Below are 144179 nucleotides of genomic sequence, written 5' to 3'. Positions count from 1 at the left end.
AAATTATCCTCCATGTATGATAAGCCCATAGCTAATAGCATATTTTACCACAAAAATCTGAAAATTTTCCCTGTGAGATCCAGAGCTACTCATGAATACACACTCTTAATATTCTATTCAACATAGTAATGGATGTACTAGCTAAAACAGTTAGGCAAGAAAAAGAAATAAATGCATCCAAATTGGAAAGGAAGAAGTAACATTTTCTCTATTTGCATATGACATGATTTTATATGTAGAAAACTGAAAAGCTTCCACTAAACAACTGTTAGTAGTCATAAAGGAATTCAGTAAAGTTACAGGGTGCCAAAATCAACATATAAAATCTTTTGTTTTTCTAGAACAATGGAGTACCTGAAAAAGAAATTAAGAGATCATTTCAAAATATAACATTAGTACTGAGAAGTCAATCAGCAATTAAACTGAATTGTTTTAAGTGTACTTAAGAATAGATTTGTTAACATTTGTTAATTAATGTTGCTCTAGGCAGTTTTTGCCATCATTTCATGACATTGTAGCAGAATGCTACTGCTTTCAGGCCACAAAATCATGAACAAGGAATGAATCATAAGACTGAGTGAATCACACAAATCATCTTATATAATTAGACATACTTCTTGCAGTTAAGTGTTATTTTTTCCACTTCAATCTGTGTTCTTAGTCTGTGGTTCCTTTGTAGGTTTCTTAAACATGGTGGCAGTCACCTGGCAATGCCTTGTGATTTAGATCTCATTGGGTTTAATTCATCAGTATTAGCTGTACAAGTTCAGGTTGGAATAAAAATGTAATAGAATATAAAGAAGGAACCTTCAGAATATTATAACTCTATATGCTAATAATTCAAAAAATCAAAATATCAAATTGTATTCAAAATATTTAAGTGGAGAAGAGATAGAAAATGAGTGGTTTAATAGTAGTCACCAGAAATAGAACTTTCTGGGGGGCCTGGGTGGTTCAGTGGGTTAAGCCTCTGCCTTCAGCTCAGACCATGATCTCAGGGTCCTGGGATCGAGCCCAGGATCTCAGCAGGGAGCCTGCTTCCTCCTCTCTCTCTGCCTGTTTCTCTGCCTGCTTGTGATCTCTGTCTGTCAAATGAATAAATAAAATCTTAAAAAAAAATAGAACTTTTTGTTGTTAGTTGTAGAGTGGTATTTCCCATTTTGGATATAAATTGAATGGGTATAAATTGTAGTATTTTTCATAAAGCTGTTAATAAACACATGTTTGCTGAACATTAATCAGTAAAATGAGGTCTGAATAAAGGACATGGAATCTTCAATTTAACTTATAGGTAAAAACATTGGCAGTTTCCATATATCTGGGATAACTTAAGTGAAATATGAAGTTAAATAATGCTGCTATATTCCTCAGATGTTACTTTAGTTTTGTACTAGTTAATTTTAAAATTGTAACCTTAAATATGTTTTTCAAGACTGCCATGAGTCTCCTGTTGTTCCTTCTCACTCCTTGGGGCTATGGCAGGCAGCTTCTGACATCATTCCCAATGACCACGCCTCTTACTATTCATACTATTTTATTTTTATTTTTAATTTTTTATTAACATATAATGTATTATTAGTCCCAGGGGTACAGGTCTGTGAATTGTCAGGTTTACACATTTCAAACAGCACTCACCATAGCACATACCTATTCATACTACTGTATAAACTCCTCCTACTATGAGCTGGACTTAGTGACTTGGTTTTAATGAACAGAATATATAAATCAATGGGTTATCACTTCTAGTATGAGTTTATAAATAACAGTGACTCTCATTTTGCTTGCACTTTTTCACTCTTGCTGGTATTCTCTCTCTCAGAATTTGACAATTTTAATGAAGCAAGCTGCCTTGTTGTGAGATTCAGCACATAGAGGAAAATCTGTCAAAAACTGAGAGACATTGGGGGCACCTAGGTGGCTCAGTCAATTAAGCATCTGCCTTCAGCTGAGGTCATGATCTCTAGGTCCTGGGATTGAGCTCCATGTTGGGCTCCTTGTTCAAAGGGGAGTCTTCTTCCTCTCCCTCTACCCCTCCCCCCAACCTGTGCTCTCTCTCTCTCTCAAATAAATAATTAAAATATTAAAAAAAAAAACTGAAAGACACAGTCAATATCTCTTAAAGAAGTCAGGATTTGTTTCAACAGCATATAAGTAACTGGATCCTGCCAACACCCACATAAGTGAGGTAGGAAGTCAATCCTTCCCAGTGCAGACTTGAGAAAAATGTGTGTTTGTGAGAGAATCAGAGCCAAATGCATCAGCTAAACCATTTCACATTCCTAATCCACAAAACTTGTGAAATAGTAAATGTTTTAAGCCAATAAACTTTGAGGTAAATTCTTATAGAGTAATCAATATGTCGTATTTAGGCTATGGGCTAACTTACTCATCCCCATGGATTCATTTCTCATCAATTTAGTGATAAACTAAAATTCAAATTATACATCACTGAAGCCTACTGAAATTCATATCCATATTTCAAAATTTTCATTTTATATCCACATTTGACACCTTTCAGGTACTACAATACCAATACAAACAAAATTGAACTCATTATTTCCCCCCATAATTCAGTCTGTCTCTTAAACCTTGGTTCATGAGTTGACGCTTTAATCAAACCAGTTTCCCATGGTAATGTTTTCGGTTAAGTCATTCTGAACATCTTCTACTCTCTCATGAATCTACCATCTGACTTTTAAAAATTAAATTTATTTTCTTCCACTTTTAAATATGTCTGTAATCTGTTTTATAACTGCTGTTTATACTTGAGTTTAAAGTGCTGTCACTTTTCAAATGAATTGCTATACCAGCTGCATGAAGAATAGCCATTTTTGACATAGCAGTGAAAATATTTTAAAAATAAACATCTGCTTACTTTTTTTTTTTAATCCTCTATCTGCTTTCAGGTGAAAGTCAAACTTCTAACATGGATTTAAAGGATTTGATAGAAATGCCCTATTTAACTCTCACATATCACATTTGTATTTGTTTTAGGCTTAAGCCTCAGACTGCTTGAGAGCAGTCACATTTTTCTGTATTTCACATTTTATGTATTTCTTCATCCTCAGGCCCAGTTTAGTTTCTTTTCAATAAATTCATGAAAGAATGAATAAATGAATGACAATAGTCTTTCAAATTTCAAATTACATTTTTTTAAACGTTAGGATTATGTTAAAAGACTCTAACCTGTTGAACCTATGGACATGTAAAAACGAAAATGTATGGGTTTTAGGCCCAACTTTCCCATTAATTTCTTGTCTTTGACCTTTAGCAAAATATTCCACAGAAAATCATACTGGTTCACTACCAGAACAGTCAGCATTCAGAGCATTAGTAAATCACAGGGGTGCAGAGAATAGAAAGACACATACATGAAAATAACAAAAGGGAGTTAGAAATAATAGAAGATAGAGTATCGTATAACGTATGTTCACATTGAGGCTGCAGTAGTGTCTGACCATGTGTCTCAGGCTACTGGCCCCAGGGTCAGGCAGAGACATTCTTTTTTTTTTTTTTTTTTAAAGAGAGAGAGAATTTCTTTCTTTTTTTTTTTTTTTTTTTTAAAGATTTTATTTATTTATTTGAGAGAGAGACAGTGAGAGAGAACATGAGCGAGGAGAAGGTCAGAGAGAGAAGCAGACTCCCCATGGAGCTGGGAGACCGATGCGGGACTCGATCCCGGGACTCCAGGATCATGACCTGAGCCGAAGGCAGTCGTCCAACCAACTGAGCCACCCAGGCGTCCCCAGGCAGAGACATTCTTAACAGTCTCTCCAAGTAACCACTGTATCAGAGAGAAACATTTGTTTTACCAGTGGAATGTGATGTGTCCACTACGATTAAGAGTAAATCCTGTGCATCAGTATTCATTAGTGTTTGCAAATGCTTTTTCTTGAAAGAGGAGAAAAAAAAATCAGTAACTCATTCACTGGATTAGCTTTCATCACCATTGTGCCTTGTTCAGGAGTGGAATAGGGTTCTGCCACATTCTCCTCCACTTACTTTTATGATGCATTGCACAAAGAGTTTTCCTCTTCCTTCAGTATCTTCCTGTGTGAATCTAATTAGAAGAAGCTTTGAAGCCTTTGGAATATGGAGAGGAGCAAAATATTTCTACCACCAATGGATCTCCCATTTTTGTGAAAATAGTAGTAAATGGTATATAAGTAGAGATTAATTTGTTCCCTGTAGTCTGCTTAGATTTCCACTTTGAAAATCTGTACCTATAAGTATTATGGCTATACTGTAACTTATACTTGTAGTAATATACTCGTAGGTATTACCGATGTATTCTGACAAATGTAGAAGATAATTTGAAAATCATTACTATAAATTAAGATAATTTATTTGGAAAACACCTGCATTCAAAATATAAAAAAGGAATACATCAATTATGTAATATCAACTTCTCAGTTTAAATTTGTTAGGGTTTTCTTTAATTGAATGAATTATTAACTTCATTAATTTTTTGCCATTTCTTTTTTTCTTTTTAATTTTTATTTATTTATTTGACAGAGAGAGATCACAAGTAGGCAGAGAGGCAGGCAGAGAGAGAGAGAGGAGGAAGCAGACTCCCTGCCGAGCAGAGAGCCCGATGCGGGACTCAATCCCAGGACCCTGAGATCATGACCTGAGCCGAAGGCAGCAGCTTAACCCACTGAGCCACCCAGGCGCCCAATTTTTCACCATTTCTAATCAAATTTCTTTATAATATGACAGTCATAAATTAGGTAACTTTTCATGCTAGTTGGAGTTTTATATATACAGAAAATGTATATAGAGGAAATGCACAGTTAGAAGCTACAGGTGTAGCCATTCTCTAGGCTTTGTGATCATGATGGGATTCGTGGTAAAACAGAATAATGTCAAGAATTGTGAAGGAGGTACACCTGGGTGACTCACTTATTTAAGCATACAACTCTTGTTTTCTGCTCAGGCCCTGATCTCATGGGTCATGAGATCGAGCCCCACATTGGGCTCCGTGCTCCATAGAGAGTCTGCTTGGATATTCTCTCTCTCTCTGCCTCTAACCCTACTCGTGTTCTCTATCTCTGTCTCTCCCCAAAGTAAATGAATGAATAGAATAAAGTAGAATAGTGAAGTATCTGAGATGTGCCCTAGTTGTAGACTCACAAGTTAGCCTACCACGGTTTTATGTCTGAGACAACCGTATCAGAGAAAAACAACTCTTACTTGGATACAGCAAGAAGCATGGACTTCACAATCATATCAGTTTCTCTCCATATTTCCCAACCCACATTCTCAGCCCTTCATGCAGGTGAGTTAAGATAGATGCAGTACACATGGTGGGTTTGTGTCCTGGAGAGGAAAGTTCAACAAGAGTATGAAGTGTCAGTCTTTGGGCACCTGGGTGGCTCAGTGGGTTAAGCCGCTGCCTTCGGCTCAGGTCATGATCTCAGGGTCCTGGGATCGAGTCCCGCATCGGGTTCTCTGCTCCGCGGGGAGCCTGCTTCCTCCTCTCTCTCTCTCTGCCTGCCTCTCTGCCTACTTGTGATCTCTCTGTGTCAAATGAATAAATAAAATCTTTAAAAAAAAAAAAAAGAAAAAAAAAAAGAAATGTCAGTCTTTTATAATGAACTGCAAGCATACCTGGCCAGTCTGTTCCCCAGAGGGAAAGCTTATTTTTATTGAACTCAATAGCAAACAATTCTGCCTTCAACTCTGTTATATGTCTTCCAGGGCTATTCACTACTCAACACTTTTGAAAAGTAATCCAGGAAAAAAGAAATTAAAAAGCTGTCAGTGTTTCTGTTTGTCAGGGTCTCTACTTGCAGGTGTTCCTGAAATGTGAGAGACACCATGAACAGAAATAACCAAAAAAGGCAGTTGATTGTATTGTGTGAATTACTGATGCAAGATGGCTTTGGAGGTGGGGCTTGGTTGAAGATCCATCTGTGTTTGTAACTGCCAATCCTTGAAATTCTCTCATAAATGAATCAATTACTAAAAATTTATTGACTGCACCATATGTGGGATTGCCTGAAATTATTAATCCTCTAACGATTGCATATTTTGTTGAAAATTAATATAGTACAACAAAGTGGTGCCTGCCATTAAGACACGAATGTTCCTTAGTATCATTTTATCTTTTAATGTGGCTCTGAACTGAGAGAAAGTTTTAAAAATGAAGATAGTAAAAAGAGAGGAAGTTTTTAAGAGTCTAGTTATGTGCAGAGAGTGGTGAATATTGAAGAAAAAACAAACAATTATGGCACCTGGGAGATTGTGTTGTATGAAGTCAGGAGAAGAGCACTGGCACGAAGGTAGGAAAATGTTCTAGTCAAGCCTTCTTCATTTGTAATTGCCCTTTGGTCTGCTCTCATCATTTAGCTTGTTGTTTTCTTAACAAAATCACTTCATAGGGCTAATAAGTCACTTTAATTGTATTTTGGTTGAACACACATTACTGAAACTTCATAAATTTAATTGACTACATCATCTAAGAAAGTATTGTCAGTATAAAAATCATAAGAACAATTTCTCTAACAGTTCCTAATGTACTCCTGGTGTCATAATTCAGATCTTAGTCACTAAAATAATATTTTGTTGGATTTCACCCACTACAACTTACTAGCTCTGTAGTTTTAGACAAATTGTTTCATTTTCCTGAGTCTCATTTTGTTCCTTTGTAAAATAAGAATTTGTACTTAATAAAAACATTTGTGATTTTCAGCAACCTTATGTATGTGAAGAACATAGTGTTATACTGGAGAGATTCTATCCACTTCTTAAATAGGAGGTGCTATCATTATTAATATTTTAAAAATCAGAGAAGCGGGGTGCCTGGGTGGCTCAGTGGGTTAAGCCTCTGCCTTCGGCTCAGGTCATGATCTCAGGGTCCTGGAATCGAACCCCGTATTGGGCTCTCTGCTTGGCGGGGAGCCTTCTTCCTCTTCTCTCTCTGCCTGCCTCTCTGCCTACTTGTGATCTCTCTCTGTCAAATAAATACATAAAATCTTAAAAAAAAATCAGAGAAGTAACCTTGGATAAACAACCTCTCAGACAAATAGGACAAATACTATAAAGTATAAGTAATATGGAAGCTAGAGAGAAGTCTGAAAGGATGAGATATATACTACACAGGTATCTCCATAAGTTTGGAGAGGAGGATAGTAAAATTTTTGAGAATAGAACAGATAAGATTTTATTTCAGCTACCTAATTGAAATTAGTTTCATCAAAAAGCCACCATGAGAATGTATAACAGGAAACTGGAAATGAATTATTCAGGGCAACAAAGCTTGTGAAACATGTGCCTTGCTTAGGATTCTAAAAAAGTGAAATATAAAAAGTAAAAAGATGGAGATATGTCTCCTAAAATAAAAATGTCATTTCCTTTGCAGTTACTCATGAGGTCATATCTGACCTTCACATAGTTCCAGTGTCCATGCAGTTTCAATACTAATGAAAATCGGGTTTGGGGTAGAAGACAGTGCTGCCTACTACTCTGTTATTCTCTCAGCTGTCTGAATTTTAGGCATAATATTAGGAATAGGGTAGTTAGGATTGAATAGCCAAAGATTGGTACGTGGCTTAGTGTGTAATATCCACATCCGGAAAACTTTGGATTAGTTGCTGAGTGTGAACTTAAAGGTAAGTAGTATTCTTCATTATGCATATTAAGAAAATCCATTTTAGAAATCCTAAACCTTACATGTGAGAGTCCTAGCTACTAAAAGGAGTCTCCTATTGTGTAGTCCCTCCATCGCTCCATAGTGACCCCTCAGAGGTGTATATGAACTGCCACAGTCAAGTATACCAGTGATGGAGGAGGTTCTGGGAGAACCAGCATGCAGTAAAAAAGAGCCACACTGAGAAGCACTCTCCACGCAATCAGAGAACATCTAGTCACCGCCTTGACAGTCACCTGGGTGCGCACTCTCTTTACCTTTGTACCTCCACACGTATCACGTATCGTCTCAGGGCTTTGCCTATCCAGGTGTTCAATAAAATGCTCACTGAATTGATTTGCTCTGTTTGAAATTCCAATTAAGTTGTCAACACTGCTTTTACTTCTTTATCCCAGAACCTCTAGAGGGTCCTCAGAATGAAATATCAATGAGGTTGATACTGGTGGAAAGGAAGGTTATTTGCCTTGCTTTAAGTTGTTTGTCCTATTATCGGTTCATCCACGTCACATGAAATCAAACAGAAGAGCTGTGTGTTCCCTGTTACTGGTATTCAACATTCATGCTCTCACAAGAGTAGAATTGAGTGAAAATACAGTTTTTAAATAATGGTAACTTTAATGAGTGGGCACTGGAGGAACTATATATATTTTCCATTTTGTAAAATTTTTTTATTTCATTTGTAATCTCGCTTGTACCTCCCACTAGTTTGCTATTAGTTAATTGATTGATTGACTCATTCATTCTACAAATACTATTGAATTTTATTCATTGCCAGGTAGTTAGCTTGAGTGCTGGGGATTAAATGATTAACAAGAGAGACTTAGTCCTGGCTTTAAGAAGCTGGGCGTCTTTTAAAAAAAGCAAATAATGGGGCGCCTGGGTGGCTTAGTGGGTTAAAGCCTCTGCCTTCAGCTCAGGTCATGATCTCAGGGTCCTGGGATCAAGTCCCACATTGGGCTTTCTGCTCAGTGGGGAACCTGCTTCCTCCTCTCTCTCTGCCTGCCTCTCTGCCTACTTGTGATCTCTCTCTGTCGAATAAATAAATTTTTAAAAAATCTTATAAAAAAAGCAAACAAGTATTCATGTCAGAAGTTGTTTCATTAGATTTCAGCTATGACAAGATGATACTTTAGTGTGGGGCTAATGGAAAACTTTCTGGGAAAGTGATTTTAAGGAGTGAAATGTAGGAAGGATTAGCTCATGAAAAGAAGAGGAGAAAGGATGCCTGACAGATATTCAAAATCCTGCATACGTGAGGGAGACTGTATTTGTTAGGAAATGAAAGTAACTGGCTGTGGGAACAGTGAGATAAATTTGGAGATGAAGTCCGTAAGCCAGTCCATGCAAGGTTTTGTGGTCCAAGAGAAAATCCATTATAAAGTTTTAAACAGGAAATTGTCATTATCCAAATAGTATTTTAAAAACATATCTGGTATTTAGCAATGAATGAAATGAACGGGTTTAAGAGTGGACAGAGCAGATGAGTTAACAGGATATTGCAGAAGTGTTTTTTTTTTTTAAATATAATCAATATACCGCATGTACAAGTTTATTTTTTTATATTTTTAAAGATTTATTTTAAAGAGAAGGCATGAATGGGAGGGACAGAGGGAGAAAGAATCTCAAGTAGACTTCATGCTGGTCATGGGATCTGACACCAGGCTTGATCTCACAAGCTGAGATCATGACCGGAGCTGAAACCAAGAGTTAGATGCTTACGCAGCTGCGCCAGCCAGCTGCCCCCATTGCACAAGTTGAAGGTATGCAACATGTTGATTTGATACAGCTATATTGCAGTATGATTGCTGTTATAATATTAGCTAGCACCTCTTTCAGGTCACATAATTATTCTGTTTTGTGGTGGGAAAAATTAAGATTGAGTCCCTTAGTAAGTTTGTTTTTAAGTTGTTATCTATAATCACTATACTATGCATTAGATCTGCAGGACTTACTCATCTACTATTAGCAAGTAATATACCCTTCAACAGCATCTCTTCTGTTCCCCCACCCCCAGCTTCTGGTAGCTACCAATTTGTTCTGTTTTTATGAATTTGCCTTTTTTTTTTTAAAACATTTCTCATACAAGTGATATCATATAGTATTTGCCTTTTTCTGTCTAAATTATCTCACTGAACCTAATGTCCTCAAGGTCCATCCGTGTTGTCACAAATGGCAGAATGTCCTTTCTCATGACTGAATAATATTATATGTATGTAATATATATGTGTGTGTGTGTATATCCCACAGCTTTTAAATCCATTCTTCCATTGATGCACACCAAGGTTGTTTCCGCATTTTGGTTACTGTGAATAATGCTGAAATAAACATGGGAATGCAGATACCTCTTAGAAACCCTGTTTTCATTGGGTATATACTTAGGAGTGGAATTGCTGGATCTTATGGTAGTTCTAATTTTTTGAGAACCCTCCAGATTGTTTTCCATAGTGGCTGCGGTTTAAGTGTGAGAGAATAGTGACTCCTACTAGTGTCGTGGCCCTTAGATGAACAGCAGCTGTGAAAAATATCTCAAGAATGGGATCAAACACTTGGCAATTAATTTTGAGGAGGAGAGGAAGAGAATGTTACTCTTAAGTTCTTGATAGGAGGCCTGAGTGGAGAGTATGCTTACTGACATTGGACTGTTTTCCAGGTATATATATATGTGTGTGTGTGTGTGTGTGTGTGTGTGTGTGTGTGTGTGTGTGTGTGTGGCGGAGGATGGGCAAGAGAAAATCAGGGGAGTCTCATGAGTTAGTTGAAGCATTTGTATTCCTGCTGATAACCAAGGGAATTGAGAAAGGGATTAAGAAGATAGATCTAGGGGCTCCTGGGTGGCTCAATCGTTTGAGCCTCTGCCTTTGGCTCAGGTCATGATCTCAGGATCCTGGGATCCAGCCCTGCATTGGGTTCTCTGCTCAGCAGGGAGCCTGCTTCCGCCTGTCTCTCTGCCTACTTGTGATCTCTGTCAAATAAATGAATAAAATCTTAAAAAAAAAAAAAGAAGGATAGATCTAAAATTGAGCATTGTTGAAGAAAATAAGTCAGTGCTAGCTTCAGATAATCTGAAAATTTAAAGCAGTTTTCTTTCTTCTTCAGTCATTAATTTTTGGTCCTAAATGCAAGCATGTTAAATTGCTTACATTTCCAAATTTACCTTGACAAATTAATCAATATTTATTTAAGCCACACGATATATGTTATGTGTAAAAGGAACCAGAGAGGAGTGAGAGTCAAAGGTAAAATGTTCTCTCTGGTCTCCTAAGTTTGGCACCACCCTTTTATGTATATCTGCATGTATTGGGTGTTGGTGTGGGATATCTATATCTGTATTTATAAAGATATTGATGAATCCAGTGTATAGAAAATATGATAAACCCAAGGCTTTTATAGTTCATGTGTGGAATTCAAATGGAGAAAATCAAATGGGCTGATTTCAACTGCAGAGTCTTAATGTGTTCTGCAATGTGGCTTATTGCTGCAGAATTGGTTATAATAAAAAAAAAACTACTCAAGTTGTTTTTAAAAAACCATTTTTACTCTATGCGCTTTTGACAAAAAAAAAAAGCAATTTAAAACCCTTTAAATGATGCATCTACTGCTGTACAGTATGTGGCATCGTACTGTTAAGAGTAGCATCAAATCCCATATCAGGTCAGCTATTACCTTTTCATTTAATTCAAAATGACCTTATGGAATGGGCTATCATACTGTGCAAAGTCACATACAGTAGTCTAGCTTTTAAAATGGTGTTTATATATTGTATTTTATTTTTCTTTGATGAAATGTCAATTGTATACCATTGAGTGGACAAATAAATGTTATTGCTGATAAAAATGCTCACCAGAATGTTACCTTTACATTTTAATGAGAAAAAGAATATATTATAATTTGTTCTTGGGATTAATAAACTTCTCATTGCCATGCAATATATTTCTCATGTCCTCATCACTTACCTGAAACACAATGCATTTGTAAATAGCATGACATTTTTGGTTTCTAAAAATGACTCTTTTAAGAAAACGTTCAAAATTCCTTTAAATCTTGTAACCTTTTGGGGGCACTATATAGTTCAATGATGTATCTTCTCAGTGAAGAAATATAGTACAATGTCAGAGGGGGAAACTGTTTTATAGAAGTGTCCTTCACTATAGTGATTTTCCTTTTATTTTGAATATAATATATTTTCTTATCTTAGACAAAGTTCCAGGTCTGATTCTTTTGTATGTGTGTTCTTTAATATCAGTAACTATGGCAACAAGATTTTAAATGCTGTATGTAGTATAAGGGAAAATGGAGAACATAAAACCTTAGAAGAAGATGCTGTCAGTCCTCTTACTGCCATTGTGAGTCACAAAAATAATTTTCCAAATTATGTTGTCACTTATGCAGGAAATGTATCTTGTATGCCACAAAGAAGTTTTAGTTTATTTATTTACTTGTTTATTTTATAATGAGTTTGCTTAGAATTATCTGTGTTTCTTTATTGGTCTTTATTTTATGTTATGCTTTTATGTGATGGCTGGCATTAGTTATATGCAAATTACATTCCATTTCCTGAGTTCTATGAGGAGGTCTGTGGAATCACATCTCAGTAGAACAAACACAACTGAAGAAACTTATATTAAAAAATTAAAATCTTTGGAAATTATTCTAAGGGCATAAAGCACATGAATAAACATTTATTCAAGAAAATTTACTAAATGTCATGAAGAAAAAGGAACACCATAGGACTTGAGCCATGGTCTGTTCCTTTCCTTCATGCTGAACTTGCATTAAAGGTTATATAATCTTCCCTGAGGTAGTGTTTCATCAGCATTTCCCACCCTTGCTGCTTAATCCAAATCTCAGGAATAGTGAAGAGGGCTCCTTCTTCAACTTGCCTCAATGCAAAAACCTTCCACTCTACACCAAGAGAGGAAGGATGTACTTCTCCAGTTGCCCTCATCCACCTCATTCTTCGGGTGGAGATGCCACTACCAGGGGTGCAAGCGGAGGGGCTGTCAACACAGAGAACATTGGGTATGTTCAGTCCTGTGTCCACTGAGAAGCAGCATTGGAGACTTTACAAGACAGAGGAAACAGACAACAAAAAAATAGTTCAGCCAGTTCAGTAAACAAAAGAGCAAGCAAACAGTCAAATTATTTTAAGGCCCCAGAGGTATTTTACAGTAAATAGTAAAGGAAACTTTTCATGCTGAAAACAATAAACACAGAAATTAAAATCCATACCAAACAGTGAACTCCAGTAAAAGTAATTCAAAATAAAATGTAATATGTAATGTTTGGGTTTTTTCTTAGCTAACTTAAAAAGCAATTGTAAGCGGTAATTTGTATATAGTTAAATTGTTGGACCTATAATATACTGGAATATAATATATTTGACAACAGTAGCACAGAGTACATAGGTAGAAGGAAACCTGTATTGGAATGAGGACATAATACCAGATGGTATCTCAAATCTGCAGAAACAAATGAAAAGAATAAAAAATTATATATAAATGGGTTAATATGACAAAGTATAAATATTTACCTGCTCTTAATTGCTATATGAGCTTTTGTAACTAACCTGCAATTATATAAAATAATAGCTATTATACTACAGAGCAGACAAATACAACTATATCAATCATCATTAAATTTTGAATGGATGAAAAAATCTAATTAAAGGCAGATTTTCAGACTGAATAGAAAACAAACCAGATCCGACTATAGGCTGTGTACAAGAGATAAATTTTAAATTCAAATATACAATTAGGTTTAAAGTGAAAATATATGAATATGTATCAAGTGTGAAAATTAATGAGAGGAAACCTCACTTAGAATGGAGTAGAGAGGCCAGCAGGGAAAGCTCTCACACGCTACCACTCATTGTCAGTTGCAGACCTTACAAGTCCATACTACCCAGCTACTACTTTCGCATCCCAGCAGTAGGAAGAAAGATTTCCTCCTCCCCCAGGGATGCACAACCAACAAGGACTGTCGTAATTCGACCAGTGAAAATCCACAGTACTTTAAACTCCCAGTTTACTCCGATGGAGTCTGTTTATAACTGCCTTTCCAACTTCTTTTTCTCTGTAAGAGTGTCTGTCCTCTTTATTTTTCAGACTTCTTTATAGTTCTGTGGTAGCTTATTTGTCCAGACTTGCAATTCTCTGCTATTCCTAAATGAGCCCATTTTTTATGGTAGAATAACTGGCAGTTTTATTTTTAAGGTTGATACATAGAAACAGAAACCATAAGAAAGCCAGAGTGGCTACACTGATATCAGATAATATAGAGCTTAAAATATATATTTAATCTCTTTGCACAGCACATAATTTTTAGAAATTAAGTATGAGAGAATATATTGCATTGGAAAGAATATTGTGGCAAAAGTCTCAGTGTGGGAATAATTTAAAATTTAACCCCAAACATCAGATGTATGGAGTATTTTTCTGATTCACTGTAGGTCATCATTTAGTCTTTTTTCTTTCTTTTTCTCTCTACCTTAAATTTTCATACATTTTATACCATACCTATTTGTCAGAAATTCAAAATTCTGAATCACAGTTTCACAAAAAAGTACATATTTTATTGTTGTATATAAAGTCATTTTAATAAACTAATTTTCATGTCTTCATGAACTTTATCAATTTGAATACCAAATATATATTCAAACACATCTCAAATGAAAGTATAGTCTATCCAGAGAGTATAATGCTAAAGGAAATATGTCAGTGAGAGAAAAGTATATGATTTCACTCATATGTGGAATTTAAGAAACAAAGGAGCAAAGGTGAAAAGAGAAAGAGAGGGAAACCAAGAAGCAGACTTTTTTCTTTTTTAAATTAACATATAATGCATTATTTGTTTCAAGAAACAGATTCTTAACAGAGAACAGACTTGGGGTTGCTGGAGGGGAGGTGGGTATGGGGATGGGTTAAATGGGTGATGGGGATTAAGGAGGGCTCCTATGATGAACACTGGGTGTTGCTTCGTTCTATTGTATACCTGAAACTAATATAACACCGTATGTTAGCTAACTGAAATTAAACTTCAAACTTAGAGTATAATCTAGCATTTTCCACAGATGAATAGAAGATCAGTTAATCAATAAAAATGATTTCTACTGTTTATCATACCACATTCTTCTGTATTGGTTTACTTTTATAAATGAAGAACCTGAGTTATAATGAGGTTAAGTTATACACTTAGGATCACAAATTAGCAGCTATAGAACTAAAATTTGAACTTAGAAGATTTGGTTTCAAAATCTGGCAACTAATTAAGATCTCCTAATTTTCTCAATAAGTAGTCACATTATTTTAATATAGTCATTACATTTCTCTAGGCCTTCTTGGTCTACTAGAGGAAATATTGTGTCATATGTTCTAGTTTTTTGTCCAAATGGCTTCTTTTCACCACATCAAACTAATCAAAGTGGTTTCTCTTTTACAAGTATTATGCTGCATCTTTTCATTTAATTCTGCAGTATAATTTTGACTTTGACCAGACATACTGTCCTAGAGGATTAATTAAAAAATTTACAGTAGTAAATGTGTATTGAATACCTACTATCCCCTAGGCACCAATATGTTATTGAACCAAAAGACACCAGATTTCACTGTGAAATTGAACTCATTGTATTCTAATATCCCATGTGTGCATTTAGAAATAAAATAGTATTGCATGTCTATATCAAGAAGGTTATTTTAGAATTAGTTATCAAAGAAAATATGAATTTAAATTGTCATTTTTTTTTTTTTACTAGTTAGAAATAAATACCCAATTCCACAAAGTCAGTGTTCCAGGCTCTACAAAAAGACTAATGAGAAAGGCATGCGTTATCATTTCTGTACGAGATTGAGGTATACATTGAGTATTGCACAAAAGCACTCAGTCATGAAATAGAATTGTTACTTCTTATTCTAGCATTAAATAACTTCTTTTGATAGATGCTGGAATCAAGTTAGAAAAAATATTAGACTTCTTTTAGAAGATAAGATAGAATTAAAATCAATTCAGTGATTTTTCGGTGTGTAATTTCTTCTTAATGTTCTTTATAATTATATACATGCAAGAAATATAAAATATTTAAAACAAAATGCTGAATTTTAGACTAGCAAAAATAATAATTTTTAAATTTGCCAACCTCATATTTAAATTTTAAATGAAATATTCTAAACTTATGTGTTTGACTAATTCATCAGAGGACTTATTTTAAAAGTGATGCTTTAACTTTTGGATTATGCTGTTGAATAATTTTATAGGATAAATTTTACTTTATAAGGACATATAATTTTACCAAGAGTTTGCCTGGCTAATTTTTCTTTTTGCTAATTAGAATTTTCTAAGTATTCCTTAACAAGGATTCAAAAATTAATTATAGCCATACAATTTTTAGACTAGTTACTTTTCACTGTGCTTTATTATTTAGAGTACTCCCAACTGTACAAGTACTTATCTACCTATATTTGTTCAATCTATTTATTTATATATGCAAATATAAACAAAATGATAACATCACTGGGGAAGTATAGGGAGCTTGCCATCAGGAGATGGGAATAGTTAGGACTTTCTGAAAAATGTAAGGCAGATGGTAATACATATCATTGACTTAAAAGCTAACTAACAGGGCACCTGGGTGGCTCAGTGGGTTAAGCCTCTGCCTTAGGCTCAGGTCATGATCTCACGGTCCTGGGATTGAGTCCCGCATCGGCTCTCTGCTCAGCGGGAAGCCCTCTTTCCTTTCTGTCTCTGCCTACTTGTGATTTCTCCCTCTGTGTGTCACATAAATAAATAAAATCTTAAAAAAAAAAAAAAAAAGCTAACAACACAAAATGGAGAAAAGAACAAAGAAAATATGAATTTTCCCAACAAAACTCTAGAGGGACCCCAAGATCAGGAAGCAAGCAAGGAATGTGGTTTAACTGAATGAAGAGCCCTGAAATCACTGTGCCATCCAAAGGCCGATACAGCATTATTTCCCATTTGAGTAGGGCTGAAGGAATGGCTCCCTGAATAGGGTGAATGATCTATGATGGACCCCACAATGGGCACTGGGGTTCAAAGAGATGCCGCACTGTGCTTTCAAGTAACTTAGGTTATCATGGTGGGCCACTAATGGGCAAATGTCCATACCTCCTTAAAAACAAGCTCCCAATAACTAGTTTCCCCTCCCTCCACTAGTGGAACCAGGGCTTCTGGCGTCAGAATCTGTACCTATTGCTGGAAAAACAGGAATTTTTGCATGTGATGGAAATGCCAAACTCAGGATATCAATTCTGTTCCTCTAGGTCCTGATTTGGAAATGTGAATAATATTAATCACTAATATTAAATGAAAACTAATAGTCTGAAAGTGATTCATAGGATAAATAAACAGACAAATTCCCTGGGAAAATGAGTTAATACAGAAAATAGAAAAAAAAAGCAAGTAAAATTAGTGTCTTCAGAAATAATTGTGAGTTTCCTTGCAGTTAAAAAAAAAGATGAATCAGAATTCTTGAAAATTAAAAATATCATTGTATAAATAAAATATATGCAGATTTCTGAGATCTGGAAAAGTAAGATAAAGAATTCTGTCAGAAAACAAAATAAACAGCCAAAGAAATGAACTTCAAATAGAAAGTTAAAGGACTTCTGTGATAGGCAGAGTAATGGCCCTTTTGAAGATGCCCATATCTAAACCCTAAAACTGGGATGCCTGGGTAGCTCAGTGAATTAAAGCCTCTGCCTTCGGCTCAGGTCATGATCCCAGGGTCCTGGGATCGAGCCCCGCATTGGGCTCTCTGCTCAGCGGGGAGCCTGCTTTTTCCTCTCTCTCTGCCTGCCTCTCTGCCTACTTGTGATCTCTGTCTGTCAAATAAATAAATAAAATATTAAAAAAAAAAACAAAAACAAAACCTAAGACCTGTATAAATGTTACCTTATGTGACAAAAGGGACTTTGCAGATGTGATTTTTCCCCTGAATTATCTTTTATCTTTTTTAATTGAAGTACAGCTGACACACAATGTTATATTGGCTTCAGGTGTACAACACAGTGATTCCACAATTCTATACGTGATGCTCCGCTCACAAGTGCAGCTACCATCTGTCACCACACAACAATACCACACTACCACTGACTACAATCCCCATGCTGTGCCTTTTATCCCCATGACTTATTCATTCCGCAGCTGGAAGCCAGCACCACCCACTCCCCTTCACCTCTTTCACCCATTCCCCCCCATCTCCCTCCCCTCTGGCAACCGCTAGTTTGTTCTCTGTATTTACAGGTCCCTTTCTGCTTTGCCTTTTTTTTTTTAAAACTTTGCTTTGAGTTTATTGGCAGCACCTGCACCAAAATTTCCAAATATGAATTCAACTTAAGAGAAAAATGTGTTTTTTCTTTTTGACCCCAAGAGAATACTGATTTTACTGAGTTAAGTTCTCACAATCAATGGTGTGATTCTCAACGAAGACAAGTTAAGTTAGATCAGCCATGTGAAAATAAGAGGAAGAATACAAGAGTCATTGTTTTTTTAAACTCCATAATATGTTGATAATATTTAAGCTGTTTTGTGTTTCTGCTTTTTTTGTTTTGTCTTTTGTTTTTTAGATTCCACATGTAAGTAAAAACATAGGGTATTTGTCTTTCTCTGACTTGACTTATTTTGCTTAGCATAATATACTTCAGGTCCATCCATGTGGTCACAAATGGCCAGATCTCATCTTTCTTATGGCTGAGTAATATTCGTGTGCACACGTACGTGTGTGTGTCTGTGTGTCTGTGTGTGTGTATCTGACATTTTCTTTGTACCTTCATCTATCAATGGGTACTTGAACCTCTTCCATATGTTGGCTTTTGCAAATAATGCTGCAATAAATATAGAGGCACACATATCTCTTCAAATTAGTGTTTTTATTTTCTTTAGGTAAATATTTAATAGTGGAATTACTGGATCATGTGGTATTTCTACTTCTAATTTTTTGAGAAAGTCCATACTGTTTCCACAGTGGCTGTATCAGTTTACATTCCCACCAACAGTATGTGAAGGTTCCTTTTTCTCCACATCTTTGCCAACAATTGTTAATGTCTTCTTGATTCTAGCCATTCTGACAGGTGTAAGTGGCTTTGATTTGCATTTCCCTAGTGACTAATGTTAAGCATCTTCTCACGTGTCTGTTGGCCATCTGTATGTCTTCTTCTGAAAGGATGTCTTTTCAGGGCCTCTGCCCATTTTTTAGCTATATTATTTTTTTGTTTTTCTTATCAAGTTGTATAATTTCTTATTTTAGATATTAACTCCTGGGCGCCTGGGTGGCTCAGTGGGTTAAGCCGCTGCCTTTGGCTCAGGTCATGATCTCAGGGTCCTGGGATCGAGTCCTGCATCGGGCTCTCTGCTCGGCGGGGAGCCTGCTTCCCTCTCTCTCTCTCTCTGCCTGCCTCTCCATCTACTTGTGATTTCTCTCTGTCAAATAAATAAATAAAATCTTTTAAAAAAAAATAGGTATTAACTCCTTATTGGACATATCACTTGCAAATATCTTCTCTCATTCAGTATGATACTTCTGTGTTATGTTATACGTTATATGTTGCTGTTTTTAAGTAAATCTTTAGTAATAATTTTAGGACTATCTCATAAAAAGTTTTAGGAAAAAATTTCATCTACTGTATAGCAAATTCTTTCAAAAGATAATTTTGATGTCCAGAAATGCATATTACATGCAAATTTAAAACATAGTGGAATATTGAACAAATTAATGTAGATAAGCGGAGAGAGTCAAACCCTTAAGGGTGAGAAACTTATTTTGTCTAGGTGTGATTGGTGAAATTAACCAAAGAAGGGTTTTATGAAATAGTATATAATTACTGGTTGACAATACTCAAATTTATTTATTAATTAACTTGCTACTCAGCATTAACTCTAAAGATTTGGAGAAGATAACTCAAATATACTTCTGCCATAGAGTACAGACTCTTATCCTTGTAACAATTTAAGGGGAAAATAATGCCTTTAAGGTCAAAGAAATCAGGAGAAACAAATACCTAGATGTGTATTTGACTTCTTTGATGACTTTTTTTTAGTTCATATGAACTAAGTTTTTTTTTTAATTTTTATATTTTTTATTAACAAATAATGTATTATTAGCCCCAGGGGTACAGGTCTGTGAATCGCTAAGTTTACACTTCACAGCACTCACCATAGCACATACCTACCCCCAATGTCCATAACCCAACCACGCTTTCCCTACCCTCCCCTGCACTCCCCTCACCCTCAATTTGTTTTGTGAGATTAAGAGTCTCTTATCATTTGTCTCCCTCCTGATCCCATTTTGATTCATTTTGAATTAAGTTTTTAATACCTGCATTTATCAGTTCCTAACAGAGACATAAATGTTTGGACTGTGAGGGGAAAGAATCAAATTTTACTAGTAATAGTAATAATAGAAACAATACAAAAAATGACAAAACCATATTTTTCAATGGCTTAGGAAGTATAATCATTAACATTCCTTAGAACATTTATTTAAATTAAATGGTCCTTGAGGAATCACAGATGTTGAGAGATGAAAAATGCTGGTGTGCAATGATGGAACTCTTGCATTGATTGTAAGGGGAATAATATTATTTAAAAGCAGACTAAGTTAAAGATCCATGTTGTAAATTCTTTTTTTTTTTTTAATTTTTTATTCACTCCCATACGTACTTGCACATGAGTGCGTACACACACACAAACCCAGGCTCAGTAAATAAATACATGTAAACAAAACAAAGTGGGGAAAGAATATAAAAGGACCAAAGAAAAAACTGTATAAGTAAAAAACCCAGTAAGATAAAATGTTTAAACTCAAATATATAAATAATTCCATTAAAACAAATTTTCTAAATATACCAATTAAAAGGCATGTATTGTTTACTATATGCTACCTATAAGAAGTACATTTTAAATACAAAGTTATAAAGAGCTTAAAAGGATGGGGAAAAGATTTGTCATTCAAACGCTAATCAAGAAAATTCCAGATAGATTATATTCACAAAAATAAAAAATAACTTTAAGAAAGTAAATATAATCAGAAATAAAGGTCTGTCATAATTATAAAAAAGTCGCATCCTCAAAAACTAATGATGTACTATTGGCTACCTGAACATAGTAAAGAAAAAGCGTGACTTCTTTTAAGAATATATAAGAAGTCATAAAGCTATATGCATCTAATAAAGCTTTAAGATATATATGAAGTAAGAACTGACAGAAAATAAAATAGAAGTGGATTTCCATAGGAATCTCCAGTAATTCTTAGTATAAGGAAACAAAACATCTTTAAAAATATAAAATACATAAAATAATATAATTGCAATAATATAACTACTTCAAACAGTAGAAAATCAGGTTTTCTTCAATATCATATAGGACATTCAGATATGTCTCAATAATATTGATGGAATGAAATCCTATAAATCATGTTCTTTGGCTCAATTGAATTGGATTCAATGAAACCCTATTAAATATCCCCAATTAAAAAATAATAAAATGGGAAATTTAAAAAATTTAAATGAAACATGCTGTCCTAGACCTCACCTTGGCAAAGAGCTTATAAACAACTGCCACTTTTAGCATTGCTACTGAAAGTTACCTTTTCACAATAAAGTATGCTATGCTTTGGCAGAATGTTAAAAAAATAAAATATACAAATAAATAAATAAACAAATCATATCTTATCCAGATTTGGAGGATTTAGTAAAACAACACTTAGAATATAGTGTATAGTTGTAAATGTTTATGTTAAAAAATATCTAAGCCTAAAATTTATTATCTAAGTTTTCATCAAAAGATGCCAGCAGAGAATGCAAATTAAACTCAAAATGTAGGGAGAAGGATATAATAAAGATTAAAATAATAAACAATAAGATAGTAAATAGGCAAACAAAAGATAAAATTAATGAATCAAAAATATGATTTTATGAAAAGTTTCATCAATTGATGAACATCTACCTAGATCGATTATGCAATAAAAAAGAGGTTATGCAAATGGCCCATATCTTGGATAAAGGTGGGCACATTACTGTAGATCCAATAGCCATTTTGGGAAAGAAAGAAAATATGAACAATCTTATGCAATACAGTCATCTCAAAGATACCTTTTCTTTAAAAGATTACAAATTATTGAAACTGACTTAAGAAAATACCTGAAAAGACTATATCTATTAAAAAAAGTAAATTTGTGCTTAAAAACCCTCCCAACCAGAAAACTCCTAATTCAAATGATTTCTCTGGCAAATCCTTCCAAAAATTTAGGGAAAGTGTAATATCAATCCTACACAAACTTTTTTTTTATTTTTAAATGTTTTAAAATTTTTATTTTTTTGCTGTAATTTATTATTAGGTTATAATGTAGGTAAATAATTCTTTATAATGACAATAGCCTGCTTCTGCTGACTCCTTATCATGTTCCAACTTGCTTGCCTGCTTGCTTTATTCTTCCTTTCTTTTTCTTTCATTCATTAATTCATTCAGTTTTTTTAAAAAAAAATTAATTCCAGTAAAGTTAACATGCAGTGTTGTATTAGTTTCAGTTTACACTATAATGATGCATCAGTACGTTGCTCAGTGTTCATCATTATAAGTGCACTCTTTAGTCCCTTTCATCTATTTCAACCATTCCTCCACTCAGCTCCCCTCTGCTAACCATCAGTTTGTTCTCTCTAGTTAAGAGTCTGTTTCTTGGTTTGCCTCTCTTTCTTGCTTTCCTGTGTTCATTAATTTTCTTTTTTTTTTTTTAATTAGTTTTGTTTTCCACATATGAGTGAGATCATATGGTATTTGTCTTTCTCTGACTTATTTCACGTAGTGTTATACTCTTCAAATCCACCCTTGTTTTTGCAAATGGCAAGATTTTGTTCTTTTTAATGGCTGAGTAATATTCTTTTACACACACACATACTTCTTCATCTATTCTTCTGTTGCTCGACACTTGGGCTGCTTGCATAATTTGGCAGTTGTAAATATTGCTGCAACAAACAGGGGTGTCTGTATCCTTTCAAATTAGTGTTTTTGTATTTTTTGGGTAAATATCCAGTAGTGTGATTACTGGATCATACTGTAGTTCTATTTTTATTTTTTTGAGAGAACTGGAAAAACTGGGTACAAGGCAAGAATGCACTCTCTCAACACTTCTTCTCAACATAGATTTTCCCTAGAGCAACAAGAAAATCAAATAAGTAAAATACACATGGGACAAAAAATAAGAAGTAAGCATCTCTTTATTTGCCTATGACTTTATTGTACATAAGGAAAATCCTGGGTAACCTAGAAAAATGAATAGAACAGAAAAGTAAGATTTAAAAAAATCATTTATGAATTATTTGTATTTCTGTATACTAGAAAATAATGATTAGATACATTTGGGAAGTTGAATCAAAATAAAAAATGTCATTAAAACAGGCATCCCCAAATATCAAGTGCTTAGAGATGAATTTTTAGCAAAATGCATATATGATCTTGGCACTAATAACTATACAAGACATGGGTATAAGGCATTTAAAAGTCCCCTAAAAAATATTTGGTAAATTGTAAGATATTCATGAGTTGGCCGTCTTGATATTGTTAAGATGTCAATTCACACTGAATTGCTAAGTGAATTCAACATTGTTCTAATTAAAACCCCAACAGACTATCTTTTTGTAGAAGTATGTAATCTGATTCTTTAAAAAAGAAAATGGAATTGCAAAGGACTTGGGGTAGCCAAAACAATGTAGAAAAGAAAGAACACAGCTGGAAGATTTACATTTACATGATTAAAACTTATAATAAAGCTACACTAATTAAGATACTGTGTTATGGCTTGAGGATATACATGTAGATAGATAGGATAGATTAGAGAGTCCACAGATGGACTCATCATGTATGAATGATATGTTGCCATGGTAATTCAGTGGAGGGAATGGCCAATTTTTTCAACCATGTTCATGGATCAACTTAATATCCATATGGGAGAAAAAAACTTTGTTACCTCACATTAGAACAAAAATTGTATTGAAATGGCTTATAAACGTGGAAAGTAAAAGCTAAATCTATGATATTTCTAGATTAAAAGAAGAAAATCGTTGTGATCTGGGGATAGGCAAAACATATGGCCAATTGGGAAAAATAAAATGATTAAGTTTGGCTTTCACAAAACTAAAAACTATTTTTTTTTTTTTTTTGTAAATGCTGTTCAAAATGAAAAGAAAAGCACAGACTGGGAGAGAATATCTGCAATACTGATATTTGATAAGTGGCTTGTATCTGAAATATGTAAGGAACTCTTATAGCTCTATAATAAGAAGACAAACTACCCAATTTAAAATGGGCAAAGAATTTGTACTCCAAAGAACATATGTTAATGGCAACTAAGTACTGGAACGCTGCCTACCATAATTAGTCATTAGGGAAATGCAAATTAAATCCACAATTAGATACTGCTATATGCACTGGTAGAATAGCTAAAATTTAAAAAGGCAGAAAACCAAGTGTTGGTAAGCATGTACATTAACTAAAACTCTCATACATTGCTGTTGGAGATCTAAAACAGTATTACCACTTTGAAAAATGTTTTGGCAATTCCTTATAAAATTAAACATATACTTACCATAAGTCTGGCAATTCTACTCTTTAATATTTTGCTAAGATAAATGGAAATATATTCTTTCAAATATCTTTACAACCATTGTTTGCAGCTTTTTTCATAATAGCTAAAAATTAGAAACTGCAAAAATATCTATCAAGAGGTGAATGGTCAAATTTTGATCTATCCATTATAGTATAATGATGCCAATGAAAAGAATGATCAACTTATGTACTCAATAACAAGTATGATTCTCAAAATTCTGATGCTAAGTGACAAACACCAAATATAGTATCTTTTCCATTTATAGAGCACACTTAAAAAGGCAAGTCTTGTTTACAGTAACACAAAGCTAGTTCTTCCATGTGTGGTGCAGGAGAATCACCAAGAGTAACAGATGGCTACATTCTGTATCTTGATTGTGGTGATAATTACCTGGATGTATAAATACATTAAAATTTATTGAGGTCTACTTTTAGAATGGATGGGTTTGTTTATGTTGTAATTTGTAGTGATGTTTATTTTAATAAAGAATGGTTAGACAAATGAGAAAAAAACTACTATTTATATCTACTTTTTTTTTTTAACACTAGTAGTGGGCTCTCCAAATAATCACTAAGGTCTTTTTAGACCATTTTAAGGTTGTAGCCAAAGTAGGCAAAGGCACTGCATGTTGCCTTAACTTATCTTCCATATCTTTGTCCTGAGTCCAGCCAGCTTCCTTATTTTCTTTAGGAACCAGAAGATAAACAATCAAATAAAACAGTTGATAAAACATATTTAAGAAAAAAGAAAGAATTTAAGGTACTCAGATTTAGTATGATGGGTTTGTTAAAGGGATTCTATCAACACATGAAAAATACAACTTTGCTTTAAAGTCTCTCTGATCCTGTTTTTTTCCTTGCCACTAGATGGAGTTATGTAATTTTTCCCACACTCTCTCTTAAGTTATAGAGTAACTTTCAGGCATTTGAGCTCCAATCACATGCTCCTTTAAGCAAGGTCATAATCATACCCAATGAAAAGCTTTCCCTTCACAGGCTCAAACTGGAAAGCCTGTGCTAAAACTAGAGGAGAATGAATGAAACTGGCCTTGGATAGAGGATTTCACTCTGTTTTCTTCAACTTCATGTATTTTTTTCTCTCTCTTCATAAGGCTACCCCCATCTTTCCAGATACTGAACAAAAAGGAGAACAGAGATTTAAGTGTAGAAAATTACTTTGTGCAAGGACATATGTGATGGTTTCTTTTGGAATGCATCTCAGTTATTCTTACTTCCTGAGGACATTTTTATGATCTCATGGGTCATGAGATCAGTTGAGCCCCACGTGGGTCTCCAGGCTCAGCTGGTACCTACATGAGGCTCTCTACCTCTAATCCTTCCCCCACTGGCACATGCATACTCTCTAAAATGAATTAATAAATCTTAGGGAAAAAAAAAAAGATGTAAGGAAACCTCAGTTGCATTGTTTTATGGGGTCTTTAGTTTCGCCCAGCCAGGGGTGAAGGTATAGTTTGGGTCTTACCTACTCAGTAAGCCTTTATGGGTCATTTCAGTCTACCTTTTGCCTATCGATTTTCAAGAAAGTATCCACTAAAACTGTGGGGCTCACATAAATTTCTGGTGGTCCCCTGCAAGTGTTCTCATTTGGTCATCAGTGAGGAGAAAGCACTTGTGTTAAGGTTCTCTGGAGAAACAGAACCAACCATGTGTGCCTATATATATATATATATAGAGAGAGAGAGAGAGAGATGTATATGTAGATATGTAGAAAGAGATTTATTATTAGTGATTAGATCACACAATTATGGACGCTGAGCCATCCCATGATCTTCTCTCTGGTTGCTGGTGGCTCTTGAAAACCAGTGGTATAAATCCAGTGCAAACTTGAAGGCCTGAGAAGCAGGGTAACCAATGATGTAAATCCTCACCTGTGTTTGAAGGCTCCAGAGCAATGAAATCTGAGGGCGGCAAATGATGGATGTCTTAGCTCAAGCAGAGAGCAAATTTGCCAGTCCTCTGCCTTTAGGCTCTGTTGAGGTCCTCAGTGGATTTGATGATGACCACCTACATTGATGACATCAGTCTTCTTTATTCGGTCTACCTGTCCAAATATTAATCTCTTCCAGAAACACCCTCATCCATACACCCAGAAATAATTTTTTATCAGCTACCTGATCATCCTTGGCGCCATCAAGTTGGCATATAAAATTAACAATGACAGCACCCCCATGCCTTCTCCATCAAGGTGGAATAAGGAGATGTAGAGGATAGTGACAATCTTACTTGAAAAGAATGGACCCCAAAATAAAATCTCACATGTATGGTCAATTTACTTATAACAAAGGAGCTAAGAATACTCAATGGGGAAAGGACAGTTTCTTCAGTAAATATAATATACAAGAATGAAACTGGACATCTGTCTTACACCACATGTAAAAATAGATTCCAAATGGATTACAGCCTTGAATGTAAGACTTTAAGACATAAGACCCTAGAAGAAAACATAGGGGGTAGTCTCCTTGACATTAACCTTGGCAATGCCTTTTGGATTTGACACCAAAAACAAAGGCAACAAAAGTAAAAATAGTAAACAAAACTACATAACCTAAAAAGTCTCTGTATAGGAAAAGAAACTATCAACAGAATGAAAAGACAACCTAGGGAATGGGAGAAAATATTTGCAAATCATTTATCTGATAAGAGATTAGTATTCAAAATAAAGAACTCCTAGAACTCATTAACAACAACAGCAAAAACCAAATACTCTGATTTAAAAATGGACAGAAGAACTGAACACTTCCTTCTTCATTTTCCCATAGAAGACACACAGATGGCCGGTAGGTTACATGAAAATGTACTCAACATCACTAATCACCAGGGAAATGCAAATCAAAACCACAATGAGATATCTCCTCTCATCTTTTTGATGATAGAATGGCTGGCATAAAAAAGACAAGAGATAACAAGTGTTGGTGAGGATGTGGACAAAAGTGAACCCTTGTGCACTGTTGGTAGGAATGTAAATTGGTGTAACCACCATGGGAAACAGTATGAAGAGTCCTCAAAAATTTAGAAATAGAATATTATGCGATCCTGCATTTCCATGTCAAAGGAGGCGAAATCACTATGTTGAAGAGATACTTGCATTCCCGTGTTCACTGCAGAATTATTTACAACAAGCAAGACATGGAAACAACCTAAATGTCAATCAGTGGATGAATGGCTAAAGATGATGTGGTGTATATATACAATGGAATATTATTCAGCCACAAAAAAATAAGGAAATCCTACCATTTGTGAGAACATGAATGAACCTAGAGGGGCGTTATGCTAAGTGAAATAAGTGAAATAAATCTGAGGAAGATCAATACTGTACATGGAATGTAAAACAACAAGCTCGTAGAAACAGAACAGATTGGTGTTGGCCAAAGACAGGATGTTGGAGGAGAAGGAGGGGGAAATGGGTCTGAAGGTGTTCAAAAAGTACAAACTTGCAATTACAGGATAAGTAAGTTCTGGGGATGTAATGTACAGCATGGCAACTATAGTTAACAATACTATATTGTATATTGGAAAGTTGCTGAAAGCAGATCTAAACAGTCCTCATTACAATAAAAAGTAGTGTAACTGTAAGGTGATGGGTGTTAAGTAAACGTACTATGGTAATCATTTCTTGATATATACATATATCAAATAATTGTGTGTACACCTCAAACTAATATATTATATCTTAATTATATCCCAATAAAACAGGAGGGGCAAAAACCTCACAGGATTGAAAAAAAAAGCATATTATAAAAATGAAAAAAGACGAGAAAAGACGATTTTCCTATTGAATAATGAATATGCAGTCTGTTCAGCTTCACACTTCTGAAGCCTCACTAAGGATCACAAGTCTGGTTTTCCATAGTCTTCACTGTAGGTCTTCACTTGGTCATCTAGCACCTCACTTAGGCATTATGGGTGTGTCTATTTGCTTGTGTGTGTGTGTGTGTGTGTGTGTGTGTGTCTTTGTGACTTTTGCTATCTCACTTGAGACAGAATGAGAAGCTTTTTTTAGTAGCTTAGTTTTTTGAGAAAGCGCCTCATGAAGAGTTGATACTATAGCCACTCGAGTTATCCTGAATAAAAACCTTATAACTTTGGGACTAGCTGTAGAGGCACGTAATGATATGCTTGTCTTTTTAACATGGTAACTATGTTTTGAGTAGCTAAACTGTTTTAACATAGGGCATATCAGGCAAAGAAATAATTTATTATTTTGGAACATTTAAGAATACAATAAAAGTGTTACAGAAATCTGTCTCAAATCAATAGAAGCCTAAGTGCTTATTGTTCCTTTTATTTTAAATAATTCAAAAATATTTTAATCACTCTAAAATAACTTATATTTGAATATTAGATTTTATCAACACCTGTCTAATACATCTAGTGCCATCAAGTGTACTCTGGAGACAGGGTACGTTACAGAATAAATGACCTCAAAGATGTTAAACGACTTGCTGTAACCTACAAAGCTAATAAATCTAATCTGTGGGCCTAGGTACGAGTTCTAATAGCTGTTAGTCCAGTTTCCTATTCGCAAGGTCACAGACCATGTGTTTCATAAGCACAATTTCTTTAAACATAAAAATTTGAAATAGAAAAAAATCTTACACACATTAAATACAAATTTTTAAGAGGCCATCAAAATGTCCAATTACTCATAAGCAGATAGAACTGAAACTTCCAATATGAAATTTTAACAGACATTATATGGTGTGGAGGTGATTGGCAGTTTATTTAGTAAGGAAGAAAAAGGTATTTGATCCCTAAGAGGATATGAAATTTAGTAAGATAGGCAGTATTTAGAACTGCGAAAGCCCTTTGTGTTTTGCATTTTGAGTTTAAAAATTACACTTAACCACTGCTAGTATATTTTCTGGCTAATATTTTGAGATATTATCCTCAATTTCAAAGTGGTGCATGCTTCAATTTTTCTTGGAAAAGTGCCCTTATTTTGTAATCTCTCAAACCCAAATTCAAGTGAGTTTATTTTTTCTCCACTTAGCAATTCCATAAAAGAAATGTTTTATTTATTTCTCCATAACACAGCATAATCTTAAGTAATAAGAGATTTTGCATTAATTAGGAAAGCAACATAGTAGTTTTAATATGGAATTAGAAAATGTTTGTCATGCCATTTTAAAATAACATAAAGTGATAGTAATTAAACAGCGTCGACTTTGTTATATTTTCATTAAAGAAATAATAACCTTTCCCATTCACAAAAGCCAGACTGCATAGAAGATACTGTATTTTGATAGTTGTGTGTGTTTGTTGGCGTTTCCATAATAAAATACCATCGACTGAGTGACTTAAACAGCAGAAATTTATTTTCTCATACTTTTGGAGGCTGGAAATCCAGGATGAAGGTGTTGGCAGGTTTAGTTTCTCCTAGATCCTCACTCGTTGGCTTATAGAGAACAGTCTTCTTGCTATGCCTGTGCGTAACGCTTTCTCTGTTCACCTGCATCCCTGGTATCTCTTGCCCTTACAAAGACACCAGTCCCATTGATTAGGGCTCCATTCTGTAGACCTTCTTTAACCTAATTACCTCCATTTACAAATACCATCACATTTAAGGTACTAGAGTTAGGATTTTAACATATGTATTTTGGAGGTGGGGGGGCCACAATTCATTCTATAACAATAGTAAACTTTATAATACTTTTTACTGCCTTTACTTTAGATGTTATTTCTCAAATTAAGTGATTATCTTATTTTTATTATAATCCCAACATGAATCTTAAAAGGTGCTCAAAAAAGGTGTCAAATTAATTGATAAACTATTTTTAAAAAATATCATTTATCAAACCTCTTCCTAAGCATGAATCTGGCACCTAACTCAGTGCTATTAATTAGTATGACAATATAAAGTACAGCTCACCTCCAGTCAAAAAGCGGCCTACATGATGACATAAAATATACATATTGTTAAGGCTTTTTGGGATAAGGTATGATGTTGATGATATTGTTTTGCTATCTATAGAATTCAGAGAAGATAAAGATTAGTAGTCTCAAGGGTCAGGAAAAATAAGTTATGGGAGATATAATCACTGAACTATACTTCAAATCTAGTAATACTGTTTGGCTTGGTGAAGACTGGAATTCTGTAATAAAACTGAGGTTTACTATCTTCTGCTGCCTAATGCTGCTAAGAAGTTCATGTAACAATAGACAGTATTTTTCCTACTGAAGAAATGCAGATTTCAATTACTGAGAAATTGCTGGGAAGAAAAAGATCAGGGAAAGTTGAATTGCACATATTTAATTACCTGAAATACAGTAAGTTTCAAATTTAGGACTCATCATAGTAGTATGAAAAGCCAAGAGAGAGGTATTTATACTGATTTTTTTTTCTTCTAGTGAGAGAAGGAGGGTGGGGAGGGGCAGAGGAAAAGGGAGTGTGGACTCACTTTGCAGGGCTTGATCTCACAATCTTGAGATCATGACCTGAGCTGAAACCAGCAGTCAGATGCTTAACCCACTGAGCCACCCACATGCCCCTATACTGATTCTTGAGGAAAGCTTTGGGTTTGGCTGGAGTAAATAATGAGATTTTCAGGAGAGAGGACCAGGATAGAATGAATATCTTAAGTAGACGTATGTAGTTGTATTTTTTTTCTTCTAACAAGCTTTTACTATAATATAGTATTACTCTAACAGATTTAAATTCATGTTTCTCCAAAAATTGTAAGAAAATTCCTTCTTACAACTATAGTAGATTATTTTCATACACAAGGGAGATCTGCTGTGCTCATAGGTAACTAGATATTTAAGGTGAAAATATTTAAAATTAAAACAACCATTTTTCCTTCAGAATTTTGAAGACCTAGAATTCTGAAAACTTAGTAATCAGGATCTTATCCTTGAAATATTTAAGTAAAAAATATTTACATCTAAGCAAGTAATTGAAAGTGCCTGTGGTATCATGGTACACTAAAATGTATGTAGTAAATACCTCCTGGGTAAAGGGATGATGAATGCAAAGTGAAAGTGAAATTAATTCAAAATGATATTTTATCAGTAATCCCAGTAAATCCAGTTTCTTCAGTATATATCTTTGAAGTCAACTTCTCAACAATTTGTTATTACAATATTAAATAATAATTTTAAAAATGATAAATAGGTAATATTTAGCTAATCCATTCATCAGGTTTTTGTCAGTTTTGGCACAGCAGCATATGAAAAAGTACACCTCATAACTATTATTTAATCTAGAGGAACGATATGATATAAACTAATATAAAATTGTCTTAGAATTACTTATAAAAAGCGTATACTAATTTAATGAAATTTTAATATCTGTTTCCTTTGGTAACACAGAATGCCCTCCCTCATCCCCATCCTCCATTTTTGTGTTTCTATTATGAATTGAGGGTTATGTTTGAGGAGAGGCAGTATAAAAACTGAGAGACACTTTTTAATCTTCGAAATAGTGTAGGTGAGCATACTTAGATCGCATATGCTTTGGATGTTCCTAATCATTCGCCTTAGACTTCTGACAATTCTCCTGGGACCTCTTTTGGACTTCTTATTATATGTAAAAGTATTCATATATGATAGGAAGGTGCAAAAGACGTAGCAGAAGCAAAAGAGATCACAGTATTTGTAGCATTTACAAGTATACTATGTGTTATTTTGAATATTAACATTGGAAAGAACCAAATGTTGGTATGTTGTAGGAGAAAAAGGTATTTTACTAAACATATCAGAAAAGTTAGTTATTTTCCATAATTTCTCTTATGATGTTAAAATGGTTTGATAAATTACATTTTTAAATTTTTATCTGACTGTACATATATATGTATACATATATATGTATATCATAAAAATCCAGTAGAAATTAAACCACACTGAAAAGCAAAATCCATTCTTCAGTGTCACGTTTTCAAATAAGTTGATGAGAATATGAATGATTTTTTATTAAAAGAAATAAAATTTAAAATCTTTCAAAAGAACCCAGTGACATTTGCACAATAAGGAGTTAAATCCTTAGTAGGTTAAAGAAGACAGTATGAATAAGTTAAATTATAGACAATTGCATTGTAGCAGTAAGAAAATGTTTTTAAAAAGCAAACAAACACTGAAAAAGCCCATAAAAAAAGTGCTGATCTTAGATAAACTTCTGCACCAGCAGATATGGGGCACCATGCCATAGCAAAATAAAATCAATAAAAAAAAATTCAAAAGTGACTCATATCCAAAACTTTGAAAACTTAATGTCACAGCTGACAGTAAGGGAATAAAAAAATAGATTTTAATTTATTCTATGGAACTCGATTTTTGAAGGTTATTTTTCTCAGTGTACCTTTAAATAATTGTAGTTATGAGATGTCATTTAAAAATAGGTTAATGGGATGCCTGGGTGGCTCAGTCGGTTAATTGTCTGCTGTAAGGCCCAGGTTGTATCTCAGGGTCCCGGGATTGAGCCCTGCACAGGGCTCCTTGCTCAATGGAGAGCCTGCTACTCCCTCTTCCTCTACTGCTCCCCCTGCTTGTGGTGTCTCTCTCTCTCTGTCAAGTATATAAATAAAATCTTTTAAATAAATAAATAAGTAAATAAAATAGGTTAATAATCTTTATAACGAAACAAACATTTCCTCCTTGTTTGTAACTAAATTGATCTTTCAGTAGCAGAATATTGCCTGGTGTCTGTTGAATTTAATATTTTATATTCATGCCTATAAAAATTCTGTTTTTATTGGCTCAGTTTATCCACATTTTAGAGTCAAAATACACCATAGGGCATGATATTATATATTAAGTAAAAAATTAGTTTATATTTCCAGTCTGACATTATATTAATTACTGTACGGTACTGTAAAAAATAATTAAATGATACACTATTTAATAGAAGTAATAAATAAGGCAGAACTCTGTTAAGACATACAAATAACTGAACTGGTGTTAAAGATTTGTAGGTAGATTAGATATTTGTAAATACTATTATCAAGGAGTGAACTTATATTTAACAATTAATATCATTTTAGATATAATAAGATACTATGTAGTAGTCAAAAGAAGCTCTAATAGGATTTTAAAATTATTATTTAGTTCATTTACAGATGGAGAAAACGAGGCATATGGATGTCCACAACTTGCCTAGCCTGTTGTCAACCAATTTTAATACCCACATTTTTTTTTTTTAAAGATTTTATTTATTTATTTGTCATAGAGAGAGAAGCGAGAGCAAGCACAGGCAGAGGCAGAGGGAGAAGCAGGCTCCCTGCCAAGCAAGGAGCCCGATGTGGGACTCGATCCCAGGATGCTGGGATCATGACCTGAGCCGAAGGCAGCCGCTCAACCAACTGAGCCACACAGGCGTCCCAATACCCACATTTTTATTCTTTGAATTCTGTACAATCTCTGACTCATAGAAACACGTGGTAACTAGTGACAAATAACAATCAGTATTGCCATTTTAGAAAATTGTACATGGGAAGAAAATTATAGATGGGAAGAAAATATATGGATTCCTAAAAGTGTTCTTGCTGGAGTTAAGATTATTCTCAACCTGTGGAGGAATGAAAGCATTAGTGCTCAATAGACTAACAGGTATAAGATTTTAAGTGTAGATCATTTCTTGAAGGAAAAGCTTAAAATAATAAGTCTATCAAAAGAATGGAGAATGGAGTTCCCCAGGCCAAGCAGGGGCTATGGGTAAGATGAAGATAATAAGGAGACAAGCCATAGAAATGTCTTTGAGATAGAGTGTGAGAATTAGTTCTGTTCTATCAAAATTTGAATGGTGAGCCACTTCCCCCATGAGTCATGTGATCTCATATAAGCCATGATAGTCAAGTTCAGGGGACCTGAATAACAGAGGCTTGATATCAAATTAAGGCTACTCCCAAAATCATAAGTAGGATGAATATTTTAAAAAATACCAGTTTAATTAAACTAAGGGAAAATCATCCTTAAGTGTCAAAAAAAAATCCTTATTCTCATTATGAATTGAAACTCAGAGAACTTACGTGACTATGTGGGAAAAAAATATATATGTCAATGTCAATGGAAAGGGGAGTAAATAATTGCTGAGATAGAATTTTAATTGCCAAGTAATACATATGAATTCAGATTTTGTTTCAAATGCAGTAATAATAAATATTAGTACAATGTCATTAGTCCATATATGATTTTTTTGTTGGATTCATCCTGACAATATTTTTAACATACATGTATATATGAGTAAATATATATATGTACATTTATGCATGTGTTTGAATATGTAATATGTATGTGTGAATAAAAAATGTATTTACATTTTCATATTCAATACATTTACATATTCAATAATAAAATATATATTCAAACATTAATGTATAATTTCCTTAGAAAGATTATGGTCAAATATGAAAATTAATTATTAAAATGTCTAAATACAGGGGCGCCTGGATGGCTCAGTAGGTTGAGCCTCTGCCTTCGGCTCAGGTCATGATCTTCGGGTTATGGGATCAAGCCCCACATCCCGCTCTCTGCTCAGCAGGGAGCCTTCTTCCCCCCTCTGTCTGTGCCTGTCTCTCTGCCTACTTGTGATCTCTCTCTCTCTCTGTGTCAAATAAATAAATAAAATAAAAAATAAAATGTCCAAATACAGACAAAAACAGTATAACAAATGCATTCCCACATGTATACTTCTGATTTTAAATTAATATTTTTCTTTTATACTCTTAGAAATTAATTTTCAAGTTAAGTTGACTTTTTTCATTTTCTTATTACTCAGGAGTAATAGCAAGTAGCTGGTCTGGAATTTAACAATAAAATAATATAGACAAAATTCTGATATGTGGATGAAATAGTTTCAGACAAATAATTGCTCCAGTGTGTACTAAATTATATGTTGAAGATTTTGCTAACACATATGTGTTTGTTTCTTTTACGGGGAGACGTATGTTCATACAGAATTATTTGAGTTATAACAGAGGTCTAGACAGTAAATTTCATACTGAAGAATTAGATTTAGAAAACCAGAAATTATTTGAATTTAGATTTGAACCTCAAGGGAAGCCCAGTTTCAAATAAATTGTTCTGAATTCCATTTGTCTGTTTTTTGTTGTTGTTGTTGTTTTGTTTTGTTTTATGTTTGCATTTTAAGTTTGTATTTCTGAACTGGGTAGAAAAAATAAACAGATGGATGGATGGATGCATAGATAGATAGGTATTTTATTGCAGTAGCTTAAAGAAGAGTCAGTGTTTTTCAGGTTACTACTAACTTATTAGTTAAATACCAAAATATTAAAACAGTAAAAATGATAGTGTTATGGTATATGAGAAAGTTTTAGTTTGAGATTTTTTCCAAAAATTATTTTTTGATGAAACAGCATGTTAATTTTGATCAAAATGAAATCTTTGGGAAGTAGTATATATTTGATGAGCCATTTAAGATTTTGTGGTTTGGGGCACCTGGGTGGCTCAGTGGGTTAAGTTTCTGCCTTCAGCTCGGGTCATGATCTCAGGGTCCTGGGATTGAACCCTACATCGGGATCTCTGCTAAGCAGGGAGCCTGCTTCCCCCTCTCTCTCTGCCTGTCTCTCTGCCTATTTGTGATCACTCTCTCTCTCTGTCAAATAAATAAATAAAACCTTAAAAAAAAAAGATTTTGTGGTTTGCCTTCAATTGTTTCTTCCTTCTTTTATTTACATCTTTTTCTTTACTATTTCTTATCTTGAGGGATATAGTCTTAATATTTTGGAGTTAAATCTTTCTGGAATTAGTTTTTTAGAGTTAAAAACAGGTCATAATTTTCAAACTTTATTTCAGAAAAATGTCTTCTAAGCTAAAATTTTCCCTTTAGCTGATTCCTACATATCCTAATTCAGTTCTAAGTAATCTATAATCTCTTTTAATTTTTTTTCTATTGCCAGGGGGATATTTATTACTGTTTTCAGCAATAATTTTAATACCACTCTTTGTGACTTGCAATTTCATTATATTCTAGATAGGTGTCCATTGTTTAATAATTGCAGGATTTTTGTGGCCCAGTGTATGTTCATTTTATTATGACTATTCCATATCAAAAATAATAAATTATTTACCTTCAAAACAAGATAAATATTAATCTATTGATTTCATTTCTACATGTCTTCAGAACTGTTTCTTGATGCTTTAAAAATTTACTATACCAGGTCTCTATTTGGATTTCCTTTTTCTATATTCCATTTGACACTCTAGGTTCCCTTCCAGCTGATGTTTTATATATATTTAAAACAGATTTTTGTAGAATATAACTTCTCATTTCTTCAGATATTTCTGCCAGAATATCAGTCAAGTATGAGGATGATATAGATATCTATTTTTAATTTGTAGAGAATTTTTCATGAGTATCATCTTCTGGTTTCTCTTGGAGAACTCCTTCAGGCTTCAGGATTTAAAGTGAATGGATGAATGAATGAATGAATGAATGAATGCAAAATGGTAGAATACCAGGCTTTTAGAAAGTAGATGACCAAACCCAGGAAGGCAAGGAAATGAAATTTCAGAATGAAAGCTCAGCAGCAGGCCTGAAAAGCAAAGGAACAAATCAGAACAGAAATTCAAGGAATATAGAAGAATAATGTGTTTGAGAAAAACAATGCCTTCCATGTAACTACTAGTATGATAAAGAATTTGGGTTAAATCGGTTCAAATATTAATTTCATTACTACTTTATTTTTCATTACTATTTGTATTCTATTTTATTCTGTTGTTTTCCCATGCAATACCTCTTTCTTTTCCAGCTTTCTTAAAGCTTTCTGTTCCTCCTGGTAGATTTAGAAAAGAAAACTAACACAGAACCTACCAAATTGAATCCTGCCTCTTCCTTTGAGCTGCAAAAATTCATTATTTTTCATAGGTGAATAAAAAATATTTCAAAATTATTAGCATCTAATACACATTAAGTACTCAATAAATATTTTTAATGGTTCATTCAGGAAATGATTTATCTCTGTGATTGTCAGTAACTTCAGTGTAGAGTTGACACTCAATAATATGTATGTTTTAGGTAATAAATGTACATACTCATATGCAAAATAATCAAAGTTTTTGTACACTGCAGGCTTCCAGATCTTACATTGCCTCACCAGTTGTTTCATAATGAATAAGTATATGTAGATAACTGAATAAACATTGCATGCACATACTTGGGGTATACTTAACAATATCTCAGATAAATATTGGGCTTTTATTTCACAGAATTATAAACTCTGTAGCCTCAACTTTTGATAGGTCAAGAAAAAGTTATGATTTGTAGAATATTGATTTTTTAGAAGATAATTCTTTCTCTAATATATACAATTGAGTGCAAGTCTCTTGTAAATTAGCCAGGTTCTTTTTATTTTCAGTTTTGTGCTCTTTGAAGATTTTTACACTTTATTCTTAAGGCCATAATTGGGGTGAAAAGGTAAGATCTGAAAAAATTTCTGGTGGTATCCTTTTCATTTCTGACATTTTGTAGTTAACTGAAATAAATGATGTAAAATTCAGGGGAAGATGTCTTTGTCATGGTTCCAAAGCTTTGGAACTCTCTGTTCCTGCAGTTCTAAGGCTTGATATAAGAGCATTTAGGAAGAAATTCAAAAGATAGTTCTTCATCAGTATTCTGTATCTACCAAGCCAAGATTATTCTTATTTTGGCTTAGACTTTGCCTATATAAAGACACAGGATCTAAAAATCTAATTTATGTGGAAATAAAATATATATCCATTTACAATGGTATATGTATATACACATGTATAAGTATGTATCAAACGTACATATTTTTATATAATAAAGTATGATATGCTTAAATATTTATACACTTCTAGTATAACATGCAAATTTACAAAACATGCTCATTTAACTGGGGTTGATAAAGTCTAGACTTTTGAAATTGAAGGCATATATTCTTCTCTTAGATGTTTTTACTGATATGAACTGATTCATTTATGGATCATGCTGATTAACAAGCAAACCACACAGTTGGGAAGACTATCATTAAAATTATTTTCACTTCACTGCTGAATTTGGATAAACCATTATGTATTTTATATTTCCTTTTAGTTTGACCAGAAGACAGGAGGAAAAAAATGTACTCTAATCTTTAAAAATTCAAAGAGCATATTCATTTTGCTTAAATTAATAATGATGTCAATAACCACAAACAAAACATACTTCTCATCCTGTGTTGAGAGGCAAGACAGGACAATGGAATTGGCTTGGGTTCTGGAGACGGACGTCCAAGTACAATTCCCAGCTTCATTACATACTAAGTATTAGTTTCAGCTCACTTAAAATTACAGATAAGTAACTAACTTATCTGTAGTGTGGTATCCTTCACAGTAAAGCACAGGTAATATCTGTCTCACAGGGATGGTTAGGAGTGAATAAATTCATTTCTACAGAGTATGTTGTAAAGTGCTTCACACGAAATAAGCACTCAATGAATGTTTATTACAATGTTCATCTTTAAGGAGGAAACTTATTCATTCATTTATACAGTCAACAAATATAAATTAAGCTTTAATGATGTAAGCATATTATTTGGTGCTGAGTTTATGAAGCATTTCAGTCAAGGTTCTTTTTTTTTCCCCTAGGTAAAGTTTAGCTAAGTTAACTAGAAAAACATATTAATGTGTATAAAATAGACCAAAATTGTTGAAGACACATGAAATACAAAATATTATAAGAGGTAACTGAAAAAATGGTTTAGGTTTGAGGAACTTAGAATGGAATACACTGTCCAGAGGTTCCCATGAAGAGCTTCACAAGGAACCACTAAAGCTTCTGCTCAAGTGAGCCAAGGCTACTGCAGTATTGCTACCACTGCTGGAAGACTGTATCAAAAAAGTCCCTGAATAATTTCCTTAACTATTCATTTTTTTTAATGCCACCCAATTTTATAGTTTCAGAATGGAGTATCTGATTTGTTGAGGCAATGAGCTTAATATTTAATAGTGAGGGTATTAGGAAAGAAACTGTTTTCTGTATAATTGGAAGGGAGAGAAATAAACTATTTCGAAGAAAGTGCTAGAAGTTTAAATATAGAGGTATGGGTTCATTTTGAGGGAGTAAGAATAAAGGAGATAATTCTTACTGGGACAAAGGACAATTTCATATGAAGCAAGTATTGAGTTAGTTACATTTATAGGTGTTTAGAGGAAGTGCTTTAAAAAAAGTATTCTATGCAAGAGGGAGAGGGTGATCAAAGCAAGCAATGGTCACAGACTATGCTGTGCATGAATAAAATTTAATATAACTATGGTTGGCCCTTGAGCAATGTGGGGGTCAGGGCACTGACTTCCCCACATAATGGGAAATCTGCATACAACTTTTGACTCCCCCAAAGCTTAACTACTAATAGTCTTCAGTCAACCAAAGCCTTATTGATAGCATAAAACAGTCCATGAACACATATTTTGTATGCCATATATATTATATACTGTATTCTTAAAGCAAACTAGAGAAAAGATAATGTTATTAGGAAAATCACACGATATATTTACAGTAAGCTACTGTATTGGAAAAAAAAATCTGTGTATAAGTGGACCCACGCAGTTCAAACCCATGCCGTTTAAGAGTCCACTGTATTTCCACTAGGTTTCAATGTGGGATGTGTGTGGACATGTGCTTATGCTAAGGACGGACATGTGTGTATGATTGCAGTTGGCTATGAAGTATTAGTTAGCAAGACCTGAAAATAACGAGTTTTATGTGCAAATGAAAGATAGTTAGACTTTATCCTGAGTACTGAGAACTGTTGAAGATATTACAGATGATACACATCAAAATATTTGAATTTTAGTGGTACCATTCAGGTAATAAGTTGGAGAACAGGTATAGGCACCAAAGGCTAAAGGAATATTCCAGGAAAGAAATGACATGAGTCTTTGCAAAAGCAGTAAGTGTGACAACTAAAAATATTAGTAAAAATATTTTGGAGTTTTATCAGTATAACTTTTATAACTAGCATGTGTTAGTAGAGAATCAAATGCATTCAGAGGTTTAAGATTCAGGAATTGACAGAATAATAGAATGATTCATTAGGAGAAATAGGGAAGAAAGCATGTTTCCAAGGAAAGTTCAGATTAGAACATTGTGAGTTTAGATATTTGTTTGGATGGTTGCATGTATAGGCCTGGAAAGAAGAATGATGTTTTGTTTTTTCCCCCTAGAAATGCATATCTATAAATTAACAGCATTTAGGAGATCACTAAAGCCCTTCCACTTACTGAACCCAATGAGATGTACCCTAGCAAGTGATCCCAGAGGAGGCTTTTCTTATGGGTCAGCTTTTCTCCTGAGTTGGCTAATGCTGGCTCAGTGCCAGGAAAAGAAGGGTTGAGAATGGCTGCGGTCAAGGGGAGGAGTGAATGGGCTTTGACATTTGACATCCAGATGAATTACTATCTGTAAAATCACCAGTTACCTATTATGTAAAAATACAGTTTCAGGGCAATCAAACATTTTCCTTTTATTCATTATCTCCCATATCAGTTTGCCAAATGTTTTACTTTATTATCAGAACATATCCATTAGAAATGGGCAGAAGACATGAATAGACATTTTTCCAAAGAAGACATACAGATGACTAACAGATGCATGAAAAGATGCTCAACATCACTCATCATCAGGGAAATACAAATCAAAACTACAATGAGGTATCACCTCACACCTGTCAGAACGGCTAAAATTAACAGAACAAGAAATAACAGGTGTTGGCAAGGATGTGGAGAGAGGGGAAACCTCTTACACTGTTAGTGGGAATGCAAACTGGAGCAGCCACTATGGAAAACAGTATGGAGGTTCCTCAAAAAGTTAAAAATAGAACTACTGTATAATCCAGCAATTTTACTGTTAGGTATGTACACAAAGGTACGAAAATACTAATTCAGAAGGACACATGCACCCCAATATTTATAGCAGCATTATCAGTAATAGCCAAACTATAGAGAGGGCCCAAATGTCCATCAATTGATGAATGGATAAAGAAGATGTAGTGTATTTATACACAATGGAATATTACTCAGCCATCAAAAACAATGAAATCTTGCCATTTACAATGTGTATGGAGCTAGAGTGTATAATGATAAGCAAAATAAGTCAGAGAAAGACAAATACCATAAGATTTCACTCACATGTAGAATTTGAGAACTGAAACAAATGAACATGGGAAAAGATGCAAACCAAGAAACAGACTTAACTACAAAGAACAAACTGATCTTAAAGATCAAGTTGACACATCTTCTTTTACTTTCTGGTCAATACCATTATAGTAAAGAGTCATCCATCTCCTTTAGCTCGCTTGCTCTCGTACAAATGGTACCCTGTATTCTCTGAGTCTTGTGACACACTGAGGTTATGTTTTATTGGCTGATTTACTACTAGGGAAGGTATCTTGCTGCTGCTTGCAGTTCATCTGATTCTTTATATACTCATTTTCTCTTTATTTTAGCTACTTGCTCTTGCACTAACTTATGCAAATATTTTCTGAGATTCAAGGACAAGGAGCTAAGAAACAAAAAGATTTGGGTTTTTTAGATGAGCTATTTGTTAATAATGATGGAAATAGATTTGATATATCTTCATAGACTTTTTCCTTCTCTCAATCTGTAGATTCATTGTCAACAAGATCTAGACTCAGGATACAGAGCTACTATAATCTAGCTTTGGCCAAGGAAAGTGGTAAAGATATCATGGAAACCATCTCGACTTGATATCATGGAAACTACCTTGAGTAGTTACTGACTGATACTTGTTTCGTGTTTTCTTTGCTCAGAGGACCTCAAAATTAATGAGGAATTTGTGGGGCTATGATATTCTGATGTACTTCTCAAATTAAACAACCAGTCAGTTTTTATTGGACTTACTCTACTTGTGAGAGTATTACAGAATACAACACCCCAGCTACTCTGGCATGTTGACAGCTTTGAGTTAAAGGCACTTGAAAAAGAGTAAATGTAAGATAAGAAAAATGCTCTTAACTTTCCTTCTGTTTCTCAAATGCAGGAGATGAAATTTCCCTGTGAAAGATGGCCTCTCTATACCAGAAGGAAAGTAGCTGTCTTATAAAGGACAAGAAGTTGGGACCAAGAAAATCCTTTGCAAACAGAACTTCACTATTTTCTTTTAGTTTCCCCCAACTAATTCAGTTATTTTTCTGCAATTGCCTTGTAAGGGCCTATTTAGCCAGAGCAATTCCATCCAGTTAAACAGTGATTTTGTTGTTTATACAGTAAAACTTAAACTGCCCCTGCCCCCACTTCCCCCCAGAGGACTTACTTAAAAACAAGTCCCGGAAACCAGTCCCAGGTAACAAAGCCCAAATACAAGGGTGGGTCAGGCCAGGTGGAGGCATCTAATCAGTGGGGGCGCATACTGTCTCCCTAGCCACCAAGGAGTATGGACCCTGCCCTTTGGGCGCCTTTTGGGCACCAATTCTGACCAAGGTGATAGGCTAGTTCAAATATCTACTATAGGATAAATTGTAATTCAGTTGATTCAATTGGTCACTTACGTGTGACCTAGCATGACTGTGTAGCTTTCTCTGTGTTACAATCTCATTAGTCACCTGTGCATGGCCAGACCCTACCACATGGCCTTTGCCCTTAAAAGCTAGTCTGTAAGGCAGAGAGAGGTCACCTCTTTGTAAGAGATGGCCTTGGCCAGTCAGTTTGATTCTTGATGCTTTGTGTGAAATAAAGCTTTGCTTCACCTTCGCTTTCTATCAGTCTTCTTGCTTTGACCATGGACCGAACAGCCTCTCTTTGTTCAACATAGTGTAAAAGCTTGTAGACATCACCTTGGGTCTTCATTCCTTTCAAAGACTCTCTTGTCACATAAAATTTATGTAAATTTTCATGGTTTTTTCCTATTAATCTGTTTTATTTCAATTTAATCCTGAGGTCCAGCAAAAAAAAACAAAAAAAAAAAAAAAAAAAAAACAAAAAAAAACAAAAAACAACACCTACACTGATGAGAAACTATTCTTCTCAGTGAATGATACAGAGAGGTATAAGACTTAACACATTTTATTAAGATTTTTATATGATACTTGAGGGAGACAAGGCAAAATGAGATATGGAACAAAACATAAGGCATACCAGTGTATCACTAAATATTGAATATAAGACATATCAACTATGGTGAGAAAGAATGATTTGTTTTTATACTTGAAAGCTGTATCATATTAGAATTACTGTAAACAGGAACAATGAGTAGTTCCAGAAGAGGGGATCTGGGTGTGAAAATGCCATAAGCATGAGCTGAAAACTCTTGTGAAGGAAGCAGTTCTTTACTCTCCAGTAAACACCAGTGTTTGATTGTATCTCCTTATGAACAGCTGAATGAGGAGATCTATATTCAGGGGAAGCTAGTTGTTTTGGGGGGCGCCTGGGTGGTTCAGTTGGGTAAGCATCTGACTTCAGGTCAGGTCATGATCTCAGTGTTCTGGGATTGAGTCCCACAGTGTCATCAGGCTCCTCATTCAGCAGGGAATCTGCTTGTTCCTCTTCTTCTCCTTCTGCCCCCCCCCCTTCCTGCTCATGCTCTTTCTCTCAGAAAGATGGTTTTTTTTTTTTTTTAAATAAGGTGGTGTCATAGTTTAAGAAAATGTGTGTGAGGATTCCAGTAATGAAGTAAATAAGTCACAAGAATAAAAGGCACAGCATAAGGAATATAGTCAACGGTATTGCAATAGGAATGTAACAGGACAGATGGTAGCTACACCTGTGGTGAGCATAGTATAATGTATAAACTTGTCAAATCACTAAATTGTACACCTGAAACTAGCACAATATTGTGTGTCAACTATACTCGGGAAAGGGAAAAAAAAGGGTAGAAAATGTGCTTCTTGGTAAAAGTGGGAAAGTTTGTGAGTTTTAGGAAGAGAGTTCATATGAGATTTTATCAAATGTTTTCTGTAACTAATGTTTATCCTGTGGGCCAGGTATTGTACTAAAGCCCTATTTGGTCACAGTTTGTATTACACACACCATGTGGGATTCATATTACTATTTAAATATTAATAGGAGGGGTACCCATGTGGTTCAGTCCGTTAAGCATCTGCCTTCAGCTCAGGTCATGATTTTGGGGACCTGGATGAAGCCCCATGCTGGGCTCAGTGCTCCACGGGGAGTCGGCTTGTCTCTGTGCCCCTCCCCCAGCTAGTGCTCCCGCGAGCATGCGCTCTCTCTCACGGTCTCAAATAAGTAAAATCTTTAAAAAAATTTTTTAATACTAGAATGCTGAGGCTCTGAGACAATAGTTAAATTTTCAATTCAAATAGTAAATAACAGACCTGGATTCAGTTTCACATCTTGGTGACTCAAATACTAGTAACTATTTCTATTAAGATATCTTAAGGGGCACCTGGGTGGCTCAGTTGGCTAAGCGACTGCCTTCAGCTCAGGTCATGATCCCAGGGTCCTGGGATCGAGTCCCACATCGGGCTCCCTGCTCCATGGGGAGCTCCCTCTGACCTTCTCCCCTTTCATGCTCTCTCTCACTGTCTCTCTCTCAAAAAAATAAATAAAAATCTTAAAAAAAAAGATTCCTTAATAATGAACCATTCAGGTATCTTAATAATGAACACTTAATGATGAAGTGTTTATCATTTAGTAGTTTATGTTTTTCTTTGAAGCTTATGTTATATCCTTAGCAAGGTTATAAGAATATATTAAAGCAAGTATTTTAACATACTAATCATACAGCTACTCTGATCTTAGCAAGGAAGTATCTAAATCCCTAAAACAGTTAGGTCATAGGAACCTTGTGAGCAACTGCACATTTAATGCATGTCATTTGTCTTAAATTGTGGTTAGTCAGCATCCTGACCTTCTATTCACAGGGTGGGTAATTGACTAAGTGAGTTGAGAAAACCATTTGTTTGACCTCTGTGGGAGGGAGTTCCATCAGTCTCTGGCAGCAGAAGGAACAAAGTTATGATTAAATAACCACAACCTCCAACAGCTCTAAACACATTCCTCTCACTTCACATGCTGCTGTTTTGTTCCAGAGTCTGCTCCTGGCCAGGCACATTCTGTTCTCCCTTCCAGCCATAACTCAATCCTGTAACGGTCGCCACCACCCTCACAGCCTGATCTGGCTCAGGACCCAATATCTGCTTTCCTTCTGGCACAGAAACCTCTTTCTCAGTCCAGCCTCATTGCCTTTCTCTGCCTAGCCTTTGCTTTTATCTTGATACCTTTCCAGATGTCCATTCCAATCCTCTTTCCTGTTCTGACTTCAATTGTCCTCATGTCTCTTCTGATTTCAAGGCCATAATGCTTTCTTTCTCTTTTTTCCTCTCAATTTTTTCTCTTTTCTCTAATTATTATTGTTTAGTTTTGTGTTTGTGTATAGAATTTGCCTAGATCTAAATATTTAATTGTTACTGAAGAATAAAACCCAGTGCAGTACTTATCAATAACATATTTGTAGGGCATAAAAGAGAATCACTTTTTTTTTTTGGTATTTCCATAGGATATATATTAGCAGATTATAGGTCATCAGTATGGAACCTAAAGAAGAAATGAAATGCGTTAGATTATATGAAAATTGCTGTATAAATTTAGTATATGCAAGGCATCTTGTAATCTGTTATGTCTTGAATTAGAGTTTTTAAAATATATAGAAATTTAAGATAAACTTAAAGTTTCGTAGTTACCTCCAATTAATGCAGTTAATTAAAAGTATACATGAATTTAATGAAAATATTTTATAAAAGACTGGATTAATGCTGAAATTTCTGATATGTATTTCCCAATTACAATTAAATACTCTAACACTAACCTCAAATTACATTATTATACACACACGTATAACCTACAAGCTGATAATTCTGATTCTTTTATTCCTATGACTCTATCACCTTTTCACATGGGACATAGTCCTAACTGACTTAACAGACCCAATTCTCTAATCTCTTACATTTCTGCATCAGCTTTCATTCCTGGGAAATTATAACCATTTTAATTCTTCCATTCCTAAAATCTATTCCTTGAGAGACACTGAGTGTCATTTATTCCTCTTTTCAATATATTCTTGCTATCAGAAATATAGGCTGTTTTTTTGCTGTTTCATTTTTCAATATGAATATATGTAAAGGATTGAAAGTTATATTTTTTCATTTATCTTCTTACTTGTAAAGTAACATATAACATTGTGTGAATATAGGTGGGTTGACATAGTCACGTGGTGAAAGAAACTCCAGTGATAAAACAGTGGACAGTAAGTGGAAAGAAGTAAGTGGAAATGGAGATTACAAGAAAAATGAAGTTTTTTTAATGGTGGAGGAACTTGGTGGCATATGGTGATTTTAGATTTCAAGATGGTGAATGGAAGGAGCTATGGAGACAGGGTGTATTTTAGATGGAGGCGCAATGAAAGAACAAAATTTAGGATAATGCTATAATCCGGGTTTTTGATTACTGGTTTTAACTCAATTTTATTGTAATGCTCTGAATTGCATTATACCTTCAAACTACTCATGTAATTAAACCTGTAATGTTTCTGGGGTTTAACCTCAGCCATCTTTGTGGTTCCATTACCCTTGGTGTGCTTTACTCTAAGTCAAGCACTCTCTGAAAGCTCTTATCTTCAAAGGAGTAATTAAAGCAAAGTGGAAAATTGGAAAGCACTTATTATGTAAAATACAGAAATATTTTCATGCTACAAATATTTTACTAGGCAGAGGATAAGCCCATGTAATTGATAATCTGTCAAGAATTTAATGTTTGATTATTTTGGATACCAGAATCTAAAATATATCAAAATGGACTATAATTCTCAGATATCTCAAAAGCTGTTACGTTTGGGCAGTGATAAAACATGTATTAAAATAACTTTTTTCTTAGTACATATATTTGCGTAATGCATAGTTAAATGGAAAAATAATAGATGAAGAGAATTAAAGAGAATAAATACATTTGCTTCTCTTCTATATACAATCTGATACCAACTATACAGTAAGTTATACACAGAAACTAAAGAGTTTATTACTCTCATTCCATGGTATATAAATAAATACTGTGTGAACTAGTTTTGCAAGTGCCAGATCTGACTGTTAAGTTATCTTATGGCAAGTATTCTGCTATTTTTGTAGACAGTGGTTTCCAAACATGAATAAAATATGAGAAAACTTTATTTTTGTCATTTTGATTCCTCCTGATTGAGCCCAACTTACAGAATATATAAAATCAGAAGCACTTTACTTGGTCAGTGGGATTAAGGAGAAGAGAGAGGCTTAATGAACACTGAAGTATTTTTTACAAAAACACATTTCATTAAACACTTCTCTAAAAATGCAGGTTGTACCTCAGGCTTTTTGTTTTTTCCCCTTCCTTTCTCTCCTTAAAAAAGAGTTAACTTGTTCCCTGTCATCTAAAAGCCCCTCATTTACCCAGTAAATATACATAAATAGAATGAGGTGAAATGGATTACAGAACCAGAATTCACATCTCATTAATAAACTATAGGAAATTAAGCAAATGCCTGCTCATTTGCCTATCTAGGTAGATGAGTAATATCTGCCTTTTTTTTTTTTTAAGATTTTATTTGACACAGCAAGAGAGGGAACACAAGCAGGGGCAGTGGGAGAGGGAGAAGCAGGTTTCCCATTGAGCAGGAAGCCCAATACAGGGCTCCATCCCAGGACCCTGGAATCATGACCTCAGCCCAAGGCAGACGCTTAACAACTGAGCCACCCAGGCACCCTGTATCTGCCTTTTCTTAATGATTTCAGAGTGTATGAATATCCAGGATTGTTGAAGGAAGGTTAACTCTGACAAGCTAGATAATACTATTGAGCTAAATATCTAAACTTTAAGTATAAAATGCAGAATTGTAAATAATATATGACAAGTCAAGAAACAAAATAAGGATGAAGGACATTTGGACAGTCTTACTGCCTTGGCCAAAAGTCAAAGAACATGCTAAGAATCACTATTACCCTATCTTCATCAAAGTTACTACGCAGCTATACCTGTATACTAATGGGTAGTTGCTAGGAATGGGTTACCTTATGACAGATGACTACACACTTCAGTATTTTGTGCTCAGGAAAGACAGATACAATTAAAGGACCTAATGCAAATGAAGACTCTTATGAATGATACAAATAAGGGAAATATTTGCTTAGTCCCGTTTCAGTTTGCTAGAGGAGATATACTTGAGATATAAATATGGTATATTTAAGACAAGTTAAAATAACATGTACATGATTGTAGTGAATTGATAAGAATTTTGAAGATCAAATGTTATTTCAGAGAGAAAATATGAATAAACTTAAAATGAATTAGAAGGATAGTATATATAACATAACCATTAATGGTTTGGGAGGTCCTTGAGATATAACTAGCTGTTGAAATTAATTCAGGAATGAAAACATATTGTGTCTCCTATTATAACTGATGGATTTGCTTTTAGAGACAAGTTCAAAAGCTGAGCTGATTGGCATCTTTGAAATTTCCCCATTCTTCAGATATTTTATTGAAATATATATACACATAAATAGAAATAAATCTAATTTCTATTTTCTTGCCAGAATAAGTCATGTTCTTTCAATGTTATAAAGAAGAAGAAAGTTCTTCTTTCTATAGAAGAAAGTTCTTCCTTCTATATTATTCTTGTTTTTCTTGTACAAATGTCCAAATGTACAAATGCCTAAGAACCCCTTCAGCATTCCTTAATTGTTTCTAAACAAATAATTGAGCTACTTATGTCTTACTACCTTGAAGTAATATGTATATTCATTATTGTTGCAGAACTTAAAATCTTTTTTAACTGTAATAATCCTCAAATCTATTGATTACTATTAATCTGTACAGCAACATTCTTTTAAACTTAGACTGTGTTATTAAAGGACTGACCTAGCAAATTCTTAATTCTTTTCTATTCCCTTCTTCCACAACTCCTGTGTTCAGTCATCTTAATGTATTCTCCATATCTCTTCTTCTCCTTCATATTTTCTGTATCTTTCTTTCTCTGAACTATTCTCTCACCTATATTTATTATATATATATATATATATATGTAATTTAAAATCAAGTAAACAAATTATGTAAGTGGCTGTGCTAATTTGTTTTATACCCACACTGAACTTATATTTTAATTATATTGACATTCCTTCTAATTGGTATTTCTAAGTGGATCTTTCTCAATATGTCTAGACTACCTTGGTAGTACTTTTGTTTATTTGACATTCTATCTTCTTAATAATGGTAAACATGCTTACATTCCTTTATACTGTATTTTTAATAATTAAGTTTCCTATAAATTTACTCTTGATACTTATTCTTTCTGCTTGTTCTCATGATAAATTATTTCCTTTTGTGAACTGTAATTTAGAATCAGCAGTTCATATTCAGTGGAGCTTTGTCTGTGGAATTCATTGTTGGATGTGTGTGTCTTCAAAGAGATTTTACTTTCAGATTCTGTTGGAACATTTAAGTGTTATCAACAAATATTGACATTAATGTGTATTTTGTTGCTTGTGGTTATTTGAATCATACATCTTTTAAAATTCAAATGTCAAACCACATAAGTTAAAGTAGAGCATATTAATAGTCATGTAGAATTGTTTTTTAACCCAAGTAAGCTTTCTTGTTTCCCTGATTGAAAGTAAGTGGATTTATATAATTCTCACTTTCATTAATGACATAATTTTGTGTCCTTCGACATGTGCTTAAGTAACAGGGTCTTGGGTTACACATATTGGCAAGGATAAGACAAATGCTTATCTTTTTGGTTTTCAGTTATTTTTTTTCAATTTTTGACCATGGCAATTTCTCTGAAATTCTTATGACTTCAGCTTTGTACTAAAATATATTTATCTATAATTACAATTTTTTTGAGGGAGACTTTTCAGAAAAGTTAGTCTATAAAATTCGTGGCAAGAAAGTAGTTTAACTTCAGTAACCTTAATAACCATTCAGTTATTCACAAAAATGCATTCATCTCTTTGGTAGAGAGAACTGTGAAAAATTCCAGAAATATGAAGAGTGATAAAATGATGGGTAACTAGATGAATATACCATATAATGACACAAGATCTGACTCAATGGTTGATATAATTTTCTTTTCTCTCTGTGTATATATACTTAGATTCATATAAATGTGTATAAATATATCTTGAATATATATGATTATATATTTGAATTTTGTTTCATATACATAAACATACACAGACACACAGAAGGAAGAGATATTGATAACCAGATAGCATTTTCTATGGCTGAGATTTAATTGAGATGGGGCCCACTATATATTGTCAGTATTTTTTAGTTATTGTTGCTTTTTAAAAAATACTACTGTTGTTTAACATTGATTTTGTTTTAACATCATCAAAACATCCTTATATTTAACTTAAACTAGGTATTAAATTCAGGCTAATCTGTAGTTTAAGTTTTGAGAGTAGAAAATGTGTATATTATGAGTAATAGTGGCAAAACTTCAGGCTGAGTTTAACTATAATTATATTAAAGAAACAATACCTTCCTATGATAATGTCAGCTTCTAATGAAGGAAGGCCCTTATAATATTCAGGAAATATGTTACTTTAGCTTGTGACTATTTGGTAACCAAATTTGTTTGTCATATTAAAACTGTCCAGCATCAGAAGTCACCCCGGGGTGAAGGATTAGCTGAAGTTAATCAGAGTGGCCTGCCTGTTTGTGGATTTCAGCCCACTGGTGTGCAGATAATCACGTCTTTCCCCATTCTAAGGAATAAATGCTGGTATGCTGTCAAGAAGCTGCAGTTCATTCTGATTTCCTGTTGCCGTATCAGAACATATTCCACCAATTTAGTCCTTTTGCTCATGGTTGGGTTGTACTTCCAACTGTGAGATTTAAAAAATGAATTTTACTTATACAATAAGATGAATAGCATTAGAAAGTGGTATTTTAGTAAGAAGAATCTGGCCTGACTACTGTTAACTTGTTTGTTATTTTCACAAAATGTACAACTGTGCTTATAATATATACTGCTATGTACTTTTCTTTGTAATATATTCAGTAAGTAAGAGAAACACAGTTTGATAGAGAAAGAAACAAGATGTTAAACTCAAGAGAAAGACACTGCAGGACACTTACTGAAAGACTAGTGGAAGGAGAAGATGATTGTGGGCCCCAAAGTAACTCTCTAGCAAAGTAATAATAAAAAAGAATCTATACAGAGTGATGGTAATCTTCGGCAAAAATATTTTTTCCTTCAACCTGAGCAAAGAACCTGAGAGTTTCAAACATGTTGAACCACTAAACTGATGAATCAAACATCATCTTGTGTGGGAATGATGAATCCCAGAGTGTTGGAAGGAACTTCGCATAAACTTTAGGACTGTGTGGCACTAAAGATTCCCTGTGAAAAGATTATGAAAACATTGTTAGGTAAATGATGCATATGGATATGATGCATATGATGCATATGATGCAAATGGAAGGTTTGCCAGTTTTACTTATATAGATGATAGAAAAATAGACAAATAATATAGAAAAATAGTTTCCAATAAAACAAAGGGAATAATATAAAAATTTCTGTGCCATAAATGAGAGAATCTCAGCAAGATTATAAAAGGCAAATTGGTTTACATAATCATGTACCAAATGTCAAATTGCATAATGAAATTAATCTAAATATTAAATGGCAGGGCCCCTGAGTGGCTCAGTCAGTTTAAGCCCCTTACTCTTGATTTCAGTTACGGTTATGATCTTGAGGTTAAGCCCCACGTCTGGCTTCATGGTTAACACGGAGGCTACTTGGGATTCTCTCTCTCCCTCTGCTCTCCCCCTCCACACACACACTGATTGTGCACTCTCTTACTCTTTCTAAATAAATAAAATCTTAAAAAATATATAAATAAATAGATATTAAATGGTGTTGGTGTTGTCTTTTTGTTGTTGATATATAAACTTTTAGGTATATAAACTTTAATGAATAGGCCATGCTATTCAATTCTGCCATCTCATAAAAAGATAAACTGAATTGCATACACTTGTAATTATATAGTTTACTTGAAAAATAACCTTAAACAAAATATAGAATGTTTTATTCCAATTCACTATGGGATATTACATAGTGATTTGTGGGGCCCTCAATGTGTTAACCTGTGAGATCAGAATATTTCTATAACTCTTAGTGGTTTCTATGTGTCCATGAAACCTTGGAAGAGCTTTATCTGAAGCAAAATTTAAAAGATAAAGCCTTTAACTCATTCTAAATGGCAATGACTTGCAAGCTCCATTTCAGAATTTATATATATGTATACACACACACACACACACACACACACACAACCAAAATATACAAATATTTTGCTAGTCTCACCAAGAAAAAGGACAAAAATTAATAAAATTATGAATAAGAGAGGAGACATCACAACTGATACCACAAAAGTACAAAGGATCATGAGACTGCTGTGAATAATTATATGCCAACAAATTGGATACCCTAGAAGAAATGGATAAAATCTTAGAATCATACAAACTACTGAGACTCAATCATGAGGAAATAGAAAATCTTAACAGACTGTTTACCAATAAGGAGATTGAATTAGTAATGAAATACCACCCAACAAATAAAAGTCCAGGACAAGAGAGCTTACCTGGTAAATTCTACCAAACTTTTAAAGAATAATTAATACCAATCCTCCTCACACATGTCCATAGCTAAAACAAAACAAATAACAAAAAAGGGAATACTTCCAAACTCATTTTGCAAGGCCAGCATAACCCTATACTAAAACCAGGCAAGTACACTACAAGAGAAGAAAATTACAGGCCAGTATCTTTGAAGAATATATGTGCAGAACCACTCAGCAAAATACTAGCAAATCTAATTAAACAATAAATTAAAAGGACCATACACCATGATCAAGGGAGATTTATTCCTAAGATTCAAGAGTGGTACAGCATCTGCAAATCAATCTGTGTGATATAGCACTTTAACAAAATGAAGGATGGCAATTATATGATCATCTCAAAAGATGCAGAACAACATTTGACAGTATTCAACATCCACTCATGATGAAAACTCAACAAACTGGGTGTAAAGAGAACATACCTCAACATAATAAAGGCCACATATAACAGGCTCTCAGATAATGTCATACTCAGTGGTCAAAAGGTGGAAACTTCTCCTCTGAGATCAGGAAGTGGGCAAGGAGTCCCCCTCTTGCCACTTTCATTCAACATAGTACATGGTCCTAACCAAATAAATGAAGTAAGATAAATAAAGGTATCCAGATTGGAAAATAAGAAATAAAACTCTCTTCAGGCATAGATGACATGTTATTATATATAGAAATCCCTGAAAACTCCACCAAAAAATTTTTAGAAATAAAAAAGTTTTTAGTAAAGTTGAAGGCTAGAAAATGAACATGCAAAAATCAGTTATGTTTATAAACACTAGCAACAAATTATCAGAAAGAGAAATTAAAAGAAAAAACACTGCAAAAACATTTGCAAATGCAATAAGAATAAAGTTCTTAGGAATGAATTTATTCAAGGTGGTAAAAGACCTGTACCCTGAGAACTATAGTACACTGATGAAATAAGTTGAAGAAAACACAAATAAATGGAAAATATTCTGTGCTCAGGGATTAGAATGATTAATATCATTAAAATGTCCATACTACCCCAGACCAGCTAATTCTGGAATACTTGTCAAAATCCTGATAACATTTTTCATGGAAATAGAGAAAAAAAGTTGTATGGAACCACAAAAAGCTCCGAGGAGCCAAAACAATCCTGAGAAAGAGGAACAAAGCTAGAGGTATCACATTCTTTAAATTATTATAGCTTTGCTATATATTTTGAAATTAAAAAGTATGGCACTTGCCTAAAACTGGACATACAGAACAAAGAAACAGAATAGAGAGCCCGGAAATAAACCCAGTCACACATGTCAACTAATTTACCACGAGGACCCAGGGATGTACAATGGAGAAATAAATAGTGTTGAGAAAACTGGACAGCTATATGCAAAAGAATGAAACTAAACCCCTGCCTTGCTCAATATACAGAGATTAGTTCAAAGTGGAATAAAACCTTAAATTTAAGACCAGAAACTGTAAAACTCCTGAAAGAAAACAGAGCTGGTAAACTCCTTGGCATGGGTCTTGGCATTTTTTTTTTTTCAGTTTCATACCCCAAAAAAGATGACAAAAACAAAAATAAGCAGGTAGGACTACATCAACTAAAAAGCTTCTGCATGGCAGAAGAAATCATCAATAAAATGAAAAGGCAGCCTGTAAAATGGGAGAAAATATTTGCAAATGATATACCTGATAAGGGGTTAATATCCAAAATATATACAGAAATCACACAAATCAATACAAAAAACCCTCCAGACAATCCATTTTGTAAAAAAATGGGCAGAGAGGCTGGATAGATATTATTCTAAAGAAGACATGCTAATTACTAACAGATAACATGAAAAGAGCTTGACATCACTACCATCAGGGACATATAAATGGCTGCCATCAAAGAGGCAGGAGGTAACAAGTGTTTGAGAAGATATGGAAGAAAGGGAACCCTTGTGCACTGTTGGCGGGAATGTAAATTGGTAAAGCCACCCTGGAAAACAGTATGGAAGTCTCTTAAGAAATTAAAAATAGAAATATCATATGATCCTGTAATTCCATGTCAGGGTGTATACAGAAAGGAAACAAAATCAGTATGTTCAAGAAATTTCTGCACTCCCATGTTCACTGCAGCATTATTTACAATAGCTGGGACATGGAGACACCATAAGGGGCCATCAGTGGATGAGTGCATAAGAAAGATGTGGCATTTATACACAGTAGAATATTATTCAGCCATTAAAAAAAAAGAAATCCTGTCATTCACAACAACACTGATGGACCTTGAGGTCATGATACTAAATGAAATAAGCCAGAGAAAGACAGATACTGCATGATATCACTTATGTGTGGAATTGGAAGCAAATGTCACTCATAGAAACAGCAGAAAAGTGGCTGTCAGGGGCTGGAGGTGAGAGAAAGAGGGAGTTGGGGAAAGAGTACTAGACATTTTAAGTTGAATACAGAGGAATGATAGTTGTCCCAAGGCAGGTTGAAACTCAAAACAGAACCTGAGATGAAAGTGAGTTAAAGAGTGAGTTAAAGACATTACACATTGGGAGGGGGAAAGGCTGAGCATTTTCAAGCCTGCTGGAATCCTCACTAACCCAAGTCCTCGGTGGCAGCACAGAACCCTCTCTTTGCTGTGGGTCACTTCCTTCCATCATGCACTTGTGCAAGGTTTCCTGAATGGGCTTTGGACACCAAACCTAGCCCTGCTGGGGTGAAGTACTCTGAGTCCCCAGGCAGGGGTAAGAAAGCCCTGTGGCCCTCAAGCATGGAACCTGTGCTCTGAAGAGCAGGTCTATGGAATCTTTACTTCCATAGTTTGGGTGAGGAACTTCCTAGAGCTGGAGTTTCAGGCCCAGCCCACAGAGCAGATCCCCACCCAGACCCTAGGTCCCCAGTTTTTTCCTCACCCTCAGGCCTAGTAGGCCAGGGCTAGCCCCTCTACCTATTGGCTATGCCTGGACCCCTTACTACTCCTCCCTCTGCAGGCCAGGGACCTGTCCCCTTTCCTTGTTGGACTAGCCTCACCTGACTTCACCCTCTCTGGCTTAGATCTCCAAGGACAGACTTGCAAGAGAATTCTTAATCAGTCATATGATTATTGATTCCCTCCAGGAAATGGAGTGAAATTTTTGTCCCATCCATATACATCTTGATTATGGGATGTGCGCATGACTAGCTTCCTAAGAATATAATATGAAAAGGGGCCAGAGAGAAACTTTACTGTGGAGACAACCTGGCAAACACTGCCTTGGCCAGATGATGAGGATTAACATCCCAGTGATAAACCATGTTGGTCACATGTTACCTGATATAGAAGGACACCTCACTTCTTTGGTGTCCCTCCCCAAAGCCCATAATCTTTAATTTAATTCTTTCTTGAAGAAACCAAAACCAAAACATGTTAGACAAACCGGAAAACACTTGAGCAGTACTCCTAAAATCTGTCAAAGGTCATGAAAAAGTAAACTTCGAGAATCTGCCATAAGCAGAGAAATCTAAGGAGCCATAATAACTAAATGCAACGTGGTATTTTGGAGGGAATCTTATAATAATAGAAAGGATATTAGGGGAAAACACATGTGAAATCCAAATAAAGTGTGGTGCTTAGATAATACTATTGTTTCAAGGTTGATTTCTTAGTGGTGGCAAATGTGCAATAGTAGTTAGATGGTAAAAGGGGGGATTTGATGAATGATGTGTAGGAATTCTCTGTACTACATTTGCAACTAAAGTAAATCTAAAACTTTCCCAGAAGTAAAAGTGTATTGGATTCACAGACCTGTACCCCTGGGGATAAAAACATATGTTTATAAAAAATAAAAAATTAAAAAAAAAGTGTATTGGAAAGAAAAGAGTGATTAGAAATAGATGGTTTCATATTTGGACTCATGATTCAGTGATGTCATCAAAGATCAAGACTTTCTGTCTTTCCACTGTACTATCTTTAGGGAGTTGGGTCTTCACCTTTTAATTTGTTTCCTCATGGCCTCCAAATAGTTGCTGTAGGTCCAGAACCACATTTCCATAGAACTGCATTCAAGGTAGGAAGAAAAGGGGCAGATGAGGGAGGAAAATAATATATACTATCACTTTCTAGGTTGTATTAAAAATGATTAAAGAAAACGATTTAGGTGATACCAAGAAACTTTATTTAACACTTAATCAAGTGTATAGTCTCCATTGGGAGTACTGCAGAATGGGGTAGAGGTTAAGAAACTTTTGATAGGGCAAAGAATAAAGAACAAGGAGGAAAAAAATAGAAAATATATGATAGGCTAAGGTCACTCAGTCAATTTTGTTTGGAGTGAGAAAACCAATGAAATAAGTAGAGAGCTCAGAATTGGCTTCACATTTGGTGACTGGCTTTGGATATACCACCTTCCTGGTCAAGTGGAATATTTAAGGGATAAGAAAGTTATCTAAGTTTTAGTTTGCTAATGTTACGTCCTAAGTAGGAGTGGCTCCTTCTTGGGCCTAGAAAGTTATTCCAACGATGGGAATTGACAAAAATTCTCACCTTGACCAAACTATAGCCACACTCTCCTGATTCTTTGTCTCCACTAGGCCTCAGCCTTGGCCTATAAAACCTACCGACTGGGCATAAATGATTTTACACCCCTGCCAAGTTAAAACACTTTAACATAACTTCTAACAGCTCAAGGGAGCCTCCCTAGAATGATCCTAGACCCCTTAATGTTCTTAAGGCTACCAAAAGAATTTACTGTTTGTTCTAGCTAATGTCTGAGGACAGACCCTTTGCCACCCTTTCTTAGACCATTTACTAAAAAGGACCTACAATTTGTGAATCCGTCTGTCAATTTGAGATGTATATATTATAACTCTGTATATATATATATATATATGTATAATATATATATTAACAACTCTATATTTTATCTCTACAACTTAGGTGTATTTTTCTCAAGGACCTTAGTCATAACTCTGAAATGTCATCATCAGGAATGGTAGGGTCTCTGTCTCCTAGTCCCTGTGTAGCCCACACAACTGGCCTAACTGATTCACATTACCCACCCTTTGTAATTTTTCACTTCCCTGACTCTACTCAAGCCCCTCTGTTCCCCCTCCCTTTTCTCCTTTATTCTCCTTTAAAAGATCCAGTCCTCTGTGCAAATTGAAGTTGAGTTGATCTCAAGCTGGACCCACTTCCCTATTGCAGTAGTATTTTACTGATTCAAATCTGTTCTTACCACTAATTCATATCTGGCTTTGTTTCTCTCTGCAGAATTAAATCAATAGTGTGGGGTTACATATCTACAAAGCAGCTCAACCACAATTTGATTCCAGGACTCAAAGTCCATGCTCTACTCCTTTAGGTAGGCTTATTGAGCATCCTAAACAAGCATAGAGTAAAAGAAAAAAGTCATGGTCAAGTAGAGTTATGTGAGGGTAAATAATCATGGGCAAAGGAAGACCTTAAAGTTTAATAACTTGAGATTTAGCAATACTGTTTTCCAACATCTTTTATTTTAATAGATATCATGGGTTTGTATACTTTAAGACAAATAAAATTAACTGCTTTGAACCAAAACTAGCAAAAGTTATATGAGGTCTAGGATCTAATGTATAACATGGTGACTGTAGTTGATTACATTGTATTGTATAATTGAAATTTGCCGAGAGAATAAGACTTAAATATTCACACACACACACACACACACACACACACACACACACACAGATGTGGGGTGATGGATGGATGTGTTAATTAGAAGGGAAGAATCCTTCCACATTGTATATGTATATCGTTATGAGGTTCGCTTTAAATGTCTTAAAGTGTTGTTTATAATTATGCCTCAGTAAAGCTGAAAAAATATTACAAGTCAGCTGTTATTAAGCCTCTGCAAATCCAGTTGCCAATCCCAATTACTGGCCATCATAAGATGAATATTAAACAGGGAGTATGTGCAGTGAAGTCTACAAACTAAAGAGAAGCAGAACAATTATGTCTGTACCATGAAGGAGTTTTAATCCATTAATAGAACTGAAATTCATCCCAGTTAAGTTACTAGAGAAGACATTTTTTTAAAAATATGGAATTTATGTTTAAATTGACTACTGGAAACATGCTGAGTAGATGTTAGGGTAATCAAAGGAATAAACTATCAGGACCTCTCTGTGACATAAATGTCCAGTGCGTGTTAAAGCAGGGAAAGATCTCAGTCATTAGGTGGAGGAGGAAAAATGTTTCAGTTAGTGGGAATGCTGTATGCGAAGACCTGGAATCAAATATACAACAATTTCGTAAAATGGTTTAAAAAGAATGGAACTTCCTAATTTGACTGAAGGGGAAAGTAACATACACAGTTTTCGACCTTTTAAAATTAAGCTTATGAGTTTCTGTTCATACTTGTTTATCATAAATCTTAGTCTATACAAATATAAACATAAATTTTAAATATTAACAAGGGCTTATTTTTATCTGACTTTGAGCTTTCTAAGCACTAGAATCTTGATTTTAATACTCATATATTATCTAATCTGTTCATTAACTCTGAGTCCTTTGTAATCTTTTTATTTATTTATTTAAGATTATATTTATTTATTTGACAGAGAGAGAGAGAGACAGCAAGAGAGGGAACACAAGGCGGGGGGCGGGGGCAGTGGGAGAGGGAGAGGCAGACTCCCCATTGAGCAGGGGGCTAAATGTGGGACTCTATCCCAGGACCCTGGGGTCAGGACCTGAGTGTAAGGCAGATCCTTAATGACTGAGCCACCCAGGTGCCCTATTTTTTTGTTTTAACTGAGAAGTCTATAAAAACAAAAGACCTGGTTGAGAATTGTATTTTTGTATTTTTTTTCTATTGATTTATCACTAATCAATTTTAAATGTCTCGACCCTACATTGTTTTCATTCATTTGATGTAAAATATTTATTGAGAAATTGTTATTTATCAAAATCGATTGTGGACATTTCAGGATCCATTAGTTAACAAAATTAGAGAAAGTCTCCTTGACTTGGAGGAGGTTATGTCCTAGGGGGAAGAGATAGCCAATAAACTTTATACATAATAATAGTGAGTAAATGATGGTGCTAAGTGCAATGGAAAAAAAAGTGGAAGATCAGGAAGGAGCCCTGGGGGCTTTCATGTATAACTGGGGTTTTCAGGGTAGGCCCTGTTTCTGCAGCTTCTGAGGGGATGTTGCATTTGCTCTACTAGCACTGAAAGTAAGTTATATTTATATTAGTTGCTTCGCAATGCTTTATTTCTCTCCAGTTTACTTTATAAAATATTGGCATCTTAAGTAGATCTGAAAGTAGTGTGTGATACTAAAGTTATTTAGCCAAGTGTTCTTTTCTTTGTGCTCAATAAACAGTTTGTGTATAAATTACCTAATTTTTCCAAAGGATATATTTTCAAAACTCTGATTATCCATTTATTCTTAACTATCTATGGTGTTTATCCTTGTAATGTCTGAACAACAAAACATTCTGGTATCTTTAGTTCCATAATTTGTTTTATTCATTAGTTGAATGTATTCCTCAAGGCATGCTTGTTTTTGTAGAAAGAGAAAGGAAATAGCACAATACAGTTCCCTGTACTGAGCCTATACAAACCTCACTGTCTTAAGGACCACAGTGACTCCTTTTACACCATCTGGTATTCAGAGTGCTTTTTGTCTTTTTTTTTTAATTTTTTTTTAACATGGAACCTGACGCTATGTATGGTCTGAGAATTTCCTCAAATGGTGTTTGCTGCTACTGAAAAGTGATCCTGTAATTATTTGTTTTTTAATTTGTTTTGTTTTTGTTGTTATTTGGTTTTGTTTATATGTTTTTGCTTTATTTTAATTTTTAAATATTTAAATTAATTAATTAATTATTTGTTTGTTTGTTTGTTTTTGCTTTTTAAATAAGTTTCCCATCAGGGTCAGTATATCTGGTTCTTTGCCCTGAGTGCTAGAAAAAAATATTACCTATACTGAAATCAATGCTTTAAATAAATATAACATAAACTGAAGATATTTCAGGAAAATGATCCGTGTCTCTAATTATATTCTGCACATCTCAGAATTCATCATTACAACTTGATCTTACTTGATTAAAAACATTAGGGTGTGTACTATGTCTTATTATGATTGTGGACTTGCTTAGTTTAAAAATTGTTAGAAATTGTTAGAATTGTTAGGAAAAATATTAGACTTGTTTTAGTTTTCTGTCATGGCTGGGACAAATATCACAAATTCAGCGGCTTCAAACAACAGAAATTTGTTATCTTATCATTCTTTAGGCTTTTGACAATTAAATACAGATTTTACTGAGCTAAAATCAAGGGGTTGGGCAGGTTGCAGACTATCTGGATGCTTTAGGGCAGAATCCATTTTCTTGTATTTTCTAGCTTCTATGGGTGGCGGGCAATCCCTGTTGTTAGCTCCCTCCTCCATAGCCAAAACCATCAGTGGCGCAGTGTCTTCTCCTTGCTGACCTTTGCTCCCTTTCTCCTCTCTCACTGCAACCTTAAGAACTCCGTTTTACTAGGCCCCTTGTGATGAGATTGGACCTGCTGGATAATCTAAGATACCCTATTTTAAGGTCAGTTTATTAGCAACCTTAATTTCATTTGTAACCTTAATCTCCTCTGAGTAAATCTCTTTTGTGCCTTTTTCAGCATCTAGAGGCTGCCCGTGTCTGTTTGTGGCCCCTTTCCTCAAACCAGCGATTGGTCAAGTTCTCTTACCCACCTCAGTCTTACTCAGCTTCTGTCGTCACATCCCTTTCTCTGATTCTCTCCTTCTGCCTCCCTCTTTTAGGGACCTTTGTGGTTATACTGGGCCCACCTGGCATATCCAGGATAATCTCCCCACTTCCAAGTCAGCTCATTATGAGTGTTAACCATGTGCAACTGTAATTCCTCTTTGCTATTTGACCCAACATACTCACAGGTTCTGAGGATTGGGATGTGAACATTTGGGTTTGGTTTGTTTGTTTGATGGGGGCGGGGGTGGGGCATTATTCTGCCTATCATATTGTTGTTGCCTGAACCTAAAAATAGTTGTTTGGCACAGTAATTTACAGAACTACAAAGACAAAAATTGATCTTTTCTTCCATATGATTTTCTTCCTGATGCATGCATCCCTCTACCATTTTCTGAGGTAAGCATTTTACAAATATGCATCATGTTAACACTATTTTGATAAAATTTAAATTCATATACTGAATTTTACAAAATCTTTCTTCTATCTTGACTCTGACTTTGTGTCTCCCTGCTTATTCCCGTTTCTTGTTCTTGTCAAATTATTTTAATAGAAATATTTATTATATTTGAGTAAATTTATAACATCATTAATCCATAAAAAGTTCCAGTGCAATTTTCCTTTATCATAAAATTATATATATACACATACATATATATATATATGACACACACACACACATATATATATATATATATATATATATAACATATATTCCAAACTATTTTTCTAGAAGTATGAAAGTTGTCAATATGTAAAGATACCTGAGCAGCAAGCAACCAGGAGTGGTTGGGCCCAGATAGATCTCTGCTTCCTTACTGTGATTCTGTAACTTGGTCCAAGTTGATTAAAATAGAATTGGTGCCCTCCCAAAAGTCATCCATCTTTAGTCTGCTTAGAGTCACTTATGAGGGAAAACACTTTGCTTGAAGGATTTGTCTGTGTACAGTAGCGATTACTCAGTTTAAAAAAAAAAAATCCTGCTTATTTTGGAATCTGCAACTGAGAAACAGATGGCAACAGAGACAAGGTTGATAAAGGAGGTGGTGCAGTTAGGAGGTGGTGACATGGAACTGTATTGGAAAGGGGGACAGAATCCATAGGATACCCCTACATCGGTAACCACCGAGTGGGGGCAGGAATTCTACAATCAGTAATTTGGATTTATAACTTTAAATTTTTTCAAAACTAAAGAAGAGCTTTAATTCACTAAATTTTAGTGAATATTTACAAAGTGCAAATCCATCTTCTAGAAGTATTCATAGACCTCAAACTTAATTCCTATAAAAAAATCAATGAGATAGGCTGATAAGTACATATTTTGTGGTTCCTCACTTTTAAATAATTTCTCCAGTATTATATAGTTTAGAGCTATATAGAGCCATAATTTGAACATGATCTGTTTATTTCTAGTTCAATATTCTTATATATTTTTAAATATTACACTTATTTCTTCCCCAAAGGAGAGAAGCAAAATGAGAACAATAAAATTCTAGGAAAAAAGTAAGGGAAGACTCTTCCTCACTTTGTGGTATACTCCCCCAAATAACCATACACACAAGAAACAAGAAGGTTATAGAGGAAAAGACCTGTAAGTTCTTTAATAGTGAGTCTCTCTTTATTCAGTATCAGGAAATACATGAATCATGAGGTTGGTTTGTTTTAAGAGGACTATGTTGGAAATATCCTAGTATATGAGAAACCCAAGGGAATATCCAAGAAAACAACACTCTCTTCAATTGAAAGGATTTTAATTCCAACACCACTAGAAAGAGACTAAAATGTTTGTATCTTATTCAGGGAATAAAGCAGAAATTCTCTCATTTGTCCATGATGGGAAAAACTCTGTCTTGCTGGTTGAATTTCAAAAACCAAGGTACCTAGTTCGTTACAGTTTACTGGACAAAGTAAATAAATTTACAGCATTTAATCTCTTAACTAATGTCTCAAATGCAACATTTTCATTGGATGTCATTACATAGTCCTGTGGATTTGTTTCTTTTTTCCTGATCTGCCTATTTAGGTAGCCATATTGACCATCGACTCAAGCTGGAAATCTCAATACAAGTCTATATTATGGTCTCTGTGCCCAAATCAGTTTCATTAATATTTGTAAATATGTCCCTTTTATTCCATCTCTGCTAGTTCAAGTCTTTACCATTTCTTCCCTAGTTTAATGCAATAATCTCTTTAGTTGTTTTCAGTCTTCTATTCCCACCCTGTGCAGATTACCACTTATAATATTATCAGAGTGATCAAACTAAAAATCTAACCTGTACATTTGATAGCTAAGCTTAAAAACATCCATTGAGTTCCCTAATTCATAGGATAAAATTCAGTACCATTGTATGACATTCATAACCCTCTGCTTTTCATTTTTCTTCTCCTCTCCAGATGTTTCCTACCTTATTGTGCATTCTTTAACAAGTTTTTTTTATACAATTCAATGAGTCATTTATCCCCATAGTTTCTTCTGTTATCTCCATTTAAATATACTATTTTAAATCCTTTGTTCTCATGCATATTTTTCTCCATAGTCTTTTCAAGTCATTCCAAAGTATAACCCACATTTTATTTATTTATTTGTTTTTTGGCTGCCCACACACAATATCTGGCATGCAGATGGACAAAGTTTACCTGAATGATTCACGTTTTCCCTTGTAAAATGTTTTCAAAATGAATACTTACAATTTAATTCAAGTTTTAGTCAGGGTTTTGAAGAAAACCAGTGTGAGAAAGGGAGGTAGGAGGTGAGAAGATTGATTGATTGATTTTAAGGAATTGGCTTGTGTGTTTGTGGAAGCTGGCAGGCCCGAAATCTGCAGGGTAGGCTGACAGCCTAGAAACCAAGGAAGCTCTTGAGGTTTCTGCTTGAGCCCACAGGCAGTTCGCAGGCAGAATTCCTTCCTGCTAGGCGAAGTTCAGGCTTTCTCTTAATGCCTTTAACTGTTTGAATGAGCCCAACCTATAGTATGGAGGTAATCTGCTTTACTCAAGGCCTGTTGATTTGAACAAAGATATCCATGTTTTGTGGCCTCACCAAGATGACATAAAATTAACCATCTCAGTTGGCTAACACAGGATATTACCAAGAACAGAAAGCATAGACCATATCATACTACAAATTCTTTGTTCCACTTTCACAGATTAATTCCCTACACTAACCCATGGAGGCAAGAATGAGTAATTCAAATAGATGAATACATATGATTATGGATATGATTAGACACGCTGTTCAGAGAAAATAAACTACTGCTATTGAACTACAAGGAAATATGCATGATTTGTACAAGATGAATCTGCAAGTTGCCTTGATATAAAAACAAGTAGTTATAAAGAATTTTATGTCTAAATCATTTGTTGCAGATAGTGTTATATTTAAGGTCATTAAAAAACTCAGGATGTTGGGGTGCCTGGGTGGCTCAGTGGGTTAAGCCGCTGCCTTTGGCTCAGGTCATGATCTCAGGGTCCTGGGATCGAGTCCCACATGGGGCTCTCTGCTTGGCAGGGAGCCTGCTTCCTCCTCTCTCTCTCTCTCTGCCTGCCTCTCCAACTACTTGTGATTTCTCTCTGTCAAATAAATAAATAAAAAATCTTTAAAAAAAAAAAACTCAGGATGCAAGGATTTGTGAAAACCCTTATGAAGAAGAATTAAATATCATCAGATAATAAATAAAGCAACAAAGTCTCACAAAACAAGTTTATTGAAGTTTATTTGACTCCCAAACTCATGTAAATAACATTCTGTTATGAAATTAAAGGACTTTACAATTATTCCTTTTCTAATGAGAGGTAAGTCAACATTTTTATTTTTAATTTTTTAAATTTTTTTAAAAGACTTTATTTATTTATTAGAGAGAGAGAGAGAGAGATTGAGCACAAGCAGGAGTAGGCAAAGGGAGAAGGAGACGCAGGCTCCCTGCAGAGCAGGGGGAGCCCGATGTGGGAACTTGAACCCAGGACTCTGGGATCATGACCTGAGCTGAAGATAGTTGCTTAACCAACTGAGCCACCCAGGCTCCCAATAAGTCAACATTTTTAGAAGTCTTGAATAAACTATCACTAAATTTTTGTTAAAAATTTATCAGAATTTATTTAACATGCTACTAAATATTTAATAAACACTTGACATATTTTGAGTAGTTTTAGGGAATTTAGATATTTGTCACTTTGAGAAAATGTTTTCACATCAGTTTCACTTGATAAACCACAAATAGAGTAAGCATTTGTTATCACAAAATAGTGTCTCCTTTTTTTCCTGAGAAAGCCTTTAAGCTTTTGGTTGCTGTGCCATTTATTGCTGTCCTATAATTTTGTCACAGAATGACAAAACAGAAAAACTGAAACAAACAAAAAATATTTTGGCAGACAATGAATATTGTGTTTTATGTAATCTAGATGTTCTTCCATTATAACAAAATGGTTTAACTGCCTGGTCTCTCTATGTACATTTACCATGTGCTCACTTACATATAAATACCATTACAATTGCTTATATCCATGTGCATTCATCTTTTTATAGTAAATAGTCTTGCAGAAATATTCTTCTAAACTAAGTGCACATGGCTGCTTATGTATACACCATTTGTCTGAATTCAAATAATCTTTAATGAATGCTGGCTAATTATAGGTTCTAGCTAATTAAGGCTTTATAGTAATAGTTATTTTTCTGCTGCAAATGTTGTGGTAGCCTCAATTCATTTCAAGGTTCTATGATTTAGGAGATTCTCTATACAAATGTATTGCCTGGGAATAAAAGAACCATGGTGTTATTTATTGTTACATTATTATATTTCAACTGGATTTAAAATGGCCTCTAAAAATGCACATTATGGCAAAAATAAACAAAAATGAAATTTTCTAGGTTAATAAATGAGGGAAAAACAAAATAAAGGTGTAAAACTAGCTAAAGTCAGCAAAGAATTTAACACTCCAAATGCACCCTCTGTGCTTTTTGTACAGGTGGTGGGTAATTATGGCTTTTTCAGAAGCTACATGTAGTAGGAGTGTGATTCACATATAAATACCATTACAATTGCTTATATTATTACAAGAGCTCAACATGGGGCAAGTATTTAGTAGATGGAATTAACATCAAGTAATTGTTTTTCATGTTTCCCATGATTTACACACATATTAATATAGGTTCAACTTTATACAGAAGGAGGACAATGACAAGGATGAAATTAAACTGTTTTAATGTAGGAGGAATAAATAATTATCACATAGTTATAACAACTTTCCCTAAACAGAATCAGCCACGTCTTGTTTCTAGTACTATTTTATGATGAAATAAAAAAATATTTCCTAGAAAACAATTAGCCGTTTAAAGGTGATGCAAATTTAATCTATTCTTGGCCTGTTAGTGATAAAAGAAAATGATTTCAATCCTTCTTTCAGTTTTATTTACCACAAACTATATATCCTTCCCAGAGTCATTGAAAAAGTGGGTAGTGATCAATTGATTTTGCAGAATTTAAATTAATGTGTTTTACTCATTAACCTTGAGGAGTTTCCTGTAGGAAAATAAATGAGCAAAAGCAGTAAAGTGTGAAAAGAGATTGAGCAATCGCAAACAGAATACTTTGGGAAGCATCCAAGGCAGGAGGACTGGGTGGGGGCTAAGATTCCCTGTGGAGACTGTGGGTTAAGACATAAATACTCTGATACTGAATCAGGATAAAACCAATACAAGAACAAAAAGGTCTGCTTTGTCTGATGTAAGTATGGGTAGTCCAGTTTTCTTTGACATCCGTGTCTCAAATAAATAAATAAAATCTTTAAAATGACTCTCTTGTAGGTGGATCTTGTTTTTGCTTTTTAATCCATTCTAAAAGACACCCAGTGTCTTTTAATTGAGCATTTAGTCAACTTACATTCAAAATAACTATTGATAGATATTGTATTTATTGCCATTTTATTACTTGCTTTGTGTTTGTTTCTGGAGATTTACTTTGATCCTTTTTTGTCTTTGACACTTTTGATCTCTCCTTCGCACTAAGCGTTGTTTGCTAGTCTTCTGTGGGAGGGACCTGCTGGGCTTGGACTTCTGTCCTGCTTTATCACTATACTACAGGAGTCATAGAATGTGAATGTCTTCCCTTTATTCCATTCTTGGTAAGATTTTGATAAAGATTGTCATTATTATTATTATTATTATTATTTAATGTTTGGTAGAATTCACCAATGAAACCATGTAGTCTTGGGCTTTTCTCTTTTGGGGCGTTTTTGATTCCTAATTCAACTTTCATTCTTCTTTATTGGTGTAAGAAGATTTTCTGTTTCTTGGATTCAAAATTCATGTGTCAGTATTGATTATTTGTGCATTTTTAGGAGTTATCCAGAGTTTTTTTCCTGTTTTCTGATTTGTTAGATAATACTACTATTACTATAGTACTATTAGATACAGAACTATTAGTACCAACAGATCATTATTACTATAGTACTATCTATTACTGTGTATTTCTGTGGTATCTGTTGTTTTCTCTTCCATTTCTCATTTTGGCTTTTGAGTTTTCTCTCTCTCCCTCTCTCTCTCTCTGTTTTTTTTCCCTTAGTCAAAGTAGTTAAAGCATTGCCAATTTTATTTATTTATTAGGGGAAAACTTGTTACTTTCAATGTTGTTATTGTTTATTCTGCTATTTTATAAATTTCTGATTTTTCTTTGTTATTTCCTTCCTCCACTAAATTTCAGATGTTTCTTCTTTTTCTAGTTCTTGTAGTATAATATTGCTTATTTGAAGCTTTTTCTTAATACAAGTATTTTTAGCATAAAAAATTAAAATTAAAAATAGAATTACCATAATATCTGGGTATTTACACAAAGAAAACAAAAACACTAATTCAAAAAGATATGTACACTTCTGTGTTTATTATAGCATTATTTATAATAGCCAAGACATGGAAGCAACCTAAGTGTTCATCAATAGATGAACAGGTAGTGAAGATGTGGTGTATATATATATACACATACACACACACACAAACACACACATGTACATACAATGGAGTATTACTCAACCATAAAGAAGAGTGAAATCTTGCCATTTGCAAAAATATGGAAGGATCTAGAAGGTATAATGCCAAGTGCAATTAGTCAAGGAAAGGAAAATACCATATAGTTTCACTCATATGTGGAATTTAGAAACAAAGCAAATGAACAAAGAAAAAGACAAACAAACAAACAGACAAAGAGAAAAAGTGGTGTTTGTCGGAGGGGAGATGGGTGGGCAGGATGAATGAAATAGGTGAAGGGCATTAAGAGTACACCTATCATGATGAGCACTGAGTCATATATAGAATTGTTGAATCACTATATTGTACACCTGAAACTAATGTAACCATGTTTGCTAATCGTACTGGAATTAAGAAATAAATAAATAAACAAACAAGAGACATAGATACTCTCTTACAGAGCCTAATTGTAAAGCCTCATTCAAATGGTAAACTAGAAGGGGCATATCTCACCTGCAGTTTTTTTTCTCAACAGAAATTGGCAAACTTAAGGGTGACCCTAGAGGAGACCTGGTATTAGTAAAATTGTGGGACTAAAGCAAGCTTATATATATGTACTTCCTGATCTCAGATGTTTCCTTTTCTTTGTTGAATTTCATTTTGAATTTCAATTCTGGGTTATGACTCTATCATTGAATGTATGGATGGGGATTCAAGATGAGTGAAAGACACAGAACTGGCTTTAGAGATATAAAATATTTTTAGAGTCCTATTTATAACTTTATGAAAAGTCAGATTACAGCTGTGGCTATTGATAAAAACAACTAAAAGTGGCTAAAGTGATTGATTTTTCCTTACCACTTATGAAGTTGGACATTTAAGTTGAGCATAAATTAAAAAATAATGAAACAGGGCACTTGGATGCCTTAGTCAGTTCATTGTCTGCCTTCAGCTTAGATCATGTTCCCAGAGTCCTGGGATCAAGTCCTGTATAGGGCTCCCTGCTCCGCGGGGAGCCTGCTTCTTTGCCACTCCCCCGCTCATTCTCTCTCCCTCTCTCTCAAATAAAATCTTTAAAAAAAAATGAAAGTTTTGTAAATAAAGTAGCAAATATATCAATAAAAATGTGATATATTTTTGAATAGAAAGTATGCATTTAGATTGAGTTATCTATGTTATGATAATATGCATCTATTTTTAAAATCTTTATTTCAGTGGAGATGCAACATGGGGGGTTAAGGGGGTAGGAGAAGAATGAATGAAACAAGATGGGATTGGGAGGGAAACAAACCATAAATGACTCTTAATCTCACAAAACAAACTGAGGGTTGCTGGGGGGAGGGCTTTTGGGAGAGGGGGGTGGGGTTATGGACATTGGGGAGGGTATGTGCTATGGTGAGTGCTGTGAAGTATATAAACCTGGCGATTCACAGACCTGTACCCCTGGGAATAAAAATACATTATATGTTTATTAAAAAAATTAAAATTAAAATTAAAAAAAATTATTTCATATGTTATTTCATATGATAGGCATCTAATTAAATTTATGTATTTTAAAAATCTTAAAAGTTTTTAAAGGTAAGATAATATTCTTTTTACTTAGTTCAGTCACGCTTTATAGGCAGTAACACTTTATTTTATTTTATTTTTTTAAAGATTTTATTTATTTATTTGACAGAGATCACAAGTAGGCAGAGAGGCAAGCAGTGGGGTGGGGGCGAAGCAGGCTCCCCGCTGAGCAGAGAGCCTGATTCAGGGCTGGACCCCAGGACCCTGAGATCATGAACTGAGCCCAAGGCAGAGGTTTTAACCCACTGAGCCACCGAGGCGCCCCTAAATTATTTTATTTTTCATTTAGAAGGCCCGCATTCATAGAAAATATTGGTATACATAGAACATAATCAGATTTTCAAAGCCATTAAATTTTTTTTTATAGACATTTAGGAAAATAAGATTTTTTTATTTTTTAACCAAGACATTGTTGCTAAGACGAAGTGCCTACTGTGATTTACTGAGGAGTAATTCAGAATAAATTAATCACAGTATGATGGCTATGAATAATAAATAAATAAATAAGTGATAATCACATGTTAATTAAAGGGGAGAAAACAAATTAGAATTTTGGATAAGAAAATTAAATATTAAAAAAGGAAAATGAATTAAAGTTCAGATTTTATTTACTTTTTTTATTTTTTAAAGATTTTATTTATTTATTTGACAGATCACAAGTAGGCAGAGAGGTAGGCAGAGAGAGAGAGAGGGGGAAGCAGGCTCCCCACTGAGCAGAGAGCCTGATGCGAGGCTCAATCCCAGGACCCTGGAATCATGACCTGAGCTGAGGGCAGAAGCTTTAACCCACTAAGCCACCCCGGAGCACCCCCTAAAGTCCAGATTTTTAAAATTAAGCAATAATCAACCATTTTATAAATATTATAGTACATTTATGAAATTAATGCCATGCAGCATATATACTTCTGTGTAAAGCATTGGGACTATTAATGACTAAATATTTCTTTTTTCTTATTTTAAAGATTTTAATTTATGTATTGGAGAGAGAGAGAGCTAGAGAGAGAGAGCGGGAGGAAGGGAATGAGGCAGAAGTAGACTCTCCACTGAGCAGAAAGCCTTACATGGGCCTTGATCCCACGGATCTGGGATCATGATCTGAGCCAAAGACAGACGCTTAACCGACTAAGCCACCCAGGCCCCTCATGACTAAGTATTTCTTAAGTGGGAAATTCTCAAATGCTTCTGGTTATTTTTTCTTAATAGAGTACTTGTAATTAATTTTGTCAGTATATGCTTTTCTTTCATACATTAGTAGTACCTCAAAACATGGTTAAAGTGGGGCACCTGGGTGGCTCAGTGGGTTAAGCCGCTGCCTTCGGCTCAGGTCATGATCTCAGGGTCCTGGGATCAAGTCCCGCATCGGGCTCTCTGCTCAGCAGGGAGCCTGCTTCCCTCTCTCTCTGCCTGCCTCTCCATCTACTTGTGATTTCTCTCTGTCAAATAAATAAATAAAATCTTAAAAAAAAAAAAAAACATGGTTAAAGAAAAACTTTGGTATTCACTATTTTTTTTTCCTTTTAAGAATAAATCCAACATGAGCATATAAAATAGTTTGTGTGAAAAGGAACAAGCAAAATTGTTATTTTTAACCTTCTTCTTTAGGTTAAAAAATGACTTTTTCTTTTTGCTTGCAACTGAAAGAAATATGAGTCAAGGAAGGAAAAAATTAACTGTATTTTGAATCCTTGAGAACTATCTTACAGTGCCTATCGGTATCATAATTATAAGGTAGCATTAAAAGAAAGAAGGAACAAGAGGAGGAGAAGGAAGGAGAAGGAGAAGGAGAAAAAATATGTAGAGATGACAAATAATATATTCTTTTTAGCTAGATTGACTTTTAGATCAATAAGATCTAAAAGTTAGATGGATGGTCTGAGGAAAGGACTTTTTTTTTTCTTTTTTAAATGTCAGTAGACCATGCTAAGGTATGGAGCAAGAGGTGACTGAAAGGTATTTTCATTTTTCCTCTTCAAAAACCATAATAGTCCATTTTTTTTCTTGATACAGTGAGAAACTAGCAAAATAGCCCATCAGCTAACAGTGAACTTGGTTTAGGCACAGGAAAGAACAAGCCTAATACCATTTCCCAAATGTAAGCAGTGACAAATTAACTGAAGAGAGGGAGTCATGACCAGGCTTTCTGTTTAACAGGAGCAACTTGGGAGGATTTGCTAGTTTCCCTGGGCGGGTTATATGTCCCAGCATCTAAAAAAAAATGTCAGTACCCCAGACCCAGGTTCATTTATGCCACTTGGCTGACTCTTCAGTCTCAACTGATCAACTGTGCTTTGAAATTCACTTACCCAGAGCAGTCTTCTTTAACCCAGGAGCCTTGAAAAGATGTGATGGAAACATTTAGCAATATGGAGATTGCTTTCTCTAGAACTCTTTGCAGTAAGGAAGTCAGGGTTATATCATGACAATATGAGCTCATTAGATGTAACAAATGTGTCATTCTGGTAAGGATGTTGTTAGTGGAAAAGCTATGCATGTGTGAGAGCAAGGGAGATACAAAAACTTTCTGTACCTTCTTTTCAATTTTGCTGTGAACTTAAAATTTAAGTGTTCTAAATAAATGAAATCTTAAAAAGAAAATTAATTAACCAGAGACTTCCTATTGCCAAACAGAAAACAAGATACAACAATTTATTTGTTCTTAAGATATAATAGTAAGTACTATTAAGGAATAATAAAAAGAAGCAAGCATAGAATGTAATTTGTGCCTACTCGTATCTATGAATCCATGTTTTTCTTCATTGTTAACAGAAGCAGTAATGGTTAATCTAGACCAATGGCTGATAATCAGATGATGACTTAGTTTCAGATATGAGAGTAGTTGAAACAACTTCAACTTCTGTTTCATCAGCCTCTTAAGAAATATTTATTTAAAATTTGCATGTAAAATAAGTGTTTCCAATGAGATAGTTTCCAGCAAGTTTAGGTGTTGATGTATTGCATATGATCTAATGTCAAACGTGAGACTCCCCTGTTTTAGAAGAACAAAAACAAAAAATTACAACAAAAACAGCATATTAAAATGAATAACAGTGTTCAAAGGGAGAAAGAAAAAAAAGAGGGCCACTTGGGTGGCCCAGTCAGTTAAGCATCTGACTCAGCTCATGTTAGGGTCTCAGAATCCTGGAATTCATCTCTCCGTCGGGGTTGGTTTCCATGCTTGGCCGGGAGTTTTCTTGTCCCTCTCCCTATCCCTGTGCCCATCCATCACCCCGCTCATGCTCTCTAAATAAATAAATAAATAAATGAAATCTTAAAAAAAAAAAGAAAGAAAGATGAAAGAGGCAGAAAGGAAGGAAATGATTAGTGCATTATGCAGTGACTTAAAAATGAAAAGTAAGAAATGCAAGGTAGAGAGAACATAGAAGACTAAGAAAAAATCTTAAATACACCACACTGGAATTCTGTGTGGTATTAAATCCTTTGATAATTCTTTTTATCCAGGAATTTTAGCTTTCAACTATATCCATGGCTTGATTTTTCTGTTCTTTTTCTCTAAGCTTTGTAAATAACATCTGTTGTTAGTAATAATTTAATAAGAATCTAGCAGTATCCTGTTTTATTTCTATGTATATAAACATGCTCTCTATTAAAGCAGTATTTTTCCAATAATATATATAATCCATAAGTTAGGTTCAGTTAAGGGCAAAATAAACTTGTTTTTCTAAAGTGAAGTTTTAGAAGATTTTGTATATATAAAAGGATACAAATGTTCTTTTTCATAAGATTTAACCCATTTTATAATTTATTAGTTTTCAGATACAAATATAAGTCATAAAATATGTATTTTATGTTGCAATGACTTAGGATGGTACTGGATAATTAGTTCAAAGTTTTGAAAATGTTTCTATTCATACATTGTATCTAATAACATATACGAGGCTAAGTATAACTGTTCTCCCAGTTGAGCCAAACCATAAAGTTAACTCATTTCCTAACTTTATTTAGGTTTTAATCTATTTTATAGTGGTGATTAAGTAAGAATAGTACACCATTAAAGTGAAGGACAAACACAAAATGTATTTTCTTTTAAATTTGTTAACACTCTATATTTCTGGAAGATGAATTATTTTTCAAAAAAATTTTTATCTATTTATTTGAGAGAGAGAGCATGAGGGGGGAAGAAAGGGAGGAAGAAGCAGACTCACACTGAGTAGGGAGCCCAACAGGGGGCTGATCCCAGGAATCCGGGATATAACCTGACCTGAATGTATATGCTTAACCAAGTAGCCATGTAGGGACCCCTGGAAGATGAAATCTTACAAGAAAAAAGCATTTACTGTCAAACCACTGTGTTCAAAGTATCTAAAGGGTTCTTGTTACTTATTAGGAATTGCATCAGAATGGTTTTGCAAACTTTTGTAGAGAAGAGGCATCCTGTGTTTTTTTAAAAATACAGTTTGAAAATCATTTAGTCAGATGTACAAACAGCTAATAAAATCTTGGATTAAAAAAAATCTGTGTTCATTTTCTTTTTTAGAATTTTGTGTTAAATTCATTTAGTATAAATTATGTATTCCCACCTTCTATATGAAGAAAAAGTACATAAATAGAGATCTGGAAAATTTAGTATAATTTTAGCTGTGTTGTAACTATTAATGTGCTATTTATTAAATCAACTCAGCTGTCTGTCTCAATAAATGTATTTATAAAATGAAGGTGAAAAACCAGATGATTAACACATTCTCAGTAATAAATGTTCTAATTTTAATATGCTGAATGCCTGAATACTTATCTTGATCATAGAATAGAGTCAGGACTTCTTGTAAACTTGGAAAGAAATTCATTATAATTCATTTTATCTTGCATTTCTTGGTGTCATAATATAAAGAAATACATTCTATTGACTTGCATATTTTTTTGATTGAATAAAAACCGACTAGGGAATAAAGTGAGATCCCAAAGTAATTCTTATGTTATGCCTGAGTCCAGAGATTAATTATTAGCATTATTTATTAACTATTTTCCATAAGAAAACCTACTTTTTGCAGACTTTATAATTTTACTGAATCAGAACATGTATTTTTGATAATATTCTCTTAGAAATTTTGGATACATTAAATTTTGGTATTGGTTATTGTAAATAAAAGAGTTAACTTTTTATGTGATATAAAAATTACAGTATGTAATAATAATTTGTGAGTGGTTTTGGTTGACCCAATTATCATAATTATTCTCAATAAAGTAATTAATTTATATATCTCTGAATTTAAAACCCTTACTATTAAGACCTGAGACTAATTTAAGATACATTGTTTAATCAGAGTTCCAAGAAATATTATAAATAGGAAGGAAAAAAAAAACAAAGAAAGGAGTAAAGATAAGTCTAAATTATTCTTCCCTTTTCTTACATATTATTGGGGATATTAGAGTTCAGCAGATTTCAAATTATCTTGTAAGCAAAACAAACAAGCAAATGTTATTTGGTACTATGTCTTGATTCATTGCCCAAAAGATAGCCATCATTTTGTGAAGCTTACATGGAAATATTAAGTAAACAGCAAGTAAAAGTTGCTTTAAAGCAATATCACTTATCAATCTAAATTAAATGATTAATGGCTATTCTTCAAGAAAACCATCTTGGTTATATTTGATATACATATAATTAATTTAACTTAGATGCATTTGTTGTTGCTGAACAATAAGATTTTTTTCCACATACTTAATTGCACTTGAAAAAGTCTACAAATGATTCCTTAACATGCAGGTATATTTTAGGGATTCTGCATTGATTTTATCTTCTATCTATTTATATTTTTCTCTCTGATGTCCCCATGGCAAAATCTCTCTCTTCTTTTCAGTATTCTGACATATTCTTCTGTCTTTGAGGCCTGCCCTAACTAGACCACTTAAAATCGTATATGCCACCAGTCTCTTTTTCCCTGTCCTGATACTTTGTATCTTTCTTAACCTATTCTATACACATTACCATCTATCATACTGCATGATTGACTTATTTCTGCTATTGTACCTGTATGTCTCCTTCAAGAACTTTTTTTTCCTCTTAAGACTTTATTTATTTGAAAGAGAGAGACAGCGAGAAAGGGAACACAAGCGACGGGGTTGGGAGAGGGAGAATCAAGTTTCCTTCAGAGCAGGGAAAGCCCAATGCAGGGCTCGATGTGGGGCTCAATCCTAGGACCCTGGGATCATGACCTGAGCTGAAGGCAGACGCTTAATCATGGAGCCACCCAGGCACCCCTTCTGTAGGAACTCTTAACTGACATGCAACCTAACCCATTCCATACACACGAAAGATGGCCCAACATATAATGACCTCTCAATAAATACATGTTAAATGAATGAAACAATAAAGATCCTTGTTATTTATTAAAACATGATGAATACAACAGTTGTGCTATGTTGTTAAACACATTATTTCTTTCATGACCTGTGTATATTGTTTGAGGTCTAATTAAAATAATGGACACAATATTACAATAGTTTCACAGTTTCTACATGTCAAACACTGTGCTAAGGGATTTGTATGTATTTTCTTTTAATCCTCACTACAACTTTTAAGGTTAATGTTATATCACCCCTGTATTATAGGTGAGGAAAATGTATAATTTATACAGTTTTCTTACCTTTAAGCAACTGAAATTGACTCTAGGAGACTGTAATAGAAAACTACCAAAACCAATATTAGATATCTCATAAAATCAGTTAACAATCTCCCATTAGCTGTGAAGCTAGAGAACCCTTTTCTCCACAAATGGTAAAGAGTCAGAGGAGTTCAGACCATAGAAAACAGTGCCAAAATGATGCCAAAGAAATATTCTGTTGAAACATTCCTTTGCATCTGTTCCTACAGTCCTAATCTCTGCTCATGGCATTGCCATATTGTGGTTACTGGGCTGATCTCCTGCCATCCTTGTCATGACTACCCCTGACCGTCTTTAGCCATGGAGGAAGTCACTAGAAAAGAATGCAGGAATGCAGACTTAGAATCTAGAAAGTGCAAAGAAATATTTTTCCTTAAAGCATCTAGAAAGAATGGAACTCTGCTGACACCTAGATTTTAGCCATAAGGCCTATTGTGTACTTCTGACCTCTGAAACTTTAAGATAACTCATTTGTGTTGTTTAAGCCATTAAGTTTGTTGTAATTTGAGATAGTGGCAATAGGAAAATAATATGCCCAGTGTTTTTGGTTCTTAAACTTGTTAATGTCAGTTTATTTTATAGCTTTAATTATGTTATTTCATTAAACATTGCATAATCCAGTAAAATGTATGTGGAAAGAGAGTTGCGGTTTTTATGCTTTTGATGACCTTGATAAATGTAAGAGAAGGAAAATATATTGAATTAGGAATGGGCATAGCAACTATAAAACTAGGCAAAACTAATAATCTGGAAGAATCCTGGTTCAGAATGTATTAAAAATAACTCAAGTAGAAAATTATTGGCAAAAATTATGTAACTAAAAGAATGGAATAGGCAATTGAAGAAAGTGACTCAGAAAATGTTAAAAAAACAACAACACATGAGGCGTTTGGATGGCTTAGTGGGCTAAGCATCTGACACTCGGTTTTGGCTCAGGTCATGATCTCAGAGTCATGGGATTGAGCCCCACGTTGGCTCTGGGCTCAGCACTGTCCGCTGCAGATTATCTCCCTCCCCCTTTGCCTTTGTTCCTCCCACTGCTCATATGCTCTCTCTCTCTCTCTTTTCTCTCTCTCTCTCTACAATAAATGAAATCTTTAAATAAATACATAAATAAAAATAAATGAATACAAATTAAAAAAACATGCTTTTCTAGGCAGAAAAAACACTGCAAAATGATGCAAGAGACAGATGTCTGACTCCTATTTAAGGCAACTGGAAGGAGAATTCGTTGATCACACAGCTCGGACATAGTTAGAAAGTACATAGGAATCCACTTAGTGAAATCATGTTCACAAAATCTTGGCTCTACTTCCTATGATTCATAAATTTAAATAAATGATGAAGAAAGACCATCAATACCTCATTAATTATTAACCAGTAATAATTTGTTTTAACCAGCTATTGATGGTCATAAATGATTAATTAACAATTTCAATGCATAATAAATAAATAATAAAGTAAATTGATGGGTATTTAAATTAGATTACATTTCCAGTTAGGGGATGATTAATAATAGAACTTGAGAATCCAGAACATAAGTGAGGTCTTAAAGTACAGGTACAGAAGTTACTTATGTAAATGATTACTTCAACAAATATTTATTGTGGGTCTACTATGAGCTGGGCACTACTCTGGGCAGTAGGGAGATGGAGCAGATGGGGACAAACCAGAAACAACACAAATAAGTGGATTCACTTATGATGGAAAATGAAAATGCTGTGAGGAAAGGGGAATAAAAAGGGTAAAGTGATGAAAGTACCATGAATGAAGATGTTGAAGTCGAATAAAAATATTGGTGACCTGGTGAGACATGGGTGGTGGTTTGAGATTTTGAAAACTGGAGAGATTTTGAGATTTTGAAATCAATCTTTTGATTGATTTGTCTCAGTGAGGCAGAGATGAGTGTCATCAGGTAAGAGCAAAGTTTGGGAAGAAAACAGATAACAGAAATCATCCACAGTGATGGGATACCAAAATTGAAAGAACAGGGATAGGAGGCTGAGAAACACTAGTGGATAAAGGTAGTATACACTTAAGGGCAAGGCATGGGGGCACCTGGGTGGCTCAGTGGGTTAAGCTTCTGCCTTTGGCTCGGGTCATGATCCCAGGATCCTGGGATCGAGTCCCACATCGGGCTCTCTGCTTGGCAGGGAGCCTGCTTCTTCCTCTCTCTCTTTCAGCCTGCCTCTCTGCCTACTTGTGATCTCTGTCTGTCAGATAAATAAATAAAATCTTTAAAAAAAAAAAAAAAAGAAGGGCAAGGCATGACTGGTTATTGGAAAACATTAATTTTTTAAGGTAATTTCAACTTATTGGTAAGATTTAGGTAGATTTTGTTCTCATTGCAGTTTAATGTTAAGCACTAAGCTTTATTATTATTATTATTATTATTTTTGAAAACAGAGGAGCCTGCATTGTTTATTTTGTATTACTACGAAATCAATCATCAGAGGCTTCCAAGAATGTTAGGAAGAGTGACTAAAAATTGGCAATTCTAAGACAAAGGGGGCATATCAAGATTGTAATTAGATTGATGTAAATGATTCATAGAAAAAAATGATGTGTAAGTACTATTTTTACCCCTTTTATTTGTGAGTGGATTAATTTTTAAGTAACTGAAGTTGCCAAAATACTAATATGTTTATTATTTTCTGAGTTTTCTATTAAGCACTGTACAGATATACCTGGCACATATCACAGTTTTGGTTTCAGGCACCACAATAAAGCATACATTGTAATTAAGTTAGTCAAAGGAATCTTTTTGTTTCACAGTGCATTTTATAAAAGTAATGGGTAAACTGTACCATAGTCTTAAGTGTGTAGCAGCATTGAAGCTGCCACAAAGCCAGAATACATACCTTAATTAAAAATACTTTGTTGTGGAGCACCTGGGTGGTTCAGTCATTAAGTGTCTGCCTTAGGCTCAGGTTGTGATGCCAGAGTCCTGGGATCAAGCCCCTTATCTGGCTCCCTGGTCAGTGGGGAGCCTGCTTCTCCTTTTCCCACTCCCCTTGCTTGTATTCTCTCTCTAGATGTCTCTCTCTCACCGTTATCTGAATGAAGTTTGCTTCATTGATTAATTCTTCCTTTCACCAACAATGTCTTTCAGCATGTGATCCTGCTTGATAGCATTTTACTCACAGTAGAACTACCTTTTTTTTTTTTTAAGATTTTATTTATTTGACAGAGATCACGAGTAGGCAGAGAGGCAGACAGAGAGAGAGGAGGAAGCAGGCTCTCTGCTGAGCAGAAAGCCTGATGCAGGGCTCAATCCCAGGACCCTGAGATCATGACCTGAGCTGAAAGCAGAGGCTTAACCCACTGAGCCACTCAGGTGCCCCTCGCAGTAGAACTTCTTACAAAATTGGAGTCATTCATCTCAAACCCTGCCATTGCTTTATTAACTTTATGTAATATTACAAATCCTTTGTTACTCTTTCAACATTCTTCATAGTAGCTACACCAGGAGTAGATTGCATCTCAAGAAACCACTTTATTTTCTCATCCATAAGATGCCACTCCTCATCCATTAAAGTTTTATTATTAGATTATAGCAATTCAGTCCCATAAACAGGCTTCACTTCTAGTTCTTTTGCTAATTCCACCACATCTGCTGTGATTTCCTTCACTTAAGTCTTGACCCCTCAAAGTCATCCATGAGGGTTGGAATCAACATCTTGCGTACTCTTGTTAATTGTTGATATTTTTCCCTCTACCCATGAATCACAGTTTTTTTTAATTTAAATTATATTTAATTAATATATAGTGTATTATTAGTTTCAGAGATAGAATTCAGTGATTCATCAGTTGCATATAACACAGTGTGCATTCCATCAAGTGCCCTCCTTAATGCCCATCACCCAGTTGGCCCTATCTCTCTACCTACCTCCCCTCCAGCAATCCTGTTTCCAATAGTTAAGAGTTTCTCATGGTTTTTCTTCCTGCTTTCCTCTATTTTCTTTTCCTTCCCTATGTTCATCTGTTTTATAGCTTAAATTCCGCATAGGAGTGAAACCATATGAATTGTCTTGCTCTGGTGGACTTATTTCACTTAACATAATACCCTCTCATTATATCCACATTGTTGCAAATGTCAAGATTTCATCCTTTTTGATGGTTGCGTAATATTCCATTGTGGGGATATACGCACTGATTTCTTTTTATCCATTCATCTGTTGATGGACTCTGGGTTTGATTCTGTGAACAGGAGGCTAGAAGAAGCAGAGTAATGTATTAATGACCTAGAAGACAAGGTAATGGAAAGCAAAGAAATTGAACAAAAGAGAGAAAGAAGAAGAACAAGAGAAAGAAGAATTATGTAACATGAAAATAGACTTGGGGAACTCCTTGATTCCAACCAATGTAGTAACATTCATATTACAGGAGTCCCAGAAGAAGAGAGAAAAGGGGATAGGAAGTTTATTTCAAGAAATAAGAGCAGAAAACCTCCCTATTCTGGGGAAGGAAACATAGCCAGATACAGGAGGCACAAAGAAATCTCATCAGAATCAACAAAGGCACACCAACATTAAGACCTATTGTCATTAAATTTGCAAAATACAGTGTTAAAGAAAGAATCTTAAAAGCAGCAAGACAAAAGAAGTCCTTAATTTACTAGGAAAACTCCATAAGATTAGCTGGAGATTTTTCAATAGAAATGTGAAAAGTCAGAAGGGAGGGGCATAATATATTCAAAGTACTGAATGGGAAGAATGTGCAGCCAAGAATACTCTAACAAGCCAGGTTATCACTCAAAAGAAGAGATAGAGTATTTCTGAGGCATACAGAAATTAAAGGAGTTTGTGACCACTAAATCAGACCTACAGGAAATATTAAAGGGGACTCTGAGTGGGAAGGGGACACCAAAAGTAACAGGATAAAGCCAGGAGACACAAAAGCAGCAAAAATTAATATTTCTATAAAAATCAGTCAAGAAACTCACACACACAAAAAAAGGACATATGAAGGCACCTGGGTGGCTCAGTCAGTTACAGGATTGCCCTTGGCTCAGGTCATGATCTCAGGGTCCTGGGATCAAGCCCTGCATGGGGTTCCCTGCTGAGCAGGGAGTCTGCTTCTTCCTCTTACTCTGTGTGTTCTCTCTTTCTCCCACTTTCACATAAATAAATAAAATCTTTTTTTTTTTTTAAAGATTTTATTTATTCATTAGACACAGAGAGATCACAAGTAGGCAGAGAGGTAGGCAGAGAGAGAGAGAGAGGAGGAAGCAGGCTCCCCGCGGAGCAGAGAACCCGATGTGGGACTCGATCCCAGGACCCTGAGATCATGACCTGAGCCGAAGGCAGCGGCCTAACCCACTGAGCCACCCAGGCACCCCAAAATAAATAAAATCTTAAAAAAAAAAAAACAGATACAATGACAATACCAAAAAGAGGGGAGGAAAGAAGAAAAGAATGAATTCAAACTTGAACAACCATCAACTTAATATAGACTGCTATTTGCAGAAGAGGTTATATACAGAACAGTGGTTTTGAATGATGCACTGGATTAGATGTACTTAACAGATATATTCAGAATGTTCTATCCTGAAACAGCAGAATACACATTCATTTCATGTGCACATGAAATATTCTCCTGAATAGATTACATATTGGGTCATAAATACAAAATACAAATATAAAAATATTGCTGTCATTCCATGCCCCTTTTGTGACCACAAGGCTATGAAGCTAGAAGTCCACAACAAGAAAAAAAAAACCTGGAAAGACCACAGATCCACGTAGGTTAAACAAGATGCCACAAACAATGATTGGGTAAACTAGGAAATCTAAGAAGAAATTTAAAAAAATACATAGATACAGGTAAAATGAAAACACAATGGTCTGAAGTCTTTGGAATGCAGCAAAAGCAGTCGTAAGAGGACTATGTATAGCAATACATGCCTACCTCAAGAAGCAAGAAAAATCTCAAATGATCTAAACTTACAACTACAGAGCTAGAGGAAGAACAACAAATGGAGATTAAAGGAAACAGAAGGAAGGAAATAATAAAGATTAGAGAAGAAATAAATGATATAGAAACGAAAAAAGCAATAGGACAGATGAATGAAACCAGGAACTGATTATTTGAAAAAATTCATAAAACTGATAATGCCCAACCCGACTTTGAGAAAGCAAAGGAAAGAGGAAGGACCCAAATAATAAAATTGTAATGAGAGAGGAGCAATAACAACCAGCACTACAGGAATAAACACTGTTGTGAGAATATTACAAAAAACAATATGCCAACCAATTACACAACCTGGAAGAAATGGGTAAATTCCTAGAAAACATATAAATTATCAAAGCTTAAACAGGAATAGAAAACTTGAGCATACTTAAAACCAGCAAATAAATTGAATCAGTAATTAAAAAACTCCCAACAAACAAAAGTTCAGGATCAGGTGTCTTCATAGGTAAATTCTACCAAACATTTAAAGGAGAGTTAATACCTATTCTTCTCAACCTATTCCAAAAAAATAGAAAAGGAAAGAAAACGTCAAAATTCATTCTATGAGGCCAGCATTATCCTGATACACAAACCAGATAAAGACACCACTAATAAAAGAGAATACAGGCTAATATCCCTGATGCAAAAATTCTCAATAAACTACTAGCAAATCAATCAATGTGATACATCCCAATAACAACACAGAGGATAAGAATCATAGGATCCTTTCAGTAGATGCAGAAGAAGCACTTGACAATGTACAACATCCATGCATGATAAAAACCCTCAATGAAGTCAGGTAGGGGGAACATACCTCAACATAATAAAGGCCACATAAAAAAGCCCAGAGCTGGGGCGCCTGGGTGGCTCAGTGGGTTAAGCCGCTGCCTTCGGCTCAGGTCATGATCTCGGGGTCCTGGGATCGAGCCCCGCATCGGGCTCTTTGCTCAGCGGGAGCCTGCTTCTCTCTCTCTCTCTGCCTGACTCTCCGCCGACTTGTGATCTCTCTCTCTGTCAAATAAATAAATAAATAAATAAATAATAAATAAAAATAAAAAAAAAGCCCAGAGCTAATATCATCTTCAGTGGGGAAAAACAGAGCTTTTCCTCTATGGTCAGGAACAAGAAAGGGATGTCCATTCTCAGGACTGTTATTAACATAGTACTGGAAGTCCTAGCCACAGCAACCAGACAAGAAAAAATTTTTAAAAAATCCAAATGAGCAAGGAAGAACTAAAACTTTCACTATTTGCAGATGACATGATACTCTACATAGAAAAGCCAAAATAAATAAATAAATAAATAAATAAGCTAGAACTGATAAATAAATCCATTAATGTTGCAGGATACAAATCAACAAGAGAAATCTGTTGCATTTCTATACACCAGTAATGAAGCAGCCGAAAGAGAAATTAAGGAATCAATCCCATTTATAATTGCATCAAAAACCATAAGATACCTAGGAATAAACCTAATCAAAGAGGTGAGAGGCCTGGGGCACCTGGGTGGCTAAGTGGGTTAAGCCGCTGCCTTCGGCTCAGGTCATGATCTCGGGGTCCTGGGATGGAGTCCCGCATCGGGCTTTCTGCTCAGCAGGGAGCCGGCTTCCCTCTCTCTCTCTGCCTGCCTCTCCATTTACTTGTGATTTCTCTCTGTCAAATAAATAAATAAATAAAATCTTTAAAAAAAAAAAAAAGAAAGGTGAGAGGCCTGTACTCTGAAAACTGTAAAATACTGATGAAAAAAGCTGAAGATGATACAAAGAAATAGAAAGACATTTCATGGTCTGGATTGGAAAAAAAAAATACTGTTAAAATATCTATACTACCTAATGCAATCTACACATTTAATACAATCCTTATCAAAATGCCATTGGCATTTTTTATAGAGCTAGAACAAATAATCCTAAAATTTGTATAGATCCACAAGAGACTCCAAAGAGCCAAAGCAATCTTGAAAAAAAGAAAAACAAACCTGGAGGCATCACAATTCCAGACTTCAAGTCATATTACAAACTAGTAAGGGACTAAAGCAAAAATAGATCCAAAGATCAATGGAAGAGAATAGAGAACCTAGAACGGAACCCACAACTATACAGTCAATTAAAATCTTTGACAAAGCAGGAAAGTAGACAGTGGGGAAAAAGATAGTTTCTTCAACAAATGATTCTGGGAAAACTGGACAGCAACATAAAAATAATGAATCTGGACCACCACACACAAAAAAATTCAAAATGGATTAAAGATCGAAATGTGAGACCTGAAATAATGTAAGTCCTTGAAGAGAACACAGGCCTGTTCTTGTTTCTGGTTATGTCTTCTGAGGCATAGGAAACAAAATAAAATATAAACTATCAGGATTATATAAAAATGAAAAGCCTTTGCACAGTGAAGGAAATAACAAAACTAAAAGGCAACATCTGAAAAGGGAGACGTTTGCAAATGACATATATGATAAGGGGTTTGTATTCAAGATATATAAAGAACTTAAATATTCACCCATAGTGAAGGATGGGATTAAAAATGGGCTGAAGAGATGAATAAAGAAGACTTGCAGATGACTAACAGACACATGAAAAGATGTTCAACATAACTTATCATCAGGGAAATGCAAACCAAAACAACAATGAGATATCACCTCATACCTGTCAGAATGGCCAAGATCAACAACACAAGAAACAACAGGCGTCAGCAAGCATGTGGAGAAAGGGAAACTCTGGCACTGTTGGTGGGAAAGCAAATTGGTGCAGCCACTCTGGAAAACAGTATGGAAGTCCTTCAAAAAGTTAAAAATAGAACTACCCAGCAAAGACACCACTAGGTATTTACTCAAAGTATACAAAAATACTAATTCAGAGGAATACACCCATCCCAATGTTTATAGCAACATTATCTACAGTAGCCAAATTATGGAAACAGCCCACTTGTCTATCAATTGAAGAACAGATAAAGAAGTGGTAGGTATATACAATGGAATATCAATCAACCAGAAAGAGGAATGAAATCTTGCCATTTGCAAGGACATTGCAAGGACATGGATGAAGCTAAAGAGTATTATGCTAAGTGAAAAAAGTCAGAGAAAGACAAATACCATATGATTTCACTCATATGTGGAATTTAAGAAACAAAACAAATGACCAAAAGCTAAAAGAGGGAGAGTGAGGCAAACCAAGAAACAGGTTCTTAACTATAGAGAACAAACTGATGGTTACCAGAGAAGTGGGTGAGGTGGGGTTGGGTTAAATAGGTGATGGGGATTAAGGAGTGCACTTGTAATATAAGGACTTATATTATTTCAGGTTGATGTATAGAATTGTTGAACCACTGTATTGTATACCCGAAACTAACACTACACTGTATGTTAACTAGCTGGAATTAAATAAAAACATAAATAAAAAAACAAAAATGGTGCTGATAGACTTGCATGACAGAGTTGCCATAAATCTTCTGTTTGTAAGAAAAATTCAGTATCTGTGAAGTGCAATAAAATGGGACATGTTTGTGATTCGTAAGATTTTTTGATTTTGTTGTGTTGATATTTCAAATTTATTTTAGACTTTATGAGTTCAGAGTATTTCAAATGTATAATTATTTCTTTTAAGTTTTTAAAGCAATCGGTCATAAATCGCAGTATACTTGATTTAATTAAGGATTTGCATTCTCTGTCAGTATTCAGAACTTATAAATAAATTAATTTTTCTGTACATTTCATTTTTCTAAGAACACATTTTTGTGACATTTTACCATAAAAGAATTTTAATGAAAGGCAGTGGTTGCAGCTTTTGTAAATTTCTTATTATATCTATGACCCATTTTACTTTATATAATTTGATAAATACTCACATTAAATATATAAAATAAAATTTTTAATGAAACTTTAAACAAAGAAAACATTTCTTCAGCTAAAGAGTGGATTCAAGTACTTAGATATAATAGAACGAGTGGAAAATATCCTTTTGAACACTGACTTGGCTCTTTTAGCTTTGATCTGTGGAGAGAATTTTTTTTTCTTTTGTAATTTAATTGCAATAGAAGCCACTGTTTTCAGTGATGTGAAGTGTCAAAATGGAAAAGAGCAATTGTTTTGATAGTGGATGCAAAAGCCTGATAACTTTCAACCATAGAAATAAAAACATCTCACTCCCTAGGAATTCAGTTTGCTGAATTTTAAACACGAACTTTCTCCTGTGGTGGTAGATAATTTTCTACAAATTGGGAAAATGTAATAACCTAGTTGGTTATTCCTGCCTTCATTATGAGGCAGTCATTATCACTGCGCTGCTTTTCCTGATGTGTTTCAAAAACCTTGGTCCTTCTGAGACAAGGCTCTTTCTACTTTGTTTCCTTTATTCTCATGGCCTTTGGATCTTAACACTGTCCAGTCATCCCTGATTGTCAGATATCAGAGGCTCTGACAAGACCATTGGTCCCTTAGGCCATCAAACTGTCATTCAGCCTCTCAGTGTCATGACTAAATCCCCCCAAAAGTTCTCCATTTCGGTTAGCTTAGCTGGAGATCATATTGTCCTTCTGTAGTACTTCGATCTTTTATTCTGTGAGTGGCTTTATCTTTAATATAATCAAAATGTATTTAATAAAAATAGCTTTAATATAGATTTTGTTTTAAAATTTTCTTACCAAAATTTGCATGTTGATCAAAGCTAAAATATAACAAATAAATAATTCATTAGGAAAATAAGCCTAATTAGGGACTCCTGGGTGGCTCAGTGGGTTAAGCCTCTGCCTTCAGCTCAGGTCATGATCTCAGGGTCCTGGGATCCAGCCCCACATCAAAGTCTCTTCTCAGCAGGGAGCCTGCTTCTCCCTCTCTCTGCCTGGCTCTCTATTTGTGATTTCTCTTTCTGTCAAATAAGGAAAATAGCCTAATTATAAGATTAGTTGGTTTACACTATGATTCTTTATTACATTGGTCTTTGATGTTCCCCAGGATTATACAGTGTGCCTATGGATAAAACAGAACATATATATGCTAATGGTTTTTTAGGTAAAATGTGTTATATGTAAATATTCATAGATCAATGAATGTGGATGACTAATTACAATATATTTTAAATGTGTTTTTAAAAATAAATATAATTTGGGGGGATCATCAAAATTATACGGGTCTCAGATATTGGTTATCTCTGTGGTGCCTTCAATAGGTGAACTAAAAATAATAGTGTTAGAGGTTTGAGAAAGCTTTGTATCCAAATTATAGTGCTACCATTTGTTATAAATGCAAAGAAAATAGGTTGATTTTAAAAAATTAACCTATAATTTAAGTACCCCTGGGAGATTACCCTATAACTGCTAGTATAAGACTTTTCTGATAAGTATTTCTGTAGCATGAGGTATAAGCCTTGAAAGTCTAAAATATTTAATTCAAAGAATAGTAATCAGATACTTCTGTGCAAGGTTCTCTTCCAGTGCTTGGGTTCTATCAAGAAACAGAATGAAGGTCCTGACTTCTTTGGGGAGTTTTGTTTTGTTTTTTAAACTTTAAATGAGTCTTGATCTACCCTCTTTTCTAAAATAGATTCAATCTTTGGCCCAAACATTTGATTTATACCCATGCAAATAGCCTCAAAGAAAGAATTAGAATATGGCTTGTTAGGTGGAGGATGGTCAGAGTAAAGTATTAGCAAAAGATCCTGAACTTACCAATAAATGTAGCAGAAGATTAAAACCATGAAATTATATTTTCTGTGCTTTATCTTAATTAATTTTTAAACAATATTCTAACTTCCTAAACACCAGAGGAAAAAAATTCAAATTATTTATATATTTTTAAAAGATTTATTTATTTGACAAAGGGAAAGAGTGAGAGAGGGAACACAAGCAAGGGAGGTGTGAGAGGGAGAAGCAGGCTTCCCGCTAAGCAGGGAACCTGATGTGGGGCTGGATCCCGGACGCTGGGATCGTCACCTGAGCCGAAGGCAGATGGTTAACGACTGAGTCACCTAGGCGCCCCTCAAATTATAGATAAAGATATCTATAGATAACTATAGATATATATATAAAGATTTTATTTATTTATTGGACAGAGAAAGAGATCACAAGTAAGCAGAGAGGCAGGCAGAGAGAGGAAGAAGCAGGCTCCCTGCTTAGCAGAGAGCCTGATGCGGGGCTCGATCCCAGGATCCTGGGATCATGACCTGAACCGAAGGCAGAGGTTTAACCCATTGAGCCACCCAGGCACCACTCAAATTATATTTTTAAGTATTGTGAATATAAGGATGGGTCACATGGTGTTTTCAGGATCTTAATATAGAATGGGTTCCTGTACAAACACTAAAAATGGAAATACCTTTTTATAAGGAAGTTGACATATATATATATAGTTTAAATAAAGCATAGGATTGAAAAATTTGATATTTTAATTAGATAATTTGAAATTTTAACTCATTTAATATAAAAATCTCATACGATTTTTTTTTTCAAAGATTTTATTTAAAAAATCTCTTAGTTTAAATCAGGGAAAGTTTTAAGTAAAATTTTATCAAAGTGTTTAAGAAGAAAAATATCTTAACTCTGAATTATTTGACAACCAAAAAGTGGGAGAAAAAGAAAATATATCCTGGACTAGTAAATGTTTTATCATCCCCATTTCTAACTTCTGAGGTACTCTTCTCTCTTCAGCTGAGACCACTGATAACCCTACCCCAATCTTCTCATTCATCATTAGGACCAGTTTTGAAAATAGAAGTATATATTTAAAACAATTTAATGAGGCATGCATTGTAAAACTTGCTCTGATATTATCATCCATTAGATTGTAAGCCTTCTGACAGCAAGTGCAAATTTTTATTGGTTTATTTTTAAAAATTACTTTATTGATTTATTGGGAATGAGAGAGAGAGAGCACAAGCAGAGGAAGACGGAGAGACTCCATGTTCAGTGCAGAGCCCAACCCGGGACTCAGTCCCACAACCGTGAGATCTTGACCTGAGCCAAAATCAAGAGTCAGATGCTTAAACTACTGGGCTGTTCAGGAGCCCCCAGGTTTTCATTATTTATTGCCTTTACCCAAACAATTTTTATAGTCTGTCATATGGTAGCATTGACAATATTTTGATGGGTGAATAATCTAGTCTTGTTCTGTCATTTCCTGCCATTACCCAAGAGGAAGTAATTGTATATAGAGCAAAATTGGAAACCACTTACTGTGTCATGGTATTAGAAACTGGAGTTTTGAGGTTAAAGCATGCCAGTGTCTGTTCTTATCATGATTCTCTTGAGTCTCTTTATTTGTTCTTTGGGCCCCATCTAAAAACAATCTCTAAAGAGATTGTCAGAATGAATAAAATAAAGCATGATTCAACTATATGTTACTTACAAAAGTCTCAATTCAAATTCAACAGCATGAACAGCTGAAATAAAATAATGAAAGCATGTACACTACAAAAATATGAATTTAAAAAATAGGAAAGCAAGAGTGGCTACATTAATATCTGATAGAGTGTATTTCAGAGTTTAAAAAAAAATTCTAGATACGATGGAATGCTTTCTAACTTCAACTGAATCTTTCTCCTGAAATAAATGCACATTTTCTATCCCTCTGTCTACCTAGAGAACATTTATCTTGTCATTGTCACAAGATCCCATGTCCCCAATGTTTTATTTTTGAAGATAATGCTGGCATTCCTTTGAAGACATACATTTCCCCTCTGATTTTTTTCCATGTGTAAATGTCATTATAGACTTGTCTTTATTTCTGTGAAGTTAAAACCATATATCGATTTTTTATACTATATTGACAATAGTTCAGAATGGCATCTATATATCTTTGTGCCACTAACAGTCATTATTGTGTCACAATTGATAAATATTTACTTAATCACTTAATAACTATATAAAGTGAATCTAGATATATTATTAAGTGAATTAAGTGAATAACTAGATGTATTATTGAAGTAAAGAAGCCTTCATTGTTTTGGTAAAAGAGAATGTGTGCATAGAAATCAAACCCATACTTATGCAATCTTCGTTTTTATTTTGTTGAGGTCATCTGTTATTTAAAGTTACTCAGTATGTTTTGCATACTCTCTCTACATCTTGATAATTTTCCACACTACGAGTCTAACCTTCTCAAACAGAATTGGAGAGACTATATTCACTAGATCCCTTTCAAGTAGAACATGTTCATTTAATCAAAGTCACTCCAATGAAGTGCAAACACTCTCTTAGAAATAATCAACACCTAAAAGGAAATCAGTCTTTTGGCAACCACTGTGATAGAGTGTCCTATGACAATAATAGAATTTCTGATGCCAATTACTGAATGCAATAGGAGTCAATGGATAATGACAATCAGGTTTAGGAACAGAAATCACTGTGCCATGTAGGGCATTGCTGCTGCTTCTTTCTGGCCTGTTGACCTTACCAGCGATTTTGGAAGCTGCCAAATGTCCTTTAATGAATTTTGTTCTGGCTTAAGTAACTCTGAGAGGATTGCATTGTTTGCAGTCAGGAGTCCTGAAGACTAACCACTCTGGTGTTAATGGTGTGTGTTTGTTCTTAGTTATTTTTGATGGTAAAGATAATAAACTATAAACTTTTATAGAAATAGTCCGTTTTTAGCCCATATGTGGCAATGGGAAAGTCAGCCTACCTGGTGCAATCTGCTTTTGGTATAATGTACTGTATGATTCTCTCATGACTCATTGATGGGCTTTGGGTACAAACTTTTCTTCAAAGAATTTGCCAGCAGCTCAGGCAGAGAAGGGTGACTATATGTAGTTCACTTTCTAGAAAAATTCATTTGTCTTACACTAAATATAAGGGTAGATTCCTGCTAGGAGTGTTGAAGATGTAATGTTGATGCTCTGAGTCAGTGTGGAGGTTTGAGTAGTGTGAGTGTTCAGGTGAGAATTTCTCCTGTTTCTAATATTTGTGACAAATGCACATGGAAGATGGCATTTCTTGCCAGCTGGGACTCTGTAAGCAGCTGTAGATTTAAAAGTGCCTAGGCAATTGAAGTACAAAAATAAAACAAAAAGAACAAATATTTATCTTATTTAATAAATAAAATTCCATAAACATACAATTTAGTGACATGAGTATGGCTACATATTTTATTTCCATATTAATAGCTTTTTATAACTCTCTGCCATCCAAATTTTATAATCAGCTCAGTTTAGCAAATACTGATTGGAAAAATCCTAAATATTACAGAGTACATAGTGAACTATGTATGCTGTGAATGTAAAGATGAAAAAGACAGTTGGGAAATAAAAGGAAAGAATGAGAGAACTAATATTTTATTATGTACTTGGTGCTATGAACTCTGCAGAAATTTTCATCCATGTTAAAAAACTTAATGCTCACAATAGCCTTTTAAATGAGCTTTCAGAAAAGCTCAATGATTTGTCTACAGTCATATAAATAGTGGATTATGTTGTGGTTTAATGAAGGAACAGAGATTCAATTTATATTTAGTTGATTTCCAAAACTTAGCCCTTTTATTTTCATAAGTAGTTTTTACTCTTTTGTTTATAACAATGAAGTGTATTATGGAGTAGCACATGACTTTAATTAGATTTTAACATTTATGTAATATTAAAATGCTATATATTAAATAGCATGTTATGATGAATATGTTATTAATAATACAAGCAGATCTATATATCTGAAAATTAGTTTGCATATGCAAGCAATGTTCCATTTAATTATATAGACAGAATTCAATATTCATCTGTATTTGTGAATATTTACAGGAATTCAGTTGCCCTGAAATCCAGTGAATATGTTAGAAACCACTTTTTCACACTCTGAGATAAAATTATTAATGCACGATAGAACAAATATCTGCATTGTTTTTATAATATGCCCCGCAGAAGAGTAGTTAACAATAGTAATAATTCATCTTAGCTGAGACAAGGGTATTTTTGTGCTAAGATAAACTTGTGAAATTATGAGTTAATCAAAGTTTAACTGCAGTACTCCCCAGGAGCTTTATCTTGCTAAAATTCATATGGGTCTCCAAGATGACCATATAAAATAATATGCTCTCTGAAGTTATATCACATAACATTTTCCTCCCATGAAACATAAAAAAGACCAAAATTCAGTGTAATACATTTTGGAAAATATTTTTACCTGTTATTCTGACATCACTGGACAACTCACTGATCAGGGCAAATATTTAGGAGATCACTACCATAATCCAGGGAGAGTTTATGGGGCTATTTCTAGAAAGGAATAGGAAGCCTAACACAGTGAAAGGCTGTAAAATATAAGTTAGAAGGGCTAGTGACACTACTTAGAGACAGACAAAAAGCATTTATACATTTCAAAATAATAATAGCTATCATTTGTTGATAATTTACATGCTTTCCACTACTATTTCCTGTGGTTGGCCTATTTAATCATTATCCTGTAACCCCATTTCCAGATGAAATCTCTAAATCCATGTACATGGAGTACCTTGCAAAAATGAGTTATGGGCATAACTCAAAGTCAAAGCCTTATTTTATAACACTGTGATGTGTTCTGTATAAATATACAGTCATTCAAAATACTTGTGTATTAGCTTGAAAATACTTAATTCATCCAATATAGTGTAACTCTGATCCTGTCTGGTTTCAAAGGCTGTTTAAATCCCTTACAGGTAAATAACTTCAGTTACTGAATTATGGGACACCTGGGTGGCTGAGTTGGTTGGGTGTACAACTCTTGATTTTGGTTCAGGCTGTGATCTTAGGGTTGTGGGATGGAGCCCACTGTTGGGCTCTGTGCTAGGTGTGAAGTCTGCTTGAGATTCTCTCTCTCTCCCTCTCTAAAAAAAAAAAAAGAACATATTCAGCACCCCTGTTTTGTGCTTCCTTTCAGTCACTCAAGTCCCAAGGAAAATGTTTGTTCTAATTGTATAGAATAGTTTTGCCAAAATGTATATGTTACAAAATTGAAATCATGTATTTTGTACTCTCTGATGTCTGAATTTTTTCCTCAATATTATATTTGCAAAATACAGCCACATTTTTTTCCAGTGAAAGGAACACACATACACACACACACACACACACACACACACACAGAGGCAGGCACACACACTTTAACTGCATCATATGTTGACTTTCTCTTGCTAACATTGACATTTTATCAGGGTTGCTGTAACATTTATCTTAAGCTAGCAAATGACTTCTGTGATTCTTGTTTGCTTATAAAAATATTAAAATTAAACATGAAAATGAAAGGACTTTCTTGTCTTTTCATATTTTGTCTGGCAAAAATGACACTGAAAGAATGTAGCTTAGAGGCGTTAATATAAATCAAATAATTCAAAAAGTATGATTCTAACACAACTTTGCAAAGATTTCAAGTTCTCACACATTCAGATGAGTTTATTCCCTACTTAAATTTTTTTTTTCAAAAATAATTATGGACCTTTTTAAAATTTTAATTCCAATGTACTTAACAAACTGTTTTTAATTTCAAGTGTACAATATAGTGATTCAACAATTTCTATATATTACTTAGTGTTCATCAAGATAAGTATACGCCTAATCCTCTGCACCAAATTTACCCATCTGCCCACCCACCTCCCCTCTGGTAACCATCTGTTTGTTCTCTATAGTTAAGAGCCTGTTTTTGGGTTTGTCTCCCTCTTTTTTTCTCCCTTTGTTTGTTTCTTAAATTCCTCATATGAGTGAAATCATACGGTATTTGTCTTTCTTTGACTGGTTTATTTTGCTTAGCATTAATACTCTCTAAGCTTCATCCATGTTTTTGCAAAAGGCAAGATTTCATTCTTTTTTTATGAAACATTTTTGATGCATTTTAGTTTCTTCTGAAATTTGAGCATGTGTCAGTTTTTCCTCAGGTTAAATTAACAACAAATATAAAAATATAACAAGTACAAAAATAATTTTTACCACCTTTAGGCAAGGTTGAAATATGAACTCTACTAGTAAATGACTAAATTTAGTAATATAAAAATGTAAGACTTTTGCTGGGGGGGTTATAATAACAAACAAAGATACATAGTAGTTCAGAAGCCATGAAGAGTGTATCAGGGATATAATAAGAAAGTAAAAATAAATAGAACTAATATTTATATCATGTTTCATAATGGGGAGGGCAGATAGCTTTGAAACTACTTTAATAATAATGATTTTCAGTTCCAATATGTAGTTCAAAGCCTCCAAAAATACTATTTCATTTTATTATCTTTAAACCTTATAAATGTAGTCCAATGTAATGGACTTGCAAAATTTATTTCATACTGCAGTGCCAATGTGCCTGGAAAGCCTCAGTGTGTGGAGAGAAAAATAGGTTAATTCTGTTCTGTAAGGTTCAAAAATTGGATGATACATTATTTTTGGTAATCTTTTTAATTAGTGTTTGATATCTATTAGATAAAATTTTGTGGTCACTTAGCATCTCTTTTCTCCTGCTACTTCTATAACTTCATTGACAAAGCCCTGGGAGCATATCCTCTGTTGATGGTGGCCATCTGACTGTCCACGGTGGAATACTTTGACAGTAATAGGAGTTATTACTAATAATAATCACACCCAGACAACAGGCATAACCGGGAATATGCTCCAAAATACGAACCTGAGCCTCTTCCATTCTTGGTGAATGTAAACTCTATACCCTACCAGATTTTCCGTCTCATTCACTACAATGGCCCACGAGGTTTTGCTCAGCATTTTGTCATAGCTATGCTAATGGGAGCCATGTTGCTGGTACACTAGTTTTCAGCTCTAAACCGTCAGGTTCTGAAAGGCTCACGACTCCTTATACCTAAGCAATTGAGCTTTCCAAGGCTCTGTGATGATACCTGTGCACCGAATTATTGTATGGACATTTTCTAAGTATCCACTTCCTTGCTTCTTCCTTAGCAGACAGCCACTATTTCTCCAGTCTCTGCCCTTACTGCATCTTGCCTCCTCTGAGCAAAAGAGTATGTAGGGAAGAAACAGGACTCACTGTTTCTCACTGCGTTAATAGCACCAGGTCTGAAAAAGACTCAATCTCCTTCTATCAAAAACAGGCATCTGTTCCCTTTAGGTTTGTTACTGACATACTAATGCGAATCGTGGTTAAAAAATCAGAAAATCCTCGGGGTGCCTGGGTGGCTCAGTGGGTTAAGCCTCTGCCTTCGGCTCAGGTCGTGATTTCAGGGTCCTAGGATCGAGTCCCGCATCAGGCTCTCTGCTCAGTGGGAGCCTGCTTCCCTCTCTCTCTCTGCCTGCCTCTGTCTACTTGTGATCTCTCTCTGTCAAATAAATAAATAAAATCTTTAAAAAAAAAAAAGTCAGAAAATCCTTTCTCATGATAACATGAGTAACATGGCTCTCTTTCCTACTATGTAATTTTTCATAATGTTCATAACATGAACATTACATATTCTATATGCATCCCTCTATAATATATCTCAATATTCCCATTACTTCTATAATTCATCTTAATCTCCTCCTGTGAGGTGAATATATTAGGCAGTTGGGGAAAAAAAGAAAAGCACATTTATAATAAATAGTCTTGTATTAATAATCACATTTTAAAATTTTTGCATAAATAAGAAAGCTTATAGAAAAATATGCTGTACTGGCCATATAGTATATGTTTTAACAAATTTCCATGTTTTCCATAATAAATCCATTTTTTCTGTAATAATTAAAAAAATCATCAACATAAAGAATGACTATTTTCCTAACATGTAAGATAAATACAATTTTATAATACATAAAATATTTTCTAACATATTTTCTAATATATAAAGGAGATATAATTTCCAAAATTTTACAAGTCACTGTTCCCCCACTGCATTATTTTAAGAGGAAATGCACATTCTAGTTGAATGAAATTTTTAAAAAGGTAACAGTCAATACAGTATTAGCAACTCTAGTTTTCAGTCTTGCCAAGGAATTTTGTCCTTGGTGACAATGGGCAGCCTACATTATACTGAGGGAATTTTATAAGCTGGCTTGCTACATGAAGTGTTATTTATAAAGTAGTTAGTCTATTAGTAATTTCCACATTTATTTTAATGTGTAACTTGGTGACTTTCATGTTTCATATTTGGAATAGTTTCCTCATATCCAACAATTTATGTTGATATTTGTATCTAATTGGATATATTATTTTTATAAGATATTTATATGTATTATTATAGTGCATTTCCACAAAGGCTTATCTTTCTTTTAAATATGCTAAGCATGTGGTCAAATTTTGGAAGAAATGTATTCTCATTATGATAGCAAAAATAACTGTTCTCTAGATATCCATAGAATGAAAAAGAAAAAAATAAGAGAATAAAGCCAGACCCCTTTAAAAAATATTTTGAGGGGTAAAAAATAACTGAAGTCACCCAACAAAATGGATCATGAGGTTATGATAATTTTTAGTCTATGTTCTACAAATATATTATAGAAATTAAAAAATTACCAATATTTGAAGATCACCAATTCAGTAATAATTACCCTTCTGAGAAGCATACTGTCTTTAGATACAGTTTAATGTGTTTGATTAATTAATTTTCATTTACACAAGAGAATGACTATAATTACCAAATTAAACATTTTATAAAATGGTCTGAAAATGTGTGTATGAGAATTTTATTACAAAAATGAATACCCACATGTGATTATTCTATAAGGGAAACCGGTAAAGCAACCTTAAAAGAAATAGGGGTGTTTCACGTAACCAGGTCTATGTATTTAGGTATTTAGTATATAGACTAAAACTATGCTACTAATATATAGGAAAATAGGGTAAGTATATTTATGTCTATATCAGATATTTATATGTCTGTATCTATATCTACATACACACAAGCACATACATATTTATACTTTACTGTCTATATCTATACACGCACGTGTGCACAACACGCACACACACACAAACGTCTTCCTTTGAAATCACTTTTTCAATTGACCACTTCAATTTTTAAGATAACACAGCAATTGAACATATATTCCAAATTGACATATATTACTAGAAATATGAGAAATTTGATTCAAAAACGAGTCTGTATGACATTATCACAGGCTTAGCTCATTGATAAAATGGCAGTCTCTTCCTTTGAGCTCAGTAATTAACCTTCTCATACCAATGTAATGTAAGAGATGACATTTTTGTGCTGTAGATAAGTAAATTCTGGAATTTTGTCTCTTAACCACCAAAATACTACATTTTCTAGTAACATCACAAAATAGTCACATTCAAAAATGAATGAAATCATTTTATAATTTTCTATCAGTTTATGTAGATGTTATCTTTTGTTGTACATTTTTTTCCTCTAGACAATCTTTGGAGTGATTATTCTCTTGTAATTATATATAATTTGAAATAATGCTACATTTTATTTTGTTTAATAAATTTCTTACAGAAACTTGTACTGGTGATATAATATTCTATTTTGTTTATTATATATTTTTGTTTATTATAATATTTTGTTTAATAAATTTCTAACAGAAACTTGTATTGGTGATATAATATTCATAGAAAAAAATCAGTCATTACATGTGATCAGTGACTATCCTTTAAAATTTGTATGAGAGGGTGCCTGGTTGGCTCAGTGGGTTAAGCCACTGCCTTCAGCTCAGGTCATGATTTCAGGGTTCTGGGATGGAGCCCCGCATGGGGGTCTCTGCTCAGCAGGGAGCCTCCTTCCCCCTCTCTCTCTGCCCGCCTCTCTGCCTACTTGTGATCTCTCTCTCTCTGTCAAATAAATAAATAAAATCTTAAAAAAAAATAAAATATGTATGAGATATTTGCTTCAGTCATTTCATCAAGTTAAAGACAAATTAACATTTTATGGATGAATTGATACCAGTGTAATTTCTCTTGGTAGGTGATTCATGCAAATAGCAACTACCTGGAATGCAAATATTTCATAGTTTTAAACTCTGAGCATGATGTAATTACAAAATAAAAATAATTTTTCTCTGTGTGCTTTTGCAATATCCTGTGACACCACATAAATTCAGGACCTTGAGATTGTCTCATTGCAGTTTCTTTTAAAAATTAGGCTTCATGAGTTTTAAAGTGAGGGTACATTTCTGTATGTCTGGATAAATAAGCTCCCATACACAAAAGTCAAATTGTAATTTATTTTCAATTGAAACCACAGAGGATGAACTATGAAGGACAAGATAGATACTTTTGTGATTTTGCAGTCAAAAATTTTTTAGAATGCTATATTGACATTTGGGCTACATTGAAATATTTGAGGAATTCTGTATGAAGGAGAAGGTTAAATCTGCTCCTTCTCATTCAGTGTAGAAGGAAGAATCAGGGCTAGCATGCAGAGATAATGTCTCACAGATGACGATGAATTTCCAATGATTAGTAGTAGGCAGAGATCTTGTGTCCATTATTCCTGAGAGTAAAATAATTAACCCTGCCTTGTGTCAGTTTGCACCAAAGATCTTTCCAGAAAACTCCTGCTCATAGGATTATGTTAACAACATCAGAAACACTAAGATTAAGGATGTCTTGTGGGTAAGAAAGGAGGGTAGCACAAGCGTGAACTCTAGGTTTTTGGTGCCTTTGGAACACTCTGGTGCTTTATTTTGGCACTATGATGGTATGGTTTAAGAAACCTGACATTGATGGTAGCAATAGATTTGCCAGATTTAACATCCAATCCAGACAGATAGGTTTCCTTACATTTACTTTAAACCCTGATGGATGGATCTGTAATTACGTTAATGTGGAAAAGTACAAAATGGCGCTTTGAGGACACACATGCTAATTGAGGCATTATTATTATTATCATTAGGCTTGAAATATGTTTCCTCTTTGACACATGATCACACAGGGAAGAGAAATTAAATGAGAACCGATTATGTATTTTTTTAAAAATGGATGTCTCTGATAATTCCATCTCAAATTTAATTTAAAGAATGTCTTGGAAGTCATAGTCAAGATTCTCTCAAGTCAGAAAGGAAACTTTCATTTGGAGAATGTAAGTGGGGAAATACATTCTCTTCTAGCTGAGATGACCATGTCAAATTAAATACTTCATTTTATGAGAGAAGCAAATGGAGTGGTGACTACAAAAGAGGCACTTAGCCAGCCAGATCAGCGGTAGCAGTGCATAGTTGTCACAGCCAACTTGTCCTCAAATCACAGATGTCAAAGCGTATCTTCTTAATTTTAGTTGTTGGGCTCACCACTACCTCTGGCAAATTAAATCAAATAATATCACTCTCTCAGTGTATTCATTTTGAATGAATGTAACAGTTGGCAGAGATGAGAGGGATGGATTCCATGGGGTCCCATTATAGATGTATCATTAAATGAAAATAATTAAGTATTTTCAGTATCATGCTAAGTACTGTCTCACTTGACTCTTTGCTGATATATTGGGAACTGAGTGCTATGGTAATTGAGATTATATTTCAAATGAAATGGTTTATTTAGAACCATGAAGTAATTCAATTAAAAAGTTTGTTTCAAATATATGTTTTCTTTGCATGGGGCTTATTTGTCATCTTGCACTGTGATTTTGTAAAGTAGAGGTAATAAATATCTTGAGCCTCAAAGACCATTACACTTGGTTTATTTCTTCCCACCTGAAGGTCCAAAGTGGAAACTGTGAGTTGTAATAGTGCCTATATAATTAAAATTACCTACAGTATTGGTATTCCAGAGAAACCAATGTTTTCTAAAGTTTTATAGGAAAATAAATGAGAGGGTATTATTAGAAAACAAGTGAGCATATGAATATTCATACAGCCACACTATGTAGTGCATTATTTATTCACACATAGTATTTCATTGTTTTAATGGAAGTTTGCTCAAATGGGAGTCAATAAATTATGACATTAGTGATTATTATCATTATTATTATTTCATGGAAGTTTTAGATAATAAATGGATTTTAATATTTGTCTACTGAACAGACAGGTGGGGAAATTGAAAAGATAAAATTTAATTAGGTTTATTAAGAAGAAACAGCTAATTAATAGTAGTATATAGGCCAGAACATAATTCTGCCAATTCCATTCTCTGTGATTTTTATTTTTATTTTTTTACTGTATCGTACGGTAGTTCCAACTCTAAGTTCATTCTATAGATTAATTATGAATTATCTCACCAAACATTATAGTTCCCTCTGGTTGTGTTTAACATATTATATGATCTTTAATTTCCCCAAATCATGTACTAGAGGATCACACATGAATACATGCCAGATTCACATCTGTGACAGACACTATTTATTTGCTTCTTCCATGTTTGTAATATCTTTTTTACAAAGAGAACACTGGTGTTATTAATCCTGGCATTCAGCCCAAATTTTAAAAGCTTGACATTTATCCTAGAGCTGCTCCTTTCCCTGCCTACCCCTCCCCCCCCCACAATGCCTCTGTGGGGTTGAGAAAGTAAGCTTAGAAGGTTAAAAACAAGGAAGATTTTAGTTCCTGGATGGCTCAGTCGGTTAGGGATCTGACACTTGATTTCGGCTCAGGTCATGATTTCAGGGTCATGAGATAGAGCCCCATGTTGGGATCCATGCTGGGCATGGAACTGCTTTAGATTCTCTCTCCATTTCTCTCTCTGCCTCTCCTCCGCTCTCTCTCTCAGAAAAAAAAAAAAAAAAAAAAAAGAGAGAGAGAAAAGAAAGAGAAAAGAAGGAAGATTAGCAGTGGGAGGAGGAAAAGGAGGGAAAGGGGGACAATGAGAACAGTGCCAAGTCATTCTCCAGTTGAACATCTACTTAGGTAGGTTATGGTTTCAAAGGCTGATCTTTATGCCTGAATTAGCTGTATTAACCACCAGCACCACATCACCTACAAAAATATAGGGAGAGAGGACAGGACCAAGACAGCGGTCAAAATTAAGCTGCCACGTTTCCATGTTTTGTTATGTTCAACAAGACACTGTCAGCGTTTGCTCAACTTAAGCTACCCTACACACCATGTTTACTCAAAAAAAAAAAAAAAAAAAAAAAGCTTGCTATTTTAAGGGATCAGAAGAGCAAGTGAGTTTGGGTTAGGACCTGAGGAAGGAGATGAATAAGGTGGTAAAAGGGCAAGCCGAGAGTGCAGAAAACCGGAGATAGGTAACCCCAATGAACTATCTAAAAAACATATGGTTTTCCCATGAGAGAATCAGCATTTGAGTTGATTTGAGCCACACCAACTACACTGATCGGACACCATTGGCCTGAGAATCAGTAAATCTGAAGAAAGAAGATCATTAAATGGCCAGGTAGTTGAAGAGCCACATAAAATTCTGCTCTTTGCAGTCAGAGAACTAAGTTTTGGAGAAGGTGTGAAGAGAAGATAATTCGGAGCCAGATAATGACACTAAGGTTCCTAACACCAGCGCTCAGCGATCCAGTCAAGTCTTCAGAGAGGAATGAGAGGAGCATGGGAGCTCCAAATGAAGATGGAAATGGAACTGTGTTTGAAAAACACAGTGTGGCTGGCAAGATACAGAATCTGTTCAAGGTACCACTAAGGGATGAGACAGAGATTCAGCATGGCATGTAGAGAAGCAGTGACAAAAGAAAAGTGAAAACTCTCCAGGGATGATTTCCTACGTTGAAACTGCTAAAATAAAACAGAGTCATGAGAACATAGTATGAAGTTAATTAAACATAAGAAAAATGGTCTGGTAATGTTACACTTCCTCACTTCCTCCTAGAGAAAGTCAACAAAAATGCCATGTGTAAGTGACTAATAACTATTTTGGTCCAAAGACTTTAGGAAATAGGAGTAAGGAGAGAGAGAGACAGAATGAGCGAGAACACAGAGAAACTTCACAGACGATAGGAGACAAAGTCAGACACGATGGCTAAATGCAATGTCATATACTCTGTTTCATTCTTGAAGCAAAACAAGACATTAATGGAAAATCATAAATGAAATCTGAATGAAGTCTCCAATTTAATTAATAATAATAATATACTAATGCTTTTTTCTTACTTTTGATGATTGTACCCTGGTACGTAAGATGTCAGCAGCATGGGGTAATGAGTGTGAGGATGCCAAAGTTTCTGTATTATCTTTGCAGTTTCCTTATAAGTCTAAAATTGTTCAAAAGGGTTTTTTTTTTTAAGCTTACTTTAAAAAAGATTAAAAAAATGAATAAAGGATATATACAGATGATTTACAGGGAGAAAAAAACATAAAGAAAAGAGAATGAAGTTCATGAACCAACAATATCATGGTAGAATTCAGGTAAAACAAACTTTAAAACTATATGAATTATTTATAATTATGAAAATAAAAATATATTTCAAAAGATATTCTCTCCTTCCACTAACCCCAAGCTAAGGACACTCTACAAAACACCTAAGCAGTACTTTTGAGAAAGATCAAGCAAATTAAAGGAAAGTCTGAGTTGAGGGACCTACAGAGGTGTGGTGCCTGACTGTAATGTCGTCTTCATAGATGAGATACTGGAACAGTAAACACTACATTAAGTGAAAACTTAAGGAATATTGATAATAATGGACTAGTTAGTTATCATGTATTGGTTCAGTAGTTCCAACAAGTTACCATAGTAATATATGATTTTAACAATAAAGGAATCTGGGTGCGGGCCATATGGAAACTCTGTACTATCTTTGCAAATTTTTTATCAATCTAAACTATTCCAAATTAAGCTTATTTGTATATACATATTTTTGTTGGAAGAGACCATAAACATAGACACATCACATGTACATACATATATAGGAATATATTAAACATAATAATTGAAAAATAGCTAGAAAGAAACATACTAAATTGTTAACCTATTTATTTCTTGGGAATAGAATTATAAGTTATTGTTACTCTTTTATGTTTTCTAAGTAATCTTAATAACCACATGTTGTTATCATTAAGCCACCATTAAGATAATACTAAGTATTACCCAAGATTAGATTAAAACATGAGAGAAAAAAATTCTGTTAGACTTTTATATACCTGAGTGGTGGGCATTATCAAATAGATTATTGTAAACTAGCGCCTTAGACACAGCTTTGCCCTGAATGAGGAAAAAAGAGGAGTCAGGAAGGGCAAACAACACATTTGCTCAATAATCTGTATCAGTTTTGGCGCCTGGGTGGCTCAGTCGGTTAAGTGTCTGCCTTTGGCTCAGGTCATGATCCCAGGGTCTTGGGATCCAGCTGCATCAGGCTCCCTGCTCAGTGGGAAGTCTATTTTCCCCTCTCTCCCTCCCCTTAGCTCATGCTCTCTCTCTCTCTCTCTCAAAAATGAATAAAATCTTTAAAAAAATTTTATGTCAGTTAAACCCATGTAGATTATATTGCTGCTTAGTAGATTGACCTTTAGCAATGCAAATTTAGAATGCATTCATGAAGAGTATTTAATTAATCTGACATATGTACCAGGGAGAGAATATTTGATTCAATAGCTACAGGATGATATTTATGTATACACATATATGATACATCTATGACACAGGAGGAATGCAAATAGGATAATCTGACTGGAACATCCTGCAGTAAACTAGAGAAGATCTCTAGTTGAAAATAAAGGACTTCCAGGAAAGGGTTACCTATGTAAGGTCAATAGAACAGTGTACCTGTGTAAAGTCCTCTTCTTCAAGAAATTATGGAAAAACAAGAAAGTAGAAAACAAAGTATAATGTCCCTTGTTAATGAAACTTGAAGACATAACTGTTCATCATCCTCCTGATCGTATGAAAATGTTTTTTAGGCACAGGATTTGGGTAGAAGCTGTGAGGAAAAGAGCCTAAATAGAAAGAAAGAGAGGCAGAAGGAAAAGAAGGTGTGGGGGGGGGAGGGGAAGGAAGGAGAGAGAGAGAGAAAGCAAGAAAAAAAAATCTCAATAGAAAGTCTCCTGAGGGACTTCTACCTCCTCTCACTCTACAGAAACTTCTAAAAATGTCACTTAGTAAAGCTTGTGTATGTTCCCGGCCACCTTGTGGTGGTGGCTTTTTTTTTTTTTTTTTTTTAAATCAAATTCCTCAAAGTCTGCAAATACCACCTGAAGTAAGTTATCAAAATATATTTGTTATCCTTAATGTGCTCTCATTTCCTTCATCAATAACAGGGTCGCTATTCTTGGCTAGTATGTAATGATGACACTAAGGGTGCACTGTCACAGTGCCTCCTGAGGGTGCTAAGCAAGAGATGACAAAATGCTAGACAGGAGAGAATTCATTGACAGTGTAGCATTCTCTCACAAGCTTAGGCTTAACATCCTAGTGTGTAGTATTTCACGCTAATTCTAATAGCCTATTTAATGGCCGCTTAGCATTGGAACAGGATGACTAATTAGAATAAATGGGTGGAGTTGTAATAAGTGCTTTGTCAGAATATTGAGGAAAAAATGAGAAAGATCATAAAAGTAGGAATGTTAAGATGGATTTAATTTGAGACCAGAGATTCTGCTAGATATATTTTCTGGGGTGCATAGAAGGCCATCGTTTCAATCAAGGCAAAAGGCAGTGAGAAAGGTGCTCGTGAAGGTGGCACCTGTTTCTTTGTAGATGATGATGAACTGTAGGAGATGTGATCAGGGAAGTTCGCTCCCTGGTCTCAGTGGGTACAAGATTTCAGAAAGGCGGGTGTTTGGTGGTGGTGCCTACACACGGAGGAAGAGTTGAAATTACTATGATAGGAAATAAGGTCAGAAAGGCAACAAAGTTACCTTGACCTTCAGGATTCTATGGAAATTACTAATGGATCATGATGTTCCCACAGGGTTAGATGAACAACTGAATACAGTAAAGGTATTACTTAATTGTGTAACAAGGAAAAGGGGGGAAAGCAAAAATTGGCGAGCATAGACTTACAAGAGATACTCAGTGCAAAAAATTATTAACCTAAGCCAATTTACAACCCCAAAGCCTACCAATTAAAGTGAAGAATGAGACCCTTTAAAGAAAGATCTAGTAAGGATGTGGCAAGTATACACAATAAATATTTCTCCTTTTCTTTCCTTAGGGGGCCTATAGTGATTTACCATAGTCATTAATTGTTGGGGGAGGACTACTCAAATATTAAGAGTTTTTTAGCTTCAGAATCTAAGCTGATACTGATGTCAGGGTACTTGAAATGTAATCACAATCACTGCCCTCCAGGTTAAATTGTGGATTTATAGATGCTAAATGATGAATAGAACCCAAGGGCATCCCATGGTGGGTCTAATGCATTTAGAGACTCAATATCATGCTCCCCATCTTTCAGAGTATAAATAGTATACATACATTTAACATCAGAAAAAGCCTTCACATTGGTTACCTGGATTTGAGGTTAAGAGTCAGAGTAGGAGGGGTGCCTGGGTGGCTCAGTTGTTAAGCCTTTGCCTTTGGCTCCAGCCATGATCCCAGCCTGAGAGGTGGGAAGCCTGCCTCTCCCTTTCCCACTCCCCCTGCTCCGGTTCCCTCTCTACCTGTCTCTCTCTCTCTCTCTCTCTCTATCAAAAAAATAAATAAAATTTAAAAAAAAAAATAGAATAGGAGGAAGAGCCAAGCAAAATGCCCTGTAGTTCTGGGCCCCAAGCAAGACAGTGAATCCAAAGTACTGCTTGATCCTTGGAGGAGCTGCAAAGATTAATGCCATCCTCAAAATCTTAAGAAGAAAGGAATAGATAGTTCTCTAATTCATCTACCTGTTGATCTTTTGGGAGGAAATGTATCATAGCATTTGTGGACTATACTAAACTTAGTCAAGTGGTAGTCATAACACCAGATGTTATGACTCATGAGGTATCCTTTTTTTTTAAGTTTTAAAAATTTTTTATCAAAGTATGGTTGACATATAATATTAACAACAGAACAATTCAACAATTATACACTACAAAATGTTCACTGTGATAAATGTATTGTAATATTGACTGTTTTCCCTATGCTTTACTTTTCATTCCTGTGATTTACTTATTTTATAACTGGAAGTTTGTACCTCTTAATCCCTTTCACCTGTCTCACTCATCTCTGCCTCCTTCTCTTTGGCAACCACCAGTTCCTTCTCTGAGTCTGTTTCTCTCTTTGTTGTTATTGTTTGTTTCTCAGTTGTCAGAGCTCAACAGAGCCTCAGGAAATTGGCATTTCAGTCTCTTATCCATCAAATCTATTTTTCTTGTCTCCAATAAGTAGTACCAAAACCAACTGACTTTTAAAATTTTATTGTTATTATTATTGTTGTTGTTGTTAACATATAATGTATTGCTTGCCCCAGGGGTACAGGTCTGTGAATCATCAGTCTTACACACTTCACAGCACTCACCATAGCACATACCCTCCCCAATGTCATAACCCCACCACCCTCTCCCTACTGCCCTACCCCCAGCAACCTTCAGTTTGTTTTGTGAGATTAACAGTCTCTTATGGTTTGTCTTCCTCCTGATCCCATCTTGTTTCATTGACTTTTATGTGATAAGGAACACTGTCCACATTCAGTGCCCTATTTCAGGACTTCTTAACCATCCTGATTCTGTAATGCTATGTATGGGCCACCAAAAACTTGATCATCTTGTCATTCATAAAAAACATTCACATCAATCCTCATCATTGATGACACTCAATGGATCTAATAAGCAGGGGATTGCAAGCAGTCTCGGTTAACCAGTATAACGGGAATGTGCCAGATGGTAAGAGATAAATGACATGAAGACTGAGGTATGATCACATGTATGCATTTTTAGGTATCCAATCATATAAGGTAGGACAGGGTATTCCCTTTAAGTAGACAACTTTGTGCATATTGTATTCCCTACCACTAAGAAAGAAACACAGAACTTGGTGAGTTCACACAGCTGACAAAATGATAATACAGGAGACCAAGAATTTGCTGATTGTAGGGCATCAAAGGACTCTACCTATTGTGACACAGTGTTGGCCCACACAGTAAATCAAATGATCCTCAGTCATATGCTAGATTATGTTATGACCTAGGATCAGGCAAAGCAGGCCAGGAGGCCATAAATTACATGGGCAGGTAGTGCAGACTCCATGTCCTGTAAACTCACATCTCTTCTTATATTGACATGTGCTTATTCTTCTTTAATTAATTAATTTTTATTTTTTAAAGATTGTGTTTATTTTTTGACAGAGAGAGATCATAAGTAGATGGAGAGGCAGACAGAGAGAGAGAGAGAGAGGGAAGCAGACTCCCTGCTGAGCAGAGATCCCGATGCAGGACCCGATCCCAGGACCCTGAGATCATGACCTGAGCCGAAGGCAGCGGCTTAACCCACTGAGCCACCCAGGTGCCCCTATTTATTTATTTTTTAAAATAATGCATTAACAGAAAAGAGAAAGACTAAGTAAAGGCTTTCTGTGCAAATGGGCTAGCAAAGTATTTTGAGGTCAGTCAAAGTCCTATTCAAGAACGAGTTGAAGGAGAATCATGAGGGCATAATCCTCCCAATATCCAGAGAGAACCTTACATATCTATATTGTATGGAGGGAGAAGTGGCCAGTGTTGTGTATATGCCCTGACTCTAAGACAGAGAAGATGGTTGAGCTGGTTGGTCAGTGATCTAAAAGGAGCTAGGTCATAATTCCACACTCAAAGGTTTGGGAACGAAGCATGTAGATGAACTCATGGGAGTAGACACAAAGAGCACAGATTTTTATGTCTCATATTAAGGTTCAGCCCAAGACACTCATTGCTGAGGAGACACTAAACAGTCCAGTAGAGAAAGGATTTTTTGGTGTATACATGCCAGCCAGAATCTTTGACCACACTGGGCTGCTATGATAGGTTCATGAACACAATGGTCATGGTGACTGTGATTGAAGTTATGCATTTGTCTGAAGTCACAGGGCCCCATTTTCCAAGGCTGATCCAGCTCCCACTACTGCTGCTGAAAGACTTAGGCTGCAACAGCAGAGACTGACATTTAACTGTAACTGACATTTAGCCCTCATGATATGCCTGAAGAAGACCAGGCAGTCACTTGGTAGCAGATTGATTACATCCAACTCCTTCGACCAGTGGAGAGGACAGTAATTTATCATTACTGGAATCCACACCTTCTCTGAATATGGATTTGCCATCCTTGCTCACAATGCTTCTGACAATATCATCAGCTGAAGGCTTATAGATGGTGTTATTTCCTGGAATATGATCCCTCACATCATTGAATTAGACTAAGAGACTTACTGAAGAGCATAGAAGAGGTGACAGAGAAAACAATGATAAAATCAACAACAAATATTTCTACCACATAATCCACCACTCAGATATTGGCAGGTGAGCAACACCCTGTGCCGTGCTCAAGGCTTGGTCCTGCGGTACGCACTAAAGACACTGAATGAACAATGTGTGAGACATGTTAATGGCTCTAGAAAGAATGCACCATACATGGATTGAAGACCAAGTGAAGGAAGGAAATCGTCTCCTCTTTCTTACAGAAATTGTATTCCCCAAACCTAAACTTTACTAGCATGGGAGGTCTGATTTCCAAGGGGAGGACTGCTTGCTTCTACTGGCTTTAGGAAGAACACTGAATTTGAAGCTCTATCATTTGGTGTTTGGGCAAGCAGGAAAGTAAGTAAGGAAGTGTGGTAACTTCTACACAACTGGAGTAGAAATGGTGAAGTTTAGAATCCCAGGTATTCACTAGGGCATCTTTTAATCATTGTAAAACACAGTGATAAAAATGGACATTTGCAGCAGCTATGGTCCTATCAGGATAAAGCAACTAAATGTTCATATACTCATGCATGCTAAGCAAACTTGCTGACATTCTAGCCAAGGGTAAATAAGCCTAAGCTTCTTGGTTAGGGAGAGAGGTGATGAATATTATTTTCAGTGGGTCCTGTTGTGGCAGTTAGAATTAGCTTCTTCCACTAAGAATGTATTCCACAATCATATACTGATTATACTTTAGGAATTAAAAACAGCATAATCTATGGTAGTCTTCTAATGATTTTGACTCAATAAAAAGTTCTGAATAAGCTAAGAGAAAAATGTATGATACCTACACCTTTCACCTCATAACGTCTTTGTATTTTATTCAAGGAATTATTTTTGCTATTCAGCTTCTTGCACATATTACCTAAAAGTACCTCACGTCACCTCAATTCACCTACACTACACAAATTTCACACTATGCCTGGGTGGTTTCTTTTGAAATGCCTGTAAGAATCGGTCTGATACTTCTAACGCACAACCTGGAGTCTGGAGGGATTTATCCTCTGTGGAAAAAGTCTTTGACTAATAAGGAAATGGATGTCAGTGGCTAAATGCCCCCTCTTGCGTCTCTCAGATAAATAATTTGAGGCATGTTTTATATGATTCCTCGTAATCCCAGAATCAAGTTACAGTTATCCAAGTGGTAGCAAAAGGATGAATACATCCTCAAAGCACAGTTTTCTCCCTTGAAGTTTTGCACTCATCAGTACCCACTTTTCTTGGATCACTTTACATGGTAAACTTTTTGCAAGAAATTGGTTCATGTTCTGTGTTGATAAGTAGACACAAGCTAAGACTCCCACATTCAGTGGGGTTGGTGCTATGGCTTTGTAAGGACTGTGCAGCAGGACAGGATAAGGGCATTAAGAGTGTAGGCAGGGGAATTACTGTAATGACTAAATGTGGAAGTTAAGCAAAAATGAGGGAAAGAGGTTTTCAAAGGCATTGGATGTTTCCACAGACCAGTAAGGTAGGCAGTAATAGAAAGCTTCTTCCTTGAATCTAGTTTTTTCAAGTATTGCTCTTGTTGATAAGGTCAATTATAAGCTGTCTAAGCTGTTTACTGCTGAGTTGAAAGGATCTGTATTGCTACAAAGAATGAAAGCAAGCCAGAAAAACAAATCATTATGAAGTGAGAGAGACTATCTCTGGTCAGTACTGAACAACAAGATAGGGGGAGTTAGTCTTATATTTTGATTGCATGGTATTCAAAGGTGGTTAATTTTTTTTTTAAAGATTTTATTTATTTATGTGATAAAGAGAGAGAGAGATCACAAGTAGGCAGAGAGGCAGGCAGAGTGAGGGGGGAAGCAGGCTCCCTGCTGAGCAGAGAGCATGATGCAAGGCTTGATCCCAGGACCCTGAGATCATGACCTGAGCTGAAGGCAGTGTCTTAACCCACTGAGCCACCCAGTGCCCCCAAAGGTGGTTAATGTTAGGAAGAGAAGAAAAATAGTTTAAATATGAGCAAAAAAAAAAAAATGGTGAAGGAAGAAATCAACTTCACTTCCAGTCACTATAAGGGTCTTGTGAAAAAATAATTGCTAAATTCTAAGATGATGTGGGAAAGTGGTATTCTCAGGAGACAACCTGAATAACTTTACATACTGAACAGGGAAGAGTATGGGGATATAGGGAATTTTGTTGACTATGAACCATAAATTACAGAGCGTAGGTTTTCAAGAGTTTGGGAGATGTGAGTGAGACAGAATAGAAAAAAACATATAAATTTGTGGAGATTAGACTATAAAGCAAAAGGTAGGATCTGGGAAAAACAATGATAGAGAACATAAAGTCATTCATTGTTGATTCAAGGCATTTAGCAGTGGTAAAACTGATAATGTTCTAGAGCTAGGGAGAGGTGGGAGCTGGAGCTACCTCTTGAACTCTGCCAGTAGAGGTAGAGAGATCTTGGGAAACAATCCATAGGTCCCATTTGGGAATCCCCTATCATACCCTTAATAGTTGCAGTGTAAGAGGTCACTGTTTGCTTGCTAGTGTGCTAATATGAAATCTTGATGCCCTTTGGCAGTTTGTAGACCCAAAATAGGAATGGGTCACAGAAAATAACCTTATATAGAAAGAAATTTTAAGAACTCATTAGACTATTTCTGTTCAAATTAACATTTGATAACTGTATAAAATGACTTAGAGTTATAATTACCAAAACTAACTTCAAAAGTAATAAAACATCTAAATAGACCAACTTCACAACATAAATACAAATATTTGAAAGCATATTTCTCACCTTTTAAAATGAAACATATCCAGATATTTTCACAAGGGATATTGCTCTAAACATTTATAGATGAGATATTGATAATAGTAATGAAAATTTTCTAGACCATGGACAAAGAAGAAAATTCTCCAAATTTTTTTTTAAAGATTTTATTTATTTATTTATTTGACAGAGAGAGAGAGATCACAAGCAGGCAGGGGACGGGGAAGCAGGCTCCCTGCTGGGCAGAGAGCCCGATGCGGGACTCGATCCCAGGATCCTGGGATCATGACCTGAGCCAAAGGCAGCGGCTTAACCCACTGAGCCACCCAGGCACCCTCTCCAAATTGTTTTTATGAAGAAGATATAATATGGACAATACATCTAAATGTTTCTCACTTATGAATATGTACAAATTCTAAGTAAAACATTAGGAAATGTAACCATGCAGTATTTTTAAAGATAATATGTCAACATCTGGATTATTTCTATTGATTGTGTATCATTGACTCTACATGTGTCAGATAGTTTTGGATTGTATTCTGGACATTGTGCTGTTAATATTGTGAACTATGGATTTTGAGAATGGTAATAATTGTATTGAGTAGGAAATTAAGTTGATAAGGTAAAAATAGCCAACTCTTGCTATTGAACTATGGATGGCAGTTCAAATTTAGTTCAGTTCTTTGAAGCTTAGTTTGGCATCACAAACACTAAAACTGTGAGATTCAGGGTTCAGCCTGGGAATTGGCCATGTCCAGGGACTCCCATCTCCTATTTCTGCTGCAGTGGCCAGCTTTGGCTTTGTCATCAGTTGTCAGGTCAGAATCATGGTGGGGTCTTTATTGGTGCTTCAGCCACCAAGTACCACTAGGCCTTGTACCTCTTGCTCAGACCAGTGCCCCAAATTTAGGAAATTTTTTTTGCCTTCTTCCAAGTTTCAACTCCTTTTAAGGTGCCCTGCCTTTGTACGGTTGTTTTTTGTTTTTTTGTTTTGTTTTGTTTTAATTTTGTGTTAAGTTTCTTATCAAGTGTACTTAATTATTCTTCCAAAGAGGGTTGTCCATTAGGACTTGCTTCATTATATTTAATGTGCCAACCTCTGCCAGTGCAAAATTTATTAACTCATTTTCTTGATGAGTCATCATTGTGTTTTTGCCCTGAATTATCTCACGTATACTCGTCATCACACCTCAGCTGAGAGATGCAAAACCCTTTTTACTGAAGACCCGTAATTTCAACATTAAAATTTTCCATATCTGTTTGGAAATAATTTCATAGTTAAATTCATTGCCTCTGTATTTACTGATAAGCATTAGTTTCATTTGTTCACTGTTATCTTCACTGTCACTATGAACTGCCTTTTTCACCCAGGTCAAATTATTATGCAGTAATAAAAAATCAGCATGTGTATTTCTGCATTGTTGTGTGACAAGCAGCATGCAAAAAAGCCAGTAAAGTGCTTATGATACAAAAGGGTTAATTAGCTTGGTTAAATCAGAAGGAGGGAGAAATAAGTCTGCATCTGAAAAGAGTGGCCTAAACTATTTCAATAAGAGCTATAGGAAATCTATATTTATAGCCTATTAGAAAGAAAAAAGTTAATCCTGTTCTTAAAGGAGTTATAAGAAATACCTTTTGCAGTAACAAAAACAAAATGGAGTATTAGAAATTATGCAATATAAAATTAAATTTCTTTCAAATTTTGAATTTTGATCGATCTGAGGTCTTTAACTATACATACTTAATTTTATGTGATTTTATGTTTAAATCTAACAATTTACAGAGATCTACTCTTATTTGCACCATAATATCAGGAATATAAAGATTTAAACTGCTCATACTTTGACTACAAACAACATAAATTAGGTAAAATCACAATTATTAAACATTTTATAACTGCTTGCACAGCAGTTATCTGCAGTGAGTCAGTGTCATATCATCTAGGAGAGAATACTTATTGAAAGTTTATTTTTATATAAGTAGAGAGGTGATTTGTTGGCTAATCAAGAGATTATCATTTAGCTAAATGACAATTTGTTAATGTAAATTTAATATTATGTTTATGAATGATAAATATTGATGTCCCATTCTTTCATTTCAATTCATTTTTATAGTGCAAAGACTCATATATAACTTATTAATTTTTTTCTGACTTTAAAACAAATAATTACTGTAATCATGAGTGGAAGCAAGTAAAGAATATTCTCATCAGTTGGGGATTCATATGCACCAGACAACTTTAATTCATATCCCAAAGCTATGCAAATAGCTAAAGCTGTTCAAGAATATACCAACAAATCCTTAAATTGGGTAATGCACCAAAAAAGGCATATTAGTCATGGCTGACAGTTTTGAAAGGGGAAGAGAACAGTTAAAACTTATTATTTCAGAAAGCAGTGCTGCTCTTTCTATTGAAACTGATAGTTTGTAAGTTACAGTTTGATCATTCATCCATTGTTACTTTCCACAACTCTAAGTTGGTAGTTGGAAACATGTTAACTCTACAACAAAAACGAAAATACAACTTCTCCTTTTTGACACAATAATGTAGTTATTGAAGAATGTGGTCTATATTATATGGAAAGGTTTTAATTCTGAAAAAAAGGTATATTTTTGAAAGTTTGTAACTTTTTGGGGTGCCTGGGTGGCTCAGTGGGTTAAGCCTGTGCCTTCCACAGGGAGCCTGCTTCCCTCCTCTCTCTCTTCCTGCCTCTCTGTCTACTTGTGATCTCTCTCTCTCTGTCAAATAAATTAATAAAATCTTAAAAAAAAGTTTCTAACTTTTCAAATTGACAATAGGATTACTCCTACATGGTTGGTTATAAAATACCACCAAACTGATCTTCATACTTCAGCTTATATACTTTTATTTCAAGATACGTGTATGGTATTTTGAGACTTATAGATACATGAACAATTACTGTTTAATTAAAAAATGCCATAAGGTAGTTAACACAGATTTTCTTTTTATTTTTTTGAAGTATAATTGACATACAATATTGTATGAGTTTCAGGTAGACAAGATAGTGGTTGGTATTTGTTTATATTGCAGAGTGTTCACTGCAATAATTCTAGTTACCATCTGTCACCATACAAAGTTATTAAATATTATTGGCTATCTTGCCCATGCTGTACATTATATCCCCATGATTTTTTATTTTCTACATGGAAGTTTGTACCTGTAGACCACCTTCACCCATGTTGCCCAACCCCAGCCTTGCCTCAGGCAACCAGCAATCTATTTTCTGGATCTGTGAATTAGAGTATTGTTTTACTTAGTTTGTTTTGATTTGTAGATTCCACATATAAGTGAAATTGTATTGTATTTGTATTTCCCTGTTCGACTTATTTCACTTAACATATTAAACTCCAGTTCTATCAATATTGTCCCAAATGCAACATTTCATTCCTTTTCATGGCTGAGTAGTATTCCATTACATGTGCATATTTTTAAAAAGATTTTATTTATACATTTCAGAGAAAGAGTACAAGAGGGGGAAGTGTCAGAGGGAGAAGCAGGATCTCCACTGAGCAGGGAGCCCAACATGGGACTGTGTCTCAGGACTCCAGGATCATGACCTGAGCTGTCTCTTAAGGTCCCTTAAGGGACCTAAGGCAGTCCCTTAACCAACTGAGCCACCCAGGCATCCCTTGTACAAGATCTTTAATCATTCATTTATCAGTTGGAATTTAAATTGTTTCCATATCTTTGCTATTATAAATAATTCTGCAATGAACATAGGGGTGCAGATAATCATTTTGTATTAGTGGCTTTGTTTTCTTCAGAAAGTTACCCAGCAGAATTGCTGGATCATATAATAGCTCTATTTTTTGAGAAGCCTCTGTACTGTTTTCCCTAGTCACTGCACCAATTTATATTCCCACCAACAGTGTACTAGGATTCCCTTTTCTTCCCATCCTTGACAAATACTTGTTACTTCTTGTTTTTTTGATAATAGCCATTCTGGCAGGAAATATACTATTATGGTTTTAATTTGTATTTCCCTAATGATTATTGATATTGAGCACCTTTTCATACACCTGGTGGCCACTGGTATGTCTTCTTTGGAAAAATATTGATTCATGTCCTTCCCCTGGTTTTATTTTTATTTATTTCTTTTTCTCTTGCCTCCCCCCCCTTGTTTTTTTTCAAGTTTTTATTTAAATTCCATTTAGTCATCATATCATGTCACATCAGTTTCAGGTGTAGATTTGAATGATTCAGCACTTACATACAACATCCTGTTCTATTCACAAGGGCCGTCCTTAATGCCTACCATCCTTTAGCCCATCCCCCTGCTTACCTCCCTTCCAGTATCCCTGTTTGTTCTCTATAATCACAATTCTGATTGCAAGTAAAATTATGTTTGAGAGGAGATGATTGAATATTCTATAGATTATTTTCTTATCAACTAGCTATTAAATAATACACAGAACATTTTTATGTCATTTCATTGGTTAAACCATTTGTAGATATTATTTAATACAAGTACAGGCAAATTACGTTATTTCCTTTGGTCAATAACAAGCATTTTAAAGTTTAATGGTCTTTAAATATATTCAGATTTTTTGAGCTCCTTATAGTATCTCAGCCAGAGAATAATAATAAAATCTTAATTTGCCACATATCATTTAATATTTATCCAAAATCTTTTAATATTGTGTTAGTAGATTCTTATAAATCCCTACATTTCTAGCAGTTTCTGATGAAGACCATTTTCATCAAGTAAAGGACATCAGGTTGTTTCTGTTGCCATCTATGGCAAGCAGTGGGTTGAATCTGATAAAAGTTAGTAGTCCTATTTCTGTGAGCTCCTTGCAGTTTGTTCTCAGTATTGGATACTTATAGTGCTGACATTTCGAAAGCACAGATGGTGCAGAGGAAGTCCTCAGACGTCACCAGAGGGCGGTTTTCAAATCTTTGTCACAGGTTTAGAGAGCTACAACTTGAAAGAGACAAAACTTTTTCACTAAGCTTTCTGTTTGAAATTCAAAAGTAATTACCTTCCAAAACACATAAATCAAAATAATACCACCTAACATTTTTGGCAAAAATAAAAAGAAATAATTCCACCTGAATTTGTCTAATAGTCACACCTTATGTTTTCTATGATTTGAGGAAAATATTAGCTCTTCCATCTTTATAACAAATTGTAGATATTTTCTATAGAAAGGTTTATATCTCTTACCATGGAAAATATATTTGTAACTGCCTATCATGAGCTTTGTACCACAATAATACTCTTTATTTATGGCATTAATATATCTAGTATATTTTATTATAATTATTGGGTTATAGATTTGTCTCAGAGTTAAGAGTTTTCAGTTTTTCTATGATTTTTTTTAATAGACCACTGTGCCTAGTTTAGTATTGGGCATATGGATGGTGCAAAATATATGTTCATTTAGTGTTTGAATGAATGGATACCTGATCAATCATGAGACTACAATTATATGTTAAAGAGGACGATAACGTGTCATTTTTATAAGCCACAGATTAAACTAAAACTGAAAAAAAAACCCTTAGAAATTAGGAATATTCTGTCATCATAATGTGATTAGTCCCTCATTTAAAAAAGAAAAAAAAAAACCTGAAAATTTAGTTTATAATTAAAGGAAATAACATATATAGAAATAATAGAAATATATTTTATATCATCTTACTATGTACTTTTATATTAAGCAGGTATTCCTATTTTCTTTTAAGAGTTAAGCACATCTTTAATGAATATCCATTTCCAAATCAAGACTTTTGTTAAATATAAAGAAAAAAGAGTTAACATACAGAACATCCCATTCTTTCAGGTATTTTTTCCCATATGGTTAGAGACAATTTTCTGTATGTCTGTGTGATTTGTGTATATCTTAAGGAAGTACATTCTATAAAATAGTCTATGAAATAGTAATAAAATTACTAAGTAGCTTCTAATGTCAATATAGTTTTAGGAGCAAAACTTTTAAATTCCTAATAATAACCTTAAAAGTAATGCATCATGGACGGGACTGGAAGAGATTATGCTGAGTGAAATAAGTCAAGCAGAGAGAGTCAATTATCATATGGTTTCACTTATTTGTGGAGCATAACAAATAGCATGGAGGACATGGGGACTTAGAGTGGAGAAGGGAGTTGGGGGAAATTGGAAGGGGAGGTGAACCATGAGAGACTATGGACTCTGAAAAACAATCTGAGGGTTTTGAAGGGACGGGGGGTGGGAGGTTGGGGTACCAGGTGGTGGGTATTATAGAGGGCACGGATTGCATGGAGCACGGGGTGTGGTGCAAAAATAATGAATACTGTTATGCTGGAAATAAAAAAAAAAATGAAAAAAAAATATCACCTTTAAAAAAAAAAAAAAAGTAATGCATCACTGGGGCACATGGGTGACTCAGTCGGTTGAGCATCTGAATGTTGGTTTTTGCTCGGGTCGTTACCTAGTAGTCGTGGAACTGAGTCCTGTATGGGGCTCTGTGCTCAGTGCAGTCTCCGTGTCTCTCTCCCTCTGCTCCTCCCCCTGCTCACACATGCTCTTTCTCTCTCAAATAAATAAATAAATAAAATCTTTGGAGGGGGAAAGATGTAATGCATCATTTATTTTAGGTATTAATGTTAAAACTGTATGGCACCGTACTGTTCTGATAATTATGTACTGGTAAATAATAACCATATAAACAAAAATACATTCTTAGCTCCACTTTACTTAATAAAAGAGAGTTTTGAAAATGGCAGATGCATAGTATCCACAATTTAAATCATACAGTAAATGACATAGAAGAATGTAATCATTATGTGAAATTCAACCTTTCAGAAATAATCATGTTTGACATTTTGATGAGCTCATCTCCACTAAATGCATATATTTACATAATATATTTTTATATATGTTTTCTAAGATGAGATAATATTATGAATGTTTTTCTGTATATATTTGTGTGTTTATATTTATATGTGCATAAATAATCATTTTAAAGAAAGAATATCTAATCATGTAGTAGTTATTAACTGAGATAATGATTCAAATATATTATAATTTACATTACTAATCCCCTCTTGTTGGATATTTAAGCTGTATTAAAATTTTTATATTATAGTAAAAGATTTGGATAAATTATTTTCACAATTTTTACATTGAATTATCAATTACTCTATTAAAATTTATTTATTACATTGGTTTGCAACTGTGTCTCCGAAATACTTGCAGACAACTTTTATTCAATTAATGAGTATATTTTTCATATTTTTTTACATTGTAGCCATATCTTTGTAGCCATATCTGTATGGAAAATTTTTAGAAGTAGAATTGCTGGACCAAAGGTGAAGGATATTTCATATTTAATAAAAATTTAATTAGCAATAATCGCACCTCGGATAAACCTCATTGGCTACGATACTGCCACTGTGCAAAGCTTATATTTAATAATAATTTAAACTAACATCCAAGAAAGTTGCATAAAACTATGCTCAAGCAATATTAATGAGGTTTTGCTATCGATTTCCTTTCCAAAAGCAAAATACCTCATTTTACATAAAGCTTTACTTTGTCTTTTAGTAAAGTTTTTCTTTTATCATAGTTTCTGGATGTCTCTTATTTTTACTCTATATAATTTATATTTTTGTTGTCTATTTTAAAAATATATTTTCTACTTGTGTATTTTTGTTGTAGAAAAGCTACTTCTGTATTATGTCTTGTGTTTTGTATGGAATTTTCTAACATCATCAAGATACATTAACTTTTGATTCTGGGCTTTCAAATATAAAATCTTATTTGGAAGTGATTGTAATTTTCCTTTTTTCCTTCTGCTTTAATATGTATACTTAATTGATTCATTGTTAAACTGCACTGGCCAGATCTTTGGGAATAACATTAAAGTAACAAACATTTATTTATCATCTCTATAGTTCTTATAAAAGCAGTCCAGCACTTTAATCAAATAAGAAAAGCTGCATTTTTTGCCTTTATTTCTTTCATATTCTAAGACATAAATTATTCACATAGTTATAATGTTCTTTCCCCAAAGCAATCAACTTCTCATCTAAATTTCAGAACACTTGAGTCAGAAATCATTAAAGAAAAATTGGTTGCTAGAATATAGTATGGTCAACAGGCTAGTATTTTAAGATAAAAACAGATTAGAGGATTAAAAATAGTATAAACATAATCTTGCAAGGAAGGGAGAGAATATCCTTGTCATTGGATTAACTTCTTATCACATTCGTTCTTATGAGAGAATATTGAACATGATAGACGAGTTTGTACTTCGCTTCCAGGCCAAGCTTTTAAGAGCTATTCCATCTTTCTTTAACAAAAGTTTTGTGCTTATAAATTAGTTATGTTAAAATGTATTAGTTTCCTGTGTTTCAGATAAAATAGTAATGCGTACTCAAAATATGTATAATGAGACAGTGGATGAAATACCAAAGGCTAGTAAAAATGTTTAGACTAAGAGTTATCAGTAAATCTCTAGAAATCTTGTAAATTCTCTCCTGGCTTATTAGTTAATAAACTCAGATTTAAAAGAAGTAGAAGGACAACCTAAGTAATTATCTTGTGAGACTTACTTCAATCCCAGGTAATGGTCTAGAAAATATAATAAGGTAATCGATTTTTTGGAAGAAGGAACTCATGAATTGAGTGAAAAGTTGTCTGCAAGTATTTCAGAGACACAGTTGCAAACCAATGTAATAAATAAATTTTAATAGAATAATTGATAAGATTGACAAGGACAGTGTGCCTAGTGTAGTGTAACAAAGTTAAAGTCAAACCACACATTCTATTTTGTTGCCTGCTTCTTTCAACAAATGCATCATGAGTATCATTCAAAATGGCTTGCTATGAATGAAATGATGAGAAAGTTATTAAAATTACTGGAAATATACTATGTCCATCATAAGTTTTCTTGACGATATTATCTTCATTCTTTGAATATTTCTAAAAATATATATTTTCTTATTTTATCAACTTATCCTGGGTGCTAAATCCCTAGTTGATTTATCACACAATACTTTTTTAATTTAATTTAATTTTATTTTAAGATTTAGTAATTTATTTTGTCGGGGAGCACCAGCAGGAGGGGCAGAGGGAAGTGGAGAAAGACTCTCAAGCCGACTCCACACTGAGTACAGGGCCTGTGGCAGGGGTCCATCTCATGACTGTGAGATCATGACCATGAGATCACCACCTGAACCAAAAACCAAGAGTCAGATGCTTAACAACTGTGCCACCCAGGCACACCAATTTCACAGTGCTTTTAATAAAACTGCATTTTACCACATAATTTTAGAAGGCACCAAGTATTATGCATCCCATTTTGCATCACAAGGCAAATAGTTTCCTTCCTCCCTCTTCTTTTTTCTTTCTTCCTTTCTTTCTTCCTCTCTCCCTCCTTCCTCCCCTGCCTTCCTCCCTTTCTTTTTCTCCCTTTTTTCTTTCTTTCTTTCTGTCTTTCTTTCCTTCCTCTCTCCATCCCTCCCTGCCTCCCTCCCTGTGTTTTTCCTTCCCTCTCTTTCTCTCTCTCCTGTATGTGTACAGGATCTCAATCATAATTTGCTGCTTCCAGAGAAGTAGGTTGTAATCCTTTCCACTCCTTTAGATTACATTAAAATAGCTCTTTGCAAAACAACCAAACAAAAAACTCATTATAAATATTAGCAGTATAATTGCCCTAATAATTCCTGTTTAAAGAAGAATGGGAGGTGTGTAAACCTGGTGATTCACAGACCTGTACCCCTGGGGATAAAAATATATGTTTATAAAAAATAAAAAATTAAAAAAAATTAAAAAAAAAAGAAGAATAGGAGGATAGTGACACTGAATTACAAGTGAACTTTCTTATTTCCAAATTTTAATTGTTAAAATTATCATTTATTTTGATCCAGGTCTTCTTTCTAATTATTAGTGTGCCATTATTTCATAGCTCCTTAAATACTTAGCTGTAAGTTTTGGATAAAATTGATCTTAAACTCTCTAAAGAATACCCTTAATTGTAGAATCAAACATTCATGAATTTAATAGAATTAAAAAAAAAAATCTTCTATGAGCCAAGCACTGTTCTTTGTGGGTATGGCAGAGAGGAACATTGATTAAATCCTTGCCACTGTGGAACTTTTATTCCAGTTGCCAGAGACAGTAAACTAACAAACTAACAACATAATTTTAAGAAGTAATGTGATGGGACAAGAAAATGAAAAATGGTAGGTAGTGGGACCATTTTTATAAGAATAGTCTGGAAGGCTGAGGCATTTGAGCAGACACTGAATGAAGTAGGAAGCAAGTTGGAGAGCAGTTCATTTCTGGTGTAAAGAACAGCAAGAACAAATTTACTGCTGTGGTAATTAATTTGCTATTAATGAGGAAGAGCAAAGGTGTAAGTCTTCCTAAAGTGAAGTGAGCTAGGAATAATATGGTAGGAAATGACTTAGAAGAAAAACCTCAGTCTTGTTAATATTGTTTTATTCTTGCGTTTTGTTTTGTTTTCTCTTCTCTTACATGAGAGCAGGGATTTGGATTTTGTTTTGATATTAAAAGATTGGCATGGTGATGATGTGTTTTGGTCTGTGTGGCAAGTGGACAGTAATAAAGAATGTTGGTGACCACTTTGGATACCATTTTGGTAGTCTAGGTGAGATCATTTCATATCCATTATGTAGCTATATCCCAGAAAATATGCTGATGTACCAGATATGGTTGTGTGAAAGAAGGATAAGGTCAAGGTCAGATTTACAACATTTTATTTGCAAAGTGTTGTTGATTTAAGTGACATCCACTGAGGAGGGTAATGAACAAGAATCATTGGGAGGAGAAGGGAGCAACAAATATTTGTGTGCATGAGCTTTGAACTTTGTTTCAGGCCATCTATAGATGATTTTCAGTAGGCTTCTAAAGATAAATTTATTTATAGATAGATGCAGATACATGTAGATGTAATTATGAATATTAGGAAAGCAGTGAGCCCTGAAAATGTACAGTTAAAACCCTATGCATATAAAAGACATGAAAACACACTTTTCTACAAAATTTACTATTAAATACTAAATTATCATCTGTATATTTTATGGTTTATATATATTCTTTATATTTCTAACCAGAGAATAGCCTCCTGTGCTGTAATGTGTATCTCCGTTCTGTGTGAAATTCTATGATATTTACATATAAATAGGCTAATGTTTGTTAATATTTTAGGGAATATCTCCTTTACCTAAATGCAGATTTTCAGGGTCTGGAAATCATGCTCTCCCATCTGCCTGTGAATGCAAAATCTGCCTTATATAAAGAATTTTTCCATTTGTTAGTGGTACTGAAGGAATTCTTACTCCCTTACCAGATTTCCAGTGCCCTGGATTTAATTTAAACCAGTGAAATCTTCTGTGAATGTTGGGCCGTCCTTCCACTGCAGTTGTCTCCATTTTTGGTTAGTTTGATTGGTGGCCTTCAGCAGTTCCTATTTCAAGTCTGTGATTTCCCTGGAAATTCAGCTGTAGACCTATTAGGTGGAACATCAAATGCCTTACTTGTTTCTTCACATCACCATTGTAATAGTAGCATTTATGTTGTCTCTCTTATTAACGAAGCCATTTTCCTTTATGGGATGGAAATAACAGTTGAGAAATTCCTCAAATCTTCTCTCTCAGGGTGATGTTGTATTTAAGTAAGAAAATCAAATCATGGACAAGCTAACAGGAAATTAATATATCTTCACATTGTTATCTGAGTGTCACCTTCCCATTCATATATAAAATTGTGTGTCTTTTTGTCTGTATTGAATCTGCACAAAATGGGATTTGTTTATAAGTTATTTAGTAAACTTCAAGATGATGAGTTAAGGCCATGTTCAATTTATTATGATTCCCCACCACTGTACCCTGAGCTTGAGTAAGTCCTGAACTCTCAAAGGAGCCCCATCAGTATTTCTTTGGGTATGAAGTAAGTGTTAGTATTCTACCCAATCTCATCTACAACTGACAAGCGTATCTCACCAATAGAATATATAAAATTTGTTGCAAAACCATGAGTACACTTTTTGGTCAGAATACTGTGCATATTCACCAGATAAGTATATTCTCAAATTATCTAAATATAAATACTGAATTTTATTGGATTTTGAGGTATTTTTCAGGGTACAATTAGTCAGGGCTTGAAACTCCTATGATTGAATAATATTATTTAAGGTGGTTTCCTGAAATGAAGGAAAAACTGAAGTTTAATAAACTGATTATATTTTATGTCAATAACCAAATAACAATTTAAATTATTATTTAGCATTTCACCTATATGCAAGAGAACTGATTTAAAAATTGTCATATAGGAAAGAATTTTATAATACATATTTAAATTTAATATGTTTATTATTTGCATAGGTTTTCTTATTTTTAGAAGGGAAAATTTATTTTATCAGAGTACATTTATGATTCTCCATTTATTTTGTGGTACAGGTTAATAAAATAACCTTCCTTCATATCTGGAAGTGGATGTTTAGGCAACTTAAATTTTAGTGTCACTTGCCTCCTTGCTTTATGTCCCATTACTAGGGTCTTGTAAATCTGAAAGTCTTTATTTTTCTAACATGGTTTCTGGGATATGCTATTTCCACATACCATAATTCTAACCATGTGGACTTACCATGGTAAATCCCTTTAACATTCCCTAACAATATCTTAAGTAGTGGAGCATAACAAAAATTTGCTGCTAGGGAAATGCTAACTTTCTGGCATGAGTATATAGGAAGGATTTTCTTTTTTGTGATTTCTTCCAGCATTTGTAAGTGTGGTTATCATGGTTCAATTTATTTGAATGATGACAGACTTAAAATCCAATGAAACATTTTTCTTCTGAAAGAATTCAAGTAAATTATTCTTTTTCCAATCCCCTTTGCCTATGGAATCCTGGCATTTTTGAATTTTTTCAAAGCAATGCCTTATGTGATGCTCAAAATAGTGTTTGTTCAGTTCATGTTGATAGTGGATTAAACTCAATATTAGAGTACTAAGAACTATTTGTAATTGATAAGGATTTGGCTTATAGAGGAATTAGGGACGTATAAAAAGAAACCACCTTAACCTCAGGATAAATATTTCTAACAGCAGTATTTTCTTTCTTTCTTTTTTTTTTTTTTCAGATTTTATTTATTTATTAGACAGAGAGACACAGCAAAAGAAGGAACACAGCAGGGGAGTTGGGGAGGAGAAGCAGGCTTCCCGAGGAGCAGGGAGACCAATGTGATGTGGAGCTCAATCCCAGGACCCTACGATCATGACCTCAGACGAAGGCAGATGCTTAACAACTGAGCCACCCAGGTGCCCCTAACAGTAGTATTTTCTAATGGAATATGAATTATGTGATAATCCTATAACTCTGGTGTTACTGTGCATTGTAGAAACCTGTGCTGGTGAAGCAGTATATTGCCATATATTTAAATCTAATGAAGGCACAGTTTGTTCAAATAGATACAAATATTTAAGACATATCTTATATAACCAATAGCCTTGGGCACCTGAGTGGCTCAGTCAGTTAAGCATCTGACTCACGGTTTTGGCTCAGGTCATGATTTCAGGTCCTGGGATTGAGCCCCAACATCAAGCTCCATGTTAAGTGGGAATCTGCTTGAGATTCTCTTCTTCTTTCTCTACCCCTCCCCTGTCTCTAAAATAAATAAATAAAATCTTAAAAAAAATAGCCAGAGTGATTTCAAATCATCAATGTACATTAAACCAGGTTACTTTTCCTTTGGCTCTAATATCTTGTGTTACTATTACGAACTCAAATAATCTCAGAAATGGATATCCATTTACTGGATAACACTCTCAATAAACTTAAATTATTTTCAGAATGGTGAAGATTATCCAATTGGATATTAATTATTATTAGACCATTTCTAAGATATTAAATTATATTTATCTAACTTCAGTAATTCTATTGCTTGAATATTAAGAAAGCAATTGATTGAACATTGGTTCCCTTTACCTTAAATGATCAAAATTAAAATATTTGCATAGTCACTCAGTTTCCATCATACTCAAGTATGAACTAAGCTGACATCAGAAAGTACTTTAATTTCTTTAGAAGAGATTTTCAGTAAAATTACAAAATTCTTAAAATACTTATGAGGAATTAAATTTCTAATAATGACAAACTAAGTTGCTTAGGTCAAAGCAAAAAAATATGCTTATTAAATATCAAATGACAGATGCTTGAGATCATTAGTAACCTATAGTGAGAAACCCCTAGGTAATTTTTTTTTTTTTTAACACAAAACCTTAAATTAAAAAAGAGTAAAGAAAAAACCCTATTCTTTAAAGGTGCATTTGCCCTCATGGCATTTACCATACTCCAGTCAGCTCTATTTTGGTTTCCTGGTTGAAGCAGACCAAAGACACAGATCACAGCCCAGAGTTTTGTCACTTTCTCTTGCCTTGAACTAAAGAGCTAATCTTCAAGTAAGAGTGAACAAATGTTGAAACACAGAGAGAGTTTCCTTGGCACAAAGTGGAAAAGAAGAAAATAATTAAAAAAAAAAAAAAAAAGATTACCTTGGGGAGTTTATGGTCACAAACTTGACCTTGTCTTGTGTATTTATGAGGGTGCTCAGCCTGAGTGAACCAGGGACTTTTGCATCTTCAGTTTGGTTTGAGACTTTTTCAGACCTGTGTGATAGCAGAAAGGAAGGAAAAGAAGGAGGAAAGGACAAGTCTCCTTAATTTCAGAGAACACTGATTATCATTTAAGGACAGTAACTGGGAAGCTGTGAAATATTACAAAGCATATAAGGACACGAGAAGTGTCGAGCCTATGTGAAAATCAACAGAAATGACATACAAGCCTTATAGAGTCTACAGATAATAGATGCATATGATGCGGGGATTAAAATAATTCATGCTTAACCTGTTTAAAGAAGTAATTTTTTAAAATATTGGAAACCCTAAAAAGTGACATAGCAGATTTTCAAAAGCAGCGGAACAGGCAAGTATAAACGTCAACTTCCAGCCCTGTTGGAGACAAGACTTTTCATTTCGTTTTTATTTTTATTTTTGCATTATCTTATTTGTTTTCATCATGATAACTGTAGTCTTTAATCCATATCTTCTATTTCCCCCATACCCTCCTCAACCTACCCTCTGAAAACCATCAGTTTGTTCTTTTTGTTGTTGTTGTTCTTTCCTTTACTCATTTGTTTTGTTTCTTAGATTTCACATTTGAATGGGCTCCTATGGTATTTGTCTTTCTCTGATTGATTTATTTCACTTAGCATTACACTCTCTAGCAACATTTGTTGTTGCAAATGGCAAGATTTCATTTTTTTATGGTTGAATAAAGAAGATAGATGGATGGATAGATAGATAGATGATAGGTAGATAGATAGATAGATAGATAGATAGATAGATAGATACAAACAAGACTACATCCATTCATCTATCAATCTATCAATGGCTGCTTCCATGGTTTGGTTATTGTAAATAATGCTGTAATAAAACAGTAAATTCAGGGGTGCATGTATCCCTTTGAATTTTTGAATTTTGGGGGTAAACACCCAGTAGTGTGATTACTGCCTCATAGGGTAGTTCTGTTTTTAACTTTCTGAGGAACCCCTATACTGTTTTCCAGAATGGCTGTACCAGTTTGGCATTCATTTCATTTTCAAATAGGAAAACTGAAAATATACAAGAAAATAAGGAAGCAGATAGCACAGGACTGTATTCCTTGAGTGAAAGAAAACAACTGACATGAGTTTTAATACAACCTCAGGTGTCTCTGTGAAGAGGTTTCCCTGGAATGGTGTAAAAATGAGTAACCCAAGGAAACCACAGTGCCTATAATGAGTTGAGGTACAAGAAATCAGAATTTTTGACAGCTGAGACAGCTGTAATTTGTAGGGAAAAACTACAAAAGGAGGAGATATGCCAAGAAAGAATTTACAAGTACATTTGTGTCATCCCCGTTAGTCTTTTGCTGGATACCAATTTTCATATTTATATAGTGAAAATCCGAAAGGCTGATGAGCAAATTTCAGGGACTACTCAGAGCTGAGAGACATGCTTTCCCACTGTCCAAATATGGAGATATGGTGCAACATGTGTAGTCAGGAGAGCCATCTAAAGGGTCAGGATATAGAGTAGCTCTTAAATTACTCTTGAGGAAAGGCTACTCTCTAGATACACTAAACAAAACTTAAAAAAAGCCTCGGAACATTAGCTTTATTTGTAAGTAACTTATCTTTCCCAAACAATAACAATATTCTTTGAATGTAGAAAAATAAAATATGGTATTTAACTCTGTACAATAGTCAAATTTCCAATACAAATATACTAGACTTCGGAAGAAACATGAAATAACAGGAAAAAGAAATAAATGCACGTCCCCAAATGACAAACATGATAGATTAGTAGACAATTACTGTGAAATCGCTACTATAAATAAGATTGACATTTTAAGGGAAAACATGAGTATAATGAGTAGAGGAAATAGAAGCTAAAAAATAGAATCTCTGAAATGAAGAATTCACTGGATCAATATATGACAGATTTAAGTAATGTAAAAAAATGTGTCAAGTGAACTTAAAGCATAATAACAGTTCTCGGGCAAGATTAAGAATAATATAGAGAAGAAACATAGAACAAATACAATGAAATAAAAATAGGTCCGTATTAGAGGTGCTTCAAACAAATAATGAGATTATATTTTGATAAATAAATTTATTCAACATATTTGGAGGATTAGATAAGATAGAAAAAATTTCAGAAAAAATTCACCAAAGTTACCTAAAAAAATTAAAAACCTATTCATGTTACTTTATAATTAAATTATTTTATAATTACATTTTACATATATAACATACATTTCTATTATAACTATTTTATACTTTTATTTATGATATTCTAAAATGTAATTTACATATTATATTTATAAATTATTAACAATAAAATCATAAGTAATTCATAAACTGTTATTAAATTAAATATATTTAAATACATATTTTAAAGCCATTCTCAGAAAGTATAATTGTGTACCTAGAAAATTCATAAACAGCTGCATGAAAATGATTAGAACTAATAAGATGGGCAAAGCCCCTGGATATGAATTTACTATAAAGAATTTAGTTGCGTTTGATATTCTAAGAACATAATATTTCAGATTGATATAATTTAGAGTAACAACAAAAATATGAAAAGCTATGTGTAACTTTAAATAATAATGCATAGAAGCTATGTGGAAAATTCCACTAGATGTGTTAAAGAAGATATAAATAATATACTTGACATAGCATATTTACAGTTTTAACACTAGCTATTATAAAGATGTCAGTTGCTATCAAATTGTTTAATACATTCATTAGGAAGCCAACAGCCAAAAATTTTATAGAAATGGGCAAGCATCCTCTAACATATATACTGAGATATAAGGACCAAGTATAGTGAAGATTGTAATATAAGATTGAGGCTTTTCTTTTGAGATATGTAATATTATACATATATACTATTAATTGAGTTTCAACTTTTGTATTGCTTGAGTTTCATAAATTTCAAACCTTTGATTACTTTAAGATATAATTAAGATATTTTTCATTTTGTAACTGTGGAAATTATGGGCATCTATAGAAGGATATCTTCACAAACCCTGTACCTTAAAGGAACAGTTAAAAGTGAAGGCTGACCGTCTAATAGTTGCCAAAACCAAATTCAGGTTAAAACAGGAATCCAGTCTGAAGAAAGCCATATATTGCACTTTAGTTGCCTAAATACAAACTCATATAAAAGTGCAAAGACATTCTCTTAACTGTCGTTCCTTGAGTTGCATGGATTTGTATTTGAAAGAATGTTCATGAGAGACTATGGACTCTGAAAAACAATCTGAGGGGTTTGAAATGGCCGGGATCAGAGGGAGTTGGGGTACCAGGTGGTGGGTATTATAGAGGGCACGGATTGCATGGAGCACTGGGTGTGGTGCAAAAACAATGAATGCTGTTACGCTGAAAATAAACTAAAAAAAAAAATACTCATCCTTACAAAACAAATGCCGGGTATGGCAATCCACTGTTAGTAGAACAGAGCTTATTTCAGAGTTAAAGTTAAAAAAAAAAGCACATCATTTTATTAGCCCCTCTCTTTTACTTAGTTATTTTCAGATTAACATTGTCTAAGACACTATAGATTTAGAATTAATAATTCCTTCTTAAATTATTTTCCATAATTTTGAAATATAGACCTCTTGTTAAATGCAAATCATTGGACAACTCTATGTAAAAATCTAATCTGAAAATAGAGGTGATGTGGATACTGGCAGGAGAGCACACAGTAGTTAGTTATTTAAAGTTACTTGATTTATTTCCTCTACCTTTTTTTCCCTACTTGATATATATTTGAAGGAAGAAATAATAATGGCAAAAATGCAAGTGGATACAATATATTCAGATAGGCTGGCAGGAATCAAGATGTCTATGAATAAGAGACATAAAAGTTTAACAAGAGGGCGCCTGGGTGGCTCAGTGGGTTAAGCCGCTGCCTTCGGCTCAGGTCATGATCCCAGGGTCCTGGGATCGAGTCCCGCATCGGGCTCTCTGCTCGGCAGGGAGCCTGCTTCCCCCTCTCTCTCTGCCTGCCTCTCGGCCTACTTGTGTTCTCTCTCTGTCAAATAAATAAATAAAATCTTAAAAAAAAAAAGTTTAACAAGAAAGATGTAGCCAGTTTTAATAAAAGAAGAGAGAAATCTTTTTTTTTTAAAGATTTTATTTATTTATTTGACAAAGAGAGATCACAAGTAGGCCGAGAGGCAGGCAGAGAGAGAGGGGGAAGCAGGCTCTCTGCCGAGCAGAGAGCCTGACATGCGGCTCCCTCCCAGGACCCTGAGACCATGACCTGAGCCCAAGGCAGTGGCTTAATCCACTGAGCCACCCAGGCGCCCCGAAAAGAGAAATCTTATTTGCAATACTAGTAGCAGCTAAGAGGAGGTTTTAGATGTTTGAGTTGGGAGAGAGGTAGGAGCATCATTAATAATTCTTGTGGTTCATTACACCTAAGCCAGATGTGTATCTTCTCTCTCAGTGGCATTTAGAGAAAGTAGGAGGTACATGAAAGAGTTCATGTTTACAGATCATTTCTGCCTGTTTCTGTGTCTGTTCCATTAGATCCATAAGCTGATTTCTTCAGGTAGTTTACAGCAGCACATGGTTGCAAAAAACTTCTTGATGACTTGTTCAGCAGGTGGGGAATGGGAGTTCTCAGCCGAGCACACCAAGATTCCATACTCTATAGCTTCTGTAACATGCGTCAGTATGACAAAATGCCTTTCCTTGTCATTTTTCTATTTTATTTAAGTGTCTACAAAATTAATTCAATAGCAAAAATCATTATCAGTTGCATAGATGACAAAATCAGCCTTTTATTATCTGATGATATAAACTCACGTAAGCAGATATGGCTGGGACCTAAGGTCTTATCACACTCCTATTTTACACCAAAAATATTCTTTTTTGGCATTGTGAAGTAGCTTTTTTAATAGACTGAGTAAAGTAAAAAGCATTTTTATTATGTGAGTGTCATCTCCAACAAACTATTGTAATTTTTCATTTTTATGTACTTTTAGTCTTGTATAGAAGGATGTGTTATGACATAAACCTCTTTGACTGAAATCTAATTCAAGTTTACACTTAGTACTTATCTCAGATGCATAGCACTGTGGAGAATGTGACAACTTTTCTTATTTAAACAAGATTCTGTCAAATGTCGAAACACCAAGTACAGATGTGAATTTATCTGAAGGCAATAGATGCCATCCTCTGCTTCAGTGTGCAGTCTTTTTTTCTTTCTTCTTTGTTCCTTTCTTTAGATAGCTTCATAATTTTGTGATTATTAGTCACAGAACTGAATAAAAATTATGGTCTCAGAGATCTGGGTGCAAAGCTTTGTGTGCGATTGAACACATTTCTCTCTTTTATGATTTTTTACCTCTCTTCTGGCACCTAACAAACATACAGGAAATCACACATATCATCAATTAGTGTTCAGCTCACTAGGTTTACACAAACCGAATGCCCCAGGGTAGCCAGCAGCCAGATCAATAAACAGAAGCCTGCCAGCACCACACGGCACCTTACCTGCTCACTCTCAGTCTCAAGGATATCGTTACTGACTTCTAACATCATGGAATAGTCTTGGCTATTTTTATCTTCTAGATGAAGAAAATCATATATTATTAATCATTGGCACCTGGCTTCTTTCAACTCAATGTTATGTTTAGGAGATTTAGCCATATTGAGGTCTGTGGATTCATCCATTCATCTCACTGGTGAATGGTATCTTGTGTAACTATATCGTAGTTTATTTACCCATTTAATGTTGAGGGTATTTGGATATTTTCCATTTTTTTTTAACTTTCCTTATTAGAACTGCTATGAACCTTCTTGTATGCACTTCTATTATATATTTAAACACTCTTCAGTAGGTTGTCTGTTAAGGACAGGAATTACTGAGTTAGAGAGAATGCATATATTCCTTGTTAGTGTTTAATACCAAACAATCTCCCAAGGTGATTGTACCAATTTTACTTGCCCACTGGCAATGAATGAGGGTTCTGGTAGGTCCACATACTGACAGACACTTGGCATTTTCATTTTTATCTTCCTTTTCTGGCCCTTAAGTGTTTTCCCAACTTCTTTGGCTTATTTTCCTTCTCATTCTACATGTGCTCAAATTGACACAGATTCAACTCTATATAAATTCTAAGGCATAAATATATATTTGTAGCCTAGATCACTCTTAAAAATCCAGAATTTATATCCACATGCCTCCTGAATCATTCAACTTAAGTGAAATTTCTCAGAATTATAATAAAACATATCTTCCTAGATTTGCCTTTATTTCTCTTTTATTATTTGTTGACTAATCTAAAAATCTGATTTTATCTTTTAGGTTTATTCATTTACATATTTAAAATATGAGTAGAAAAGTCCTTTTATTTTTTTTTTTTTTTGCTCTTAATTATCTAAAACTATAGCTTTCTCGCCTACATTACTGCCTTTGCAGTATTATTCAGGGTTTGATGATCTCTCGTCTCATTTCTTTCACTAAATGTCTATTTTTTCCCCTTTGATTTGAGGCCATTTACTCCCCTCAATTCCCAAACTGTTTTCTAGAATTGTCTTTTAAAATGTAGCATTCATAGCATTATCATGGTGTTGTCTTTTTCGTAGTTTTCCTTCTTATATTCAGATTTTTAAAAGATAAATTCCTTAGACTGGCAATTAAAAAAAAATTAATTCCTTAGACTGACAAGCAGGGTATTTTGTACTCAGACCAAAGATCTGAAGACCCATCTCCTTGGAGGAAGCATTGAACTGTAGAAAGAACAAGGGTTCTTTTCAGATAGACTATAATTAAAACTTATTTGAGAGATGATCATGTCACCCGTGTGCATGAATTTATTCTCTTTTGTGAAAGATTCTTATGTCTACCTACTTCAGAACACAGCTTTTTTGGGGATTATATTAACTGGGGTATCAGGTGAAAGACTGACATGGTCTGATTTCTAATAGTCTCTTAAAATAAGCAATTAGCTCCTGACACATCTTCAAGAATGTTCTTATCCCTTGCCACATAGGATACTTCAGAACAGTGAGTACGTGATGCTTTAAATCTCCCTGTGTCTTTGCTCATGCTGTCCCATTTTCTGGTATGTAAGTCTTGATTTAGGGGGGATGAAAGGGGCTGGCAGATTGATAGTCTCATCAAAAAATGGTTCATTGTCATTTCTTCTGATTATTATAACTTGGGGTGGTAATGAAGTATTTCTGATTGAAGTATAGTTGATATATACTATTATATTAATTTTTTGGTGTACAACATAGTGACTCAACATGTTTTTATAAATTACAAAACGATCAGCATGATAAGACAGTTACCATCTGTCACCGTACAAAGTTAATACGATATTATTGACTATATTCCCTATGCGTACTCTACATCCCTGTGATTTATTTATTTACAGCCACAGTCTTTTTTACATGCATTTTTTCCCTCATATTCCATGTTCTACATAACTAGCAGCTTCTGGTTCACAACTATGTCCAAAATAAAACACAACAAAAATAATTACACAGCCTATTATTTCATCATATACAGAAATGTGAATTTATTTAACTCTAGTACAGAAGTACTTACCAGTATATCTGCCATCTTATGGGTTCAATACATATGTAACTAAAGACAACATTTCACTGATTGACCTAATGAATAAATGAATGGGTGAGTTATTGAAGTTTATATTAAGGGAGAGGTTAGAAAAAATGATTTGAAAATATATACATCATCCTATTTGATGTCAAAATGTTATTTACTTATAGACCCTAATCCTTTTTTCTTAAATCTATAATAATTTGCATTGCTTATATGTTCAGTTGAAATAACAATTCCATTTTTAAATACTTGAATTGTGATTGAAAGTTAGTTTAATTTGGTGGATTGATTCATGGGACAGGAATTTACTGATCAATGATATACTCAATGAAGTATTAAGCAATAACGGGCATATTACTTAGTTTAATCATCTCATCCCATATACCTTTCTAATTACTGTATTGAATCTGCACAAATTGGGATTTGTTTATAAGTTATTTAGTAAATTTCAAGATGATGAGTTAAGGCCATGTTCAATTTATTATGATTCCCCACCACTGTACCCTGAGCTGAGTAAGTCCTGGTTCCCAAGTGCTTAAATTATGAAATATTATGTTCATTGGAATATATATATTTCTGATTTAATATTGAATGTGATATAAAAGCCATAAAAGATATATTGAATTTTATAATAGCTAAATTTTCACAAGATGTATGAGATGTGTATATTAAAAAGTGTTTTATTTTAAGACCAGCTCCTTAACTATCATTTTTATGTTTACTTAAAGCCTGAACAAAGATAGGTTCAATTATATTCAAATAGCTCCAGATTTGATCCTTAGAAATTATTTCACATATCCAGAAATAAACAGAGAGTTAAGCAAAGAATACTGCTTACTTTTAAAATATTCATAAGGCAATGAGGCATTTCTTGTGAACTATAGGAGTTTTAAAGAAAATACCTGCCAGCAGAATTGCAATGCATTTTTCAAATACCTGGTTTCTTAAGACAGCAACTACCTTCACATTGAGCCAAAGGGATTTCCAAATCAGAGATCTGAGTCTGACACTTCAGTTAAAGCTACTATGCATAATGCAGTCTTAGATCACATTTGGGGTTTGATAATTCTCCTGAACATCAGGTTTCTATATGCTTTGTGTTCATCTGAATTCAACTGAAAAAATAAAATCTTCTAATTGAAAAACAAAAACAAAAACAAAAACAAAAACAAATAAGATGATAGTAATTTACTTTTAATCTTTTGGAGAATATAATAATTTTCAGTAAGCATCAGTTTGAACAAAGATAATTTTCCTACCATTGCATGCACTTAAAATGATCATTTTGTATCATTCTCTTTTATATTTCTTTTATATATCTTCTCTTTTTATTTTTTAATAAATTATGTCCCAAATGAAGCAGACGTTTTTTTTCTAGATTTATAAGTGAAATTCCATCCTTTGAAATTGTCTTCAGAATCATCAGTAAAATCCTTTTTGTTGCTATTACAACCATCGTGCATGTTTGACCTTTCGTATCCAGTTTGGGCTTGCTACTGCAAAAATACTCTTTAAAGTCTTTATTTTTGCAAAAAATATCTGAAATAACAGTCTTTTAAAAAAAGATTTTATTTATTTATTGGACATAGAGAGATCACAAGTAAGCAGAGAAGCAGGCAGAGAGGGAGGGAGAAGCAGGCGCCCGGCAGAGCAGAGAGCCCGATGAATAGCTTGATCCCAGGACCCTGAGACCATGATCCGAGCTGAAGGCAGAGGCTTTACCCATTGAGCCACCCAGGTGCCCCTGAAATAACAGTCTTAATGTATTTTTGACCAGTGTTGTTATCACTGCAAGGGATAGGTAGTATCTTCAAAGAAATTAAAGGAGATTCGGAGAGTTGTTCTACAAAGTCAGTTGTTCGTGCTGTATACCTTGTGGATTTGATAAAGATAGAAACTTCTAAAGAAAAAAACACCTGTAAGTGTATCAGGAAAGCCAAACAAGTAACCAAAGTGGAAACTACACAAATTAACATTAGGTTTTAATAGAGACAGCATGAGGATGGGCCAAGGGATATACTGTAGCATTATTAATAGGGACTTCTATATTCATTGAACCTGGTTTTATGATAAGATAGACAATGAGAAGATATATGAAAATCATGAAAATGAAATTATTAAAGAATAAAAATATTTTAGCAGCATGGAATTTCTAGAAAAACATTTGAGAAAAATGGAAAACCTGCATTTCACCAGGGAGGAAAATTGCTAGTAAGGTAAAAGTGCCAAAGAAATTAAATGTGCTCTTCAGGACAGGGGAAAGGATGGAATTCTTATAATACCTGTTATTATCCTCAAATTAGAGGACCAATGTAACCAATAGCTGACTTTACATATACCCCCCATTTAAATAGTACATTTCTGGGGCGCCTGGGTGGCTCAGTGGGTTAAAGCCTCTGCCTTCGGCTCAGGTCATGATCTCAGGGTCCTGGGATTGAGCCCCACATGGTGCTCTCTGCTCAGCAGGGAGCCTGCTTCCCTTCCTCTCTGCCTGCCTCTCTGCCTACATGTGATCTCTGTCTCTCTCTCTGTCAAATAAATAAATAAAATCTTTTTAAAAATAAATAAATAAATAAATAGTACATTTCTTTTTGATAATTAAAACATGTTTTCTTAGAAGGTTTTCCAGTATAAAAATATGAGCATTTGCTGAAATTAGCCTCCCACATTTCCCCAGTGATGATGTTTGTTATTCTGCCATCCTGTTAAAATTCATCATATCAATGCAAATAGTTATGGTGCATTACTTCAGTTTATTATTTGTTTATTTTTTCTTTAATTTTTAATGGATTTATATGAATGAAACTGAAATTACTTGTATTATATTTAATGATCTAAGCTTAAATATCCTAAAATTATTACTCCCAATATTATAAAAGTTGTATTGGGTTAGATATTTATAATTATTATGCTTACTTTATCAATTAATAATGATCATTAATATACCATAGTTTATATTATAAAGGATTTTCAGGTATAAAAAATGTTTTCAGGTATTTTTGAGAGTGGTAAAAGGTCTTTAACCAGAATAGATATTTTTCTAGTCTGACTTTTTTTCCCCCTCCTTTTAATAGTCCTTTCCTTTGCAGGAATGAAGATACTCCATTTTAGTTAGAAAATTCTGGATCATTGATTGTTTTGGTTATTTATTGGTTTGTTAAAAACTATATTAGAAATTTGTGCTTTAAGGCAACAATTTTATTTTGCTTAACATTTTACAAGTCAGAAATTTAAAAAGGACCTCCCTTGACACTTGATCTCTGTTGTCTGTGGGGTCAGACAGGGAGGTTGACCGAGGTTACAGGATTGCCTGATTCTGGCTTACTCATAAGGCTGGCAACTTTGTATTTGTTGTCAGCTCAGATCTTGCTTAGAAACTCAAGGACCTCTCCACTGGAATGCATAAACTTTCTTAGAAAACTGGAAGCTGGATTTCAACACATAAGTATTAGGTTGCCATTCTCTTAAGTCATGGATGTAGAAATTGGCAATATCGTAACTTCTTCCATATACTATTGGTCAAAGCAGTCTTAGAATCCACTCAGATTCAGAGGAGGCACGGATCTTACAATTAAGAGTGTTAGTATCTGCCCTGTTTCATAGGGATCATAGATGGATGAGAACCAACTTAATTCTGACATCAGTCTGATTTCAAACAAAACACTTGTGCTGGCAGGTATAAAAATATTTGAATGATCAACCAAAAAATTGTTGAATATGTCCACCTTGCAACACTCTACTCTTTATATTGGATCACTGACATCAATCACTGGCAGTGCTTTTGATGGATCTTTTCCTTTTCTTCCCCCCTTTGGTAAGCCTTAGAGTACTTCTAAGATACATTAAAGCAGGGAGATCCAGACATAAGAGACATAAAAGGAGAATCAATGCCTGTGAAGAGAAACTGAGAATATTAAAGAAGAAATATCTTCCTTTCTTCTTTATTGCTTAGAATGTTAACAGATTTCTGAGACAGGATGAGACTTTTAACCCAAGACCTGAGCAGAGCATTTAGCGTTTAGATTGTGCCTCTACTTCTGACCCAGAGATAATGAATATTCATTGTGTTAAGCCACTAGGTCTGTGGTCAGTCATTACATAAAAATGAGATACTAATATAGTTATATATTTCAACAAACAGTTGTGCTTATTTTCAATTTGGGCCAGTATACTTATGTTTTCTTTATTGTCCATGTTCTATATTCTGTTTAAGAAATTACTGGCTAGGGGCATCTGGGTGGCTCAGTTGTTTATGTGTCTACCTTTGACTTAGGACATAATCCCAAGGTCCTGGGATGGAGCCCTACATTGGACCCCTTGCTCAGCAGGGAGTCTGCTTCTCCCTCTCCCTCTGCCCTTTGACTCTGCACAAGCTGTCTGTCTTGCTCACTCTCTCTGTCTCAAATAAATAAGTAAAAGCTTAAAAAAAAAAAAGAAAAATTACTAGCTATTCCAAGATCCTGGAGATTGTTTTTCTTATTCTTTTTCTTAAAGATGTATTATTTTACCTTCTTAATATACAATCTATTTAGAATTGGCTTGGTATATGGGAGAATTCATAGTTTATTCTTTTTCATATATCTATTTAGTTAATCCACTGCTATGTTTTTGAAAGTCTATACATTTTACACTGCTCTGCTAGGCTCCTTTTCCACTGTATGAAGGTGCATTTAAATCTGGATCACTTTAGAATCCTGAATCCATTAAAATGGTTTAGTTGTCTGTCATTCATTGTGCCCATAATAGCCTGAATAATTATAATATTTTTATATTAATTAAGTTAATATACAGTGAACTCTGTTCTTCAAAATTGTTTTGGTTATTTCAATGCTTTTTATGTACATACTAATTTTAATATCATTTTGTCAATTTCTGTGCTCATATACACATAATTTATGCACAATTTGCATATATATAAGTACATGCACACATTGATTACAGCTGGGCTGTTAACACATCCAGACATTTGAAGAAATCACTTCCAAGCTTGGTCAAATTCTTGTCAAAATCTCTTTCTTTACAGCTGCATGGCAGGGGTCTGGCTTTTTGCTGGCTGTCTTCCTGAAAGCTTTCCTCAAGTTCTAAAGGCCCTCTGGTTTCTTGCCACATGTGCTTCCTCAACATGGCTCTCACCTCATCAAGCCAGCAAAAGTGATTTTGCTCCACTGTTTAGAGTGTCTTTTGTAACATAACATATTCATTGGAGTGACATCTCATCTCCAATACCATGCAAACTTATTGAGCAGTAACTCTTCAGCTTTGCTGTATTTTATTGGTTAGAAATGAGTTACAACCCCCATCTACAAGGAGAAGAGACATACAAAGCCATTGGCACCAGAAAGTAGAATAATCACTGGGGGTCACCTTAGAATCTGTCCACTACAAACCTTAAGGAATGAAAGTGCAAACTCTAGAGGGTGAGACAAATTTGCAATTACTACAACTGGCAAGGAGTTTATAAACAGGAAATATAAAGAATGCCTACAAATGCATAACAGAAAGAAATCCCAAGAATGTAGTGGAAAAGAGACCAGCTAGAACAAAGACATCACAAAAGGAAAATTCAATATAATTTATATACATGAAATGTGCTCAATTTATGAAGGAAGTTGAAATTATAATTACATTGCAAATCCACTATACAAAAACTAGAATGACTATATTTAAAAAAAGATTACAAGAATATAAAATAATTAGAATGCTCAAACTCTGCTGATAAGGAGTAAAAATCTGTATAACTAATTTTAGTCTGCATAACTGATCATAAAAGTTTCCATTTATGGGTATACACCCGAGTAATTTTGTATATAAATGCATTGCAAGTCATGTATAGGAGTACTTTAGTCAAATTATGGCCCCATCTGACTAGAAACTAAGTCAAATATTCCTCAAAAGTAATTTGGTTAAATACATTTCATTATATTTATAAAACAGAATTTCAAATAATGCTGAAAATAAGTGGACTATTGCTACATGCAGCAATATAGTGTTGATTCACACATACCAGAAGCAAAAAAGGAGATATTAGATTATTCCATTCACATATAAGGTTTAGAAGGATGAAAATGAACTCATGGAAGTACAATTAAACATTAATTACTTTATGTAATTAATAGAATAAAAGAAGGTGGTTAGGCTTTTGTAGTCTTGGAGTTATTATTTTTCTTAACATTTATGGTGGTTATATATTTGTGTTAACTTTTTGATAAGTGACTGAGATTATCACACAAAATTATTATATTTCAACAAAAATATGTTTAAAGTAATTATAATTCAAGATTATGCTCTCCAAGTTATTAAATACTGTTTCAAATTATGTCACTAAAGTGTACTTTTTTTAAACTTCCAGGAATCTAATGATTTAGTTGTTGGCATTTTAAATGTGTTAATGGAAACAACATGTTTAATTTATAGAAATAACATATTATTTTTGAACCAATAGGCCTATGAGTTAATTTAAAAAATATATTGGTATCTTTTCAATAGCACCTGAAACTATTCCACTATGTTAAAAGCTATCAATTTTAACTTTTTTCCCAAGAAGCCAATGATATTACCTTATACAGGCCTTTTTAGCTAAATAAATTATTCTTAAAGAAGGTCCTGATGACAAAAGTACAATTAAAATAAATTTTGTAACAAAAAAGAGTTAAAAAGAAGTAGAAATTCCTGGAACTGATATAGAATAAATAAACATGTGCATTATACTTTGCTTTAGCAATTAAACTTAATTAATAGTTTCTTTTTAAAATTAATATCTCTAAAGTTGACCATTTAAATCCCATGGTATTTTAATGGAAAGTTTTCAGTAGATATATGAAAATGCCCATTTATAATTAGTATCATAACTTCAAGGAGGTAAGTAATAAAATGCATTGGTTTTAATGTTAGAATTTTAAATTAAGATGTATATTAATTTTAAGAAAAATGTATTCATTTCTTTAGAAATTTCAGAAAGACAAATGTAAAAAAACTTGCTTAATGTATATTGCCATTCTGTTTTAAAAAACCGTAAATTTTACCTTGTGTTTTAAACATATTCACTCACTCCTCATGACAACCCGATAGATTAGATGTTATTATTGTCTGCATCAGTGGTAGAAACTAAGGCTTAGAGGAATTAAATAATTTGCCCAAAGTTATACAGTTTGGGAATAGAAATGTTCTCTGAAGCCAGACCGACACTATGCCAGTGATCTTAATCATTCTACAACTGCCTTAGCTCCTAAACATCATTGATTATATATTCTTTGCACCTGGTTTTCTTTGTGGGCGATGCTGATACGCACAAGAAAGAATATTCTTTAAGTAATAATCTTAATATTCTCTGTTCTTAAATATAGCATGTAAAGTTAATAACTACTATGAGACAAAGTATTATTAACTCAGTTGTATACATGGCTATCTAGAAGATAACTTAATTTCATCTGGTTGGCTTCTGTGTGAATCCAAATCTTAAACCAAATTCTATGTCCTCTAATTGCTCTTGCTAGCACTGGATGGTAAAGGAGATTGGAAGGGTTTAGGGATTGGCTTGGAAAAGTAAATACCTAGAATAATAATTGCTTGCAAATATTTTTTGACAGAGTAATAGAACATAGTGAAATTATTAGTTGATCCATGAGAGGGTATGATGAACAGAACAATGCACCCTCCTCTCTCCCCCTAGAACATGTTCCTGTCCGATTTCCTGGAACCTGTGAATATGTTGTGTTACCTGGCCAAACGACAGTGCAGATGTGATCAAGGTTATGGAATTAAAATGAAGAGATTATCCTGGATAATCTGGGAGGAAGGGGTCAGTATAATCCTATGAGTCCTTAAAAGTAGAGAATCTTTTCCTGGCCTTAATCAAGAGAGATGGTCAGAGAAATGGCAGCAAGATAAGGATTTGGCATCCTGTTGATTCTGAAATACAGGTGTTTTGTAAAAGGAACACAGGGCTTTGTAGGGCTCAAATGTGGTCTCCAGCAGATAGCCAGCAATGAAACAGAAACCTCAGTCCTGCTGCCATATCAAACTCAATTGTGGACACATGAAGGAGCTTGGAATTTGTCTTTATTCTAGAGTCTCCAGAAGAGAGCACACTGCTGCTGACCCCTTGACTTCAGCCTGTTGAGATTCATGTGAGACTTCTGACCTTCAGAATTGTAAGGTAATAACGTTGGGTTGTTTCTTGGTGCTGTGTTTGGGGCAATTTCTTATTGCAGCAATAGAAAACTAATATATTGGGTGATATAGTTTTCCAGACATTAAGAGCAAGGTATGGAAACGTGCATGTTCCTAGGGACATAGAATGGATTGTGAGATTGTACAAATTGGATTATATATATGAAGGTGAATGAAGAGGTGGCTGAAAATTCTTCCAAAGGAAAAGAAAAAGATGAGTGAAAAGAATTCCACCATTTGCTCAAATACAAATCCCAGTAACATTCCTTGAATGGTAATAGTACTTGTTATTTCTAATTCATTTATCCTTTACAATGAATCTGCATTGTCAAATAGACATCCTTCATCTAAAAATAAAATTTTGCAAAACCATGGTATTTTTACATGGACTATGGTGAAATATGCATAGAATATGTTTATTTAAACCCATTAGAATATCAAACTCTACCTTTACTGCTTGACTTTCACCTTGTAACGAAAACTTTTCCTCAGTTTTGTATCATCCAGCTCTCCTCCTCTTGCTTTTGTCCATTACATCTTCTTTCTTTTCACTCAGACAATAATGTGATTTTGACTAAGTCTTTTTTATTGACAAAATATTAAAATGTAGGGCTCATTTCATTCCTGAATCACTAGACACAATTATAAAGCAATAATATTCAAATAAAATAACTGGAATTAGAAGTTAAAAAAGAAAATCATACTCAACTAATTGTATAACATTTCTGAAACCAGTTAGTTGGACATTCACCATTGGAAAGAATTTGTGCAGTAATAAGTGATACGTCTGTGTGTGTGTGTGTGTGTGTGTTTACACATCTGCGCACACATTTACATTCAAATATTTCTATTTTTTTTCACTGAATTACCTACAAGAAAAGAAAACATAATTTGGGGTGACATTTTATATGAACAGTGTCATAATATGAAAATAATTTGATAAGTTGATTTGTTTTCAAGATATGTCGAATACTCCTTATATATGACTACATGTGGTTTTCATCAATCATTAAATATGATTTTTTGTATTTTATACTGTAAGGATATTCCAGTGTTATTCCTTCTAATGATATATATTAAGTCTTATAATTTATCTTTAAAACAAATATAGATTTTGAGTTATTATGTTCATTGGCCAAGTTAATGCAAAAATAAAGAAAAAGAACTTAAATTTTCAGAAAAGATATTATGAATATTATTAACTTCTCACATCTTACTTAGCATGATTTAGTAACCTTTTTTCTCCACACACTCTGGGAATTGATATATCATTCACCCTTTGCACTGAACATTGACAAGAGATCACAAAATGGAGCGATATAAGTTGCAAAAACTGTCAGAAGTATCTCAGTTCATGTTAAAAGTAGGTGTTAAGAGAAGTGCTTTTTAGATTTTAGACAACTAGATTTTGTTCTTCAGTGATCACTCTCTTTCAGTGCCGTATGAAAGCCCATGTGGAACAAAATTGATTACCCAGGACCTCTCCCAATTCTTCAACCATTTCTTCACCTCAGCTTCACATTTCTACAGTCTAAATTCTTTAGGAATTAATTTGCCCTTCCTCTTCATACATTGAAATTAAGGAACTATTCCCTCAGTGAAAAACACATTAGAAATTCCAGCAGCAGCTGAGTTTGGTGTTTATCTATTTGGAATGTGACCTTTAATAACTAGTTAGAAGGAATGACTCAGTATTGGTTCAGTAAGAGTTATATTGTTGTAATTGATTTATTGATTCAATAAGTGCCCTTCTGTAATTGTTGTAAACAGCATTCATTACCATTAATTTGAGATTGTTCTTGGATTTATGTGAATTTGAAAAAAGGGAGAGATATGTGGTATAGAGTTAAGAACACATAAAACACTCTATTTTTCTATCTTATTTCTATGTGATTTATGAAAAGTACATTGAAACTTGGCACGTAAAGTAAAAATCGACATGTTACTTTATCTAAAGATAATATAAAATATCCTAGAAAATTTTTCTGTTAAAAATCAGGAGTCTGGGGCGCATGGTGGCTCAGTGGGTTAAGCCACTGCCTTTGGCTCAGGTCATTATCTCAGGGTCCTGGGATCGAGCCCTGCTTCGGGCTCTCTGCTCAGCAGGGAGACTGCTTCCCTTCCTTTCTCTCTGCCTGCCTCTCTGCCTGCTTGTGATCTCTGTCTGTCAAATAAATAAATAAATAATCTTAAAAAAAAAAATCAGGAGTCTGGGCTTTCAAATCAGAATAGGACAAGTACATTTTCTCCACAAGATTCATACAATGAATAAGGGAGGGGCTTCTACACATGTGTTCAATGTTGGTATCTCTAGGCTATGAAATTAATAGGTACTGAAGATTATTTTGTTTGTTTTATTAAAGGACTTACATAGTGAAACTTTGCAGAAGGATTTTAATCATATAAATGTCTTTATACAAGAAGTATTTATG

General features: G+C 34.3%; 1 non-coding gene across 1 annotated transcript; it reads right to left on the bottom strand.

Moving 5' to 3' along the window:
* Positions 1–118693: 118693 nt before the first annotated feature.
* Positions 118694–118828, bottom strand: LOC116574686. Its single transcript, XR_004279440.1, has one exon. It is a non-coding gene; the product is annotated as a U4 spliceosomal RNA (small nuclear RNA).
* Between the last annotated feature and the right edge of the window lie 25351 nt (positions 118829–144179).

The sequence above is a fragment of the Mustela erminea genome, chromosome 15 (assembly GCF_009829155.1).
Source record: "Mustela erminea isolate mMusErm1 chromosome 15, mMusErm1.Pri, whole genome shotgun sequence".
NCBI lineage: Eukaryota > Metazoa > Chordata > Mammalia > Carnivora > Mustelidae > Mustela > Mustela erminea.
This window is presented reverse-complemented; position numbering and strand designations above follow the sequence as displayed.